We start from the raw sequence: 141,991 nt of genomic DNA, 5'->3' as shown, positions 1-141,991 counted from the left end.
CAGGCCAGATATTACTGCATACATGACAACCTCTTTGAACACGTTAGGAATTCTTGTGGCTGCTCGGTGGTTCTTCACTGTCGAATGTAGTGTATCAGCAATGATGGGGTTTTTTCCCCTCAAGGCTAATTAGGAGGTATCAAACTGCACTTCACACAGTTTGTCTTATTTTATTTAGTAATTATCTATCCAACCATTGTCTATATCGCTTATCCTTAAGGGTCCTTAAGGGTCCCAGCTGACTGACTGGTGAGAGACGGGATGCACCCTGGCCAGCCAATCACAGAGCCAACACATAGAGACAGACAACCAAGCGATTTAGAGTCACCAATAATAATAATAATAATAATACATTTTATTTATAGGCCCCTTTCAAGGCACTCAAGGTCGCCTTACAGTAAAAACAAAATACATTAAAATGGCAGAACATACATTAAAAACAGACAGATGGTATAGATATGATACAGTTACAGTTAATGTTACAGAGATGGAAGTATGCTAAGTATACCCTACTTAGTTATCATGCATCATATAATGTAACAAAACTAGCTAACAGTTAGACATCATCTTGAACGGTGGTAAGGACATGCATGTATATCAGCCAGGATGCCAGCTAAACTCTCAGAACATGGAAGATAAACCCACAGATGAAGTCATCGGATGTTTCCAGAATACAGTTTCTTTTGACACAGTTTTAACAGTAGAGAATCATAGAGAAATATAGTAAGGAGAGCCAGATGTGTACTCCATGTCCACTGTCCTCAGGAAAACCAGTAGTGAAAATAGATTATTACACACAACATGACTAAGAGCATGAACGCAGTGTGAACTTAAAGAAAGAAAGCAGAATTCATGTTGGAAACATACATTTTACAACTAGTTTTTCTCAGTTGTCGCTCACTTGCAGCCTGATGACAGGTTGGTAGCAGTCAGACATGGTGGCCACCATGGTAACGGTATCATTTGTATGGGTGAGGCTGGGGCCCTTTGCTTTGCCTCTGATAAAGGTCGTGTTAGTATTTTTGGACATCTCGCGAAAAAGATCACGATCACACTCCGTGCTGATGCCAAACAGCCCCAGCGCATATTGAGTTGACTTCAAGTTGAGGTCAAACGGCACCTTGAACATGACGGCTATTTTCTCAGTGGACTCTTTGGTGGAGTTGTTCAGGAGATCGTAGGTGAAGACGCCAACAGATCCTCGCGCTGTGTTCGCAGTCTTGGAGAACAAGGCGTCCCCGGTCGCAGATGGTTTAATAGTCGGTGGTAAAGGAATGAAGCAGCGTCCACTCTCAGTGTGCACTCTACAAACAGAGATTCATGAGGACACTTTTGCAAATAGGACAGCAGATACTAACTAAAAATGGACCTTACCTGGGGTTACACAGAGTGTGTTTGGAACACTCATTCGAAATGTAAACGGTGCACTGGCGATGTGTTGGTAGCACTTTTGCAATATCTTTACCAAGCGACAGAACATTGCCTGTCACTTCCAGACCGCTGCCTGTCCTCTCCAGAACGTTGCCTGCCATTTCAACACCTTGCACCTGCTCAGACACAAAGCATGAAACAGTCCTTTAATATGTTAATAAAAGTATTTGCATGCAAATGCTTTTAATGATGAGTTTAGTGTCAGATGTCATGTCCTTAGTGTGTGGACCTACCTGCCTGTTCTTAGCTGCGATCAGCACCTTTGCTGAAAACTGGTTGTTGGTCTCCCTATTTATATATATCTGATGATGGGCAAAACCTGTTTCTGCAGGAAGTCTTCCAAACAGCATCTAATTACCGATCAAAATTCTTATCAGTCATTCCGTTCAATCCATCCATCACTGCATACCCGCAGAAACACATATTTGTGATTCCTCTGAGTTTGAGTCAGAGGCAAAAGATGCCGCTACCAATGATTCAGCGGGAATACAGAAACGTGTGAAACATATATATCAAGTTGCACAAAATGTTTAAGATTAACTGTCTAAAAATGCTTAGTGCCTATATTTTAGAATGTTCAGTTTCAGTGGCGGCTGCAGACTGTGGTTCATGTGTGCAATAGATGGTTCTGTGTCATGGATCACTCCTTCCAGCTACCATGGGGAGGAGAACTGATAGTTTCTCTGGTTTCGCAGCACCATTACTGGCTATTCCACGTGTGCTCAGGTTGCTGGTTGCATCAGTTCACCGAGTTTTCTTTTTTAATCTGAACTCATGTGACTCTTTACATGCATTACATCGACACAGAATTATTCATAATTGTCCTTTTCATAATTGCTATTCTCAGAGTGATGATGACCCATAATAACTGGGGAAAAGTCCCCCTGTGGATTTTTATCACGCCCTCTTTCCATAGCATAGCTTCTTTATCTCCATTTTAAAATCTGCTTGCAGTCAGCCAGTCATTTTATAACCATGGCATGTTATCTTATAATTACCTCTGTGTTAGGCTCCTCTTTCTTACACGTTCTTATGAAGAGTTTCAGCTCGAGCCCTGTGTCCTGACTATAAATGACCCCCCCATGAAATCACAGATTCTCGAACACACACATTAAGACAGCGGCTTTGTGAATACACTGACACTTTTTCAATCACAGATCTATTAAATCGAAGATGATATCACTGATGTCAAGTTTCTACGACACAGTCTCACTTTCACCCACAATACAGAAACACGGGACAGCTGCAGTACAGCACGACAGACATGCTTCACCAAATGAAAATGGTTGGATTTGAGGAGGCGGCGGAACCACTGCTTGTCCACTAGATGTGCGCATCCTGGACATGAATGGTGGAGACACAGTTAAGAATTAAAGACCGAGTCTAATATAGAATGAATGCCTTTTATTGTCGTTGCATCATTAAAAACCATACAGTGAGATTTGGAGTGCTCAACACACACTCACACACACATTCACACAGTAATAAATAATAAGGAATAAAAGTACAAGATAAACGTAAAGAGTTAGCCTCTTGGAAATATTGCACATTGTCCTGAACATTTATTTTGAATACTGAAGTCCACTCTGTATTATCCCAGATACTAAATTACCATGAAATCCAACTTTGCAATGTAACCACCTGTTCACACACACAGACACATAACAACCACTTGATTTATGTGTGACATAATACATGTTACATGTAGGCCGGCCATCGGTTGACTTCAGGCCACGTTAAAGTTACAGATCACACAAGAGACTGAAATACAACTAGATAAAAGCAATGTCTCGTTTTGACAGAACCAAATTGCAACATCAGTTGGGTTGGCCGGAAGATGTAATTGTGTATTTAGTCATCCATTCAAAAACAGATCACATAACAGAAAACATTTTAGCAATGCCAAGGGAACAGGAAACAAACACACAAAAAGTAGTATAGTGTATGAGGTTAGACCCGCCTGGTCTTGACTCAACTGGCATGAACTCTGTCAGACCTGAAAGGTTCCTGCTTTTATCCTACAGAGCAAAACAGGTTGTACAGCCGTCTGTCTGTCATCACTCGTTTCCTTCCCGGCATGGCTCACACTCATACTTTCATTCATTGCGTGATTTTGCAATTTTAAGAACAATGCTTCCCGTCTGCCAGTGTTCAGCAGCTCTGGTGAATGTATCAGGACTGATTTTAGACACGTAGCTCAGGAAACGACTGACTAGACTGTTCCACGCAACTGATCATTGTAGTTTTCTATGATACCAGTAATAAATAATTGAATTAATTAATTTGATTATTGATTTGTATCAGCGTTCTAAATCATGCAGAACATCATTGTAATGACAGACGGAGCCTGTGGCCCTGATGATGATCTTATTGATTTAGAAGACACATTTGGTCCTGTTCTATTTGAGGATGCAAGCGTCAAATTTAAAGACCACGCTCTTGAATAAAGGAAGGAAATAAACTCCTTAGAATAACTTTAATGGACTGTGGCACTGCTGATTAAGGGTAGGCCTACCTTATGCAGCCTTGCTACGATGGGGTCTAAGAAGAATAGGTGCATGCATACACACACATTAAATACATACACATTAAGTGGGACGTAAATAATTAAATAGAGAAGGTTGAATGCGAAGTACAATCTAAAGTCAAAGTAAAGTCAGTTTGATGAAATACGTGAAAGTGAGATGAGCAGGGATTAAATGACGGGTGTACAGTGTAAAATCCAGTTTGATAACACTTCTAGGATTTGATGCACACACACACACACACACACGCACACGCACACACAGCCACATATTCCATTAGATATTAAATCAAATCAAAGCAACTTCCCATTTTACAATCAAAGGCTTAGGGGTGTTTGGAGACGATGTATTGCACATATCAAATATGGAGTAGAGCCGAATGAGTATTAACATCTATGATTACATTCAGGAATGCAAATGATATAAAACGATAGTACCACAGTATTGTAGAAGTAATAATAAAATAAAGTAATAATAAAAGTTTTGTAATGCAAAGCGGACTGTGGCTTTACAGTCTGTACAGCATATGACACCCACTATCCTTAGACCCTTGATTCACATCAGAAAAACTGCCCGAAAAAAAAAAAAAGAAGCCTCAGCATGAGCACCAGCGGTGGGATCCCTCTCCCAGGATGGACATCATTCTGTAATGATGCTGCTAATCATTAAATCTCAGCTGTTTTAGAGTGCCACAGTGTCATTGCGTCTGACCGTCCACACTTCTGATTTGTGCTTTGATTCAAATTGAATTCAAAGCTTTCAAATGTTGGTGGCATGTTTCCAAACTGTCACTCCGCAGCAAGCATTGCTCTTACTGCAAAACAACAACTGATTGAACCGTGAACCCGACAACCTTCAGGGGTTTGAGAACTGTGCAGAAATGTGTGCTGAGGGCGTATGGGAGGATTTGCCTTGCAAACCTGCACAACTGTTTGTCTGCTACAATGGCAAGAGCACATTATAATGGAAAATACTACAGTAACAGTCACATGCTGCACTGGGCTCAGTCAGTCATTTGTAAGATGCAATGATATTTTTCATATCTTCCTATTTATAGTATTTGTACAGTTAGTTAAAGAGTTTTTGACGCAGAACAAGCTGAAACCATCTAGCATTCCTCTGCTCACGGGGCATCACTACAGCTATGTGGTGGTTCATTCACCTTGTAGTCTGCAGCATTGGTCACAGTCTCGGTTTAGCTTAACAACAGCAGCTAAAATAATATTTCTTTAGCATCTAAAAGTCGGTTTAGATGGTTGACTGTGGACAATCTCACGACTGTAACTCATGACTATAAAGTAAAATGAATCTGGTAAATTGGAAGTAGTTTAGTGTATCATTCATTTCATAACTTTTAAATATGATCTAACATTATCCACTTCCTGAAGTGTTTATAGTTTTCATTCTTGACTTTGGTAGCAAGCTGTTGTTCGAGGTTGCTTTTTTTAATTAACCTGGTCACTCAAATGAATGCAGAAAACCAAGAATCATGCAGCATATTCAACATATAGTTGAAAATGATAAATGTGTTACCCAAACTATCGAAACAAACTACGATAACAGCAGCATAAAGACGCTTCGGATCATCTGGATAAACTGTAGAGTTGTCCAACTGTTTCTTTTGCCCCAAACCCATGTTGCAGTGTTCTGAGATCTCAGCTAAAAAAATAAAACACAAGCTATTATAAAATGTAGTTTTCCGTTTAATTAAGGACTAATGGACAGTTCACAATCAGCCATTTCTGCCTCTGTGCAATCAATAAAACTTTACATACATAAGTAATTAGTTGCAAACCACTAGTTTATGCAAGTTATTAATGTAAGGGCACAAATTAATTTGAGTACACATATTCCTATCAGAGCTTTTACCACTGATAACAGCACAGTATGTAGGTGGTTCACCTAATTAAAACCCCATGATGAATGTACACTTATTCTAGGTGAGTGTTGAAATGTGATTGAAGCTCTGTATATAGTATCTAACGCGTGAGAATGAAAAGTCAGCGTGACAAGTTGTGTTTCTAAACTCACTGAAAATTCCACACAAAAATAATAAAAGAGAATGAGAAGAACGAAAGATGTGAATATCATTTAGTGGGACAGCTGAGCTTCTCCTCCTTCCTCTCATCTCTTTTTTCCAGGTAGAAGATCTTTCCATCAGGCTGCTTCCTCCACGTCAGCGTTGTGTCTTCAATCAGGCCGTGGTCCTTCAGCGTGTGACTGAACTGAGAATCACAAACATTCTTCAGCATAAAATCACAGTGCGTATATTTTGTTTCCTTGCTCGGGTCAAGGTAGCCTGGATATTTGCCTCCGCTGTACTTTTTTATGAGGTCTGTAGCCTAATTTAAAATTCTGTATGGTAAATGATGGGAGGTCCTCACTGGACCTCTACAATGAGCCCTCTTTATTTTAGCTATGTTTCCTCTGGCAGTGCAGAAGGTCAATGGCTGGTCCCAATTCATTGTGTGTGCTACAGTGCCACCTACTGACTGAGGGGGGCTTGAATCTGACGAACCAAATCTGAATCCTGACATAAAGCATCTTAAAATGCTTGTGAGCAAGGAAAAAACGTGCTTTGGAAATATTAGATAAGAAGTCCATCCACTAATGTGATCGCAGAGGAAGAAAACACATATATCACATGTAACCGACAATAATTAATTTGTCATAACTTTTTATGTCTCCCCCTAGGCCTTCATATAAAAACACAGGGATTATGGGTTTTGCCATTGGGTTTATCATCACTCTGATCTGTGGTACAATCATAGACTGTATACACAGCAAGACATTGCCAAGGAGAGTCCTGTCTTATCTGTAGCACTGGTAGCATTTCAAGCCAAAAAGACTGAATGATTTCTCAGAAACAAAGTTGAAATAACTAAAACAGGTGGACACAACATTAACATATGGTTGTTTCTTTGTTCAGGGCAGTCTTGTGTCCCACATTTAACATCGGGGAGATTGTTAGAAATCCGTGTAAACCAATAATACATACGTTTTAAGTGTTTCACACCACAGACAAATGTGGTATTAATTACCCAGCCAAATTTGAATGATCACCGACTATATGAAATATTCCAAACCCTGAAAGAATAAGCTGTATTCTCTGCTGTGAAACACTGAGGATGAGCAGTAAGTTATGTCAGCATATGTCTGTGTCACCAGTCAACACAAACCATCGTCACACTGGCTATCGGGGTGAAGCTGAATGCTAGAGAGACTAAACTGGTAAAACTTCTGTTTACTTACTCCCAGGAGTCTTTGGCCTTTGACGAACAGACACTCTTTTATAACGTGCTGTGGGAGGAGTCATGCTTAAGGATGCCCCGTTATGTCACTGAGCCACCATTTTAGCCCCACCCAAAAAAAATCCTTAACTCAAAAGTGGGGAAAAAAACGTGTCTGAATTTGCTTTACACTGACTTTAAAGGAAAAAACTGAAATAGGAATACAGAACAGAAGAAAATGAAGCCGTGTTACCACGCTTGTCACTCAGTCATACATAAAAATGACTTTTCTCCTCGTTTTCCACCTGTGTGCCTGTGAATATCAGCAAATCCACCTGCTTGTCCTTGAATTGCTCATTGGAACATGTAATTTGCTAAAGAATCTCTGTGCACTGAACTCATCGTTACCTGCTCCAAGATGTCCTCCGCTGCATCTTCCAGGTCCACAGAGGGATCCTTTTTTGTTACCTTCACCTTCACCACTTGCTGCTTTGCTTTTACTTTTAAAGGAGGAAAAGGTGTTGTTTTTTTCCACATCATATATATATGCACTACCAGACAATTTAATGAGCTACTGACTTAAAATAAAGATAAAAACAATGTGGTGTATTGTATCTCAAATGTGCAGCTTATAGCTCACCAAGAGAGCAGAGAAAGAATAACTTTTGATCACATGTTTCGTCTTCCCATTTGCCTTCACGTAAAAGCGCACAAGGTTTAGCTGGGCCGTTTGGTTTATCATCTTTCCAATTTGGGAATGAATCTGGGCTCCCATCTGACCACTTCCACGAGTCTCTGTAGAGGCCGATCCATATCTGTTGTTCCTGGGCAATCTTGTTGATGTGGTCATTCTCAGCTTGGTTCCTCACACTGGCCAGATCAGTGTGGTGCTTCCTGCAGTAGCTCTGAGCCTCCGTCCACCCCATGGCCTCATTCACAAAGATCAAGCTGGAAGAGGCCCCCGTATCTACATTCGATATGTTTCAGCAACATTGAAAAATGTTAGACATGACCATGAACAAAAATTTGAACAATGCTACATCTTCAGACATTTGCCATTTTGGTTTACATGTGATTCAGTAACGACAACTGTCTACTCTCATCAGTGGTATATCAATGAATGTGTGATGTGCGTAATGTCGTAGAGGTGAAACGCAATCTTTAAGTCAGCTTTGGGTCATTGTTTTACCTTTCGGACCCACAATTCTGCTGATCAACAGTGTGTGTCAACTATTACAGTCTACTTACAACTATTACTTTTCCGCCAAACTGGCAATAGGCAAGAACAATGCTTGTAACCATGGTGACCATGGTAAAACAACAATTAAAAGATGTTGGACAAAAAGAGAAAAAGTTCAGCGACAAAGTTTATGTAGAGTTCAACGAGAATCGAATTACTCAAAGTGACTAAAATGAATAAACGTTTTCTTCGAGGCAGAAACTAAATCAAAATGTGCTCAAATTAACGCCATAACAACTTTATAAAGAAATAACGTGTTAAAAAATGCGTCAGCCCTGTGACTGACTGGTGACCAGTCCTGCCTCCCCCCAAATGGCAGCTGGGATCCGACACTGAAGAGGCAAAATGATCCCTTTATCTTATAAATTGTCTAACTGAACCCACGGCAGCATGTGACTGATGTTTTTGTAGTATTTACTACTTACCATTGTAGCAGACAAACGTGTGTGTGTTTTTGCACGGCAAATCAACCCATTTGCCCTTGCTATCCATTCGTACACAGTTCTGATGTCCACCAATATTATTGGGTTCAGCATTCTCCCACAGTCTGAACTCTGCCTCTCCATCATCATAATAACCCTCCTTTTCCAGTGACCACCTCCAGCTGTTAACATCATCATAGAGTCCTATCCAGAAACGATAATGAAAAGTTTCTGCAGCTTCCACCAGCTGTTTCAACTCTTCCTGGTTGTTGACTGAGGCGAGGTCGGTGTACTTCTCCCTGCAGTGGCTCCGAGCTTCAGCCCAGGGCTTTGCATCATCCACACGTATGTAAGTTTGGGGAAAACAGGGAGGCAAGAAACACAGTCCTGTGAAAATGACAAAAGATTTCTGTGTAGTCTCTGATTAAACAAGACTCTAAGATATAAAGCCCGAAAAAAAACAATACTTGGTTTGGTTTCCTGATCAAATTTTTGAATATTGTAAAATCCCGTTATCATCACCACAAAAAAAAAAAAAAAGTCCTGCTCAGCACCAAACAGCAGACAAGACAAGATATTGGTGCACTTCGCGTTATGGAGGAGCCCAAAAACAGAGTCATTGTACGTTTTTTAAGGCCATAATATGTTAGACTTGTTTCAAATGTAACATGTTAAGTAGAAACTAATACTAACAGCAGTACTAGGAGTGAGTTGCACCTTACTTGTTCCTTGGTAACCACTGTATTGTAAAGGGTGTCAAAGAAATACAAACAAACAAACAAAACAAAATTGCACCGACCTGATAAAACCACAAAAATAAAAGTCTTCCCCTCCATGGCTTTTGCTCTTCTGTCGTCACTCATCACTGAGAGATGGGGTAGTTTGCAAATATTAAGACAGAAATCTGGAACAGCTCTCGCTCAAGAGTTCATAAGACTTGAAAAAACTGATAAATAAGCTATAATAATTACAAGAAAAACCTTGAGGTCAAATACACCCAGATCCTCTCCGGACCGTCTTCCTTTTCTTTCTGTGAGAAAACGACTCACCTGTTGGTCACAGCTGTTGTCTTGTGAGAATTGGGACGGAAAAAGTCCTCTTACTCCGCTTTAGCTGGGGACAAACCCTGAAGACTTGTTGAAACCTACAATCACAGGATAAACTGCACATAACGTCCCAGCAGCTTGTACTTTTTATATGTGGTGACAGAAGGAGGAGAAGTGTGAAGCGTTTGGGGGAGACTGTCAACTTAGAGTGTTATGGATGGAGAGCCAAAACAGTCAAGTTAGCTACAAAACTTCACTCAACATTAAACATCTTCATCATATGATATAGCCAAACAGAATTTCAAGCTTCGAATATTATTTCAAAGAAGCGATGCCTTACCCATGATGTGAATGTGAACGCAAACCGCAGATAAATTCATCATAAGGTATCAGGATGAATGAATGAGTGCGGTTATGTTCACTGCAGCTTCAAATGTGTCCACAAGCCCTCAGAACTGTTTGCTGTCAGAGTTCTTTTTGGATTCTATGCAAAGACATTAACATATTGTTTGCATTGTGCCTCAAAGAGTAAAGCTGACTCTACTTTCCGTTGAAGGCAGGGTCTGTAACGTCGGAGAAACTAGCAGGGGCAGCTAGATTTTAGAAGTATCCTCCAGAAAATACCCACTCCCTCCCTTCAGGTCTCCCTTCAAAGCCACTTCTCCAAAACACATGAGCATGCGCTGCCTGACTGCTGCTGGGGGACAATTCATGAAGTTCAAATAATGAATAATGAATACGCCCAGATAGCCCAGGGGTTTGAGCCCCGGTCATGAACTGCAACAGCTCCAGTTTGTCCATGACCTTTGTTTGACCTTTGTGATTTCTGTCTCTCTGTACCAGGGTCACCGGATGAGAATGGTAGAAATTTGGCACACGAACAAAATGGATTATTTTTATTCTTGAAGTCATTAGGAACAGAAACACAATGTGTCAGACTTAAGGCAGCACTAATGATTATGCTCTTTAACTAATGTAGGCTATGAACTTTTCAGCTTCTGTGCAGAGTCAGAACAGTGTCTGTCTGTGAGCAATCCCAAAAGAATGCTTAAAATCAGATTATAATGACAGTTAGGATCAAAAGTCTCTCTGAATATATTTTTCACAAGAAGTGCGACAGGATTCTGGATTCAGCACAGCTGCTTGTTATGCAGGGCTGTCCTGAGGTTTTTGGTCTGGTCACCCTGCTCTGGCCTCATGTCCTCTTTGGTCACTTTGTCCTATAGAACGGCAGAAAATACCTAAATGATTGTGGCTGTTGAACGATGTGGATCCTTTGGTATACTGATTAAACAGACTGCAGAAGTCCTGCTGCAGTGGTACAGAGGAGCAAAGACAAAAGAGATGGAGCTGTGATCTGCATGTATAGTGAGGCAGTTATGTCAAGAAATAGTAATATTTTACCTGCATGATTTGAATTTTGAATCCAGACTTGTTTTCTGATTGTGCTGACATGTATGGGTCATGTTTTGTGTTTATAACTTCCATGATGTTTTAAAATCTTGCTTTTTATATAGAAGTTGACATTTACAGCAATTGTGCTATATTTATCTCCTTTACCTTCTTTTAAGGTTGGACGAGGGCACGTTGTCAGCAAAATGTTTAAAATGTAATATGTAATGTATATATATATGTATGTAATGTCATAAAATATTATATTATATTGCATTATATAATAATAAAATACCCATAAAACCTGTGCTACACGTGAATATCGCTGAAAATGTATCACATCACATCCACAAAAATGTTTCACGCTTATGGAAACCACTGCCATCAAAAAAGTCTTTCCCTAAATAAGATCAGCCTCTATTTGTGTTCCAGTCGTGGAAAATGCAAGTGTAGGTTTTGCGAATCATCCAAATTAGCAGAGATCTTTACATAAACAAATTCTTGGCCCAAGCCGGGGAAAGCAAAGTGTGACTCTGCCTTGTAAATCTTATGTGTCCCCTAAAGCTAAGGAGCAAAGGGTGATTAACAAGGCATCTTTGGCCTCATCTGTTTTATTAGCCAAGCATTTACTTTTGTCATCCATCACTACACAAGCAAGATCTCTACATACGATTATCTTTGTGTGAGACCAGCAGTGAAGAATACGTTTCTACACTCTGCCCATCAGCAGCAAGGTGGCCGTGAAGACAGCGATGTAACTGCTGTTTCTGGTCTGTAAGGTCGATATCTTTAGGGATTCTTTCTGTAATGTTGTCAGGCTCTGAAATAACAATCTGAGGCTGTCAGTGGAAAAAACAAGCACTTTTGGTGGATGTACTTTGATGGGTGCTGTTGCCCCAAAAGATACCAATGCACCCATTGTGGCTTGTTCACAGCTACCAGCTGAGGTTATCTATTCCAATTCCAACCCTATTTGTACTTATCAGTCATTTTGAACCCAAAATATGTAAAAATGGGTTATAACAGTAATAATAATAATAAGAAGAAGAATGTCAAAATATTTCTATAGTTTTTCTGATTCTCTTTATTTTTGTTTTCACGTTTTAGTTCTTTTTTTTAATAACTACCCTTTCATGTAGAGGTTGAAATTTACACTCAGTATGCTATATTCATCTCATTGACCTTTTTTAAGATTGGAGGAGGGCATGTTGTTGCCAAATAGACCAGCTGCTCTTTGTGTTCAGGCATGGAAAATGTACTTGTTTGCAAATTTAGGTTTTGCAAATCATCCAAATTAGCAGGGATCTTAACACACACAAACAAGTGTACAAAATGAAAATCACCTAGCAGACTTGCTTTATGGTTGTCTCTCACAGTATATTTGGATTTGTCTGAACCGCACATACATTTAACAAGGATTATTGAATTATGGGACATTGTGTGACTGTTATTCCTTGTGGAATCCAGTGGTTACAATTAGGTTTCAATTATGGGATTTAGCTCCATGATGTCAATAGTATTTTTGCCCTGCACATTTGTACCCTATAATTCTTATTGTTATTGATTAGATGTACTCTCTTGTGCTTTTGGAGTGTTGGCGTTAACCTGGTGTTATTTTTTTAGGTATTTATTGTGTATATAAAATACTAACTAAGCTTTTATTCTGAAAACACTCTTTCCGCCGGACAGAACTGATCCAACACTTCCGGTCTGGTTGGAAAAGGCGGAACAAGCGGCCCTACGGAGGGAACAAAAGGCTGTTGGGTGAGTATGTTTTCTCACATACTTCCTTGCAAATATTGGTTTTTACCGTTTGGTATCTATGATGCAACAACAACTTAAACACGTATTTGTGTTACCATAAGCTGACTCAACTAGTACGCTTACTGAATTGCTCCCATGCGCTAAGCGGTAGCTCGCATTGTCCGTTAGCCTAGCTGTAGCTGCAAGCTTTATTCAAACATCTTCCAAACGTTGTGCTCTTCAGAAGTTCAAACCGGTGTGTGTGAACACGTGTTTTGTGTGCTTGCTGATTTCTTTTTAGAACCAAAATGCTGTGAAATCCACTGAAATAAATGTCAGCTTCAACAATATGGGGGAAATAGTCTCTTTATGTTAGTAGGGTTTGCTAGAAGGCCTGGCTGGGTAAGCTAACGTTAGCTTTTTGAGCTTCGTCAGCCATTGTTGTCAGTCAGTCGTTATGTGCTTCAGTCGTTTTCATTCATTTCCCGGTGTCTTTTTGGTTATTGGTCTGTCAAACGATTATTTGAAATAGCGATTGTAGATAAGCTCATGTGTGTGGCTGATTTATTTCCCTGCATGTTTTTTTTGTAGGTTAAGGATATGGAACTCGCCCGCTCTGCTTAGCCCCGTCTCCAGTCACGATGTCAAGTAAGTAAACATACATGTTGTCAATATACCAGCGGAAGGTCACGTCATTGGTAACTAATGGTGGCAGAGGTGTTCCATTTATTAGAGCAGGGAGCTTATGTGATACATTTGGAAGTGACCATCAGTGAACAGTAGATCCTCCCTTTGTGTTCTCTCATAGCCCCCACAGTAGATATGGGCCTGTGTCAGGGATGTGCATACTTCAGTAGGATCCACCCCTACTGCGATGCAGTGCCCATTCAACATGGTGCAGAAGAATATGTTGCTATGCCAGTCAACATGGTGCAGAGTTCTGTTTTAATACTTAACCAAATAGCAAATTATAAATTAATTTAAAAAGTGATATTTTTAACTTACTTTCTTTTTGACTGCTAAAAAACACTTGGCCATTGCACAAACAAGCCTTTTCACAAGCCCTTAGGTGTTAAAACAATGTTAAAGTACATTCAAATGTATAAGAATGGGAAAAAAAAAACATTTATGAAAGAAAACTTGTTAAAACGTATCTATTTTTATCAGAGACCATAACCTTTCATTTGCTGCTGGTTATAGAATATTCTAACATAGATTATGCCAGAGAAATGCAGCAGAGAGTGAATATTGACAGTCAAGGGATTTCCCAAATCAGACTTAGTGGGGAGCTGTTCAGATTAAAAAGGAAATAAATCGCATTTAAATTAATCAGTATGATTAAAACATGAGTATTTTTAGAAATACGACTTTATTTACTCATGACCTCCGCCCACTGCACAGACCAGTATGGGGGTACTGGTACAGAGCAGCTTCTAGAGTAAAACCAGGGTGCCCTGCGTCAAGTTGCACTGTCCTCGTTTTCTATCGCAGTTATTTATTACATCATTGAGTATAGCAGTAATGTTTGCAGTTAGGTCCTTTTGAAACGAGGCTGGGCTTATAAGGATTTTGGCCTTCCATGTTGGTTTCCCATGTATGAATGATGATGTGGCAAAAACAATTTGAGCTTTTTATCAGAGCTTCTTTACTGAACTCATCAGTGCTGCCTCAGGGTTCGCTGTGTTACAGCACTATCAAGGAACAAATCTCCTTGAAACATGTAAACATATTCACCACAGCCTTAAAAAAATCATGAATCCGTATCCAGTAACTGACCTACATTTCCTTTTTCCTTTCTCGCGCAGAACGACCATCCTACGCCCCTCCCCCTCCCCCTGCCCCGACAACAGTAAGTGTCCGACTCTCAGCTCCTGTCTCAACATTTGCTCTTTAGTGACCGAAGGGCCATGTTAGTCCTCTACACTCTTTTGGTTTCATTTTTATCTTCTCTTACTCCCTCTTTTCTCCACCTTTTTTTTTTAAATATTTTTTTTAAATTTTCCTCTCATTTCTTTTCTTTCTCTGTCTGAACACATGGAGGTTCAGCTCTCCATCATCGCTCTCACTCCTGCTTTTACCTGTCACATCACCACTTATCTAAGGTTTTGCACAGAGAGGGTCACTGTGTCTTCTGCTTTAACGAAGCATTATTGCTACTGGGGAACAAATTTCTTTGAAATCTGTCAAATGGATTTAAGGTTGAAGAATTTAGCACACGTAGAATAAACGTGCTTGTTGTGATGCTTTTCATTTCCTTACGTTCAGTAGCAGGGCACAGGATTGTAAAGCTGAAATGCAATGGTCACATGGCTAATTAATACAACTTGTGCTTATGGGGCGATCTGAGATCGTCGGAAGGTCCTAATTTACACGCAACATTTACATGTTGTGCACTCATTCTGAATGCCAGCCAGTTGCCTTCTTTTGCCTTGCATGATGATGTCATGGAAAACAAACAAGCAAAACTATATACATATATTTTCACGTTTTCCCCCCTTCTCACTTATTTATGTTTATCCCTCTTCCTCCTCTTGTTTGTGAGCCATTTCTCATTCGTGTTTTGTCTCATTTGTCTTCCATCAGCAAATGCCTTCCACCCCAGGGTTTGTGGGCTACAACCCTTACAGCCATCTGGCCTACAACAACCTCCGACTGGGAGGGAGCTCCGGAGGCTCCAGCAGGGTAATGAATTGATGGAGGGATTTGGAAAACAAAACAGAGAAGGGAATGGGTGCAGGATAAGAGGGAGGGTAGTAATACAGGGGCACAGGTATGGAGAATAGTGCAAAGAGAGAGCAGCTAAAAAGCTTTTGCGGCTAATGCAGGGTGTGAAATGTAGGGCAGTTTAGACGAGAGGGAAGTAGGATGTATATAGATCAAGAAACGAGTGATATTTTAACAGAAGAAATGGAGTTAAGATGCATTTGGAATGGTACAGGTTCAGCAGTGGGGGCAGCAACAGAGCGGTTCAGGTTAAGTCTTGTAGTAGTGATAGTAGAATTATCACTGAATTAGACTGCAGTCATTTGGGTTTAAGGTGAGCAGCTTTACGTCAGCGGCTAATTTTCAGCTCCCACAGTTTGTTTTTCAAAACGGTCACCATCATTTCCCCAGTCAAAGTGAAACATGCCACAGTTGCATGATGCAAACAGCTGTGTTTGGCGAACAAGGTTTACTCCTAATCAGTAGGACAGTTGATTTTTGTTACTAAAATATCATCCAGAAATCTGTGGTAATGTAATGGCTAACTTATAAATTAGTTTTTCTGAGTGCAAGTGTTGAACTATAGTTAAAATTAAATAATTATACCAAAAGAATTTAAGGGTTTAAAGGGATGTGTACGTTTTCAATTGTGTCCCAGTAATTGTGACTCATTTAGAGTTTTCAGTGTGAGCAGTATTATATAAAGAAAGTTACATCAAACTTAACCAAGTTAAGTAACCAACTGTGGAAACTTCTAATTGACTGTGGAAAACCTAATCAATCATTGTGATTGATGATTAATCAATACATTTCCCCCCCCTGAAAAGCTTTATGAGAACAAAGAACAGTACCATCAGGCTATACATTTTCTATTTTTCTGTTTATGAGTGTGTGAATTCTGCATCTCTTCGTGTGGATTCTGGTTGTAAAGTACAAGAGGCAAAGTGCCACTCTTGTGTTGACGTGTTTTCGTATTTTTTTTGTGCAAAGTGTATCAATCTACTCTCAATATACGTTCTCCTCAAACCGAAGCAAGATCTCTCAGCAGCCGTAACACAATGAACACAACTAAATGACAAAACTGCATGCGTATGTCAGGATAAAAGAAACTGTCTGTGCTTTCTAGTATTAGCTCTTTTTTTTTTAGCCAAACCAAGCTGTCTTAGCACTGCACACACTCTTCAGGAGCCCAATGTTTGGCCCGTGTTGATAAGTCAGAAAATTGTCATCAGTGTTCGATGCCTTCTTTTTCCTGTTTGGACTTTCGGACACATTTTGAAATGAGTAATATTCCTGTTCATTCCATGACTTCCTGGCCGTTACAGACCAGAGCTTTATGCATATTTTCACACTTTTCACTATTTTTTCATGCCAAAACTTAATTGAAGTTGCATTTAAAAACATTTATTTACGATTTCCAACATTAATGAGACGTACAGATGAAGTGGGACACACAACTAATCCCTCAAATAGATGCCAACACCATTTCCCCTTTTGTAAGGGTTTGGTTCCATTGTGACGGTCTCTAAAAATACTCAAAGCCACTGGCTGCTAAATTTCATTTACATCCATACATGCATGTAAACGAATTGACATGAACCGTAACTGCATTTATCCAGCTACAAGAAAGCATTGAGGAGCACTTATGAGTCATGTATGTTCATGGTTACATGTACACCTCCTTATTTTTCCTTTTCACAAGCCTCACCATGAGGAGACCACGATCAGCTGATGTTTTATGACAGTTTTGTATGCCTCTCTCTCTCTCCTCTCCCTATGCCCCTTTTTGGTTTATTTTCCCTTCATCTACAACTCTCTCTCCAACTCCCCACTCACACCTTCTCCCTCTGTTTGTCCCCCCCTTTCTGTCTCTCTCTGACTTCCCTCCACAGAACTCCTCAGGCATCACCGTCCCAAAGCCTCCCAAACCTCCAGACAAGCCACTGATGCCTTACATGCGGTACAGCCGGAAGGTAAGCAGGAAGGTAAGACACCCATCCACGGTGTCTGCTTTTACTGCTTGTCCTCCCATCCCCTGAATGTTACAGGGGTTTTAGGGTGGGAAACAGCCGAGCCATGACGCCTTCACCACCACCTCAACTACCTAGTGGAGACTCTCCACTCTGTTATCCCGTTGGCTGACAGTAGCCTGCTGTGTTTGTCAACGCTAAAAAACTCCCTTTGTTTCCTCCTTGCGAGCATGATTTGCTTCATTCCCCCCCCTTATCCCTGTGCTTTGCTGCTTCTGTAGTTTTAGAGCTGCATTTTTAACATTGACTACATTCATTAGAAATCCTTCATTTCCATCTCATCCAGTCTTCTTGCATCATGTAAAGTGCTGTACTGTTATGACCGTTAATTCTGTCCTGTAGATTTGGTATTTTGGAGCTAATTTTTACTTTCTCTTTGAACTTTTCTTCCTTTGCTTTCCACACTTACTGTAACCTAACTTGCCATTTACTGCTCTTGCCCCGTAGTGACCGTACGTTGTTTGTGTGTGTGTGTGTGCGTGCGTGCGTGCGTGCGTGTGTGTGGCGATGCCTGTGCACATGTGTTCGTGTCTTGTGTCTCGTGTTTGTGTGCGTTTTGTAAGGTATGGGACCAAGTGAAGGCATCCAACCCGGACCTGAAGCTGTGGGAGATCGGGAAGATTATTGGAGGGATGTGGAGGGACCTGACAGATGAGGAGAAGCAGGATTACCTGAACGAGTACGAGGCTGAGAAGGTGAGCCGCCCAGAGTGCCCTAACTCCTGCTGAGGTTCCGTCCGGCACTCTCTGTACTCCGCAGTGTTTTTATTTTGTGCACAATTCTGTTGGTTGTAATATTTTATTTTTTTTTTTTTTAAATGTGTGGGTGGAAAGAATAAAAATCTGTCTTGAGATACTGTGGATTTCTCATACTGTCAGCATGATGAGACCTAGTAAGTTTAAGGTGTTAAAAGTGAAAATGCATTTCAGCCACTTAATTTCAGAGCAATAGCAAAATGTAGAAGCTGTAACCAGATATTATAAATGGTCAGAATTGTCATTTGATGATTGTCAGTCCATTCATTAAGCCGTTTTCTGACATGCAACATGATGTACTCTGGTTAATGAGTATGAGTAAGTAATTTAATCCAGTGATGACGAGGGTGTCTGTCTACATGAACACATACAAACAAGTCTAAAAGTGTTCAGGGTTTGGGTGGAGAATCCTTTTTAATTGTCCAAAAACACGTAACAATGAAAATGCACACAATAATCAAGTTAATAACAAATGATGTTTAACTATGTGATCGTTAGATTGTAGGACGAGGTAGATGTATTATCTCGCTCAGCTCATTTGCTTTTTCTCCTTCCCCCCCCTCAGATTGAGTATAACGACTCTTTGAAGGCGTACCACAACTCACCTGCCTACCTGGCTTACGTCAATGCCAAGAACCGGGCGGAGGCTGCCATGGAGGAGGAGAGCAGGCAGAGGCAGAGTCGCATGGACAAAGGAGAGCCATACATGAGCATTCAGCCGGCCGAGGACCCTGATGGTAAAATTTAGATGTGGATGACTGAAAATCATTGATTAGGTGTTTCTAATGGCTTAAAAACATGGGTAAAGTGAGAGTTTTTTACATTTTAAACATATAAAATGCTTTACGGTCACATCAGGATGGAAACCGTTGAAGCATGTGTAAATGTAAGCAGTTCACCTGCTAGCCCCCCGCTCCCTCACGGTCCGTCATGTGTCCGTTTCCTCTCTCCAGACTATGATGATGGATTTTCCGTGAAGCACACGGCAGCGGCGCGCTTCCAGAGGAACCACCGTCTCATCAGTGACATCCTCAGTGAGATTGTGGTGCCTGATGTCCGCTCTGTGGTCACCACAGCCCGCATGCAGGTCCTGAAGAGGCAGGTCCAGTCTCTCATGGTGCACCAGGTACGCTGAACGGTCGGAGAATGCGTTTGCTCAGAGGAGCTCAGTAGCTGTCGTGTGCACATAGTGAACTAACAGTGACTAATAACCCTCTTGTGTGTTTCAGAGGAAGCTGGAGGCAGAACTTCTGCAGATCGAGGATCGCCACCAAGACAAGAAGAGACGCTTCCTGGAGACCACCGACTCATTCAACACTGAACTCAAGCGGGTACGACAGTGTTTACCTAGACACAGATTAATGAAATGAGAAACATCCGTGGTCGTGCATGTAGTATGAATAGAATTCTCGAATGGTTTGATTTGGGAAAACGTCTAAGGAGTGTTCATACTCAACGACTCACTTGATTTACACTGATTTGTGATTCTGCCTCTTGTTCTTGCTACTTTTGCTCTGCACCAAGTTTGAAGACAAGATAAAGTTAATTTGCACATGGAGAAATGAGTCTTGCTGAAGCCGTTGTTTTACTCGTGTCTCCAGCTGTGCAGTCAGAAGGTCGAGGTGGACATGGAGAAGCTTGCGGCAGAGATGGCTGCTGCTGAAGAGGTGGCCAGGCGCCGGGCTGAGGAGAGGGAGCGTGAGGCGGCCGAGCAGGCTGAGAAAGCTGCACAGCAGCAACAGCAGCAGCAACAACAACAACAACAACAGCAGCAACAACAACAACAACAACAGCAGCAGCAGCAGCAACAAGAGGCTGCTGGAAACAAAGCTGCAGAGCAGAGCAGTGGTACTGCTAGCAGCACAGCTAACACCAACTCAGGGACCAAGGAGGAGGAGAAGCCCACACCAATGGAGACAGGTAGCTACAGTGTTACCAAAATGTAGCCTTACATAGAATATAATGGGGAGGGGTGTATATGTGTTGGCACCCTATAACGTCTATAAGCAGAAACTCCCCCCACTGCAAACTAAGTTCAGGACTGATGTGATTTTTTTCCTACAGTTTCAATGTTCATATTCAGCTTGTATTGATACTAGGTCACCATACAGTAGGTGATAACCTAGCTGTGGTCAGAACAGTTGGACTGTAAAGGATGTATTTCAACAGAACTACAAAAGAACCACTTTGGCTTTTAAGTAAGTAAACTTAAGTAAACTGTCTCTCTCCCCCCCCCTCCCTCCCTCCCCAGATGAGGCGGCGCCTGCAGAGTCCCCCTCAGACCCCCAGCCTGCTCCACCTCCTCCATCTGACCCCCCCTCTTCCGCCTCTGATAAAGCAACTCCTCCCCCCGACCCCCCCAGGGAGAGTAGCACTCCTATCAGCAGTGCTCCCAGCGACGACAGCAGCAGCAGCAACAACAGCATGCCCCCGCCTTCCTTAGACAGCACCCCTGGAGCAGCAGCCCCTGACCCCCCAGCGGCCCAGGAAGCCAACTCCAGTGGGTCTAACCCTAATGTGGCTGCAGCACCTCCGTCTCTCCCTGCCTCAGAAGAACCAGCCCCTCCACCGCCGCCACTACTACCCCCCACCCCAAGCAGCCAACAGTATGATATGTAGTAGTCCATTTGCAGTAGTTGTAGAAGTCCTCACTGCTGCAGCTCGTCTGTGCTCCTCTGGACAGAGCAGCGGTGCTGTAGCTGTGCAGCAGGTGTGGGAGAAGCGGGACTGGTGGGGCAGCTCTGTCACTGCAGATCTTGTGACGAGAGGTGCTGAGTGGGTGGGGGTCTGATATTGTGATCAATAAATAGTCAACATGTATTTCAACCCAAGAGTGATGTCGGGTTTTAGTCATCAAGACCCTGTAGGCAAAATTAGGATTACACCTGAATCTGTGTATGTGTCCTATAAATGTACTCAGCATGCCGGGGGTTAATGATGCAAGCTAATGAACTGAAATGTCACCAAAGACTAAAACATTAGAATCCACAGTTTCTGTTCCAGGCATTCCTCTTTCCTAATCTTGTCACATGGTGGATTTTTTTAGTAGAAAGTAACCTCATACTGATTTGGAACAGGATGCTGATGGGCAGTAAAATGGCAAATGGTCAGCAGCCACCTTACTGGTGGGAGGGCATGTACAGGTACCTAACTCAGCACCCAATCCTAACTGTTAATGTGTCTGTTCATCCTCCACTTAGGACCACAGCTTCTGAGTATTTTAATCATTAGTCTATACATTTTCAACACACAAAAAGTGAAATTTAGGGAATCAGGGTTTCCCAGAGTCCATGGTGACATCCTAACACGTGTGGAACAGTCCAAAACCCAAAGATGTTCACTTTACACCTGCATATGACGTGGCTTTTTTTTAATTTTTTTTTTATTCTGCTCCATAACGTACTGAAATGATTGACTGATCATCAGAATAGCTGCCGCTTTGGTTTTCAGCTTGTGACTCACCGGTTAAGCTCCAGTTCCACACCAGTTTGTGAGGGACACTTCTTATCAGCTGCACCGCTGCTGCCGTTTGAAGCAGCGATCCACTTTTCTCATTCCACGATGCATCCTCCCAACGCCAGGAGGAAGTGATGCAAGCGCGTCGCTTGTCAGGAGAAGGCGTGCTGATTCTCATCTACGTGCATTCAGTGCTTCAAATGCAAACCTCAGATAACTCCCACTGTGTCGACTCGGACTGTTGGATGCGACCGAAATGTTTGAGTTCCACATACTTGTAAATTGCTCAGATTTTAATGTATAAACCTTTAAATCAGCTCCTGTATTTTTTTCTTTAAGACCACAGCTGCAAACTCGAGGGGTTTTAGTACATAATTCATGTTTGGAGCACGACTTTAGCTCAGCGAGTGTTTTGTTGATGAAGGGCAACCTGGCATGAAAAGACCTCAATCCCCCCCCCCCATTTAAAGCCTCAGAATTTTGTAGTTTATCAGTTTGTGATTTGCAGAACTACTACTGTTACTTCTACTTTGTGTTTTTAGAGATGTAGTGGAACCTTTTTAGATTAATATAATCAAATTCAGCCTTTGTATTAAACCTGTACTCTTGAATCAGGTGGGAGGATAGTATGGAGGTGCCACATACTGCATGCTACACTAAATACTAACCACAGTCCTGCAAGTCTTGCTCAAAGACTTGAGGCCACATTACTGATATCTGAGTGTAAAGAGTAGGATCATGACGGGCATGTCTCTAAGGTGCTTCTTAAAATCTGTGGTTTTGCATTGAGTGTTTAAAGAGAAAAGCTGACTTGGATGTTTCTTCCCCTGTATTCATCACATTTATGTAGAAAGAACCGACACATACTCAATTAGCATTTAACCTGCAAGAGCTTCTGAGAGTTGAGGCTTTTTAAAAAAAACGCCGGCCCTACGTTAGACTGCATCTTCCTGTTGATTTAACTCCAGCAGAGAAATGCACACGCTACCCTCATTCAAATGTAACCTCAGTCACTTGTGCATTTAACAGACTGTTTTCTTACTTGAATCGGACTGTTTTTAGTATTCTGCCTCTGTTTTTTGCATCTTTCTTTTGTACTGTCTGAACTTATCTATCCAAATAAAGATGATTTCTCAGTCGTTGACCTTTCTAATGTTTTCTTAACAGGTCTTCTTTAATGTGGACTAAAATAAGCAGCGTGTAGATGTGAATGTGAGTGTCTGTCAGACCGACGTGAGACTGCTGACCTGCATTAGTACGGGGGTGGGGGGGCTGAATAGTGAAACCGTGGAAATGCTTTTACCCTTTTGAATAATCTCATCCAAAAGTGACTAGAATCCCTGTGTATGTGCTTGTGGATGCATTATTCCATTGTGTTCTGAGTGTGAAACATCAGGAGGATAAACATGAACTTAGTCCAACTAAACTGGGCTTTTATGGGAAAAGAGTGAGGCAGCATGTTTCTTATTTTGATGTCTGAGTGTCTAAATACATAGTATAAATGATATAGTATACACTATATAAAGTATATAATACAATTAACGTCAAATAAATAAAGGTCAGATCAGATGGAACTTTACTGTAACATCCAGCTTCTTCACACCGTGCCTTGGCCACCAGAGGGCCCCTGAACATGAAGCACTACAGGTCACATGGTTAGAAAAGGAAAGGTTGCTTTAACCTCTCATTTGAGTTCAACTTCTATGACAGCGTTTTGGGGGAAATGTAGAACTCAGAACAGGTTTATTATCCTAAACATAACTAGCATTTACCCGTTAGGATTCCTGGGGCAAAAAGATGTCGGGTCCCTGCATGGACTCCTGGAACAGTCTCACCCAGCTGCTTGGCTTTCCAATTTTTCAACAGGCCTTTTTCACAGATGTTGACTTGTCACAGTACAGCACAGGTGTAAATAACCAAAGGCTCAATTCCATTTAGCAGCTCAGGGTGCTGGGATTGTGCACCCAGGTTCACTGTTACAGGGCCATCATAATGTCATCAGTAGCTTTTCCTACCAACAGGTTAAATGTCTGCTGTGAGAGAAGCCTATTAAGTGTTAATTAATCACACCATCTCACAGTGATCATTTATTAATGGAGAGCAACAGGAATTCCTGATCCATCCTGCACTAATGACTCACAAGTCAAGCATTATTCATTATTTAAACATGATTAAAAGTGTGTTTTGCACCCTGACTGACCTCTCCTGTGGCAGATAAAGATAAATATTCTGCCATGTTTTGTTGTTTGCCATTACCATACGTACTTTTTCAGTTTTCTTATATATTCTGTGCTAAAGTGTTATTATGATTATTATTATTACTATCATTATTATTGGTGGTGTCCAGCATGTCCTTTAGAGTCTTTTAATCTCACCAGCAGAAACCTTTTTTTACTCCTTTAATGTAATTATGACATTTCTGTGTTATTATCTGTGTCACGTGTTTATCAGTTAATACACTGATTTAAAAAAACAGCAGAATACAATAGATAAACCAGTGTTCTTGACAGTATCTTGCATTAAGACCAGATCACTTTGAGTTGAGGGTTTGGCTGACACCTGTATGTCCTCTGCGCCTCTCCAGCCTGACGCGCATGTATCGGCGTCACGGTGGGAGGAGAAGCTCACCGGAGCGCAGCAGACGCGCACACACACACACACACGCACACACACACACACACACTCACACACACACACACACACACTCACACACACACACACTCACACACACACACACGCACACACACAAGCGGTCAGTGTCGGTCACCATGAGCCACCGGCCCCGTGCGCTCAGCCGCCTCTCCGTCGCGCTCGCCCTGCTGCTGCTGCCCCGCGGTCCGGCGGAGTACTCCTCCAAGACCGACCTGGACTACGAGTTCGGGGACTACCGGGGGAAGTGGTGCATCGACGACCACGGCTTCGTTTACGGCATCGGAGAGGTTTATTACCCGAGCCCGTCGGCGTGTCCGTGCACGTGCACCGTGGACGGTCCCGTGTGCGTCCGACCCAGGTGTCCACGCATCCACCCCCGGTGCACGCGGATCAGATTCAAGGCGTGCTGTCCGGTGTGCGAGGCCATGGCCAGGATCTGTGTGTACGGGGGCAAAACGTACCGTCTGCTAGAGGAGTTCAGGGTGAGAGAGAGCCCAACTTTGTTCTTACTTCTTTTGTCTGCATGATTCTGTAATGATGACACCTTACTGACTCCCCAGGAGTGACCATGTCCCATATTTAATATCCTGTCATATTGATACTAGATTCTAATTGTGTTCATGACACAGGGTCAAGGTTATGGTATGATGATGCACGACCTCATGAACATGTTTTTTTTTTGCTCTCCTGTTTGTCTAGTTAATGAAACCTTGTTATAGTTAAATTATTAAATTGCTGAAAGTTTCTACAGTTGATTCTGAATAAACACCTTAAAGCTGCACTAGTCAACATGTTTCTTTTAACAAAATGAACATGCAGTGATGGATAGAGCAGACAACAACCATCCTCAAGAGAAAGTAATGTCATTTAGAATCATATATATATATATATATATATAACTGCTCAAGTGTTGAGTAACTTCATTAGATGTAACTTATCACATCGGTGTAGGTTTATTACATTCAAAAAGGTCCTCAACAGGCGGGCTGACAACAAATGTGAAGTGCATGTTAACTCTCATTAATGTATCTAGAACAAAAAAACTATTTGTGTCACTCAGTGAAACCTCAAAGGACGCAGTCTGCTGAAGTTGAAGTGTGTTGAGGCAACAAAGGGGAGGAGTTCGTTTCCTCCAGGCTGTTCCAGCAGTTAGAACACACAGAAGCTTCATGTCGTTCTTGGGAAGCTGCAGCCTTTCCTCTTAATAAACTGTATAATTATCACTAAATCTTTCTGCTGCCCCACTCGCATTCACCTCTGCCGCTCGCTTGCTCTCACTTGCCGTGCATACATCACACCCACACCATACATATGTGTATATATATTTTAGTGCCAACGTGCTCGAGTAAGAGTAAAAAAGTACTACGCAAAACAATTACTTTTTAAATTGCAATTTCATTAAAAAGCTAAGTAATGAAAGAGAGGGGAGAGAGAGAGAGAGATTTCTCAAGAGGTGGAGACCAAAAACAGAACAAGACTCCAAATGAATGAACATGTTGCTTCATATCACTGAATGTATAAATGGGCAACTGTTTGCTAACATGTTTGCCATAAAAGCCTTTTACTGTAAAAATATGTCAGTATTGTCTTTACAGCTTGTTTCTGCTGCCGCCAAGTGGCCAAAAGAAACCAGCTACAACAGGTTTAAAGCTACACTAATCAATATTTTTTATTTTATCAATAAAACAAATTACTGTGTGAGCAACAATATTCAGAATTCAACACAGGTCATGTCAACAGCATATTCTGTTTGGACCTTCCAAATCAGGCCTTATTCCTAATGTAGAGACATATTATTTGGGTTTTAGGAGAATTCCTTGGACATGAAAACAGGAATATTAGTGGAATGTTCATTTTCATTAGCCATGTAAAAAAAGAAAAGCTGAGAAGCCATATTGTCTTTTTTCAGAAGAAGAGCAAAAACTGGAATATCTCGTGCACATTATCACAGTCCTTGAGGGTGAATAGTGCACTTATGTTGATGATTACAAATAAAATCTAATGTTGATGTGTTTGCTAACATGTTCCCAACATCAATTTTATAATGTCCTGTCTCCACGTGACCAACAGTAATCAGTTCATACGGGTTTGAAAAGGCAGCGAGGACACAATGTCAGGGAAGTACCTGAAAGCATCATTCAACAGTTTCCCACAGATTTGGAAAAGGAAGGAAGAGAAGTGCCAGCAGATGCAGACACGCTGATGTGCATGTGTTATGTTTCTAGGAGCTCTCTTCTCCTGCTTCCTTTCCCTCTGGGTGGCATGTGTGGAAGTGGCCCGATGATCACAGGATGTGCAGCCCGTAAAATAGGGATGAGAGAGTTCTGTTAGCTGCTCAATATCTGATAACAAAGAAGAGCGGCCATCTTGTTTGCTCTGTTGCATCATCATGTCAACAAACAGCTTCCATGCTGACATGTAGCCACGTGCTGGGTGGGGCCTGAGCAGCGGGGGTGGGGGGGTGGGGGGGGGCATCGGCTGTGTTTTATGTAACTGATGGTGTGTTAGACTAAGTGCGCCCATTAACACTGAAAGCAGGTCAGCTGTCGTGTGTGTGTGTGTGTGTGTGTGTGTGTGTTGGACACATCGTGCTCCCCTGATTGCTCAAAGTCAGATTGTGTGTGTGTGTGTGTGTGTTCCAGTTGTCGAGGTGTGAGCGGTGTCGCTGCGAGGCCAACAGGGAGGTGTACTGCAGCATCTCGGACTGCCCCGCCCCTCACTGCGTCAACCCCACCTACGAGCCCAACCACTGCTGCCCCATCTGTAAGACCGGTAAGACTCGCTTGGTGCTGGCTTTCCATCTCTCTTCATCAGCTTAACACTTTGCTCCAGGTCTCGAAAAACTAATTTTTAAATGTGTGATGGCTGTTCATCGTCTGCAGAGGACAACCAGTGCTGCTCTTTAAATCTAAAAGGTACATTGTGAAGAAAGTTAGTGAGCTTTAAGTCTGGAGGACGAGGCCTCTCACTCTGGGCCTCTTTTGGTGCCAACGTGCAAACAAGACGGATAAAGCAGTGAGTGCATGGGACAATACAGTGAACACAGACACATTTACCGCTTTGACTCATTCCCACCTAAACTCCCCCACTGTCAGAAAGACTCACTACAGCACCAAACGTGCCAATGTGGATTCATCCGCAGCTAAAAATAGTCCCCAACAAATGCACTATTAAACTATGTTCGTTCACAGCTGTAGCACATCTCGGTGGCTGCCATCTCCATGTGCTTTGGTGGTCAGGTAACCATCTTTAAATCACACATTTGTATGTGTTCAATTGTAAATAATGTGTTATACTGATTTCATTAATAGTAATCACCTGGCAAAACAGGGATACATGGAGCTCCTGCAGGTTATAGAATGTGTATAATTACAATGACGTTCATTTTCTTTAACAAGCTGGTTAAAATGGACCAAAAAGAAAAGACACCTGAGAACTCTTTTTGTCGATGTAGATATATTTTCTTTGTATTCCATGAAGAATTCCCATAAACATGGTGCTGTATCTTTATTTTCTTAAGGTAAAATAATCAGCTTAAAGGACCAAATGGCTACGTTACATAGGCTACCTATGCTAGTATGGACTTTCAGGTATAGTGTGTGACTACGATGAAATCTAATAACCTGAAACACTCTCGGCCTCTTAACTGGCAGAAGTTTCACTCATGTGCAAGTCAAGTGCTGTCCTCTGTGCTGCTTCAGGCAGCTTGTAACAGAAGCATAACCACATGTGCTGTCATATCCCATCTCACTGATGCTCCTTAACACACACACACACACACACACACACACTTACGCTCATGCCCCCTGGTTGCGTTATCATTAAAAGGCTGTCATTGTACAAGTGCATTGGTTATGTCACCTCACACACTCTGCAGCTTACAGAGCCATCACTGTTATGTCACGCATGCTTTTACTGCCGCTGGTATTAAAGTCCCTTTCTACCACACAGGGATAATAATAACTGTTCTCTTTATGTGTTGCTGTGTTGTAGAATAAAATGGACAGGCCAAGTAGCAAAACCCACCAAAAGCTTTACTTCACTGGTTGTTTCTGACCACCTAAAAGAGAACTACATCCCAGTTAACGCACTGATTTATAGCAGTTGTAGTTAAGTTGTAGTTTCTATTTTTACTGCCTCTCCACTGGACAGACAGCAGGACAGATGGTTTGGTTCGTTGCGTCATTGTTTTTTTCTCCCCCCACTGCTGCCAAATTCCCTCACGTCAGTTGTGCCGTATCGCATGTGGTTGGCTCTGGCATCAGATGAACTGTACTTCCTGTCCTCCTGCTGACTGCCGTTGGTAATTGTTTCTCAGGTAGCTGCCAAATAAAGGAACCCCCATCTGTGAAGGAAGGATGGAAATGATATCAAAGGCAGGCTGTTTAACCCAAACAAGACATATCTGCTTTACAGAAAGTATTATATTATATATTGCAAGCACACGGTGATGGGGGAAAGGAATAGCATCTGCAGGAAGCCTCCTTTCAGGGAGGGGACAGTTCCATGTCACTTTGCATAAGTCAGCATTTTCATATGCGTAGCTAGTATCATCATTTTAGTATCATACACACATCAGTAACGAACTTGACCCACAAATAAAGACTTTGTGCTGCAGCAGAACAACAGTTGTTGAGTCTAAGGCTGCATTCACTGATTTGTTTGTCCACTTGGAGGCAGCAGAAACATTACAAACAATATGGACTCTCCTTTGACCCCCGTATCCTGAGAACGTCTCTACCTCTAAAGCTGCTAAATGCTCTACCATGTTCACCAGCTAGTTAACTTCGTGTGGAGAAAGAAGCTAGTTTGCATGCTGAGCTATAACTTATACGGGGTTTTAGTTGAAAACAGTTGCCTTCTGAGGTGAATGACACAGCTCCCCTGCTAGATTTGCCATTTTTTTTTGTATAACATGCGCCAACTTCCCTGTCGCTCCAGGTCCCAACTGCTTTGCTGGAAACAGGGTGATCCCAGCGGGGGAGCGTGTCAACATCGATGAGCGGACAGTGTGCTACTGCACCTACCGGGACGGCACATGGCACACCCATCCCCAGGCCACCTGCGAGCAGCGCCCCCAGCCCAGTCTGACACCCGGCACCCACACCGAGCCCCCTGGGGACGAGGTGCCCAGAGGCAGAGGGGGGAGTCCGTTTATTCCCAGACTGGATGTGATACCATGAGTTGGCATGCTAAAGGATAACTCTGGTATTTTTATTTTCCTTTTGCAGAGTGAGGCTTCAAAAACGACTGGAAGGTGGGATTAGATGGGAGGTGGTGCAGTAGCTGGCCTCCACCAGCAGCCAAGACTGGCCGACAAACCCAAATCCTTTAGGGTCATTGCCCCAGATCAAAGGACATTCACTAAAAGTGCTTGTTTTCATCAGTGACAACATTAAAGAAAGGATCCCTACAAAGATAAACCTGTGAGATCCTTTTTGTTTGAGCAGAAATATCGCTTGGTTCAAAGCCACCAGACTCCATTGACCAAAACATTATTTTTACACAAGAGTTGCTGTTCTGCCACTTGAATGGCTGTTTCTGCTTAAACAAAAAGGATCTTACACGTCTGTCTTTGTCGGGATCCTTTCTGTACTGCTGTCTTACACTTTAAATGACAATCTGAGCACATCAGCGGCAAAACAAGCACTTGTAGTGGACGCACTTTGGTCGGGCACCATTGCAGCTTTTTCACCAGCTGTTCTTGGCTGCCAGCAGAGGCGATTCACTGGACCACCTCTAAAACTTTTTGAACCTGATGTATGTACAAAAAGGGCCAACAGAGTTATCCTTGGGATAAATGTGTCATAGAGGCAGAAATACACTCGTTCTATTAGTATCAGGAGACATGAACAAGGCTTAAATACAGCATTCCTCCACATCTATCTTTACCTAACTACTAAACCTTTTTCAGCAGCTAATGCTCCATGTAGAAGATGTAAATACACATTATTGTACTGCAGTGTTGAGGTAATGAGTCCTAGTGTTATCAGTTTGAAGAGGAACTATGTCAGGCCATGCTGGAACTCTGGCTGCTCAGCTCATGTTTTTCTTTGCATTTCCAAGAGAAAGAGCTTCTAGGACGAGGACTAATGCATGTGTGTGTGGCCAGTGTAACACAGAACGCTGGAGGACAGGAGCTGGAGCAGGACAGAGCTGCTAACTTTAGCTGAAACTCAGGTGTGAATATCAGGAGAATATTCGCTTCATGTTTGGTGGAAACTCACCAGCATCCATAACCAGCTTTACATGGTAGAGACACACGATGAGGCCGACGTGCCGCCATGAACAGGAATATCTGTTGTTTTTCCACATTAGTAGTGATCCCACACACTTCTGGAGTTAGTGAATGATGTGCTCCTTGGCCTCGGAGTTCTCAGCTATTATCATCATTATTATTATTAATAGGCTAGTTGGCTAGATGCTAATGATAGTAGAAATCATTGGAGCAGAAAGTGAAATGCATTTCTTAAATATTAGGTCTTGTGTTTGATTTTAGAGGGTCAAAACAGTAATAGTATAATATTCCAGTAGTTTATTAAGCATAGGCATCTAATCCATCTCTTCCTGTACATGAGCAGATTTACCGTCTACCTACCCACTTACTTGATACTCATTTTCTCCATAAAACCTCCCATGATTCCACTGGGGAACATGGACGCATCAGGGGGTGAATGTATTGATGGTATACACAGAGCGACAGAGGGGAAATAAGAGTCGGGTGCAGGTGGCAGCCTGGTTTCTCTCCATAGACCTGCTGGTTTCCGTCTGTAAGCAGAGCGAGGCCAGAGATGAGACCACACACACACACAGAGCAGAGGATGGGATGATTACACACTACCTGGGCTGAAACATGGTGTATTCATATGTAATGTTAGTACACGCCAGTAAGCATTTATTACCCTCCTGTATACTGTATGTCTCAGCTTGTGACTGTCGACTGTTTCCTCTTGGCCCACGCTCCGGCGGTGAGGTCAAAATGGTTTGGGCTTCTTTGGCTTCAAATGTTCAACATGACTGTATTTAATGGCACTCAGGTTTACAACACTTTCTCCCTGTATAGTAAGTAGTTGTGCTTCTGCGGTCCCAGACGCCCTCCCAGAAATGTGCCGTGTTGTGTTTCATTTGTATGTAGCTCCAGTTACTGTGTCAAGTGTACAGACAAGATGTTTACCTGAGCTCTAAATCGTGAAATAAAGCTTTTACATATAGCTGGACCTTCCCATGTCCTGTTCCAATACACCCTCTAGTGGGCAGTCTGAGGAAGTGCATCAAATACAAGGTAAAACAGGGCATTTGGAGCTTGTAGATACTCTTTACACTTAACCTTCAGCCAAAGTTCTGTAGCTGTGGAAATCAAACTGTACTAATCCTGCAATGTCAAAATCTGTGAACAATGTGAAAAAATGGCACCGTAACACTGCAAAACCCCACTTCATCTACTTGAAGACATTAGACCTCTGATGCTCTAAAACAGCAGCAGATCCATACAGAACATGAACCAGAGCTCACACTAAGATGTAAATGATACATACAAATACAAATACATACATACAAATAAACACCCAGACATGAGGCTGGCGTTACCAATAGTTTTTTTTTTATTGAAAATGAACAGAGGTGCAGGGTCCAGTTCAGGCTATGCTGCCAGCGTTGGAGGCAATCCTGGGCCAAAGGTCAGCGCACTCTTTGGCTACAGGACCTGTGATGGCTGAGCCTGCAGAAAGATAAATATTTTAGTTCCCACACTACAGGATTCAGCTTAATACATGTGTGGAATGAGGCACACCTGACTGGTGCACATCAAACTAGAATATAGCAAATAATAGATAAGTTATGTGGCAGGGTGACAATACACAGTATATTCTAGCCACAAACGTTGAGCAGACTTTTCACAAACAGTGGTTAATACACCAAGCAAAAGCAATACATGACATAACAGAAAAGTCAGAGTCGCTTCATAGACTTTTAGGTTACAGCTGTCTCATCACTGATTGAGATCAGTCAGCCACAGTGTCGCTGCCGTCTCACCCACAGTGATGAGGTCAATATTCCCTTCTACGACAACTCACCTAGCCACCGAGCAGACAGAGCAAGTGCTTTTTGAAGGGGAGATATCTTCCTGCTAACCTACCTGTAGCAGCACTATGAGAACACTATTTGACTAATATGTTGTTGCATGCCTTCAGTGACACATTAGTATGTCATCGATGTCATGCAAAAGTCCTGATTATCAATCACATGTACATTTGTAAAAGAACATAAGCTTTCATCTTCTCATGATACATGCCTACAAATAAAAAAAAAAAATAGCACTGGTGGATCTAAGATTTCAGCAGGTAGATTGTTATTGAGGTGGAGGTTATTGAGAATCAATTAAACTTTACCACCACAAACTATCACTATCAAACATGACAGAGGGGCTGCAGTCAGTAATTGCTGACGTAACTGATTCTGAAAAAAATAAAGACAACTTCAAAGTGAGCATAAAAGACACAGGAGCTGGGTGTAGGACCCCAACAAACCCACCTTTCATTTCTCCTTTGTTGTTTACTATGACACCTGCATTGTCTTCAAAGTAAAGAAACACGCCATCTTTTCGCCGATATGATTTCCGCTGCCGTATCACCACCGCAGGATGCACTGTGGGCAGACAGAATGTGGTTATTTCAAGCTCAGACAAAGCTGCACACACCTATGTCAACCAGTAATTGGAGAGGTCACTGCACTATAACCAATTATTTCACTTAAAATGATCCCACACTATGCTGCAGTAACATCCATAACCATGTAAAAACCTTCAGACCTATTTGATATTAAGCCTTAGACCAGACCAAAGACACTCAGTTTTACTGCTGGGTGTCACATAACTCAGCCCGTCTTGAGTAGAGTCCACACTGAGACACTCTTCGTCTTCCAGAAGACAGAAGGGAAGGTAACTAACAGGCTACAGCCCTGTCAGTTTGTCTCATCACTGATTGAGATCAGTCAGCCACAGTGTGTCGCTGCCATCTCACCCACAGTGATGAGGTCAATATTCCCTTCTACGACAACTCACCTAGCCACTGAGCAGACAGAGCAAGTGCTTTTTGAAGGGGAAGAGTACCAAGTACGTCACTGCTGGGTGTCAAATAACTCGGTCCGTCTTGAGTAGAGTCTACACTGAGTGCAGTGACGGCACCTCAATCTGGACATCTTAATGATTCAACTCAACCTCTCTTGTCAAATTCAACATCAACATCAAAATAAAGAAAAATGTTGAATTTGAGAAAGAACTAAGGATTAGACCCACAGGAGGCATTCAACAGGGTTGTGAAGAAAGTGAAAGTTACTAGCCAGTACCTGGACCAGCCCACTAATCTCTGTGGCCTCAGAGGCTAACGCAGCAGTGCTAACATTAGCGCCTGAAGTCTGGTCAGGTAGCAGGAATCCCAGGTACAATCTTACATGGAGCTCTAACCAGCCAGTTAGTTGTTGCTATTTCGTTTTCAGCTGTTATCCAGTGAAATCCTCTGCTGTTGCCAGACCTTGGACATCATGTACACATGGTAGACATCAGCCCTGTTGCGTTAGCCTCAAGTGCTAAAACGCACTAAGCACTAGAGTAGCCGTTCTGCTTACCCTTCTTCCTGAGCTCTGGCTTGCCTTTCTTGACTGTGGCCATGACCATGTCACCCACTCCAGCAGCTGGCAGACGGTTCAGACGTCCCTTGATGCCCTTCACAGAGATGATGTACAGGTTCTTGGCACCTGAAGGACAAAGGGAGAACACCAACGTGAGACACAAGACTAACTAACAGTCATGCATCAGTTTTATAACATGGCAGGCTACAGCCCTGTCAGTTTGTCTCATCACTGATTGAGATCAGTCAGCCACAGTGTGTCGCTGCCATCTCACCCACAGTGATGAGGTCAATATTCCCTTCTACGACAACTCACCTAGCCACTGAGCAGACAGAGCAAGTGCTTTTTGAAGGGTAAGAGTACTGAGTAGACTTTCTTGCCAAGACTTAGAAGATACCCTTCTTATATCTATACAAGGTCTCCCTTTTAGATTTCTGATCTCAATGGGACTTCCTAGTTAAATAAAGGTCAAATAAAATAAAAAATAAAAAAATAAACAATAATTGAGAAGCTACAGCCAGGATCTGGTTAAGTTGGGCTGGTATGAGGAAAGAGGCCCTGTCCAAATGTAAGCAAGCACATCTAAAACTGAGTGATAAAGACATTATAAATCATTCTGAAACAAAAACTGAAAAGCAAAAACATAATTCAGTGCTTTATGAAGGAGTTATGCAGATTATTTCAGCTACACATTCAGCATACGGACATTAAATGGTATTGATCCGGTTTAAATTGCACAAGAAAACAATGAAGTGCTACTCTGCTAATTAACAGGACTAGTTAGGCACATTCAGTCACTGCTAGCATAGCCCACAGACAAAATGCAACACATACATTTTTAGCTATGACAATACCTGTGTTGTCAGCGCAGTTGATGACCGCTCCCACTGGGAGACCCAGTGAGATGCGGAACTTGGCTCCAGATGAACCACCACGTCCTAAAAGAACACAGGAACACACACACACAAAATAAATCAGCTTTAAATGGAACTACTTTCATGATGAGAAATGAAGATCATCTTGGTTAACTAGTTCAAATACCATCTCTGTGTTTAATATCCAGTTGAAATCATTTGTTCCTATTCTAACACCACATGTCCAACAACTACTGTGGGACTTTAACATTAAATCTATACTGTAGAAACTAATCTCCACGTTCAGTTTTTCATGATGCTTTTCTCAGTCAATATTCATAACCACCAGATTTAATGTACCTGCATATCAGTAGCTACATAAACATGGTGATGTGTCTTTGAGAAATAAAACCATTTTACTGGAGTTGCCGTCCACATGCATGTATCTGTCACTAGAGGATTACACTTTCAGGGTTCATGGCGGTGAGGAGCCCAGTGGAACACGTTTGGCCCAAGAGTCACCATTTTTCAGTTTGGGAGGTAGAAAAATAATTCAACTCTTCTCTATCCTGGGGACATTTTCCGACTGTCGGAAAACGGTACTCAATAACGTGTTTACTGTTTGACAGCTAACGTTTCTTTGCAACACGATTTGTTCACAGCGACTCGGATACCGTGTGTATTCACGAGTTAATTAACCTCCAAAGCAGCTGGGAGTTGAACATTCAGACACATCGTTGAACACGTACCGGCTCTGCCTGACGTTAGCTTTCTTTAGCAGCCTTAGCTACCATTAGCACGGGCCAGTTTCACCTGACAGGAGTCATTTTCTGCACGGAACCTTTCGTTTGGATTTAATAGGTAATAGGTAAATATTAAGCCTACCACTGCCGAGCCTATCTCAAGTTTTCAGCGAGCACCCAATTCATATTTTGGGCCTCTAGCTTGCCGTGCTCCATGCCTACACAGCACCGACAGCGGAACATGGCTTCCGCCAACTCGCTAGCTATCGTTCATAATATGTTAAGTGTTCGCATTGATGAAAAACTAATCACAGAAATATGTCGTCCTCCTAACTGTATAACACGCAATTAACATTGTAAGATCCAGCGGTGCGTAAAAAACAGCAGATGAATGTGGATTTTACAAGGTGAGATTCATACCTCTCTTAGACATGGCTGCGGTAGGGAAAGAGGAAGGCGGAGAAAGGAATTGTGGGATATAAAGTTGAACAGAACTTCATCCGGGTCATAGCGCGGATGCATGCTGCATTCAGGGTCTGTCGGAAGCACCTTCAACATGGAATTCACTGTTTTTAGCATTTCATTTGCTTTCAATTTTTATTATGTAATTGAATAAATAAAACAATAAAAATCAGTTCAATGATTTTTTAATGTTTTTATGTATAGACATCACCAAGGCCCTGCTTGTTGTTATAATTACAGTACAGTCCTACAGACTGGGGTACCAACAGACCATTATAGAGGCACACACTTTGTCTTGTCATGTCTCAAAAGTGTTCATTCTAATTTTTCCTGACTTTTTCAATCAATTTGTTCCAAATGACTTCATAACGTTTTTTCTGTTTCAATAAGTACTTTTGAAAAATACCAATATATCGAGGACCCCAGTCAAAAAGCACCTGCCTATACAGATTTGACAGATGGAATTATTTTGTGAGTTCATGCTTTCAATGGGTCCTAATTTAAAGATCTTAATTTCATCACACACTCTCAGGGGTGGAAGGGACACTCTGTCAGTCATTTTGAAGGAGGCAGACACAGATGCAATAGATGCCTATCCTATCCTACCCCATCCTATCTTATCTTATCCTATCCTATCCTATCCTATCCTAAAATAATAATTATAATAAATAATGATAATAATAGTTTAATGCCAGATTACTTTAAATACATGGCTGATATTGTTTTGAGAAGGAATGAGTGAACATTTTACAATATTTATCATCATGGTTTATCCCAGTTGGTAGTCCCTGTATGTTGTATATGTTCGTAGGATGAGGGTTCAGGCCATGCCGAGACCTTAACAAGTGAGGAAGAGCACTTTTCAGAACACTGATGTGTGAGTTAAATGCATGTCCCCACTCACATCTCTATGGTGTCTAGAAATAAATTAGAAAAAAGTTTTGGTGTTAGTTTTCAAGGATTTCAGATGACCCTGATATTTCTACCTCATCCTCATTTCATTTGAGGTGAGTGGAATTTAATTTGCAACAGAAGTATTAGAGTTTACAGTATGTCTTGAGTGTGGTGTCTTGAAAATGATTGTTTTGTGTTTGCTGTTGTAGAAGTACAGCACATATTATCACCTTATAAAGATGTGGTCAGCAAATAGTTGCTTATTTGCACATCAATTACATACAGAGCAGCATTAGAGCATTCTTGTCTCTGTTCCATGTGCAGTCTCTTTTTCTTTTTTTTTAATTTGCATTTCATTTCTGTATTGAATGTTTTGGTGTTTTAATGTAGGTTATTTTTCTACTGTTTTTATAGTGATGAACATGAAGTAGTTGTGTTAGTTAGTTGTTGCTGAGGAAAAGAAGTATACGTGTGATATTTTCTAATATGGCTCCCAGTTTTGTTTCTTCAATTTAAGATGATGTTGATCTATCTGGAGGAAATTAATGTAAATGCATGTGGTAGATGCACATCTAGGTGGAGGAAGAGGCAGCCCAAAAGAGAAGAAAAAGATCATTCTACTAGTAGATGATGTTGAACTTATTTGCAAGAAGATGGATGGCAATTTTTGTATAAACAGCATTTGCAATTTATCACAATATTGCAATATATCAAAGTCCCAGTTTGTGAGCCTGATGTGTGCAACTGTCCTAATGTCATTTTCAACAGTGTTTAACTATAATCAATAAATGAACAAACATAAAAAAAAGGCTTTTATGTATTTCTTGGCCTTTTCTGTTCTATTTCACCAAATCTTTTGTTTTCTGTGGTAACATTTTTCGGTCCGTTTCATGATCCAACCATCAGAGCAAGCAGAATGCTGTGCAGCCCCCCCTGCCTTTGTGGGTTGAGCTTAATAAAAAGTTTTGGCTCCAAACAAGGACAAAAACTGTAAATTTTAATAAAGGAAACAAATTAAAAGAAAGGTGCCATTATTTTTGCGTATTTATTGTTCTATTACTAATACTATCTTATTATTATGAATCTGTTATTATGGCACATTCCTGCCTCCATACATTTTGCTCTATTTCCTATTCAAAGTCTTTCTTAATAACAATAATCTTTATGGAAAAGAAAGATGAGTGATCATTTACAGAAGATCAAAAATCAGTGTCACAACTCTTCTCCTTCTCTCCCTTTTCTTCTTCCTGGAGCACAGAATGGAACACCTTTCCATCAGGCTGCTTGACCCATTTCAGCTTGACGTCTTTACTCAGGCCGTGAGCCATCAGTCTCTGGTTAAACTGAGGAGTACAAAGATTCTTTATTATTCTCCCATTGATTGAAATGTGTTTTCTAGCTCATTAGTACATTTTATTGTCTTGCTTTCAACAGTTTGGGAACACTTATAAGGAAGCTCAATGACAAGATCAATGAAACTTTAAAATTCAACTTCAAATCCACAGAAAAAGAACAAATTCAACATTCAGACAAGGACAGTCAAAACAGTCAGGAGGTTATGTTCTAGGATCTCTGCAGATAGCGTTCATCACCACAAAGAGAACATGATGGAGATCTTTGAGATTTCCAGAAACCAATGAGCGCCACTGTATTAAGCTGAATGCTTCATTATTTATCTGTTAGTATTTCCAAAGCTTTAAATGCTTTAAACTCAAACGTCAATACCTTCTGCAGGATGCCTTCCTTCAGCTCTTCCATGTCCACAGAGGAGTCAGTTTTCTTCAGTACAACCCGCACCACCTGCTTCCTCACCTGGGGAGCTGTTATATATAAGGGAAAAATAATCATAGAGTTTCTGTGAATATTGAATACTATAATAATAATTTGGTAACAACTGACAGTAACCAAATGAGAACTCACCACTGTAACATACAAAGCTGTGTGCGTTGTCGCAATCCTGGCGAACCCATTTGCCATGACGTGAAGCAGCACAAGACTTTTGGCATGTTAGAGGTAGTGCACTGGGATCCCAGTTACTGAATGACAGTGAGCTCCCATCTGACCATGTCCATGCGTCTCTGTGGAGGCCGATCCATTTGGAGTCCATGATCATGCTCTGTACCTGGAAATTCTCAGCTTGGTTCCTCACACTGGCCAGGTCGCTGTAGTGCTTCCTGCAGTAGCTCTGAGCCCCCTCCCACGTTAGGGCTTGGAGCACAGGGACCAAGCTTGATGAAGTGTGCGCTGCTCCTACTGTGCCTGAAAATATTTTAATGGTGTTGAAATCAATGAGTCTGATTCTGAATATCAATATCTGAACAATGCTACTTTTAAGAGTATTTGGTCATACTGTAATGTAATTTATTCAAAGTATCTGGTCCCCCACCCTGTACCAACCAAAAAACAAAGGTTCATAGAGGCAGAGGAGGTTGCTCTCTATTTTTAAGGGGCAAGAGGGAGATTAAGATATAAAAAAGAGTAACTGGTTGAAAAAAAAATTCTCTCTTCTTATGAAAAAAATCCATTATTGAAATTCTGATTAAAATGCTTCAACAGTGACAGCAGACAGGAGGCCAAAGGGCAGTCTGTGTGAAGTGGTGGTGGGGTGCAGAGGAGGAGGGGCTTGTGCTGTCCTCCTTAGGACGGGATCTCTTAAATCTGTTTAATCTACTTCATTTTTTTCATGCCAATCTGTTACTTGCCAAAATGTGCAAAATCATGCTCCAACAGAGGACGGCCTCCCAAACCAATCAAAAATCAGGATACAATATTGACATCACATTGGTCCAGTGATATATTTACTATTGGCCTACTATTATTGTGTTTATCATCATAATTATTTTTTGATTCACTTCTTTTGTGTTTCTTTCTGTCTTTTGTTTTGTTTTTGTTCTATAGCACTTTGGACCAACTATCCATCCATTCACTGTTTATACCACTTATCCTTCGTGGGGGGCCAATCCCAGCTGACACTGGGCGAGAGGTGGAGTACACTCAGGGCTGACACATTGCATGTATGGGCAATTTAGAGTCACCAGTTAGTCACCAATTAGCCTTACCTGCATGTCTTTGGACTGTAGGAGGAAGCCAGAGTACCTGGGGAGAACATGCAGGCCCCAGGTAGAACGGCCACTGGAAAGGGCCCAGATTGAAACGTGGAACCTTCTTGCTTTGGGGTAACAGATTTTATGTGATCTGATTTGGAGCAGCATGGTGGTGTGGTGGTTGGCACTGCTGCATCACAGCACCAAGGTTCGAGGTTTGAATCTGTTGAATCTGCTTTGAAACTGGGCAGTTTGCATGTTCTCCCTGTGCTTGCGTCCGCTCTCTCCAGCTTCCTCCCACAGACCAAAGATATGCAGGTTAGGTTAAATGGTGATTGTGCTGGTGTGTGTGTGTGTGTGTGTGTGTGTGTGTGTGTGAGATCACTGGGTCCAGCATCTCACACACTCCTGTATCTGAGCATGATCACATTGTCATGTGAGAATGTTAGCTTGACATTAGCATTTAGCTCAAAGCTCTGTTGTGTGTACAGACTACCAGAGTTGCTACTGTGATCCCTCTTACCGTTGTAGCAAACAAACACGAAATTCTGCGTGCACAGCTGATCCGTCCATTCACCATTTTGACTCATTGCCGCACAAAGTTTGCATTGTTCCTGGCCGCCATTGGGCTCTCCAGGAGCCCACATCCTGAACTCAGCCTCTCCTTCACCATAGTGGTTCTGGCTTTCCAGAGACCACCTCCATGCATCACCATCAGTGTGCAGTCCAATCCAGACGGAGCCATAGCTGCCTACAAGGTCATTGAGCTGGACCAAGTCCTGCTCAGTATGTACAGAGGCCAAGTCAGTGTAGTTTCCCCTGCAGTATCTCTGAGCTTCAGTCCAGGTCTTTTCCTCTTCAACAAGGATGTAGAGACAAGAAAAACGTGCAGGTAGGAAACAAAGACCTGTGGTTATGATAAAGATAATCATTTTAAAACCTTTAGTGATAAACTCACTTTATACAGTTTGTGCCTCCTCACAGACAGCTGACTGTGTGACATATCATGGTGTAACTCATTAGATGTAAAGTGTTTCTTCAGTATGACAGACCTTTGGATCACACTTTATCTCACACTCAGCAAGAGCTGTACGTTAAGTTAAAATATGTAACACATTTTCTAGTCTGCATGCTCACTTTATACTCAACTCTTCCATGACTGAAAAAGGTTTGAGGAAAAATGACTTATACTGACCTGATAAAACAGTCACAATAATTGCAGACCCTTCCATGGTGTACCAACAGACAGCCGGCTTGCACCTTGAATTGAGTATGTGTGTGTTATTTTCTGTGGCTTAGGAAATATTCAGGTCCTTAAGTAAAAGTTGCAGTACTACACTGTAGAAATACTCATGACACATAGCGAGTATTATTACTTAAGCGTAAGAACTCATACAGTAATTCAGAAAAATGTCCCCTGTGTGTTTTATTATATATATATTTTTTATTTGACATATATCATTTGATTATTATATTGGACTGTTGGATCTAATTTTATCTATTGTATGAATTCGTATTTAGATTCTACACTATATATAAAAATATATTTAAGTAGGTGTGTCTCTCTTGTATTTCTTATTGTAATAAAAATCCAATGTTCCAAAAACTTAAACTCAGACAAAACTGAAAAAATGAAACCATAATCTGCAATATAAGTACACAATTCTGAGATTTTCTTCACGGTTGAAAGCATGATACATTCTCTTGGAGTTACAATCATCAAAATTCTATGAGAATCTTAACAACAAAAAGTTAGGGATATTCGACTTTCAGGTGAAATTTATGGAAAATGTAAAAAGTGAATGCTACAGTGATATTATATCATGAAAGTAGGGCATTTAAGTAGAAGCATGCAATGGTAATTTCTTCATCTTAAACAATTTATTGAAAGAAAAGCTAACAACAGTGGTGGGTATACCACAACAAAACATTTTCAGTGTCTCAATAAATTGGGATGTGGCCAAAGGACGTCCACCCCTCTCCTTTCTGTGACTCTTCCAGTCTCTGTATCACTGTTAGAACCTCCTGATGACACTCTGTGACCCTCTAAGCTCAGTGAACACCTCCGTCTGAGGACTTCCTGTTTGAAGCCTCGTAATGGCGAGGTGCTGCTGATCAATAGTTAGGTGTCGTCTTGGTCTCATGATGTCACAATGTGAACAGCATGATGAGGAGGACTGTTTAAATACCAACTCTAACTGAAGCAGGAAATGTATTGGTGGATTCAGGGATCAAACCTGTTGTGAATGTTGCTGTTAAGCTTCTTGTTAGAGAACAGCAACTTGTGCAAAAAGTACTGAAACACTGAACAGTTGGACATGTGCATTCAAAGGTTTAGAGAAGGTCACATTAAGTTCACCTGGAAAGGTTAGAATGCATTTTAGGTTCATCCTGAAATTTCACCTGAAAGCTGAATATCCCTAACTTTTTGTGAGTAGTGTACATTGAAGTATACAAATTAAAAAGTTAAAATTGAATTTCACTCCCAATATCTCTGATAACCAATGTTCTATGACAAAGTCTTCTCCAACAATCCCCGAAAGCATGGCTCAATGAGTAATCTGTGAAAAAACTCATGTCTGAATGAAAACAACCAATCAGAGCCAGGAGGAATGTGGAACACACTGCTTGTGCTCATGGTACACAGCGCCCCTCCTCTACGCAAGCTCTCATGCTCTTGCAGCAGCTTCTGCAAAGACAGTGGCAGAGAAACAACCACAACAATGAAAAAAACATGTTATCTCAGGGTATGTGGGGTATAGTTCCTGTTTGGTTCTCATTCTGGGGACACGCAGGAGGTGGAAGCGCCAGGGGGGGCATGATATACTGATTGTTGTGGCGAGCAGCAGCCTGGCTGTTCATACCAGAAGTTCATTTCTCTGTGGCGATCATGAAGCTCCTCTGCTCCTCTGATCTTTTCTTATCACACATGGAGTTTATCAATAACCTCATGAATTTAGAATGTAAAGCCCCCACCTGTCTGTCTGTCTGTCTGTCTGTCTGTCGGTCTGTCGGTCTGTCTCTCTTGCTCTCTGTTTAGAAAGAACTGACAAATATGTGGAACACGTCCATAATTTAAAAAAACAAAATTGCAGCTGTGATACTAGTCTATTTCTGATAGATATAGTGGATGGGATTTTGAAATTCCATCATGTGGAGGAAAACAATCTCCTGCCCACTGTCTGGAGCTCTGTGGCTGGCTTGCCATCTGCAGTGTTACAGCTGTGCACCCCATTGTAAACCTGGCCTCTTCAGTTGCTGTGGTTAGCCTGTGCGTGCATGGTAGCTTTCTCTCAGGTGGGGGGCTTTGGGGGCAGAGGAGGGAGGGGGAGAGATATGGAACTTGCTCTCTTTGAAATTCTGAATCCTTTCTTTTCTTAATGTTACCAACAGCTGCTTTACGACAGTACCTTTAAAAAGATGTTTAGTTGCATATACTATATACATTTTGCATTGGACTGAATTAACTTGTTTAAGGAATACATTTATTGATAATTTATCATTCATTCATTCATTCAGTCATTAACAGTTTCTGTCCCTCTATTAATTTGACCTCATGCTTGTCTATGTTGCTGCAATGAGCATTAAGTTGGCACAATGTACGTTTTCATCCTTTGAAAACAATTAAATGAGAATGGGCAGAGTGGCATGGTGATGCACTGTCACCTACCAGCAAGAGGAATCTACCAGCCAGCCCTCTAAGGATAAGGGGATTGTGTTTCAAGCTCTATGGTGTGGGGCAAATGCTTGAGTGATAAGATGATATCATTTCCAGTCTGGCCCCCTCCACCTTTAGACAATGTAAAACCTTCCCTTTCCATGTCCTTTTCCATTCCATGATTTTTTTTTTTATAATATTTTTTTTTTTTTATTGGTACTGGGGTTATTGGTACTGTAGAGAAAAAGAATAACAGCTTTGGCAGCTACTAAATAAACTAAACAGATACTAAATGCTCTCACAAACATCTGTAGCTACAAGGTCTAACTGAACAAATAGTAAACAATTTGCCACATTTGTTCTTACCTGAAATAAATGTCAGTGTCTCAGTGTCAGACAGTTGAAACAAATATTTGAAGGACGGATGCCTCCCTCTGGTTTTGTAAAAGTTGTGTATTCTCAGCGAGTCTGATCAGTGCAGTGCTCTGACTTCAAAGAAATGTGTCTTTGGAGCTGCACATCCTACTATATTAGCATGTGGAGAATGCCACACACACACACACACACACACACACACACACACACGGGGGACAACAAAGAGTTAGTCATCCCAGCAGAGTTATGGTGACTGCAGCACATGCAAATCAATCAGTCAAACATGACCAATGTTCCAATGATAATTGGAACATGACTGATAATGAATGCTAGGACTAGTAATGAAAGATAAGACCACGAATGATTAGATTTGGATGGACCACACACACAATATACAATGAAATAATTGAGACCTTTCAGCCCCTAAGAGCAAGTTTCCTCAGCTTTTTCATTCTAAGCATTCCTACATGAAGCCAAAATAATCCGCCACAGTTGGAACAGTATTGTTTACGTCACTCTGTGTCCTTCATACTGTTTGGACGTACTATCGTGCACTAATTACAGTTTAGCAATGCCTCAGTTAAAACGTGGTGACAGGCCCACACAGTCAGAATTTTTTACTATTAATCTCGTATTAATAATAACTTAGGGTGTCTTGTGTTTTTCCAAGCGTCAGCTGTGATTGCTGCTTTTTTTTGTCATGAATATTTTATGCTGTAGAGTAAAAAATAGATTGTACCCTCATGATTAGATAACAATGTGGCCCTCTCATCAGTTCAGTTAATATTCAGCTCCAGCAATTAATAAAACAATCATTACACTTAATACATATGTATCCATAAAAACCATATGAAGGTGCTCCATAATGCGTGTCTCTCTGGTGGCTTTATCTTGAAATAAATGTCACTTGCTTTGTATCCAGCAGCTGAAACAAATATTCTGTCTAAGAATTGGTGCCTCTCTCTCTCTGGTTGTAGAAAGTGTTTACTTTGCAGAAATAATTAGTTTACTTTGGAGGTGCATATCAAGGTATGTGATATCAGTCATCACAGTATGTTTAGCTGTTGGCTTGTAGACTGCTTGAAGAATTTGGAACGCTTGAAGGGATCTTGGAGAACTTTCCTGATTCATACAAATACTCGTCAGGTTTTCTTGTGAAAACATCCATGCAAATATTTCCTAAAAATACGGTTTGTAAATTGTTACCAGAGAGTTTGTCATTCATCATGATTTAAATATGAACATATCACTATGATAGATAGCATTACTAGTGGCTGTGTGGCTCAGCCAAACACTACACACTGTGTTGTACTTGTTTGTAATGGGGACAAACTGAAAACTTCATCGCAGACACACTCATGTGGTTAGACATGCTAACACACACACACACACACACACCAAGTGTATTGTACAGCACAAGTTTTAAACCATTTCAAGTTCTTAAAATTGATGTTACTGACCATAAACATAAAATATCCTATCCTTCTATCCATTTAAATTATGTTAAATCTCTTTCATGTACGGACCTGCACGTACCTCTAGATAATGAACTGTATGTGCATTTGCATGGAGTGCAGTGTATTCGGTCTTCTTATTTGTTTATTATTAAAACATGTAATAGAACAAAGCGTCTGAGCTTCACCAGTCTGTGTCCACTGCTGCTGATACCTCTCTCTCTCCTGCAATATACACTACTCACAAAAAGTTAGGGATATTCGACTTTCAGGTGAAATTTATGGAAAATGTAAAAAGTGAATGCTACAGTGATATTATATCATGAAAGTAGGGCATTTAAGTAGAAGCATGCAATGGTCATTTCTTCATTTTAAACAATTTATTGAAAGAAAATCTAACAACAGTGGTGGGTATACCACAACAAAACATTTTCATTGTCTCAATAAATCGGGAAAACTTCATCGCAGACACACTCACGTGGTTAGACATGCTAACACACACACACACACACACACACACCAAGTGTATTGTACAGCACAAGTTTTAAACCATTTCAAGTTCTTAAAATTGATGTTACTGACCATAAACATAAAATATCCTATCCTTCTATCCATTTAAATTATGTTAAATCTCTTTCATGTACGGACCTGCACGTACCTCTAGATAATGAACTGTATGTGCATTTGCATGGAGTGCAGTGTATTCGGTCTTCTTATTTGTTTATTATTCAAAAATGTAATAGACCAAAGCGTCTGAGCTTCACCAGTCTGTGTGTTTGCACGAACGTCAGACTGGACGACGTCAGTTTTTTTTTCAACAATTCTATCCTGGCAAATGCTTCCCTCCACTGAAAAACAGATAGACTGGTGTACCACCAGATAGCAGCAGATCACCATGAATGTTCCCGTGGATCCTTTTCCAGTTTAAGTTAAAAACATGTCAGATGATGTGTGTTTACTTGTACCCCTGAAGGGCTTTAAGAAATAGACCACCAGACTATACTGAGTGCCAAACCACTGACATACTGTGCAGTGGATCTAATCACCATGTAACATGACTGATTACAATACTGGACTCCAGGTGGGGTGTGATCGATTTATAGGTACTTATTCAAATTAGATATGTTTACGGCCTTACTGATTGGGCAAGGTATTGTCCATCACCATCAGTACATCAATGAACTTCTAGATATATTTGTATATTATGCTCACAGCCTTACCCAAATACATTCACTGCAGTTGAGGCAATCATTTCATAATGTTGTGATGTAGCACATGGAAAATGTGCACTAGGAGAAAGAAAAGCAGTTCCCATCTGATCTGAAGAACTTTGAAGTCTTACAACTATGAAATCCAGACTAAACTATATCTGCTGGTGAAATTTTCCCTCTCCACAGCCACATGTGAATACAAATAGGGTGTTAGAGTGAATTCACACCAAATGTTTGTTGATGAAAAAGACAGTATACATAGATTTGATCTCAGAACATCAAATCATCCACTATTATATCAGTCAGGCGTAATAGTGGATGATTCAGGCATTGTCAAATCTAGAAACTTCTGCTCTTTCATCAGTGTGCAATATATCATTTATATGTTATTGCAGAATGACAACCAGCAGAGGTAAATATTTCTTTCAAAATCTAACTTTTAGCCTGGTTTTTCCCATTGTGTGAGTAGATACTAGAGGCGAAAAGAAGTAAGAGCGTATGGAACTCTATAAGAAAATGTCCCCACTTCTCACTTGATTTGTTACCTCAGTAAACATTTCCCTAAAGGGTTTATGGGCTTAATTGCTAGTTTGAAGCTTTCTTCAAGTGTCCCATTTAGAGTAAAACGGACAATAAAGTAGATCATGCCTAATCCTAACCAATCAGAGGTGGCATGATTCACAGAATAAACAGCTTTAGTACAAACCAGTAGGTGACGTCACGGTGGCTACGTCCACCTCTTATATACAGTCTATGGGCACCTGCCCTTACATTGTGGTGAGGGCATGTTAACTAATAACAATCGGCCACAGATCAATTCACGATCAAGTCAGATTCATCCTTCAGCACAGTTTAGAGCAGATTTGACCAAAAATGTTAAAAAAAAAAAAGAAATATATTGAGAAATGTTGAGAATGGTGCTACATGAGGTCCATCGTGTCATTAAAGATCCTGCCATGCAGTTATGCCTTTCCCACCATTCCCCCTTTCCAACAATTTCCCTCACCCACTCATGCACCTGCCTACCATTTCACCTATCAGCCTGAACTGTACATATACCGGCCCATCTTCATTCACTCCCTGCCAGATCACCTAGCTTTCCCGCATTTGTTTCTTGCCTACGTAACCCTCGCCTGATCCTCACATTGAAGCTTCTCTGCCTGACCACCATCAGGATGAGTTTGCCCATTGTCCTGATCTTGACACTTGTCTGCTTCTGACCTTAGTAAACATGGACTTCTACGATAACCTATCTTGTGTCATGCTTTTAGGTGCGAATTTATCCTGCTCTGAGCCATTACATTTTTAAACATTCAATGTGACATTCCTTTGTGTTAGGAATGGATTCCTTTGTGTGCATGGCAAATACAGCACTGTCAAGGCCAAGGAAAGTCATTGCAAATAAAGTGTGTTTGGTTAAGGTTAGGCAACTACAGCGTTTGGTTAAGGTTAGGGAAAGATTATTGTTCTCTCTTCTTTTTTTAAAACCCTGAAAAAGATGTCAGTCAGTGTGAAAAACAAGTCAGTCAGTCACCCTGAACTTTGCATCCTTACTATCCACTTTTCTATTTAAAGGGCTGGGATTGGATCCACCCCACTTGCGGCCCTTAAGGATAAGTGGTATAGACAATGGATGGATGAATGGGTGTTCCTTTATTGAAGCCTATCCACCTATGTTCAATCAGATTCAACGTTTAGACTTCACAAAAAATCTTGGATTATACTTCAATATCAAAAAAAGTGTACAAAGAATCATCTAAACAGAAGTTGCTGTATCATCCGATCCTTAATGTCAGATAGTAAGTGTGTCTGATTCGAGTCAGGGCCATTTTCTCCAGACAAAGAATCTCCACAGAAATGCATTTAAAACTGAAAGAGCACTCCCAGGGCTACCTTGACATTTCACATTTTAGACTGTTCTTTGTCTTCACTAGGCACCTGTCATAAAGCATACTGATTGAAAAGGGCCTTTTTTGGCTACCTTTAATGTGAATAACGGAATGCCAATCCACATTTTGATAGATGCTGGGCACGGGCGAATAACAGACAAAACCCAAAATGTCAAGTCATCCTTTCAATTTGCGTCTTTTTGTGTGTTATCAAGCTTGACACTCTGAAGCCCTAAACAATCTCACATTGGAACATTGGAATGACTGTCTCAGTGACAAAAGTTATTAAGAAAGGACTTTTGATAAAAAGTTTGAGAAACAAAAGGCATTTAAATGACTTCTATATTAGTCAGTGTGCTTTATGTTACCTCTGTAGTGATGAATTCCCTGTAGAAAAGCCACTTATGAGTTCTACTGGAGCCTTTTACCCACTTTAAGCACCTTGTTTAGTTTTTACAGGCCTTAAATGTACTGTTCAATTGAGAATTAACCACTCTCATTAATGTCCTGTTTGCAGATGTTTTTTCTTTTAATGGAAAGAAAGCTCTCGATAAAACCCACTGTATGCTATCTGCTGAGTGCCAAACTGCAGGAAGGAAGACAGATTTTTTTCTGGGGTTAGTGAAGACCGAACAGAACTAAAAACAGACTCAACGTTTGTCTTACATTTTTGTGGTAGTCATTGATAAATGATGGTCAATGTGGTAGAGTAACAGTGTAAATATTTGGTGACAGCTCATTAGCATGGAAACAGGGAATCAGCTAGACTGGCTCTGTACAAAGGTAACAACATCTGCTGACTGAGTAACACCATATATATTCGTTTAAAAAACAATGTATAAAAATGAAAAGCCACAGTTTTATGGAGGTTTATAGGGTTATATTGGCCAGGAGCAGAAACTTCCTGGAGTCCCTCAAGGAATTTTAAACAGATGAAAGGCTCATTACATTATAATGCCGGCACTCTAATGCCTGACTTTGGTACCAGTTCTATTAAGGCCTATGGAAGCTGCATGGAGAAGCATACAAAAAAAAATCTACTTGTCTAGGTTGTATGTGCTTTGTTGAGGAAATGCCTCAACAAAAGGAAGGGACACACTTGAGAGAATACAATACTGACTGATTTTTCCAAATGTGAGCATTTGATTATTTGCTGTCAATCTCCAAATTATAGCATTATAGTATCTGAAGATAATTATTATAGGCATGCTTTACATGGCTCATGGCAAGTCAAATTAAAATGCTCACACTGGCAAATAAAAACAGTTAAGGATAAATATTGTTAACAAGTAAATATTGTTAACACATCTGTATCCTTCTTATGCCTTCTCTCTTCCTTTTATTCTGGAGGCTCTGGAGGCTGCTCTATGATAATTGACAGGGATAGTAATAGCTAATGTTATGGAATTATCACATATTTGGATGAAATTTTTACAAACCTCATCTGAGTATTAATGAATTAAATAGACTATAAATGAACCCTTAGCTACAAAAACAACAAATATTAACAGAAACATTTAGAAAGTTTTTAACAATGAACTTGATCATCAGAATATAATGCAAAGCCCTTGGATTCTCGCATGTGTCATAACTGTAAAACAAGACCAGTGTGTTTTATAGAAAATGAGAGTGGGCCCTGAGGCAAAAGAAACTAAATTCCTCCTTTTTTTAAGGCCCAGACTGAAACAGTATAAAAGTCCCTCAGGTCATGATGGTTAAGTTTTAGTAGAAATGTAGATGGAGAAATATATTTTTTATAGATGTTTAGCTGATTCTTTTAACTGGTGGGATGCACAATGAATTTATCAGTAAAATAGGAGTCGATCCTCAACTGGCAACATAGGAGATGAAAAGCACATCTATGTTATTTGATGTGGAAGTGGAAATCAAAAGGCAGAAGGGGACATTTGGCTCTGATGAAAGCTGTAGATTACAAAATAGGAAACAGGGGAATTTCAGAATTGTGCTTCAAAGACTAGACTTCAGTTCAAATGAAAAACCGTGTGGAAACTTTTTACTCTGGTGAGTTTGCAAACTTGTATGAAATCATACAAAGGTTGCAATTCAAACTACCCCCCTAACACATTCTCCCCTACAACAGCAAAGAGACATGCTCCAGATCTTTTTTTACTTATTAGTTTTCTCTTTTATGTCTTATGTATTTATTTCAGTATATAGAGTTTTATTTAAATTGATCAGTTATTTAGAGGAAAACCCTCCATATGAACTAAAAAATGACCATCTCAGACATACTGTATCTCCTACTACTACTGTAAATGGTAAATGGTCTGTAATTGTATAGCGCCTTTCTAGTCAAAAAAATGTCAGCTTCAGCTGTACCCTGTGGTTAGTAGTATTTCGCAAACGTATGCTAACATGCTCAGGTAAGATGTTAACATGGTAACCATTATACCTGCTGAGCATCATGTCATTGTGAGTATACTAGCGTGCTCAATCAGCCTATATATACCAATGAAATATAGAGGACATGGCCTCAGTGTCTTCAGTGAGGCTGCACAGAGACACTGTGTAGAGTCTTACAGGTATTTGTTTATGTACATGCAACCTTGTAGTCCTTTTTTCAAAGTCTCCTTGTGAAGTCCGCAGACACACTGCTGTCGGACGTTGTTCAATAATTCACATCCAGCGTCCTTCCTCTGCACAGACTTTTCTTCTCTCATCAAAGCTGATGTGAAAAAAATGTGGTCTCATCCTGCTGTTTCTGTCCGTCTGACATCACTTAATAGGGTTCAGGGTGCACATCATTTGCAATGTAGTGGCATATGCAGAGTCTAGCCTGTGACCTTTGCTACATCACTCATCTGTCATCCCCTTTTTAAATTCTGAAACGAAAGGCTGATCCACAAAATTTCTGTCTCCGCTCACTGTACACTTGGCATTAAAAGAAAGAAGATCACTGTCTGGATTTTTCCTTTCTGTTGTAAGTCACAGTAACGGCAGGACTCAAGATGGCAATGTTAGTTGTCTGTCAAAGACATGTCTGTCACAGGCATGGATTTGTGTATGGATGGTAGGGACAGCTCCCTGAAGCGTCCCTGCCATTATTTTCACTGATCTCAGATGACCTTGTCGTTTTAACTCCACCACTGTACTGAACTAACAGCAGTCAACTCATATTATGTTTACATTTCAGGCATAAAGGGTTTGCTAGTTTGTGATCATCAAAAACTTGATGATGATCTGCTGATTTACAGAACTGCTTTGTACATGTAGCGGATTTTTTTCCCCCATGTTGGATAATATTGGAATTACCATTTGCATAAATCTGCACTTTGGGAGACCAACAAAGTTAATTTCTTCCATCGCTAAATCTGCAACTACACCTCGGTCCCGTTTTGAAAGGGTTAATCTAGAACCCTGTGACCAGCAGACTACCCACTGCTTTAAACCTTTAGTGTGAAAATCTATCACATCTAAGATTTCGGTTACTGTCTATTGAGATCAAATTAAATATAGAATATCTGTTTAAAATCACAGCAAAAATCCAATTTTGGGCAAGCTGAATAAGTAAATACATACAAGTATTAGTGGGCTGTGCCACTGTGAAGATGGTGTCACAATGGCATGTGGTGCACATAGCTTGAAACTCCCAGCCATGGGACTAATTAAGGAATATCTTATCTTATCTTAATATAACTGTGCTGCAGTGTGTCACTATGTTGTTCTGTGCATGTTTACAAAGCTGCCTTTTAAAATGATTTTAACTCCAACCCAAAAGTGTTGAATATTTAATAAAGAGAGATAATTAAATAAATGATCATACGTATAAATCATGTAAATGAACCAACAATGCTGTGAAATAATTGAAGAACTTATTAAAACTCAGCTCATTAATTCCTAATTAATTGTCATAATAACAGAGTTTTATTGGGTATCATATTTATTTCATTACAGACATTATTCAATGCCCTGTTTTATTTTGGCATTTTCCCAGTGACACACACAGCAAATTCTTCTGAGTCAACCACCTGAGACAGGTGAGGGGGATCAAACCAGTAAATCCTGCCCACTGTTTTTATCCACAACTATTAACACCCAAAATAAACCAGGAAATGCATGAAAACATGAACGAGTTTACTTTGCACAGAATAATGCAAACACTGAACTGCATTTAAAATCATTTCTAGTCAACTGTCTTAAACTGGGGGCAGCATGGTGGTTAGCACTACTGCCTCGCAGCAAGAAGGTTCCAGGCTCAGCCTGGGTCCTTTCTATGGGGAGGTTTCTGTGCTTGCATGGGTGTGAATGTGAGCATAAATGGCTGTCTGTCTCTATGTGTCGGCCCTGTGACTGACTGGCAACCAGTCCTGGGGGTACCACGCGTCTCACCAAATGTCAGCTGTGGTTGCCGACACTCCCCCACGACCCTTGAGGATAAGCGGTATAGACAATGGCTGGATGTCTTAAACTGTCATACACCCACCTTGTATTTACTAATGGTGTTGTGGTGTTCATAATGTATTTCATGTCAGCTTATTTGAGTCCAACAAAGTTGCAAATCAATCAAAATCTCCGTCAATCATGGTTTGAAGTCATTTCACTATATTTGAGCTCTACTAGAAGTATTTCTGGAGCGTTGGAGGATTTTTGCGATAATACAGTTTACTGGGACATTTCTGCTCACATTAATTGTATGAAATATCCAAAATACTGTACTATAATTATACTATAACTATAACAATAGGATTACCATGAAACTTTACACAGGCATTCATCATCCCACCGACTTTGGTGATAATTTTACTTTTCCTCTAAAGCCACTGTCGGTTCAAAATCTTAGTTTGTCCATTACAAATGCAACAAGGTAACAGTTTAAACTAAGATGGTGAATATTAATTCTTTAAACATCATACCTGCTAAACACTGGTGGCTTAGCAGTGATACTTGGCTGATATTCTCATTTAGTACTTGAGTACAGCCTCGCAGAGCCCTGCCTCATCTTGAGTTGTCTGGTAGTAAACTGTCACTATTGCTGGTCACCCCCTTGCAAATACAGACTGCTCTAAAATCCTTTGTGGATGAGCTAACTATCTCAAACGTAAATGCAGCTCCTGTCTAGCACTCTGTCTACGGGGTGAGGATGAATAAAGGCACTCAGACACAGAGAGAGATTCAGGGACACTGAAATATGGTGACTGACTCCAAGCCTTGAACCAATATTCAGAGGAAGAGATGCCACAGTCTCAAGGCTGAAAGCCTGATACATTGTCCTTTCATTCAAATAGATTGATGATTTTTGTGTGTGTTTAATTAAAAAGTGTAAGCTCTGCCTCCTCCTCATGGCTACATTTCCTCAAGTGTGCTTTGAATGATGTCCGTCTACTCCTCCACAGTCTGAACTGTTGGACAGAGAGTGAGAGCAATAATGTAGCTATACATTAAAATATCTATCCATCTAGCAATAACAACTAGAGTCTGTCATTCCTGCAAGTATCAGATGATCATACAAACAAAGAATTAGGGTATTCTTGTCCTCGTGCTCCGTATTTACCTGCCACCACAACATTCACATCATAGACATGTCCAGTCAACAGCACTGCATGTTCTAATGAGAACAATGCAATGCAATGTAAAGTCTGCAGACAGAGCCTGGTGGGAACAGGTGGAGGATCTAATTTGTGCTGTAAAAACCCAGCAGATGTTGAAAAATCTGGCATGTATGTCATCCTCCTTTCCTGTCTCTGTACAGATACAGGCTGTGGAAGGTCATGGGTGACTTAAACTTTGTCTCAGTTGTCCCTCTTAGGAGATAAGGTTGGCATTCTACATTTTTCTGTTTGTCAAACAAATCCCATGAAGACCAAAACGCAGACATAGTGCAAAATTAGTCCCACAGAGCTAAGATGGTCACATATGTTCGCATCGGGGGCTGGATTTACGAAGCTCTGTAGATTTTCACTGTGTCTGCACATTCTTTAGGTCAGATTTGTTCAATATATTCTTAATTATCAGTAGCATATCAAGACCTCTGTCTGCTCCACCAGTCTTCGTGGAAGTGTATTAAATCTGCTTTCTTTCTAATGGCCAGCTGAGGGCGACTCCACTGGCTCCTAAGAGAAGTCAGTTTGTATGGGAGAAATCTTCTCTCTTGACTTATTACCTCAATAAATATTTTCCTAAAGAGTTTATGGTCTCAGTTGCTACTTTCAAGGCTCTTTTCAATATGGTATAATTTTCCTTTTTTTAAATTATGGTCTCATCTAGAGTAAAACAGAAAATAAAGCAGTTTATGCTTTGGGGCAGGACCACCTTGTGACTAACTGAGTAGAGGCAGGTGATGCCTTAATCCAACCAATCAAAGGAGGAGGGAAAAACTCATGCATCACTTCTGGCTCTAAAATCAAAATGCCAATGGCCTTACACCAAGAAGGCAATTTTGAAAATACCAAAACATCAGTCGCACACAAACCAGTAGGTGATGTCACAGTGGCTACTTCCACTTCTTATACACAATCTATGGCCTCGCTCTCTTTTTTAAAATCAGATTTAAAATGAATCCAAAATAGGCAAACAAGAGATTCATGGAAGCATTTAAATTGTGTATTGGTTGGGTTGTTTGGTGAAGATAGGGAAGATTTGACCAATCACACTTGTTTTATCGGGGTACACCCCTACTGGTAACATGCTACAACAATGTAATCTGAGCAAATGATGTAAGGGATTTAATTACAATTTAATAGTGATGGGATGGGATAGTTAATATCAATTTATATTTGGGTGCTTGTTGTTGCAGCACATTTGACAGTTGGGCTTTTATGTAAAATAATGTAGAAAGTAATATAGCTTACTGCTACTTTTGTTTGCTGTTGAGTAATTATTTGAGCTGAAAATCATATTAATTGCTTTTTAATGGGTAATGAGTAATTTGCTATTGACTGCTTTTTCAATCACAACACATTAATATTCTATTATCATAGTCTCACCTTTGTTTTTCTTTTCCACCTCATCATACCACACTGGACTGGGTTGTAGGAAACAAGGTGTATACGTGGTTTGAATTGTGTGTGAGGTGTATATATTCTCCTGTTTATGTGTGGGAAATGGAGTTTGTCGTTTTTTACACACCCTTCAAGCACTGAGTGAATTACAGCAGGAGGCCATTTATAGTAATTACGCCTGAAAAATGTTCTCTGAATCCACAGATCTTGTTTTGTGCAAAGCTAGAGGAGGGATTATGTGTTCTAACTCTGGTGGTGCTTCATGCTGGTGCTCAGATCATACACTGTTTGGCTTGGTTGGTGCACTACCAGTCAGTTTCAAAATGTACACTCAAATTCTATTTAAACTTTCAAAGAATGTACTTTTGTTGCTGCCTGGCTAAAGGTGTGCATCATTCATGGCATTCACAGTTAAATAATGAAAAGGTGGTGACACCAAACCAATCATTTTTCTTGCTGCTTGAACTGATTTGTTGATGTAATGAGCCATGTACCGTTAACCTACAAGAATTCAACTGCAGAAAATGTGCTGAGGGGGGATGCCTGGCTGATGTTAGTACTACTAGTAAAGTTAGGTTGCTAGGATACAATGGCAGGCTGGAGTGAGATGGTGGAGGAGTGGGTGCTGGGTGTGTGTGTGTTGTGTATCAAGAGGAGGGGAGGGGAGGGGAGGGGGGTGGTCGCTACAGAATCAGATGGTACTGCCACTGAATGCTTATTAGACATCTAGGAAAGAGAGAGTGTAACAGAAAGAGGTAGGAAAAGACAAAAATAGGAAGATGAAAAATATGAAGAAGAGGCAGGAGAGGCAGACAGGCACAGAGAGAAAGAGAGAGGAGGAGGAAGGGGGGGTTGTGAAGATTTCTCCTGAGAGGAGAAAGGGAGTATAGGTGAGAGAAGGGAGGTGGGAGAAGAAGAGAGAAAATGTGTGTTTGTGTGTGTGTGTGTGTGTGTGTGTGTGTGTGTGTGTGTGTGTGTGCGAAGCTTAGGGTGTGTGAAAACTCTAGGGAGCGAGGGAGGAAAAGAAATGTAGGAGGAGAGGAGATGAGAAAGCACGAAGCAACTGTGTGAGGCAGATGAAGACTTACTACATAGCCAAAAGTATTTGGACACCTGAACGTTGCACCCGCACTGTTTGTGGTTTGGTGGGTATGAAACAAGGGGCGTGAACGTGCTGCAATAACAACCTGAAACCTCCCTTTAGTTTTAGGCCTCCCACCACATGTTGGAGCCTGGCTGCAGGGACGTACTCCCACTTAGACACAAGAGCTGTAAAAAGGGTGAGCACTGATGCTGTATGTATGTTTATATTGTTTAATGTTCATATCGGATGGTTTGGCAAAATTCTAGGTCACGTTTCTAATGTCCAATGCCAACATTCAACATTCTTTCAACAATACATGTTGATGGCAATTCACCTTGCACACAGTCAGATGAAAAGATCGATCCAGCAAAATGATGTGATTATCAGATATAGATTCAGCTCTCTGGAGCATTTGAGTTAGTTTTGGTTCAGTCTTACTGCTGTTATCAACCTTAGTTTCTACTAAACAGCAGACAGAAACAGTTATTGACTAGCTGATGAACATAGTGGAATATTATAGTCTACTGAACAGCCAGATATTTCCCTCAGGAGTTGGTCAAGCCCACAGCAGCCAAAAGGAAAATGAGTCTTGGACTTACATTCACCAGGTGGACACAAACATGACCCTGATAAAATTATATCTTTGCTTCCTTTCTCCTGGAATTGTGAGGGAGGCTGGGTCCAATCAGTTTTATACCATCTGGAACCGACAATCTGACAAGCATGCCCTCTTCGTGCAGCAGCAGTGGTGAGAAAGGAAAGCAGAGTTTGAGCTTCTCTGTCACGCACTTTTTTCTCAACCCACGACTACTTCCATCTCTTCGTGTGTGCACAGCCGAGTGCAACACCGTTGCCTTCAAGGAGAGACTGTATTAAAGCATGTGCCATTATCCCCATTTTTGTTGTGACTACAAAGATGCAGCCGGTGTTTAAATGACTCCTACAGGTGTTGGATGGGGTTGAGGTTAGGGGGGTTCTGTGCAAGCTACTCAGGTTTTTCTACACCAAATCACACATAAACGAGGATGTGGAGAGGAGAAACCAGACTGTCCACAAAGTTAGAATGAGAATTAAGATAGCCTGAACCATGGACAACAAGCTCAGACCAAAAGTAAAAAAATCATGTGGACAAGGTTGCCTGCATTGTACGAGAGCCATACAGTGACAAACAGACCGAGATCTACATTATTGCTCATCATTTGTGCACAGTATTGTGTCAGAGGAAAAATAAGTGTGAAAGAGATGCAAAGGATGAAAGATACAGATATAGTGAGTGCCAGAGAGAGAGTGATAGAGAGACCAAGAGATAGAGACAGAGAGCGAGTGAACTATCCAGAGAAGCAGCATGCTTCTAACCCGGGGGCAGAGCAGAGTGTGATATTCCCATGGCTACAATTGTGATAGACACCGAAACCAAACCAGTCAGCAGGCTGCTTAACACTCAGCATCAGACCCTCTTTAATCTGACAAAACACAGCCCAGCCAAGAGGTGGATGGATAGATATACACACACGCACGCGTGCGCATGCACAGAGATATACACACAGACCAGCACTGGAAAACAGGCTGGCACCACACACACACACACACACACACACACACACACACACACACACACACACGCACTCCTCTTCGCAGTTACAGCCCTGAATCCAAAATGAGGATAAATATTTGATAAGGAGCGCCTCGTGAGTTGAATTTGCAGACAAATCACGTCGCACACCATGTCCGTGGAAGAAAGCACCACACGCTTCAACAGTGGATTTAGGTCAAATACTGTACAGTGTAGCTTCTTCAGACGACTAGCGTAGACCACTTTGTTTGGCTTCAGACCTTTCTGCCAGGAATACTAAGACAAAACTAATGTCTTATTCAGGGTCATGGAAGGTTGGAACCGGTCCCAAAATCCCTTTACACTACACTCGTCACCAGCCCTAATGGACAATTATAGTTGGGAGTCTCCGGTCCACTTGTTCTCTCACTACTATACATAAGTATTTTACTATCTGTGTCCTTAATGCTGTGGTACCCTGGGACGGTAGGTGCACAGGAGTGGAAAATCTCCCAGCATGCCCCAGGGCAGCAGGTTTATGCACAACAGCCTCTGCTTATGAATGTCTCTATAATCATTACTGGGCTTAGCATTTTGTTCCACAGTGTTCTCACTATTCCTCCACATTATAGTTCAGGCAGTACTAGCAGCAAATATGGTTCGAACATTGTTGTTGTTGTGAGGTTTGGTGACCCACCCACAGATATGAGACCAAAGGTGGTCTGTTGCTAATGATCCTCTGCTATGGGAAACTAATAAAGCTACCTACTGATTAAAAAACGTTCCCAATCCCAAGCTGAGATGAACCTATAAACCTTGTTTATTCAAACGTAAAGGTGCTCTGTTCAAACCGACTGTAGAAATGTGTATTGTGCAATAAAAACTGATTTGCTGCCACCAATAAAAATTTCTCTCCATGTCACTCGTATTGGTCAAAAAAGGTACCTCAGCACTTCCTGACAAAGACATGTCACAGTCTGAGCAGTACTTCTCATGTCTAGGAAACTTAAGCACTTTTGAATGGATTGCCTTGAAATTTTGTACAGACACTCATGGTCACAAAAGAAGAGTCTCTGATTAGTCTAGTGATCTTCTGACATTTCCTCTAACACCACTGGCAGGTTAAGATTTGTGGTGACTGACGATTGCCTTAAAAGTCAGTCATGGTCTTTGTGAATTTTGGTGCCCCCCCCTGAACTTTTCATCTAACACCATCATCAGCAACTCCAATTAGGCCTTCTTTGGTTAATCTTTCTCATAATTTTGCTTCCGAAGGACAATGCGGCTGCACAAAGGCTGTTTTCTTTTTGTTCTCTTCCTTTTCAAGCCTAATTATTTCAGATGATCTTCAATATAATCGACCACAGCACCTGAGCATTCTTTATCTTTATCCAAATCTACTACTTCCACTACTTTAACATGGTAATTAAGTTGTAACCTTGCAATTACGTAGGTGAAAGAACTAAGCCTTGATACATTTTAAAATGCTCACTTAATATTGTCAATTACATTCTGCTATTCTTTTTGTCCACATTATAACACAGTGAATGCTATATGGAATAGTGTATAGGGCTCTTTCAATAACTATTCTATCCACATGTCATCCCTGAACTACAGCAAAGATGATGTGCTTGTTACATCATCTTGGTATCCGGCCATCACACAGAATGAAAGGTCTTCAACCAAACATATAAGCTGAACTTGGATGTATTATTTACTTCGCTGGCAGTCTGAACCAGAACAACCTGACAACCCATCAACATTTCTCAGCCGCAGAGTATGGAGAGCACCTCCAGTCGAAGACATGTCCCAGTTTCATTGTTTTACAGTATTGTACTTTAACACACAGATGGGACATAAGAACCATATCCAGATTCTGTTCCTGTGCTGTAAGTTTATGCACTTATCATGCAAATTAACGCTGCACATGGAAACAAACACAGACAATAAATCAACTTACTGCTGTATCTCACTCTGTTCCTTGAAAACATGTTACCAAAATCATTCTAATGATATATATATATACACTGTTGCCCATAAAGTTGGAATAAAATGTTTTTTACCTCTTCTCATGAAATGATTGTGACAATGTGATTTATTCTTGATAAATAAAGTGTATATCTTCTCAACTTTATTGATCAAACTCTTCCAAACATATCACAGTGAAACTTAAACCACAATGAACCTTTGCAAACTGTGTATTCAGGCTTTAACAAAATTGAGGGTATTGAACAATTATTCCAACTTTATGGGCAACAGTGTATATATGTATATATATATGTTAGGTTAAAGATTCTGTTTTGTAATAACTATGAGTGTGACTCACATTCCAGTTCTGGAGCGATCAGTTACATAATGTGGGTTTTCCTTTGGGTTTATATAGGTAGCCTTCCAGGGCAGCAGTTCTCACCTGGTGCAATGGGACATGGTTATGTAACCTAGACAAAACTTGCTGCTGCCTTGATAAATAGAGGCAGATGTGGCCTGAAATTTTCTCTTTCTCTCGCTGTTTCATATTTGAGTTGCATACTGAGCTTTACTCAATGGCCCCTTAAAATGATCTATCTATCTATCTATCTATCTAGTAAGTAACAAAATGTCTACATGACACCTGATATGGTGATTGTGGTCTTCCACAGGGCTCCATTTCTTGGACCTTTTATATTGATCATCTACATTGATATCTTAGTGACTGCATCTTTATGTGTGCTCGGATGTTGCTGTTTCTTTCTGTTTTCAGGCTTTATGCTAAGCTATGCTAGCTATACACTAGCATCATCATACAGACAATGAAATTCTCAACAAAGTAAATCTGGATATTTCCTAAATTAAAATACACATCATTAGTAGTGTGTATACATGTTTTCATTTTGACCTGCCAACTGATGCGGTCCCATGTTATGCAAAACGCATTTTTTAATGTACTTTCAGCATAAACATGTGTCCCTGGTGTGTCTAGAGATCACCAGACTATGAGAAAAGACCGTCCTCTCTCTTTTTCATCTGCCTCATCTGTCAGCAAATGTGTGAAATTTAGAATTTGCTCCCCTTCTAATGTCATTAGGGGATCTGTTGATCATGTGACCTTCAGCCCTTCAGCATGCTGACTGTTTGAGAACCTCCTCAGAGCCCCCCATTGTTTTTTCCTTACTAACGCCAGCTCCCGCTAACATGAGGATGTGGAAGTTGAGAGCAAAGCAGCAGATTGTTCTTCTCTTCTAAAATGGAGCGTTCAGAAAGAGTCTGACAACAGCTGCAGCAGTCATTGTCTGCTATGAAAAAATTATGTGTTTTTTTAATATTAAACCATGTAAACCTGTTCTAGTAGGACCTCCAGATACTTGAAAAGGAGCAGAATATGGGCCAATCTGAATGAGGTGTGACAGCAGGTTTGACAGCAGGAGTCACTGCGGAATTCGCTCAGGCTCATTCAAATTCAGTCAATCAATCTTTATTCATATAGCACCAGTTCATAACAGCGTTATCTCACAACGCTTTCCATAAAGAGCAGGTCTAGACCAAACTCTTTAACTAAGAGAGAGATTCAAGAATTCAAAATGAAGGATTTAAGAATCCTCACATGAGCAAGCATCAGGTAGATCCACTAGAGCAATAGGTGTGGATGGATCCATAGCTCTGAAACCATAATATTGGTGGCCAAATAGGTCCTAGATACCTATTCTCTTTCTTACTAAATGTCTAATTTTGACTTTTGTTTTGGTGCATCATTCTGCTGTGTTTTTCCGTGTGGGCGGTTCCATAATGTCTCCTTGGTTAAATGTTATTTTTAGCTATGAAGACTACCACTGCTAATGCTCATGATCTAGCCCAGCCTCCATTTGACACATTGTTAGCAGTTTACAACAAATATATTTACAAAGTTAATCTGATGCACTGTGACAGGAAAGTATGCACAGATATTGTATAAAAGTGATATCTCAGCAGTACCAAACACATTTAAAACTATATCTATTTTCAAATTCATGGAGATTGCAGTTTGATTACTTTTGTTTCTGCCAGTGTTTCTCTTAACTCTTACTTGGTTAATTCTTGCCTGGGTTAAGTTCATGAGTTCCACAACTTTTAAGCATACAATGATGGCATTTATTCTTGTCCAAAAAAGTATGAGTTTCCACGGTAATCCAGCTGAATCCAAACTCATGTTTACAGCACCACCCTTAGTGTACCATAAGTTTTATCTCAGGCGACACCAAAAGAAATGACATAACGTTCATAGTTCATGGTATAGTGTGTGCATTTCTCTACTGGGCTACATGTGATCACACTGATACCCAAAATCAAACAAACTAAAAGACCCAGCTTTGTTCCCCACATGACATACAACATCACAGCAAACTGAAAAAAACTGTCAAACAAGCTAATGATCAATGTTGTGTTTGCGGTGAGCCACAATGTTCTTGTGTAATATCTATACGTAGGTCACCCATTTTACTATTTTAAAGTGTCACATGCTCACTGTGGACTCGAGGTCTTCATGGGTCCAATCAGTTCAAATTAACTGAGACCTGACCAGGAACCCAAGCTGGCCTAATTCAAAATCAAATTCTAGGACTCAGGTCTGTGTGTCTGTGTATTTACCTGAATGGATCCAAGTGGACTCCTCATCAGCTCTAAAGATCAATGCTATTAAAAGCTTTTGCCACCCGAGATCTTGCAGTTAAAGGTACCCTGTGGAGTTTCTGTAGCACTAGTAGCACTATAGAGTAGTTTTCCATGAGCGAGTCCCTGCTTTGTTTTTGTTGTGCATACACGAGCATGTGCAAGCAGATGATGCGATGCACATTCCTGCCAATGGCTTCATACTTGTCCACAGGTTGTGGTAATCTGCCAAGAAATTGCAGCAATCCACCAGCAAAGGCAGCGAAGAAGACTGCGAGCAAAGATGGATGTAAACAATGCAGGTGTCAAAAAGTTGGGTTTGTTGTTTTTATGAGAGAGGAAAAGCACTCAAAGCGTTTGTTAGACCTCATGGATGTACTCGTGGAATATTCTGGTGAGAAACATAACCTTTATTTGTTTACTAGAAATCTCCACAAGGCATCTTTAATATTTCAGAGACACTGATGTTTGTATCTTGTAATTTAATGATTGATTTGGGCACAATTTGCGAGTGATTCACAACTTTAATAATAACATGATGTCTGATGTGATTTCATTTCAACAGTAGAAGTTTTAATCATCAAGATGATTTCAAGTGGCTGAAATCTTACTTTGAAATAAGACCTCTGAATGTTACTGTGGCACTTTGCTGCTAAAGTGAACATCATTTTGACATCGCTTTCCTCACTTGCTTGTTCAAATCTGATTCACAATTTCACATCCAACTAACTGTTGCATCCTAAACACAAAGAAACATCCCTCAGTTACTGTCGAGTCTGTCAAGCTTTCTGTTCTTGCACAGCACATGTAGATGTGTTGTTTCAGTCCTGAACAGATAACATCATTTTCAATTGCAGTGTAGTTAGCTCATGATGTGTCCCTTGCGTTTGGACTTAATACTAGGTTACTTCAGTAGATTAAATTAAACTAATTAGCTGGGCAAGGCAACAACTGCAGCCTGTTGTGTCTAGCTATGGCTGCTAAGCTATGATTGGACAATTGCTGCTTAGAGGAGGGATTTAGCAAATGCTCAATTTAGTAATGATTTGCCTTGTACAATTAGGTTCAGACTGAGCATTTCAATTAGTCTTTTAGCTATTGTAGTTGCAGAGAGGGAGGCTGTCCTTTACGTAGCTGTGCGAAGTAGTGACCTGATGCAAGCTGAATTCTGTCTCCACTTTTTAATGAAATTCTTTGTAGACAAGTGAGCTATTATAAAATCATGCAAAATGAGTGACCTATCCCGTTCCAATCTCCGGTGACTCCATCTGTTCAGGTCTCTAAGTTTGAGTCTCTCCCTCTCCCACTAACCTGAAATTCAGATATTTCACATTTTCCTTAAAAATTACCTTCTGTAGTTACTATTTGATATCAGAACCACAGACTTTTATAACTCTCATAAAACCACAGCTTCCTTTGCTGCCAGGGGTTCAGACATCAATGGAAATATGATAATTCCTCCAGTCAGGGGATGATCATTTTCATAACCGCCTTCTGTATTCAGGATTTGAATATAGACGAGTGACGATCACAGCCAAACAAAATGTACTGCAGTCTTTAAATAACATCCCTCTGAAAATCAGCCAAAGAAAACGATTGAGATTCTTTACATCTCCCGTATTTGAGAGTTAACACAACAAAGAAAAACACAGTACATAGTAGACATCAGAGTCCCTACAGTCTATTTCGCACTATGGACTCAAAAGTCTGGGCTGCACCCTCACTGTGCTGGCCCACATGATTGTGTTTAGATTGCAGATGTGTTGGGGGTCAGCACAGAGGATTGTTTGTCAGTTGAGCTTAGCTGAGACCAGTTTAGTTAAGCTGTCCATTCAGTTTAGGTCGATCAGCAGGCTCAGTTGGTCTCTAGTTTGTTCAGTTAAGCTTGGTTTGGCAGTGTGAAATAGACTTGAATGAATCCTGTTTCTCCTCTCGTGGCGCTGCAGCTTGACATCTTCTTATCTTCTACTTCAGGAGCCACTGATTCACTGAAGAAGAGAAGAGCAGAGGAGAGAAGACAGGAGAGAGATAATTAGTACAGAAAGGATAAGAACTATGCAATGACACAGAACAAAGGAATGCCTCAGGTTTCCCAAGTTGTGAAGAGAAAGACAAAGCAAGAAACATGATGTGTGCATAACAGAGGATATGAGAGAGATATAATGAGAAACAAAGATAAAAGAGAAAAGGACTAAAATTGTGTCCCAATTCCATACCATTTATAGATGCAATATACCAAACCAGTCAGTACACAAATTTTAACATTTCAGTGGGTTGTTGATGGACAACTACTGTATATTCCCTTTATGCAATGCACTGAAAAACATTTTGCTTTCTCCAGAGGGAGTGGAAGAAACCTCAGAGAGAGGACAAACAGACATGCAATAGATAGTTGTGAAATTACAACCACGCATACTAACTACCTACTGAGGAGGTTAGTATAATTAGTGATGTGAGCAAATAGAAATTTACCCTCTAGATATGAATAGATATAAACAGGAGTAATATGAGGTCGCAAATACAAAGGCGTGGATAGTTAAGAGTTCAATATTCAGACATTCAGTGAGGTTCAGCCTTTACTTTGTCTGATCATTATCAGCTGAGCTACAACTGCATAGAGGTTTTCAATGGGTTTTAATAGTTTCAGAACAATAGAGTTCTATGGCACAAAGGAATGAGATATATCAGCAGGCTGTGGCTACATGGGAAATGTTACTAGGATATGATTATTAAAATGCATATTAGTAGTGTGGACATGGTAGACTGGTTATTTTCTCATTTTACAATGGCTTTGGGGGGATAAATAAAGACTTTTGAGCAGGTGCTTTGTTTCACACAGGCACAGGCACAGGCACATACTGTTATTGAGATGATCAGATAGTATTTGCAGTGACACCCTGCTGCTAACAATGAAACAATTGGGGAAAACAAGACACAACCAGAGGGACTGGAAGTATAGAATGGAAATCAATGGATAAGTAAGAGAAGAACAAACTGAAAGAGATCAGAGGAGAAATTCAAAGTGAATAAGCCTGTGAAGGAGAGAGACATATTGAGAATAACTCTAGCCAAAAGAGAAATCCATTCATTAATTTCCCACCAGGGATCCTCTCGTGGCCAGCAAGTGCTCTCTGCCTCCTGTCTCCCTGCACCTTCTCTCCCTCTCCCCTCCACTGCAGGAGCCCGACCAGCCAGAGTACGCGAGACACTTCAGTCCTCTCTACTTGGGTGCTTCCAAGCATTGCCTGTACATCAGTCATCATTTTACTCCAATCTTATCTCAGCTCTGTGGCCTGCTGGTTGATCAATTACCATCATCACTTCCTTGGAGAAATGGAGGCTTAGATACTGCTCTGGTTAGCAACTACAAATTCAGCTCAGGGCAGTATGATTTCAGTGTTTGCAGTGCTCAATTAACAGCCTCAATTAACCTTAGATAAAATGTGTAAGTGCTACACAATCTTTTGTAATGTGCAATTGTACCATTGCGTCCAAGACTAAATGTGCAACTCCAGGCACCGTTATGAGCAAACTGCCAGGTGGGATTACCCAAGCTATGCATATCCTAGATATAGAATGTTTTGTCTGTTATCTGAAATCATTTAGTTCTTATTTACTGACAGTTAACAGTCAAACCCTCATCCAATGTGTGATAGTTTGATCAGATTAGTGCCCAGAGAAGCGTGACTCTGTGATCAGCTGACTATTTGTCTCATTTTTTTAATTTAAATGTATGTACTGTAGCTGGGATTCCCTGTAAAGCATTGTTACTGCGTCAGAGGAGCACAGAGAGTTTCAAATTGTAAAAAAAACGTGACTTGAGAAAATCTGTATTCAGGACCTTTAAATGTTAAGATATCAGTAATATAGTACACTAATAATATAATACGTAACACTTTAAAGACTGACCCTGTGTGCTTTCACTTTTGATGGTTTAAGTGGAATTTGAACAATATTTATGCACTTTCATTAAAGTAAAGCTGCAGTTTGGAGTTTAATAAAACAGTTTTAATAAATCTCTACTGAGCTTTGAATCATGTCTCCCACATCAGTCTTACTGTCGGACTACAGAACTGTTTCCAGCGTCAAGAATGAGCTTGAAAGAGGACTCCAGAGATTTGGCACTGCACTCCTATCATCCTCCCGACGGACAGTTTAAAAAAAGAGGATCCAAATCAGCAGAAGTAGTGACTCCCTCTCTTATAAAACTGTGCCATTGACAAGCAGATCTGTTAGCTGAACAGAGAATTACATTTTAAAGCACACAAGAAACACAAGTAGACAACATTCATTCACACAACTCATTACTGTCACATCACACATGAAACAGTCCAAGAGGGATTAAATGTGCGTGGAGGAAGAGTTGGAAGCTACTGGGCTAGGCTGCAAGAAATCCTACATTGAATTGAACATTCTTTTTAGAATGAGTCAGTAAGAGCCTGTAATAAAACCAAATTTTTCTACATCAAAGTTGTTCATCTCACCTTTAATTAGGTCCATGTGTTATAACAGCAACCGTCCTTTAGGACTGTGCAGGGTGTGTTCACTCTCCGCCTGTCTGCCTACATTCTCTGCTTCCTCTGCTCTTTGTCATTTTTTCATAAACTCTCCATCTGTTGGCTCGGAGTGGTTTCAGACAACCTCACGCTACCGTGTTGTGACCGTGACTCCAGAAACCCCCGTTGTTGTATTGTAACAAGCCATTATCAAAGGGAGAGAGGCCGTGGTTCCCATTTGATGTTACAGAGAGCACGTCGGGCCCGACTGGATCGATAGCAAAGATATTTGGAGAGCATGGAGCACTGAGACGATATGAGAACTCCCACACTCTTCCTGTGTGTGTCTGTGTGTGTGTGTGTGGGTGTGCGTGCGTGCATATGTGTGTGTGAGATGTACCAGCTTTCTCTTTAACGCCGCCCACCTCACCTACGCACTCCCAGTTTTAAGTCTGCACAAACAGACAATACACACCCACATGTTTTTTTTTTTCTTCTTGTTCTCATGTGTCTCACTCATCTTTTGCTCACAGGAGACCTCCATTTGTGTTTCATTCTCTATTTTCAGATTGTCAAGATACTGCTGACATGGAGCCATGCTCAGTCAACCTTCCTTTCCTGCTCTGGCAGATTTAATGATGAGCTGTGTCTCTAAACTTATGAGGACCTTCCGCTGACTTCTCGCAGTCGCTCACAACTAACCTAAACCTATTTCAGGTGGACGTCACCCTGCTCCTGCTGAGAATCTGGACACACAACTATATTTTACATAGATAGAAGCCACTGCTGTGTGCTTTAAGCTCAGGGAAAGTGTGGATTTACTGCAAAATGCAGAAACACTTTGCTGTCTACTGTACAGCAGACAGATATACATTTATCATTATGTTACTTTATCTTGTCAATTATTCTTAACATTTACATTTTTAATGACTTTGAATGCCAGTGAAAAGCAAGTTCTACTTATTTCCTGCTTTACATCACTGCAGACACTGTTTTTACGCTTTTAACACATCAGGAGATACTAGTTATTTTTACATTGATTTACTTTGAAATGTAGTTTTTGGACGTTAAATCAAAGAGAGCGAGATCAATTATCTGATGCAACAGCATAAACTTTACTTCTTAAGTCTGAAGACCCAGCACTACACTCTCTCCTGTCCTAGCTTCACTCTCATGGTGTTTTTTCAGTGAAACTTCTTTCAAAATGTAAATGAGATCTGTGCAAAACATGCTTGGCATTGACAGTTAACAGTGATTTATCATCTCCACTGGGTTTAATGAAAGTTTTCCTGGTTGTTTATAAGGGAGTGAATGGGGTCCATGAGCCTTAGAGGTTTGGAAAAACTGATTCAAAAATATCTCCAGTCTTGGCACAAGTATGTAAAAACTGCTCTAATTAACTTTAAAGGGATGGAAAGTGTAAAAACAAATCATACTTGGCATTCATTTCTAGAAGAATAGAATATTTTATGATATATTTGTTTAATTCATGCAGAAACAATGCCACAACTCTCTCCCCCCCGCCTCCTCCACATTACCTCTGTACTGTGGGCGAAGGGCGCGGTTGTTGGGGCAGTCACGGCCCTGCTTGCTGAAGTTGATATTGGTTCGGATGCAACGCTGCAGCAGAGGCTGGGTGGGCCGGGTGTTGTCACTCATACTCAGGAATATCTTGTAGGGCTCGTTCTGGCTGAGGAGGCGCAGGGAATGCATCTGTGGAGGAGAAGTGGGGTGGTACAGGAGAATGGGTGGAGGCTCAGATTGGTACAGTTACAACTCGGTTCGACTCACTCGTCATATTTGCAACTTTCCCAGCATGCTTGTTTTAAAATGAGAACCCCAGAAAAGGGTAAATTAGCACTTGATGGCTATAACTTGACTGACTGCTAAAACTGCACATCTGAGATAAATAGTCTCTACAAGCTGATGAGCCATGTAGAAGACACTGAATAAAGAAAGAAAAGTATTGTTCTTGTATTGCAGTGAGCTAGTTGGTCTTCCTATTATCAGAATGATAAGGACAAAACACAACCCTGCTCGAGCAACACAGAGGTTTTATTTATGCTGATTTTCAAATAGTATGTTCCACTTTGAACATTATAAGAGAAAAGACTAAGCGATGCTTTTGGCAGGGGGTTCCTGGAGTCCCCAAATCCAATATAGAGCAGTACCGAGCTTCTAACTAGCCTAAAGTCTGATTAAAGCCTGCGTGGCACAGAGTGAAGAAATGCTGCACAGTGGCTGTTGTAAATTGGTGTTTTTTAATGAAGCCTTTAACACAATAAAATGTGGTAATATAATGACATGCTGCTTGGCCTCAGAAGTAGCTGTGTCCTGCGTGCTCGATTACTACTGTAGGCAGTAAACAAAACAAATGGCAGTGCGGCCAACACCGACTGATAAAATACATTCAAGTTTATTTCAGTTCATTTCCTGTTGCATAACGTGTGTCATTTTGTTGCCATGAACATAAAAAGACACGTAAAGCATCACGTATTTAAAGTAGTATTAGAAAATAATGTGTTAATTAACCATTAGTTACTACAGTTATTGTACCTTTATCAGTAATATTTCTACAGAAATAGTCCCCTTTGTTATTTTGCCTTCATTGTCACATTAGAAATATTAGAAACAGGAGTGGAGCCTTTATTAATGAGATGACAATGAATTTATTATGAATCAAAATGTGAATTTAATGCTGTTAATGCTGTACACCATTTTTATCAAGTCTTTAAAAAGAGACTTGATGTCTGTTACATTCTCCTATTGATAAAGTGGGTTTAGGACTACGATATTAATCAACTGTGACCACTGTTTAAGGGTGGAAAAGAAAGTAAAGCAAAGAGTCGTTTCTCTAGTTACTTAGGAACGTATACTGATTTTGTTGTTTGAAGAAAAGAAAGGTACCATGTACATAATTATCATATTGCAGCAAAAGATTTTTTTCATTTACAAACATGTAATCTTCAACTCTGACCGTCTCTGGCTCCTGACTCAAGTGACATCACTTGAGGACGTTTATTAGACTTCACACAGTTGTCTGTGGAGACACTAACTACTGTAAAACATATGTAATAGTACTCCCCAACTCCCCAAATTAAATGTCCACTTTAACTTTTATACATTTATATGTACATCACTAAACTTAGTGTAGGAGGAGGAAGAGGAGAGTGATAAAGAGATGGACAGGGAAAAGGAGGAAGGATAAAAGGCCAAAAAAGTTCAAGGGATGAAAGAGCAATAACAAGAAAAGGAAACAAGGAACAAAGAGAGAGAGAGAGAAAGAGATCAGAGAGGGTTGACAGACAAGTGAGAGCAAAGGATGGCTGAGTGAGAGAGTGGGAGTAAATAAAGTGAGAGTAAATGGCAGATGGTGTGTGGGAGTTGATTACATTGATGCATACAGGTGAGTGCAGTGCTGGATTGTAATGTGTTGCTCTTTGGCATCGAGCTTCCTGATCTGAAGAGCTGGGGTTTGGATCAGATCTATCTAGCTGCTCGTTCACATGATGTATAGATTTACAGCTCTGTCACTGTAACTGCATGCAGATGATGACATGTTTTACTTCAGCTACTAAATCTGCTTCATTCATCCTGTTTTAAAAACATAGGCAACAGAAGAGGAAAGAAAGATTTTCTTTTTATACCTTGAGACTACTGAAAGGCTAAGGTGGGTGCAATTTAACATTTGGATGGTTTTGTCTGCTCTGTGTATGTGCAATGCATTTCATTGCATTACTGTAACAACACAGCCTCTTTTATCTAAATCACAAAAAAAAAAAAAAAGTAGATTCTTTCACTTACAGGTTATGAAGTCGTAATTTGCAATTCAAAGCTGTTTGCGCCCTTCGCCGGCAAGGATATTGGAAATTACATTTCTGTCCCACTCAACAGAATACATTTTGTGTTTTGTTTATTTTTCCCAGGTCACATTCACGTATCCTGCACTCCTGTACCTGCATCTGTGTCACGTAGACAGGCTTGTTGATGAGTATCCACGTTGATGTCTCGTAGCAGGGAGGGGTGGTGATGGAGCCCTCGTAGGTGATGTAACGTGTGGTGTCAGGGTAAAGGTCAGCTATGTTCAGGCCCATCAATAAGAAAGCATCATCTACAGAGAGAGAGAGAAGAAACAGCCACTCAGAGAAAGTGCTAAGTTGATGCAGTGTGTTATGTTCAGAACCATTAACAGGAATGGAAGAGATGAATACTGTGTGTGTGCATGTGGTTTATGTAGGACACGGCATCAGGGTATTAATCTATAATGTCCAAGCCAATTAAAAAGGAATGAGTTGCCTGCAAAAAAACATAAATATGTTGGAGTAGAGAGAGTGTGTTGTTGTATTAATTAGGGGAAAATATCTGCTCCCACAATCATATTATGACTACCCATTTATGGACAAGCTGTTGTTTCCTACGTGCCAAATTTTTTAACTATAAGGTTAAGACTTACTTCTTGGTTTAGGTTAGTGCATGTCTTCAGAGAATTAATATAAGTAACATGTTTGGTTGTGTGTGTGGTTTGGTAGCTCTGCTATGTTTAGCCCCATTAACAGGAAGGAATTCTCCAGAGGGCTGTGCATCTTCACTGTGGAGGTTGGAAAACAGAAATTGGCAATGTAGCACTGATTTGTATGAAATTAAGGATGCATTCTTGCAGAGGGAAAACACCTCAAAACACACATGCATGTGTTTGTGCATCAATGTTGTTGTGTTACTGTATGTAGAGCAGAGTGTAGACTACATCTCCTTATTTTTGGGAACGAACTAACAAGAGAAAGAACAGAACAGTGTGGTAGGTTTTAGATGTCAAAAGCTTTTAGCAATTCCAGCAGCATGGCTCTAGGGATGGCAGTGCCAGTGTGTCCACTTTGGGCCACATTGACATATCACAACAAATATTTTGGATGGATTAACATAAAATTCATACAGACATTCATGATCCTCGGTAGATGACTCTTACTGACTTAGGTAACCCTCTGACTTTTCTCTAGTGGCAACATGAGGATGACGTTTGTAGTTTTGACAGCTACTGGATTGCCATGAAATCTGGGTCAGACATTCATGATGAATTGTAATAACTTCAGTGATCCTCTGACTTTTCATCTAGTGGCCTGTTCAGCTCAACATTTTGGCAGACAATATGATATAGATGTTGCACAGAGAACCACATCTCAGTTTCACTGGAGAAAACAGTATGCTGCGTCCGCGGACCAACCACTGCTGGGTGACAGTCACTGACACTGTTTGTCATTGCAGACAACACCCAGTTTGTAATACAGATAATATTGCAAATGCCTGGACTTTCATCAATGGGCCATAGGGCCAATCACCATTATGTTAATAGTGGTAATAGATAGTAACTTAACAGATATTTATGTAAGTGAAGATTAAAACTTTCACACTTCCTAGATAGTTCATTTCTTCAAATCTACATTATTTACTTCGGTCTGCAGATGTGACCATCTGCAGGTTCGTGATATTGTGTGTTCATGTTGTGCTGCTCTGCACCATCCAGACAATAACATGATTTCTTGCAGAAGTTTCTCTACTTGTTGAGACATTGTCCTCATACTCTCTTCTGATTGGCCCAGCTGCTTCAAAGCGATGTGCAGTGATGATACTTTATGTTTATTAATCACCGTCCGATTTATATTCCACTTCATCCAGCCCTTTTTGCACATTGTGTTGCTGCATCCACATGAACCAAAATAGCAGGTGGAGACACCCACACAGTCTGTGCACCCTACCATTTTCCTTGCACAGTTAGAATAAGGCCCTGTGTGTCCTTTTGGGTTATAGTATTCAACAAAAATGTTCAAGAATGCTGTGTGCTGAAAGAAATTACTTTGGAAATTCCTGTATCTAAACCTGCAAAGTAACAGAAATTTAGATTTTATCACTTTATGTGGAGAGGCATGACAGTCAATGAGGAGCCTATTTGACACCAAGAGTGTCATCTCATATAACGTGGCAAATTTACAGCAGACTCCAAAAACAAGATACAGCCCTGTGTGTGTGTGTGTGTGTGTGTGTGTGTGTGTGTGTGTGTGTGTGTGTGTGTGAGAGAGAGAAAGAGAGAGTGTGTCTTACGTCTGTAGTTGATTCTGGTGATGGTGTCTCTATTGAGCATACGGTTGAGAAAGGTGTTGGAGTTTTCAGAGAGCTGAGAGATGACAAAGAGAGAAAGGGGGATCAAATATTCATCACAAAACACAGTACAACACACTCACTCACGCACACGCACACACACACACACACACACACACACACACACACACACACCCAATACAGTGAAACACATGTTGCCTAAGGACTAAAACAGTGAACTTTTTTTCTGTACTGCAATCCTTGCATTAGTATAATGACAATCCATAATCCACAATGAAAGGTTATGTTCTAATCGACCATATGTTACGAGTGAGTTAAATCACCCTATAAGCTCTTTTACAGACGCATTTGTGTCCGTCATTGTGTTTCACTGTACTCCCAGAAGGACACACTGACCTTTATGAAGATGGAGACCACAGCAATGCCATGAGGGCTCTTAGCTGCCTCAGTATAGTTGGCATACAGATCCTGGTTATAATGGATCAGCTGGACCTGAAAGACACAGAGCATTTCAAGTTAGAACTAATGGAGGAATTTTGGGTTGAGTTTGATTTTGCGGTTCTGATTGGTTGAAAACATTGTTCATTCATCACTCAATCAGTCGAATCAATTGACTTGTTGGTTGATTTGTTTCAGCATAAATGTCCAGTTACATCAGAAAGAATCACATTAACAGATTTTGTGCATCTTCATAGAATATGTGGTTTTCAAAGCTTGGCGATGTGACAGCTCAAAATGGTGAGCAACTGTAGCCAGCCAGGCTAGCACTACATTTAGTTACAATAGCTCCTCAAGCTTCTTTCTGTTTTGTCTGTGCTGTTCTGTGTATTCCCCCCAGCACTTTGTTCTCATGATTATATCATTTCTTTCAATAACGATTTATTGAAGATGGAAAAAAGCTGTCCAACCTCATTAGTTTGCTAGCAAGCTTGTTAGCTCAGTCACTAACAGGACAGAAATAACGAAAACACTTTTGTAGCATGTACTCCTGCACAATATCTTCTTTTTGGGCACTATGGCCCCTTAAAGGTCAGAGCAAGACGGGTTACTATTGGTCAACGGTGCACATTGTCAGGTCAAGTAGAACTAAACTTCTCAAGTGATTCCACTAGCAGCTGAATCCATGCTGGTGTGACCAGGCCTTAAGACTGAAGTATAGATTACATAACATCTTTCTATGCAGTTTAGTACTGGTGCATACTTTTTAATGATAAAGTTACCAACTGACCCTCCATGTAAAGCTAGTTTTCAAAACATTCTGTGATTTTTCATCAAATCTAGACATATAGACAAATATAAAATATAGACATATTTCAAACAACCTAAGACCTTCCCATGCCGTATTGGATATTTGATCTTTCCGGCATGATCTAGGTCTACCCTGAGGTTTCCTCGCAGCTGGATGTGCCTGGAAAAACTTAAAAGGTAGGCTTCCAGGAGGGATTCATATCTGATGCCAGAACCACCTAAACAGGTTCCACTTTGAGGGCTTTCCAGTCTTTTGAGCTCCTCACCCTCTAATCTCTAATGATGAGCCCATCCACACTGCAAAGAAAACCACTCTTTCAATCACCTGTATCTATGATTTTACTCTTCTGATCTCTACGCAAAGCTCTTGACCATAGGTAATGATGATTGGAACGTGGATCAACTATAAGAGTTTCACCTTCAGGCTCACTCCTCCCTCACCTCTAAAGTCCAGTAAATGCCTGCATTACTTCTCCACCGTGGAGCGAACAGTCTTCTCATGGGTCTACTAGGGTCTAAGGAGCTGAGACCTGGCCGGAGATTTGAGTCCAAATCATAATGAAGTCAAGTGGGATCTTGATTTACTCGCCAAGAATCTTCAATGTTTATCAATACAGAGTGCATATGAATGCATCCAAGTAGTTAGTAAATCAGTACCTATGTAAAATATTTACAGCATGCCATTTATTCTACTACTTCCATAATGACTAGAACTGCCGTAAGTGGTCATTTTGAACATTTGAATGAATTATAATCTCTGATAATACCTCAAAGAGATTAATGAATGTACACCATAATCAATTTTTTTAAAGTTTAATTACGTATTTGCCAATGTGCATTCCATTAGCAAACCTTGGCATATATTCACTGTATTCTGTAGGTTAGATATATATGTAGTTAAATATATTTGAATGGATTACATTAAAATCATAAAGACGTCTCTAACACATTTCCTTTAGGTAAGTGGTCTCTTCATGCAATATCCACCCACAGGTCTGCAGCATTTGCAGCAGGTGTAATGTGTTTTGTTCAGCTTGCATCTCCTCCAGACCTGGCACTGCCTCCATCTTAGAGTATGCTGCACAGCTTAGAGCTTAGAGCAGTACAGAACAGAACAGCACAGCACAGCACAGCACAGCACAGGTCAACATAGCAGAGCACAGGGCCACAGAGTTCACCTGCACTGGCCGAAAATGGATATCTGGATGATGTCTCTGGTGAAATTAGTCATTTCAAATAGCAGACAGAGACAATGATAGCTGCTGAGCAACCAAAATGATATAACAGAGCAATAACAATAGAACTGTGGGAAATTCTGTATGGCCATTATGACCGCCTGTGGCCAAAATAGGTTAAAAAAAAGTCTGGTATTAGCATTAGCATTGCATATTAGCATGTAGCATTGCGTGTTTTTATTCAAGAAAGTTATTGAAAATGCTCCAAATCGCGGTGGCCATTCTAGTGTTAAATTGACTTGTTTTGGAATTTGATTACTGATTATACATTTTTGAGAAAATGGTCCTTTTTCTACAGTATGTATTACTAAGTTGGCCATAGAAGTTGGCAGTTTTGTTGGTTCGGGAGGGGAAAAATAAGACTTTCAACTATTTCTGTAAATAAGTCTTTAAATCAAAATCAAAAAGCAAAATGTTTTTGGAATTAGTTTGTATGACTCTTTATTAGTTCCGTGGACATCATTATTATGTTAATACTCTCTTCAGCACAGCCACTTGATAATTGTTTATGACGTTGCTGTTCTCTTTCTATTGGGGCCTGTTAGAGTCGACTGCATTTTGGATTGCATCTAATCATCTTTCAGCCTAATTCCATCAGATCAGGTCTGTCTTTTTGGAAAATGTATTTATGCCTGTCGAGTCAGGTTTGTGGGGAAATGTCAAAGAGTCTTTACATTCTGTTAACGGACTTCATTACCCTTGCTTCATTCCTAATTCTGCAGTTCTTCAGCTGAAATTTTTTTTTGACTCAACCAATGAGATTACTTCTTCAGCCAGAACATATCTGACAGATGTAGAAACCCTACCCAACAAACAAAGAGGCAGAAGTATTTTAAAAATGTCCTTTTTTTTCCTTTTAACATCTCTGTGTGTCTCTTTGGACACAGAGGATTTTCAAAAGAAACGCAGCATTTTCATCATTAACTCGTTAAAGACAGAAGAACTCAGGGTGTCTCCACACAGCCCTAAACTCCACAAAGACAAGAAAACACTCTGAGGCTGATAACAAGCTTTGAGATAAGCTTTGAGATCAAGATTGCTCACATAATAGTTTCCCTTTTTAATAAGAGATGACTAATTCAGTCTGTGTGGGTGTTATGTGTACAGCCTTCTGTTTTATGTGTTTGCACGTGTGTGTTTATCTGAGATCATCATTAATCATAATAAGCTTGTCAATGTCTTGAATGATCTTATCAGCCTGTTAGTATTCACTGCTCTGCTGCCTATATAGATGTGTGTGTGTGTGTGTGTGTGTGTGTGTGTGTGTGTGTGTGTGTGTGTGTGTGTGTGTGTGTGTCCTAGATTGTCTCTTACCTCCCCGGGAAAGCCCTGCCCGTTGAGGAGGTGCTCTGAACCCTGGGAGTCCTCGCTCCCAAAATGGAGGCGGACCTCCTCCAGCCGATAGCTGTAACCCAGCGGCCCACCTGAGATGTTCACCAAGTGGGCTTTGTCTGGCCGCAAGGACACGTGCTTCCCCGTGTTGTACATGGTGCCTCCCATCTACAGAGAAACAGACAGGAATAGATGGCTACTCATTCACTGCCACTCTAATATCACTGCAACATAAGACATCGGTCTTAGATCCAGTATCAGGTACATTTTGATGAGAAATGGAGATTGTCATAAACCTCCATGCTAATCACCTGTGCAGGCAAACAGAATACAGAATGAATTTCATTTATGCTAATGCCATTTTTTTAATGCTAATGCCTGAATATGGTCGCACAGATTATTATAATAATTATAATCATTTTAAAGTGTTTTTAGAGAGAAAAAATCCTGTATTGCTGCTGTGGAACACCAGAGTGTAGCAACCATGCTCTGAAAATACAAAAAAAATGGATTAACTACTTTTCATGACTTGAGATAAGAAGGTTTCCCTTCAAATCAACAGCACTTCAGATAGACTGCAACAAGCCTTTTATTAACATGTGGGTGTAGCTGTTGTCATTTTGAAGTGTAACATATGCTACATGACACATTTACCCAAAGGGCTGTAATGAGCTCCTTTTTTATTTTTAGCATGGGCAATCCCATTGCCTCCAGCCCTAGCAGCACCATGGCCCACCTAAAGGACTTTTGTCTTCTGACAAAATGCAGACGAGAAAAAGTAGGTTGTGCTGTGATGTGTGACAGGGGCTGCTGCAATCTCTTCTTTAAAATATATTTTATGGATGTTTTAGTGAACTGACTGTCTGACTGCCTAATTATAGAACAAGGGGACAGTTCTGCTTCACTTGTTCACTCTGGATATTGATGTTATGTTATGCTAAGTTATATAAAGTCAACCGGAGCAAGAGGCAGTGTATTCATGTATTCAAAATCTCAGTGTGAAGCTACAGGGAATCAAGACACTTGGAGAAGTCATTTATAGTCAGTTATAGTCATCTAAGGTGTAGTAGGTAACAGAGAGTATCACAAAAGGCTGGAGCCTCAAAGACTTATTACTCAGACACTTCTCAAGTGCTTTTGCTTGATGGACAAGTTTCTTCAACTTTCCTCTGGACATTTGTATCGTTCAGTGTAAGAATGTTGAAAACACGAACTCATCAAACAGTTTTTGCCATTACACATGCTTAAAGATAAATGGTAAATGTACTTATATAGAACCCTTCTCGTCTTCTCGACAACTCAAAGCACTGTAATACATAGTGTTGCAGTTTAGTTTGTTGTGAGCCGGATGAAATATTCTAACCACCTCTTGCTATAAATCCTCTCAATGGTCATTTCTTCAACAAAAACTATGACAAAAATATTCGTTGAAAACTATTAATGTCGCTCCCACTTAGTACAGCAGTTTCCTGTGTCACCTGAAATGTCTCTATCTTAGAAGTTTAGCTGTTTAACCTGTTTCACCTCAGTTAATAAGACACTTCTTAACATTAAGTGATGTACTATCTGTTGTTTGGTAGAAATAGATTATTATATATACATATATATATATATATTATCATTATTATTATTATTACATATTATAATTATGCACCAAATTCCTCTACAATCTACTGAGAATTAGACAGGAAGCAGTAGAAGGCTATGCAGGCTATCACACCAACACTAGGCGTTACCACCTATATATAGGTCGTTCAACCTCACCAATAGATGATAATGGTCTCCTGAGCCAATTAGAATGCAGAGTAGGGCCATACTAAATCATATACATGCTCCCAATGAAAACTGATTATGGCCATTTAATGGGCTGACAACACATGAAGCAGCTGACAAATTCCTCTATATTTAAAACGTACGACAAATGATTGTTTGTGTGGATTAAAAGAGCTTTTCCTGTTGCTGTATGTTTTCAAGACCTCACAACGCCCCTGGCAACACATGAACCCTTAATGTTCTTTATCAGCATGGCAACCATATTCATCATACATATTATATGACATGTGCTGCATTCACATATTCATTACTGCTGTTTGTACATAATAAATGAGGAGAAAACACTCAGGCTCAGTTTAATTGTGGCATGCCACCACTGGGGTAGTATGAAATTAAAGCATTACTCACCAGCCTGGAATCTATTCACAGCATAATCCTTAAAGCACAACATTATTTTAAAAGGATTTAGAATCTAAAAATGACTGACCAATTTTCACTTATTATCACTCAACAACAACACACTCAACTTTCACACCTTGTTACATGAGACTCGTACTTTCCATTCAGAAACTTCACAAACTTTTTTAACATTTTATGGTTCAACCTGATGAATGTCACCTGTTAATGAGAAGTGATGTTACACTGTTGGGAGCTATAATGGAGGTTGTTCATCTGAGACCTGCTTAAATAAGTCTAATTTACTGCTACTGCTATGGGAAACCAAATATTTGAGACTACGTTTTAATATATCTTAAAAATTATTCAGCTGGTTTCAGTTGTATACTGTTAATTAAGTCCACATTTATTCAGATTAGGGCCTTTTTACACCAGCATCTAGAACTGCAAACTTTTGCAGCACAATAAATTCTCTCCTGTGGAATTGCCAGGATTAGTTGCTTTGCTTACAGGGTTGAAGCATATCCATGCAATTTTCTGAGCCCAAAATTTGGATCATTTGGATCTGCAAATTTGCTTCATCGACCAATAGCAAGCTGCAAACCTTTGAAGAAAAAGAGAGTCTGAGATGGAAGAGGGTATTGTTGCTTATAAGCTGTGTGTCACCATCCACTTTCAAAAGCTGTTAGCTTGTTCAGAGTTTGTTTCAGTAAAAGTCTTTATTGAATGAAAGGATAGTACTTGAGAGCAAAATGCCGTGGGCGCATAAGCATCCCTCTACAGGCAAGATTGAAAAAATTGAGATTATCATTGTGGCCGATGAGCACCAAGTCAAAATCTTATCACCCAAATAATACATGTGTTTCCTCTGTCTACCTGTATGAGACTCGCCTGAACGATAGGCACTGAACCACTTGTGTTTTGTCTCTGAAAGAAAAATATAAGCACAAGAAAAGTGGTGGAAGGAGCACACTCTCCTCATGCTAAATCTCTATTAATAGTCTCCTCCATCTTAGATTCCTCCTGAATGAATGGGGTGTGAATGGGTGAATGATGATGTGATGTAGAAGCACTTTGAGTGGTCGAAATGACTAGAAAGGAGCTCTACAACTACAGAGCATTTACCATTTATTGGTGTGTCTCGTGTGAGAACACATATGTTTATATGAGGGGTCTTTGCATTAGGCTCAAATGGGAGCAAAAAGCCCTAAAAATGTCTAGAACCTGAAAATCAGGACAACATATGAATAATTCTATAGTATTAATAGCAGGCAGCTTCACCTATAAAAGACAGACATTGGTGTAACATCGACATCGTGACAGCTATATAAAGACACGGCTGTGCTGTTTTTCTTCACCTGCATTTCTAAAATGTAGAATTGAATGAAGTTACAGTGGAGAAACAGCTGTTCCTGCAGATGAGCAGCAGAGAAGCTACGATCTCCAAGGATTTCCACATTTTAACAAACCTCCATTAGATGACGGGGTTGTTGCACAACATGTGGAGTTTGGCAATTGCATGTGGGGGCCCCGTGCACTGAATTGAGGAAAACAAATCAAACACACTCCAAGTAATTGAGTACAAATAGGTTAAAGCTGTTTGATGTGTGGTCTTAGAAAACCAAACCAGCGTGAAGCAAATCTTCAAAGAATTTGCCTGTTTTCTGCCAAGCATGTGATGGAATCAAATGTATGAAGAGAGAAGAAAGACTCGGGACAGAAGGGTCAATAGAGAGAAGAATGAATGTAGTAGGAAAGCCAGAATTAAAGGGGGGAGGGCGGGGTGGGGGGGGGGAGAGGGGGCTCAGGGATAGCCAAAGAAGGGACTGGAGGAAAATAAGGGACTAATAGGGGAAGGCAGAGAGGATGGAGATGCATTAATAATGGCAAAAATGAATGTGAAGAAAAGCAGAGCTGTGATGGCTGAGTGGTCAAGGCACTAGACATGAAATCTAATGAGAACCTCTGAGCTCTACCCTTCTGACACAGAGGTGAAATGAAGCAACATCAAAATGTTTGTCTTTGACTTTTGTTGTTTGTGTAGAAGAGCACAGCTTTCAGCTTCATCGGCCATTTTTTAAAATCTTGAACAGCTTACTGGGCCAATGCAGCTTTAACTGGATGAAATTCAACCCCTCAAAATCTTACAAACCTGGATAACAGTGATAACATCACTATTACATCACATTTACGTTTTCTAAAATGACAAAGCTCCACTATATGCAGCCGTTTTGTATGATTAATAAACTGGTCTTGATGAGTAAGCTGTATATCTGAGGTTTTAGACAACCTGAATGGAAATTTCTCCATGAATCAATACTGCAACTGCAACTAAAATAAAAACAACTACTCCAAACCTGTCCAAAAACAATTGCCCAACAGAACACCATTATAAAATATAAGAACCTCCAAACACTGATTTGTACAGACATCACTTGCACAGTAAAACCTTTTGTATACGACATCGAAAATAAGAAACAAGAAGTCTGCTTGTGTCTACCTATGTCACCAAGAACCCAGAAATGATTGCAAAAGATTCAAGCAAACAGTTAATTACACACTGCATACAGTGGGAGGAATGTTATACAAATGAAATACACATTACACGGATAATTGATTTTATAGCATGTTAACTTTTTCACCACATGTACAATGTGAAAATGATCGAATGGCATGTGGAGAAAGCAGCAGATAAACCATGAAGATGCCGAGAGGAAGACACTTAAATACATAATGACAGAGAATCAAGGTTGACTTGTGCTTCCCAGAAAAGTCATTAGTCAAAAGAATAACACAATTTGCTCGGTTCATACCTTTTTGCTTCTTTGAGGGATTGAATTTGCAATTAGTGAAGATGTATGCCTTGGGCAGTCAGCGTGAAATGAGAATAAAAAGATCCCCCTCCTTCACAGAGCTGGACAGAGTGTCGTTGTGGTATACATGAAGATACAGATCTATCATTGTCATAAAGCTTGAAGCTTCACCACAGAGAACCGATGGGAGAAAGTACCACTGCTGTTTTTACTTCTATGAATGCCATGGATTATTATTTGAATCAAAATATCCCGAAGATAGGGAGCATACTGCATATCATTAGCCCAACACATCATAACATTTCATGCTCAGAATTAATTGAAAGAGAAACAGATACTGACAGAGAGTCAGGAATCAGTCAGTCAAACAATTACACATCCAGTAGGAAAGAGACAAAATAGAATTAGCAGAACTGACATAGATAAAGAGAGAATAATAATGAGGAAATGAGAAAAAAACAGATGGAAAGAGAAATGGATGGAAATGGGCACAAATTAGACAAACTTGAATGATTGGCATTGAGAAATAGGTTGGAGGGAGAGTTTGAGAGACATGGAAAACACTTTGGGATGGAGAGAGAAATCAGGTCCTCAGAGAAACAGTAAGGGAAATGAAATGCTAATATTTAAAAGAGGAAAAGTGATCGGTCCCACCTGGGCCAGAGCTGTAATAGGCCATTGCATTATGCATGTAGCCCAATGAGCACACAGCAAGGGCCGAGGTTTTAATTTAAGTCCTCTGCTCTGTCGGTATCTATTAAAGACAAGCTCTCTGGCTATCCCTCTGTTGACACTGTGGGCTTAATTATCATGCTAGAGGATGGTGAGTAGAAAGCTCTGCTTTGCTTGCTCTTTCACAGCAATATGCTGCTGGAGGCTGGTGATTTCCAACCACTCTCCCCCTCTGGGATCCCAGCTAGGCACTCATGATAAAGAGACACAATGCTGCGGGGATGAGCATCTCTTACCAGGCTAATCCCCACATCAAAAAGATGTTTACTGCTTCTTTTTTAGCAGCGTGATGTGTTGTATTTGTGAAGTGAGGTGCCAAAATCTGATTCTGTTCAATTACCCCGTAAACCCAAAATTTACATAACCTAATTCCAGCCATGGAAACATTCATAGAATTGCAGTTTAAAGCTTAAAGATGGCGAGATTCTTTGCAGCAAATTGAAGAAGTTTGGAAGTTCCAAAACTACATGTGGGAATGATGCTTTTAGAAGTGAGGTGAAGTGTATAACTTTGGCCAGGTAGATACTGGATTTGGAAAAGATCATACACCTAGAGGTGAAGTTTGCAAACTTCCTTTTCAGACATTTGGAAGTTTTGCCTCTATATCAGCTCTACAGATTAGTAACAGAAATGACTGCTTTTCAGTATAATACAGGAGAAATTAGTGGTACCGTTGAGTGCATAATGTAAAAGTTCCTCTTTTGGTTTTGGAAGTTGCCCTGTTAGCTATGAGTCTCTTTACTCAAATGCAGAAAGAGGTTAGTATATTAATTTTGGAATTATCAGCTCTTTTGCCTTCATAGAGATTATGCTCACTTTCAAAACCAATATGGAAAACACAAAAGCTCCAAATATTAATTTTGGAAATGTGTACTTTATATACAGTTTATACTGGTTATACTGTTACATACTGCAAATGTTCCCTGTGGAAGTTGGTACATCAGTTCTGGAAGTCAAGACATGACATTCATTGTTGGAGGTAACACTCATGTCTTTAACCCTTCAAATCTCTTTACTGACTTTGAAAACTTCAGTTAGCAGCTCCACATATTGTAATGTATTGTAGTGTATCAATTAGCTATGACAGTAAACAAACTGGTTTTGGAAGTGAAACATCCACTTCTTTCACCCTCCAAAAATAATATATGTAAAATAATATAATATATATGTAATATAAATAAAATAATGCCAAATTATATAAAACATTTATGTTCCGAATTTTGGAATTTACCCTTATAGTGTGTTTGGAATATCATGAACTTGCCCAGTATATTACAGCAGTAATATAGTAATACAGTAACTCCCTGGTTCCTATGGATCCTGGTCCTGGTTCTGCTGATGTGGTTCCCTGGTTCCTGTGGATCCTGGTCCTGGCCCCGCTGATGTGGTTCTCCACCAGCCAATGGATGTGCGTCTGTCCAAGGCTACAGCCTGTCCGTCCTTGGGAGCTGGGAGCTCTCCTTCACTGTGGTGCTCCCGGAGGTTTCTCTTTTCCCACTGGGTTTTTTGAGTTTTTCCTTCCCGAAGAAGGAGGGTCATAAAGGGCAGGTGATGCCTCGGACTGATCCACCGGACTGATCCATTGGCCTCATCGACTGCTGGACTCTTTATTAGATTGTTTGTTCGCTTACACTTGTTTATTTCAGTGAACTTTGTAAAGCACTATGAGACACTCTGTTGTGATATTGGGCTATACAAATAAAATTGAATTGAATTGAATTGAACTAGAACAGAAATTGAATCTTGTTGGTTTTCAAAGTTGGGATATTAATTTTGAACGTCTGCATATTGATTTTGGATCGACCTCCACAAACCAATACGTCAACTTACAAATCCAATACTGAAGTTCCATATTTAGTCTTCTGTTTATCTACCCTGACCTCCCCCGTAAGAACTTCTATGGCTCTTTAACACCACTACATTTTATTTATAGCCTGACACGTTGTAAAGCCATAACCAACACTACCTTGTCAGGTAAATGTGAACATTTAAACATTTGTTGACGCTTTGATATTTGAACAAATGATTTTGAATGTTTTTCATGTTTCTTCCTCTTTACAAAAACTCTGCCCCGCAAGTGCGTTTCTTGTTTTGAGAAGATAATGAGACATCTACTAGTAGAAATGTTTTGTAGTCAAAATGTTGCTTCAGTATAAAAGCATAGCGATAAAAGAGCGCCGGAGCTATCTGCAGTAATCACAGACAGTTATTTTGCTTATCGGGCGCTCGTTAGTGCAGATGTCATAACCTTCTGTTCCTTTGCTAATTGTGGAGCCCAGGACATCTTAACAATGATTTTATATACTGCTCATGAAAATATGCGTGTGGGAATCATCAATCTGATTGACTGCAGAAGAGAAGCTGTTGGCCCATGTAACCTTCAGCCAGTGTGAGGCTATTAACATTATGCTTATTAGCTTTGAAGGTTATAACATTACCACTATTCATATCTAAAACTAATTCCTCTCCTTCATCCAAAGCCCTCATTAGACACCAAGTACTTCCACCTCTTTAATCATGTGTATATATTTGTTTATATATTCACTGGATGAACTGTACCACTGCACACATAGCTGTGATCTGTTCTTTGTGATTTGAAAAGTTTCTATCATCAAATGCTGGCCTAGCTGCTCTTTTCGTACAATTAATACCTACATGCTGGGTATTCTTGGCTTCAAAAAGCTTCAATCTGCTTTTTTCCCACTTTGTTCAAACATAAAATTGACTCAAGGGCTTTCAGTTGAAATCTAATAGGTCAGTAGAATATGTTGGTCTGTGGGACATAAAGTCTCAAAGGTATTTCAGTCTTCTTGAATCCACATATTGAAAATGGATCTATTTATTTTTAATCGCAGCAGATGTTTTAACGCCACAATGATGTTTGAGATCATAGATTTGGCTGCTAAAAGCAGCCAACTAGCACTGATACATTGCAGCCAAGTCCAATTAAATGGCTCAGACTCACTTGTATTGAAACCACATAATAATCAACTGTTAAATTTGACCTTGATTAGCATGCAAATATGTGTGCTTGCTTGATGTGAAGCTTTTTTTATTTCCCTTTAGAATATACACAGTGTGGGGATGTCACGCCTGTTGATCCAATCCTAAAATACTTATTATCTGTACTCCCTAGTCCGATTTGGAAAATAGTCAAGGCATCAGCATGAACACCTTGGATTGGCTTCAAAAGTTTGTTCTGCAAATCATCTTCTTTAAAGCTGCACTACAGTAGGTAGCTTCGGTGCTTCCTGCACTCTGCTGCAAACTTCTAATTTGTCACATCTTGTGGGCAGAACTGATTTCTTGCCAGCAGCACCAACACCATGTCTGTATAGAGAATGGGTGAAGGGGAAGTGTTGCTGCTGGCCTCACAGGTTTGCTGAAGGCCTTGATTGGCTGATAGCTGAGTTTGGATAAAATGATGCACTGTTTGCCTTTTACTTCTGGTTTGCTTTGTATTCACGCTGTTAACAGCTCTCAGTAAGTCATACAAATAAGGTGACCAGGTGTCCCACTTTGTGCTGGACTGCCTTGCATTTTCACCCCTTGTTCTGTGTCCTGTGTATGAAGACAATGTCTCAAAAGTCAAATCACTGCAACCCAGACACTTTCTAAAATCTGGCTTCTATCCAAAGGCCTTGGAGAAAGCAGAGAAGGCTGTCATCACCGACTGTACTGTAATTGTCAGTGCGTGTTTGGAGACGGCAGGATCAGCAGTGAGCACAGTGCACCTAACACCTTCTATGCCCTTCCACTGTCAACAGGAAAGCCAGTACAAGATCAAGGTGCTAATTGTGGCTTTCTCATGCTGTTTTCTGTCAGCCTCCTCAATCCGAAAAAAAAGGTAGATAACCTCGACACATACTGAAAAAAAGAAAACTAATCCGACAACTAAAACTTGGCATTCTTATAAATTACTTTTTTAACATGATGCGCATTAGAATGTATTTTGCAAACATCGTGTGTGAACCACATGTACAACTCCCACCCACACAAACTATTTCTCCCACATTTCGTTAGTTGAGATCTGGTCACCCTGCATGCAGACTGAAACTCATTGACTGGACAGTTGTACCATGGTGTTTGATAATCCTCATACAGTATGTGCATCACTTGCATAGATCATTTCCTTGACGGGTCAAGATGAGCAGTAGAAGTAAAAGTAGGTTATTCATGCTGAAATTGCATATTTACTATCACAATCACATCCTGTGGTTAATCTGCTTTGCTTTCACACCAAACTGCGCTGGAGTCGATCGATGTTACTTGCCTCAAACATCCGGCCTTGGCCAAGCCAATGGCATGAAAGCACTCTGCTTTATTCCCTTCAAACAAACTCTGGTGTGAAAGCTGTCAGTTGAACTCTGGTGTGAACTAAACAAACAGGGACCATCTGAAAGGGAGGGTGTCAACCACATCATTATCTAGATGGATATGGGATTTTAGTATCTACATTCAAAAGCTAAACTATAATTAAATCCATCTTCTGGCCTTGAACTGCAGGAAAACAATCTCATAAGTTTCTATTCATAATTTTACATAATATTATCGTCCTTGTCCTGTTTCTACCTGTGTATTATTCATGAAATTAGGACAGTCTCAACTAATGATGCACATAATCAGTTGTTTTTTTCTCTGCTCTTTGTGACACCGGAGAAAATACAGTATGACATCTTGTTTACAGCTCTTGGTTTCTTTGTGGAAAGGCAGTGTAAATATGAATTACACCACACCTACGCTCAAAAACAACGTGTTTTCTTTCCCTGTAGTTTGAACCAAATGAACCAAACTACAGGTATGAAAGAGACCATAAACAACAAGTGTTCTTTTTCAGCTTGAATGTGATGAAATTGAGTCTAGAAATGTTCTAAAGTGTGTCTAGTATCAGAAGAAGCGGATAGATGTATACACTGTGTGACCATCACACACATACTGATCCATTCATGTCTATGACTCTTTATGCTCCTTAAATGGCGAAAGGAGACCATGCGGTGTGTGTGTGTGTGTGTGTGTGTGTGTGTATGGCAGAGAGAGGGGGAGACAGATAGGCTGTCAAAATGATTAATTCCCTGTTTGAATGACCCCACATTCACCTCTGTCTACTTCCATCTACTCTCCTCCTTCATCTCCTCTCATTCTCTTGCCTCGTCTCTTCCAACCTCCTGACTTGTTCTCTCTAGTCTTGCTCTCCACTTTCCCCCCCTCCTCTCCCCTCTCTAATCACTACTGTCTTTCAGTCTGCTTTCTTTCCATTCTTTGCCTCATTTTATTTCACTCGGTCCTCATCAGTCACTCAGGTTAAACTGATCTTTAGGTGCCTCCTCTATTTTCCCCTATGCTATCTCTTCCAGTCTACAAGTATTAAGAGGAAAAACACCCATCTCCTATCAATTACAACAAGACTTTGGTCTTCCAAAATCTATGTGAACTCTATGTGAAGCCTGCCTCCTGTACGCTGAAGAAATGGTTGCAAAAATGTTGTGATTTCATTCATGAACAACAGCAGCTGTAATTCATATAGCAAAATCCAGTTCTCCTCTGCTCATCAACATGCATGGTATGAAATATCTGGTCCTTTGATAATAAAAAAGTTTGATAAAAATACAAATCTGTAGACAACTTCAGGGGAGCACCCAAAGTGCATTTAGGTAAGCAACATCCAATCCCAGAGCTTCAAACTGTGTTATGAGTGCTGCTAAAGGAGGGCTGAGGCTGCAGTGGAAACTGAACTGGGACTCTGCAGTAATGTGATATCCATCATAACCAGAAGGACTTCTAATGTATGTGAAAATTATGAGAAATGATGAGTTTGTAACAAAGGCAGAATGAGTGTTACACTGATGTGGCGGGAAGAAACGACGTCAAGGGTGGATTACGTTGTCATCCCTAACTGTTATATAACCTTCAGTTATATGAATCATTCAGTATTCTGACAATTGGGGCATCAAATCAGAAAACATACCTTGTGAAAGTCCATGACAAGCGGGGCGTGCTGTGCTCAGCTGAGACAGAGGAGGGTGGAGCTGACACATGGATGTATTAATAAAGCTGAAACACTGTGGCAGAATCAGTCTTGCTGACAGTTTCCCTCAAAGGCCATCAGCACAAAAACATGAAAACCCCCTTCAGTCAGAAAGCAGTTTGACTCCATATTGCATATTATGTATAAAACACCCAAAAGGTAAATACAAATTTCATTTGTAAAATGTCTTGTAACCTAGAAAAAAATGAAATGATCATTTGTATGATCATTTTAATGTTAAGTCTATGGTACAAGCTGGCAGATCTCAGTAGGGAGACAATTTGTTCCAAACTTTGTTTAGCATATGTGCTGGGTGAACAAAAATAAGGCGTGTGTGGTCCAGCTGGCAGTGAAAAAACTGCTAATAGAAAAGCTAATTAACATTCAAAACAGTGTTGTTTTAAGGGAACTTTTTTCCCATTTCATTTAGAAATTAAATTTGGTTCTTTAGTGCAGGGAACAGGAGCATGAGCACTTACTCAAGCACTCCCAAGCTCTTCAAGGCAAAGTTCAAATCAGATGAAATGGATGATGCAAATGTAACACAATCACTAATTACAAACACTCCGATGAGAGTAATTCGTCTCATGGCCTTGAAGATCAAACTCAGCCTCCCCTTTTACAGAACTCTCTGGATATTATTATTTTACACCATATCAAAATTAAACGAAATTTAATAAAGAAGTGCAAATTGTCTCTGTGTTAGTTAATGAGGGATTGTCGTCACGGATCAATTACTGTGTGACTGTGTGGGTGTGTGCATGTATCTCTGTGCAAATGTGTGTGTGTGTGTGTGTATGCGCCTTTGTGTACTGGAGTCACTTCATGAGATAGGATATGACTAATGAACTGTCACTTTCACGACACATACGCATGCACACACACGCGTGCACACACGCATACACACACACACACGCACGTGGACTGTCCAATCTATTAGTAAAATGTCAGCATGCTGCAGAGCATCCAAAGACTTTGTGAAGACAGTCGTTTGTCATATTTGGAGGTCTTATCACTCCTTCTTGTAGCATCTCCTTGCTGCACATGTGAAGGTCACTCTGTCACTGCGCTGGATGTAAATGGAGTTGATGGCCTTTTCAGAGCAGCATGGTCACAAGTTGACATATAATAGACTGCAGGGTGATATTGTTGCCAATTGGCTATTAATGAACATCCACAATTGAAACCAAGTTATTGGCTCGTACAAATACAATGACAGCAGCCTACAAAGTAGCAGATATTGAAAGCATAACAGGCAGGTGAATTAACAAAATGTGCATGGATGACCAGACAGCAACCTTTCAAACTTTACTGACCCTCTGTGTTTCGGACCCAAGGATGTGCTCACATCGCTTTGCTTTGTCTTGTAACTTCCCGTCTATGATGGAAGTGGGAATGTTTACATCTGATTGTGATCAACTTGTGGCTACATTTTTAAGATCTGACTAGTTTTACTAGTTGGGGTTGTGTCTGACAAGTTCTGAAACTGCCCAAAACCATGTTAGCAAATGCGCAAATGGACGAACACAATTTTAGTTTGCTCAAATTAAATGAACCTTTGAGTGATGCTGATTTCAATACTGGACATAATTTATGTCCTTGCAAAAACTCATTTTCTGATTTCAAAATGTCCCATTCTCAAGAGTGAAGCACCACAACAATGCTGATCCTTTGCCCTCAATCCCCCAAATCACGCGTTCAGACCCTATTCAGAGCAACAGGCATGTGAGCAAACGCAGAGTCTCCTTTAAGCAACATCATTTCTGAGACGCACAAATATACGAGCTTCTTGGCTGAGTTCGTGCGATGCTTAATTTCTGTGTGCCTGTGCATCTATATGAATGTGTGAAAACAGTGAGGATTAATGTAAAACTGTATGTAAATGCGTCCTGTGAATTTCCAAACAGCAAAGAAATCTGCTGCTGACCGCAGGAGCCAAAACAACCAATCTGTTGTGCAACAGCTTCTGTGGAAACTCACTTACAAGAAGCACGAGAGGCGCTGGCCAGGTGAACACTACACTACACTAATGTGTAGACAAAGTCAAAGGTGTTCAATTTAGTTTTTGACTCTATAACCTGCACATACACCCACAAGTAATCCGCGGTTGCACAAACACATTCGCTCACATTTGCCCTTGATATTTGATAACGTTTTCTCATACACAAACACAATTTCACCATACACATGCTTTCCATTCCTCTCTCTCTCACTTCTGAGCATACTCCCAAACACACACACACACACACACACACACACACATACATACACACACGCCAGGACAGATGGCCATGCTATGTGCTCTCGCTCAGCAGATGCACAAGAGCATTAATCATGAAAAAAAGACTCAGAGGATTTAACTCTTACAGTTGTGCTGCTTCCCCTAAAGAGCCCTGATTTATTTCTCTTTTGAAGAATTTCAACAATCCAACGTTTCTTAAATGGTACTGATGTATGCACGCTACATTCGATGGAAAGGAGTAGGCTACTTGAAGTATTTAAAACCAAGGAATCATGTGATATATGAGACGTAAAAACATACAGATCATGAGATTATTGAATATACTGTCATAAAATGATATAGCAATGTGTTGACATTAGGGTGACACATGGCAATTCTAATGTCAAATCATATTCACAAGCCGTGTGGTCCTGTGTAGCTCAAAGGGTTAACACAGGCAGAGTTAGCAGCATTTCTCCCACTGGGTGCAGCCACAGTCATATTTATGCACACATGGTAATGTGAGACTCTTTGGATTAAAATTGCATGTGATTAGTTCAGCTCTGGCCAGTAGCCTGATCATGTTGGCACTCCTGCTCAGTCAGTTGATTGTGACAGGTCTTAGGGCCGTAGCCTGTGCAGGAGAGCGCAAACAAAATGAGAGGTAGGTACACAAACGGAGCAAATCCCACAGAAAAACGATATCAACAAACATACACCTATGTTTTCTGTTCTTTCTCTCGAGGTAGCAATGCCAGCCTCTTGCTAAATCCATGCCTTTGGTCTAGGTTGAATCATCACAACAACTATTGGATGCATTGGCATAATGTTTGGTACAGATATGCATACAGCGACCAGATGTCCTGGTTTGTCATGGTTCTTGTGAGCTGTCTCAAAGTTCAGTTCTCACAGATTGAAATGAACCAGCTCACTATCGTAGTTCACAACTTGAAATTTAAAAGTTCACAGTCCCAAAAAATTAACTAGTTCATGTTCAATTTCTCTCTTTTTTTTAAAAAATGAGGTAATTTACAAAATGCTAGTGATCTTACCCTTAGCTAATGATTTCTTGTCATCATCATTCACTAGACTAGGCGGATGTGTCAACTCAATGAGTCATTTCAAATTTGTCATCAATTTGATGTTTGAACTCATTTCTTATGGCTCCAGTGGGCCTCATTTGCATAAAAATGAGAGAGACCGTACTCTTGTACAATCGTGAGATATTTCAGTTGGATTCTGCTTATTTGCCTATAAATGTCGTTCAACTACACATTTGCTCCACATGTTCGAATGAGCCTGAATTGCCAGATATGCTCACTTAACTGTTCAGTGTTGCAGCATGTTGAATGAACGCGCTTTTAGCACATTCATACGCAACACTATGTCTGGGACTGTCTTGGCTTTCAAAATGGGTGTCCCCAGTCCCAACAAACATCTGTAAAAGGCTAGAATGTCCCGGTTTTCAACATTCACCTCTAAATTGTTCCAGTTTTCACCACAAATAAAATAAGAACTATGATATTATATTTATTTGCAGCACTTATCATGTTCTGTCCCACTGATTATTACAGATCCAATATAAAAATGTGTGTGTCTTGGCCACCTTATATACACACAGCAGTGCAGTGAATATGAATCCTATTGACTTTTCCTCTAGCGCTGCTAGTAGGTCAAAATTACATTTTTTCCAGTACTTTGGTGACCAACTACCTCCAAAACTAGCCTCAGTGCATCATCAACTGTAGCCTTCATTTTTTGTGTGCTAATTAGCACGTGAAGTAAGCATTCAGTGGTACACTGCTGTGCCAAACAGTATAAAAAAATTTTTTTTTAAAAGAATGGTTGAAACTACAAGCAGAGAACAGAGATATCTTGAATTTTAAGGGAAACATACACTCAGTGTTTTCTATATAGGCATCACCATAGACCCAATAAGGTTGGCAAACAGAGTTCTGTCTGATTTCCAGTATTTGGCAGATTGTGTGGGTGGACTTATCTTCACAATCAGGATCCCTGATATGGTCTTTAAAAAAAACAAGAAAAAAGTGCTGCCTATGTTACGAAGCGTTCACACACCGGACGTGTGTCATCATTTCAGAAAAGTTGTAATGTTATCACATTGCTCAGAGGACTTGCAGATCACTCCTGCTGTCTGTATGAGGCCTTTTAGTGTGCTACAGGCAAATAAAGCAACAGCGAAACTCATTCTATTATTATATCATTAGTTTGTCTGTGATAGATGCCCATGTCTTTAAAACTCCACACCCCCAGTTCAAAGTGCTGAAAATCTAGTGAACCTTTGGGGTTAGATTAGAGCCATGGAAGACATTTTCCATCTGTTTTCACATGCTGAGTGGTACTCCTCATGATGACTAAAGCAATCTTGTGTGTGAAACTGGAAGTGTGTCCCTTTAATTTACCCATCAGAATCTACTGATTGAGGCATAAAGGAGACTGCTGTGCAGGGAGAACAACCTACCAAGTCTGTGTGAAGCAATAATAAATATGTGCAGCATTTCTCACACCAGGCGTGCAGCTGCTTCGAGTTTGTCTCTGTCCATTACCTGTAATGGAGTCCCCTATCACTAGCGTGCTTTGTTTAACCCTGCTGGCAGGGGCGGGGAAGGTTTGTGGGCCAACAGGACGAACACTGGGGCGAGCAAGGGTTGAAAACCAGCTCACAGATGGGAGGGGTGACTATGCTACTGCTAGCAGGTCTGCTGACAAGTCTGTGACTAAGTCTATCTGGAGTGCCTGCGATATCTAATGCAGTGCGAACAGAGAGAGACTGCTTTAACTCATGGACACATCTCTCTAGAAGAGATCTGTCTGCAACAGCAGAGCACTCAATACAAGCCAGTGTAGCACTGGTCATGGAGGTTGGGTTGACTGCAGTGAAAAGACCCATGTTCTCTGCAGTCATTTTCTAACATGTATTATTCGTCTAACTTAAGAAAAGTATTAGCTTTCTGTGATGCAGCTCAACACAGCAAGAGGATCTGAATCTTGGAAGACAATTGAAAGAACATTACCAACTAACCAACTGCTGAAACTATACAACACCAGTAATGTAAAGAATAGTCCACAGTTTGGCCGTTGATCGCAGCAAAATCCTGCATAACGTACCTTTGCCATAATACAGCTGGCCTGTCTGCCATGAAAGCATGGAAACTATGACCCACCATTAAATAAGAAAGAACACAGCCTGCAATAAAACATCTGTGTGCTAAAACCATCCCACAGGACAGGTCCAGTTAAGCCTGGTGAGGTAAACAACATGAATTGTGGATTTTGATGCATGGCTGGATTAAGGCCCCCCGGAGCCTGACTGTGAATGCACCACTCTGTCTGAATCCATTTTGGACAGTAACCCCTGGGGATGGAAAGGTGCTAAGAGTTTCTACAATGTTAAGTCGCAGCCTGTTAACGTCTCTCTCAATCCCTGATCCTTGCACAGAGCTGTCCACATCATATCTTATATATGAATGTGGGGATTCCTGAATCGTTGGGTCTCTCTCTTCATTAAAGAGTTTGGTCTAGACCTGCTCTTTATGGAAAGCATCTTGAGATAATACTGTTATGAATTGGCGCTATATGAATATTGATTGATTGATTGATCGATCGATATCATCATAACACCCAGTTTTATTTAAGTGAAACTTTAAACTTTTTAGCTTGAGCTTATCACTGTGAAGTAAATGCTGATGTACAGTGTAATGGCTCTAGAGTAATGACACCATGAGTGTTTAGACTGGTACCCTATAAGCCTCACTTTCACTATGCAATTGTGTCTGCCACCAGGCATGACCTCCCTGAAAAATGAAGACTTGCTCGATTTTCAGCACAAAGGAAGTGCATTAATGATTGTGCAACCTAAACAGGAAGAAGATGTTTTCCCTGGAAGTTGTCATAAGGTATTCCCAGTAACTATCCACTACAGACACAGTCCAAAATTAACACCTGTTAAAACTCTCTGTCATGTTGGAAGTAGTACTGGAGAGGTTTGGGCTGTTACCACTTCTGTTGGGCATGTTGTATCTATAGATGTTGAGGGAGGAGATCAGCACTCCTGTCAACAAGCGACAACGAACTTCTCGAAATGACCCAGTCTGGCTAGTCATGTTATATGGCGACACCAGACCCCATGGCTTCTGCAGGCCAAGCCACACATCCATAGCATTGTCTAAGATGCCTCGGTTTACACAGAAGGCATACCTCACCCAAGATCTGAATGTCAAGGTGATGAAATTCACAGAAACATGGGGCAGACTTGTCTAGGTGGTCACCTAGATCCAACATATGTATTGACTCAAAGTGGAACTAAAAGAAAGAAATGAGTACAAAGTTAGGTAGAACTGTATGTGTATAAGAACGCATATACCTAGAGGCACTGTGTTAGCATCTATGGCGACACTGAGCAAAGTTGCGTAATTGCAAATGCATATATTAACACTAGACACCTTAAAGATGATGTGCACCAAAAACGTTTTGTCCTATCTTTCCATCAACATATTTTTCTAACCTTTTGTTTGGGAGCTTTAAAGCAGCCTTCCTCTTGTCATGGTGCAACCAGGAAGGAAGCAGCTTAGGCATGTGACGATTTATGCAAAAACACAGGACGCTGCACATATGGCCCCTTTATTGCCCCCCCCCTTATTATTAGACCCTTTATTGCATTGAGGTACCATTCAGTAACATTTTTAGAGCCTTATGCTCTTATGCATTTTTTATGAAGATGGGATTAAATGGGTTAATATATACATCATTCTATATCAGAATCAAATTATCCTTGTAAAAGTTGCCCAAAAATACTCACTTTGAGACTAAATAAAAGCGGATACCTTTTGTGACCAATAAACAAGCTTAGCAAAGCTCTCTGAACATTTATGTCCATAGTCCAGCCAGTGTGCTGCAGTTCTCCCAGGTCTGGGAGCCAGGCAGTTTGCTGCTGGATTTACAAAGTGGAGGATAAAATTATTGGAGGTTAAGCCTATAAACGATGGTTTATTTTGGCTGTTGCCACTGGTTGGCAATGTAATGGCTATCATTCTTTGAATAGATCTGTCTCTCCCACTCCCCCACCCCTTCCATATGATTTGCAAAAGAACGAAATAAACGGAAGAGCATAATATGAAAGGGCAGACGTTTTTCTATCACCATATGATACACAGTACATTGTCACATCACACAGCCCCAACCACAGTGACCAAACAAACAGTAAAAACAGCAGTGAACCTCAGGCGGGCATTCACTTGATGGAGACAACTCTGAGACCTGAGAGGGATCTAAACTGACAGTCAGTGGGCATTCTTTGTACCTGATCAACAAGTAACACAACTTGCCTACCTATTCATATTTCCAGATTTTACTCTGCCCACTGAGATGGTGGTTTCTAGTTGAAATTAGAATTCTTACAGCTGTTTCTTGCTTTGAACAGTAGCCAGGCTTTCCAAGCTATCTTGTGTGTGAAATGGGAAGTGTGTCCCTTTAATTTACCCATGCCTCAATCATACTGATTGAGGCATAAAGGAGACTGCTGTGCAGGGAGAACAACCTACCAAGTCTGTGTGAAGCAATAATAAATATGTGCAGCATTTCTCACACCAGACGTGCAGCTGCTTCGAGTTTGTCTCTGTCCATTACCTGTAATGGAGTCCCCTATCACTAGCATGCTTTGTTTAACCCTGTCGGCAGGGGCGGGGAAGGTTTGTGGGCCAACAGGACAAACACTGGGGCGAGCAAGGGTTGAAAACCAGTTGAAAAGTTAAAAATGTTGTCTATTTCTGATAGACATAAGTATCATACTTACGTCTTTACAGTAAAATGGAAAGCTCTTGCTAATACTAAATGCTGTTCACAAACTGGTGGAAAGTGGTGGGAAGTAACCAAATACATTTACTCAAAGACTGTATTTAAGTTGAGTACAAGTTGCTAAATATCCCACTCCATTTATTTAACAGGTATAGCCACTTGTACCTTTCAGATTAAAATTTGACATCAAATCATGTGATTATCTTACAAATGATGATGTATTCTAATAGATTAAACTGTACAACAGTATATGAAGTAAAATTTGCTCCACCTTTACCAGCTACAACACCAAAGTACTACTTACATTTCAATGCATCAATAATACTGATCCAATAATATGGTATTTCTAAGGGGAACTCTTTCTAGGTTTTTCAAATGGAAATTCCCACTCAACTGTAAGCAAAAAGTAATAATGTAGATTAAATTGCTGATGCCTTCCATTTCCTCAACCCCGCACACTGTCACACACACAGTTCGTTGACAGCGGGGGCACACAGGAGGTGTAAGCACCGTGAAGCCGTCAATTCTATGGCTCAGTGGTAGAGCAAGCCAGTATTATGGTTCAATCCCCAGCTTCTTCGGTCTGCAAGTGTTCTCGGCATAACACTGAACCTGAAATCCTGAAGCAAAGCTTTGGCGTGTGAGTGGGTGTGAATTGTGATTAGTTTCCTAATTAGTTGATAACTTCTCATCAGCGCATGAATGGGTGAATGTGAGTGTAGCACTCTGAGTGGTCGAAAAGACTAGAAAGGCACTATACAAGTACAGTCCGTTTTACATTTACCGTTCTTGGAAGAGCAGTAGCCTGGCGTGTTTGATAGAGTTTAAAAAAAGAAGAAGTGATGGGAGAGGGAAGAGCAAAGAGTTACTGATAGGGACATGGAAGGGAAGCACAATAAGACAATTCGCTCTCAAAATAATAAAAAAAATTTTAGCCAGTGTTATATCAGTTTCCATGGAAATACATGGAACTTAATAACTGGAAAATGATCAGGCAAGGTCAGTAGACTCCTATGTGATGGAAAGTAGTTTACCACTCCAGCAAGTAGGCCGACCCTTAGTAACAACCTAGCAACAGAGATGATAACTAGTCCCTGTTGAGTCAGTCAGCCAAGTTGAGCTAATGCTCTCTAGGGATCGTGGGGTTTCCCAAACTGAATAAATGCCACACATATAAACACAAATCTACATTGCTCGCTCAATCTTGCTGTAAGTAAGATATCTACTGAAAAAGATACCATCGACAGATTTATCACCGACTCATCAGCACGCAATTCAGCACAGCACAGCACAGCACCAAGCCATGGTGCTGCTGTACTGAAACCAGGATGAAAGGGAACCAGAAAGATGTGCTCGCCACAAAATAGTTCTGTGAACTGAATTGGTCAAATCTTTGTTAGTGAAATATTCTTCAAAAAGTCACTAAAAGATTTCTAGTATGATCATCAAAGCTGAGTCTACCATATAAATCAATTTTTTTGCAGGATCTTTCACGAATCATTGTTATGCTACTGGGATGTTGTAATATGAAGCGTATACATTTAGTTTTACAGTAATTTGTTCGTATATATGTGACTGTAACTATGGCAAACACATTCAAATTGCTATGCTTTTGCAATAAATTAGACAACGATGGGAACTGTAGAGTGCATTTGCACACATGTTAACAAAAACTTCATGCAAATGTATTTCAAATGAGCTCTGGAACAGTGTTTCAGTAATCCAGATATTTCATTAGCCCAGGCGACCTACATTCCCCAGTGGTTTGGATTAGCACAGCCTGAGCTTCGGCTGCCACTCATCTGATCCTGTACCGTCCTCGTCTGAACCACAGTGTGCCACGGCGGCCATGATTAGTGGTTGACACCGTTCTCTCGGGGAATAACATGGAGCTCACTCCGTGGCACTTCTTAACCCTCATCACCATAAGCGAGTCTCAGGGGAAATTGCAAGGACAAGACCTTCTTATGGGGGTCATGGATGGGGCTAATGTTCCCTCTAGGATTCTGTGTGGCCTGTGGGACAGTGTTAGCCACTAGCAATGAAAATAATAGTAATACTGTTAAGCAATGCATGTGGTATTAGCATACAACAGAGGAAAGGATCTGATGGAGCTTAATGTAACTGCTCTATAACAGCAGATAAGAGGTTCACTAAAATGTAACAGCTAAGTGGAAGAGTGGCCTGGCTTTGTCATTTAAGAGATGAAGTAGACAGTTTTCTTCAATTAGGAGTGTAATCATCCCTCCCCCTGTCTACCCTCGCCTACAGTCTTTTCTAATACTTAAGAGAGTGTTATCCAACAAACACAAATCCAATATGTTGAAATGCAGTGTCATGAAGAATAAAATTTGTGGACACAGTTGCACAATGTCTTCTGTGGCTCCGGAGGAGTTTTAAAAAAAATGATCCTGATGATGTCATGAACTCAAGTCCAACGCCATGATTCTCTGCTGGAAAGAGTTGCTGCCCCAAGTTAGGGAGTTCAAGTATCTCTGGCTTTTGCTCACAAGTAAGTGTACAAAGGAGCAGGAGCTGGACAGATGGAGCCGTTGTGGTGGAGAAGGAGCTGAGCTGGAAGGCAAAGCTCTCAGTTTACCCATCAGTCTGCATTCCAATCCTGACCTATAGGCATGAGCTATTGGTAACAAAGGAAAGAACATGATTGAGAATACACAAACGGTCAAAATGAGTTTCCTTTGTAGGGTGTCTGGGCTCAGCCTTTGAAATAGGGTGAGGAGCTCGGACAACCAGAGGGAGCTTCAAGTACAGCCGCTTCACATTGAAAAGGGCCAGTTGAGGTGGTTTGGGCATTGGTTTGGTTGCTTCCTGGGCGCCTTTTGTATTGTAGTCCTGGATTGCTGGAGTACTCTTTAAGAAAAGTTTGGTGACTACATTTACATTTTTCTGTTAGTTATATTGTGATATTAGTAAAAGACAACAATTGCCCATGTGGAATCCAATCACTAACCATGACCTATGACCATGAATACATAGAAATTAGCTCCCATTGTAGGGCAGCATGGGTATTTTTGTTGACTAGAGGGGAAAACAAATAAAATCCTTTCAACAGGCTCTAACCTGCATAATGCAAAATACGTGAAGTTCCAAACTGAAAGAATTTAGTGAAAGGTTATTAGATGAGTCAAAACTATAACTGAATACATCAATACATATCATTTTTATCATATATGTGTAAAGTGTTATAAATGTTTTTGTTATCATTGTTCTGGACAAGCATGGACACACACATCTCATTACTGTAAAATTATCAGGAAAATAGGAAGTGTGATAGAAAAAATGCTGCATTGGCAAAATAGGGAATAGATGAATGATTAAATGTCTACCAACACTTCAAGCTCTTGATTGAATAATTTGTATGTATGTATGTATCCCTAATTCATGCCCTCGATTTAATATTACCATACAAATTTAGCCTCCTCCCCACACATTTAGTCGGCTGCAAGTTGGAAGAAGATGAAGAAGACACTGATGAAGTGCACTCTTTATGTACTGAATGACATCCTCAAAGCTGTCATAGTAACTCAGTCTAATTACCCTTTGAAATAACGTATCTCAAAGATAACATAATATTGTGTTTAGCGGCCAAGAGTGTATCCACATATCTCAGTCCAAGAGCCACATAAAACCATATTAAAACAATTGTACTCATTGCCTAATGGCAGGAAGGTGATAAGTTAATTGAGAACACAAATTATTCATTTGTGTCCACAAATTAGTTTTCTCTTCTTCCTCTGGGCTCTTTTATTAAAGGAACAGCATAGAGCTTCATATTATTCATCTTAATTATTTTACTAACAATACTTCTTATTAGGGTTCACATTTATATTCTGGGTTCGTCTGACAACCTTTTACTACATTTTGTCAGTTACGGACCTCCACAGGCAAAATACATTATTCCTCAATTTACTGAGAAGGCTAATCCTAAACGTGTGAGGGAGAGAGGATCTTTTCCAGTGTTTGAGTCATGAAGTAGAAATGTTCAAAGTGCAAACATTCACCTGTTTCTGAACAGCAATGAAAAAGCCATAGCATCTCAAACATTATCAGCAAAAAATATCATCTCAGACTTAAAGGGATAGTTCTGATTATTTGAAGTGGGTTTGGATGAGGCACTCCACAGTCCGTGTCAGCATGGCCTGTCTGCTTTAGAGAAGCAGACAGGAGTCTCGGCACACATGCTAAGCAATGTACTGCTGTGGATGGGCTCAGCACAATTAAAAAATCAATATCAGTTTAAGTGTGTGCAATATTTAGAATATTTTCACTGCCTTACATTGCTGTCAGACTCATTGACAAAACATTATCAAAAAAATGTTTTTTTACCTCATATAGCACTAACTTAAAATGAATTTTTTAAGCAGGCCCATTTTAGTTGGCTAAAATACACTTTTCTGCTCACCCCATCCACAGCAGTACATTGCTTAGCGTCTCCAAAGCCAACCGCTTTCTACTGTTGCATATAGGCTGACTATGGATAAGGACCTCATGCAACCCCACTTCAAATAATCTGAACTATCCCTTTAAGCCAACCTTAAACCTATTTTGAGAGAACAGTTCATCTGGATTTTCAAAATCTCTTAAGGGGATGTTAAAATGTAATAGCAAAGCACCATATTGTTCCTCACCAAGATCAAAGCAGCCTGCCATGATCAAATTTTGATAAAAATACAAGACAAAATCATTTACAACTCATATTTTCTTCTAAATCAAAGGAAAACATGTTCTTATGGTAAAAATGTTCTTTCAGTTTTGAAAAGCAGCTCATTTTTAGGAAGGATCATTAGAAATAATGGACTTGAACTGACAGTTTTTCAGGTAACATTGAAGTATTATTCAAATGAATATTTTGACAGCGGAAGTCTACAGATGTTGCAAATGACAGATTCTTGTTAGGCAGTTTAAGCAGAAAAGGCTTTTAAATTTGGAGTAACATAGTTTATCACTGTTCAGTTTTAACCACTGGGAAATATCACCCACATTGCACATGCTGTTTAAGACAAATGTGTGACCCTCAGATTACAAGCTGACAGTGGCTTATAGCTCAGACACTGACATGAGACAACAACAACATGTGGAACAGGCAAATTAGTAAAGAAATATTTTCTCTCTCTCTTTTTCTCTGTAAATATGTTGCTAAATTGTCTGCAAAGATCCCAAAAGGTCAGGATACAATTATCTTTTGCAAAAACTTTTTCATTACCTCACAATACTTTTTGCATTCCGCTTGATCCATATGAACAGTTTCCATATGAATGAGTCCTTCACAGCGGTACATGTATTAATATTGTATTATGCTGTAAATCCAGCAAATCCAATTCAAAGCTCTGCCCTCTGAAAAATCAGTGAGAATGCAAAATGTACTGCAAAGGAACGCAAAAGTAGTTCCGACGAAGAAAAAATCAGGGGTGTTGTAGCTATGTGTGCCCAGATATCTAATATCATAACTCCCTTCAGTAATTACAATTTGAGTACAATTTAATTTTGTGTATTAAACTGCATACTTTTTTCTACAAAGCTATTACCCTCTGTTCCATCCCAGCAGACAGAACTTTGGCATTCCAAGTAGAAACTTCTCAGTATCAGAAAGTGCAACTTCAAATCCAACTGATCTGGAAAACCTGCAGCTGACTTTTTCCTTCTGTGGCCAGTTCCCCTTTCCTTCAGCTGAAAATACCTCAGTGGAACATCATTTGATCTAAATATGGCCAATAACTAGAATACACGACTAAATACTAAAATTAATCCAGGATGCAATGTACAACATTACCAAAAGCTGTGTTTTTAACTGTGATTCAGAGAGCTTTAGGGAGGATTTTTCCTGTAAAGATTAACTGTGACTGCTGTGTAAAGGCCTACTATCATAATGCCTCTGAGCCTGGTACAGTCAAATGCAGCTGGGAATTGTAAAGCCTTCAGATATGGATGAAAAGCTCATAGTTTCTGTCAGACAGAAGTTTCTCTGCGTCTTGATTTAGAGAATGTGTCCTGTTCTGCTCTTAGCCACTGTGATGAATTAAAGCACAGTGCTCTCACAGTCCTGCTTGTATTGAGAGGTGTGATGAGTTCTGTCTCCAAATGTCAGCTTGAATGTCTCCAAAAGGATCGAGCCCCTGAGGATGTGTTCAGAAACATTCTTCATCCAATGACAGATGCCCTGACATCTGAATGGTGGCGGTCCTTACCTTGCGTCCTCCTGTGTTGAGCTTCAGGGGGGTCAGGTAGGGGTCAAAGATCATGTGACTGGTCTCTATGTCGATGGGCGACTGCCTCTTCCCTATGGCACACAGGTTCCAGGCTGAGTGTACCAGACCCCAGAAGGATGGGACTGGTGGTGTGTGGGATGACAGTGGAGGGAGACAAAGAGAGAGAAGCTAATAAGTAATTATAGTGTGTGTGTGTGTGTGTGTGTGTGTGTGTGTGTGTGTGTGTGTGTGTGTGCAGGCGCGCACTCTAGTGCGCCACAAGATCAAAACCATAAAAACAGAGAGAAATGAGCAAATGAGCTTCATTATGATGGGACAGGAGGAATGGGGAGTTGAGGGAGCTTTGAATTTGCATATGGCTTCATTAAAATGGAACTGAAAAAAGAGCTTTCGTTATAGTCTCCAGGTTATTATCTGCCAGTATAACTAAGGTAGAGAAAAGACTTTATTAAGGTCTGTCTCAAAGTTCTCCCACTAATTTTCATTGCTCTGCAGCAGCGGTTCCCAACCTTTCTGTCCCGTCTTTAAGTGAACTAATATCTACTTGTGAGCCTCATCACGTCATGGAATTTCTAGAGGCCTGAGGAAATTAAATATCCAGTATTTCACAAAAATAAACCCAAAAAGTAAAGGGAAAAAGATTTTTTTCTTTATCCCTTCATCCCATTTATGGCTGCTCTGATCTTTCTTGGGAACCCCTGAGAGGTACAAAACCCCAGGCTTAGGACCATTGAGTAAATACACTGGGGTGGGAGTCATACAGCTAAAACGGGCTGCAGTGGTCCATGTTTCGACTTCACTTTACCAAGCAACTTGACCGCTGACAGTTTTATCTGAGATTCAGGTGTGTTTTGCTAGTAGCATCTAATGTAGCATGGAGCCACCAGCCTCAAGCAGCGATGAGGAGCGAGCCACAGGAGGTCTGGTTTTAATCTTCAGCCCCGACTGACACAATGTACCTGACTTCACACAGCTTCCTCTGGAGACGCTAAAGGTTGTATACAACTTTTATACATATGCAGTAGTACTCCCCAGCACCTGTAAACAGACTTTGGTGTGTAAAACCAGGGTATTTGCCCTTTAAGCAATATCATGAACGTAACAGGGGATGAATAATACATAATATAACCTTGTTTTGTTGTTTGATTGGTTTTGTTTGTTGAGAACTGATGTGAACAGGAAAGTATGGGAAAATTCCGTTTGAATATATTTATGTTTCATTTTTAGGATTTATTTTTATTTTTTGCTGTTGACATGTGACATAGGAGGGAAAACCTGATCTTTACTTTGGACCATGACTCATTTCCCCTTGGTACTATCCCTTATATCCTGATGTTAATGTATTATAAAATACATTTAGTTTTCTATTGTTGGAGGTCATGTGAGAATATTAAGTACATAGCTGCAACAACTAAACAGGATTTTGCAGAGGTAAAAACATAGCAGTATACAGAAATTATATATAATTCATATTCACCAGTTCTATTTTCTGTGTATCTCCTAACATATAATAATAGTATGTAATAATATCATATAATATGTTCCTGTGAACCACAAAGCTTCAAGGTCTGGTTACATACCAGTGTACATACCAGTGTACATACCAGCTTACTTGCAGCTTACTTAAAAGGAATTTAACAGTTTAAGCTTAAACATAAAGCACATGTTCTAACTCAGTCATACATGATTCTATATGGCAGTGGTGGTGACACTGTTCATCGGCCGGATCTCAAGAAGGTTGTCCGGGCTTTTGTTTCATCTCAGTTAGATTGTTGCAACTAATTGTATTCTGGGTTGAGGCAAAAAAAACTCTAATGCCTTAAACTGGTACAAAACACAGCTGCTCGGCTTTTAACAAATACTACAAGACAAGATCATCTCAGCCATTTTTCAGCCTCTCTTCAGTGGTTACCACTCAGAATTAATTTCAAGATTTCACTGATCACCTTTAAAGCGCTTCATGGTTCAGCTCCCGGCTACATTGCTGAATTGCTGCTTCCCTGTGAGCCGGAGTGCAGCCTCAGATCCTCAGGCAGGGCTTTACTGGCTGCTCCTAAGTCCTGGCTCAGGACTAACAGTGACTGGGCTTTTCTGGTCGAGGCCCCTCGACTCTGGAACTCCCTCCCCAAGACTTGCACAACTAGCGACATCCTTTAAATTGTTTCTCAAAACTGGTTTAAAAATCCTTGTATTAATTCTAGCACAACATTTTTATTCATCTATTTTATCTATTTGTAAATGTCCCCATTGTGGGACTAATAAAGGAATATCTAATCTTATCTTATTTCCAACATGTCTTATTTTCTATCTTTATTGTTTGGGCTTTTATTCAATTATCATTTATGTATTATCTTTATTGCCTAATTATATTCACCTCAGCACTCAAATGTTTTACTCCTGGCTCAACCACGTTAAGCATTTGTAACTCTGTTTAGAAAAGTGCCGTATAACTAAAGTTTATTCAGAGTGTAGCAGCAAGAAACATTCAGTCTGTTTTGGATGAGTCACCACAGGCTCCCTTTCTACCACCAGATGATCCTTTACCATAACCTGACGACTGAGATCTTCTGTCCTGCGGTGGTGGATCTGGACCGGATTTGGACATGAATGTCGGACTGATAGCTGACCTAAAGCCTGCCAGATGTGGGCTGTATGACCAGGGGGAGGATGCCAGCATGGACACACACAATGTGCACACACAGAGCCGTATATGACTTCACTAAAGCCACTGTAATTTTGACATATGCACACAATGAGACATTTTCTCTCTCTCTCTCTCTCTCTCTCTTTCTCTTTCTCTCACACACACACACACGCACACACACAGATGAAAAGGCTTATCACTAGCTGTCATAATGCTTGTCAGAGACGGGCTTAATGACAACTCAGAGTGTAAAACAGCTGTCATTATGATCAAAAAACTCATCAACAGCAGTCAGTGTGCTCAGCTCAGGCTCAGCTAAATGGGAAAAATGCTTCAACGCTTGATGGATGTGAAGTTATTTAATATGATTTTTGTGAGGCTCTTTTCAAGCTGCATGCTGCTTTCATATTCACACAGTGTTTCACCAACACAGCCACAGCCCTCGACTTTCTCATGCTGTCCTCCCATCCCTCCATCTTACTTTCTCTCCGTTTCCATCACTCTCTCTCTTTCATTCTCTCTCGTTCCATCCATTCATCTATCCCTCTTGGGCAGTATTCATTGGAGGAGTGAAGTGACAGATGTGGCAGCCCTGACCTGCAGAGTGCAATCCTGACCTCTTCTCGGCACACAGCCACATGTCAACACGGTGTTGTATCAGCCAGCTGTGTGTGTGTGTGAGTGTGTGTGTGTGTGTGTGTGTGTGTGTGTGTGTGTAAGAGACACACAGTTTGTCAGGAAGTACACTGTAATGGTAAATCTTGTGTAACGCCTTTCAGGTCTTTTCGACCACTTAGACACTACATTCACATTCATACAGGAGGAACCTAATTGGACTGGAGGAGAGTGGTCATTCACACTCCGAAGCTGTGCTTCTGGAGTAGTTTGGGGCTCAGGACACTTGGACATGCAGACTGGAGGAGCCGAGGACCTGCTCTACCTCTGAGCATGTAGCCCCTGCATTCACGACTGTAGAAATAAAATATTTGGGGGAAAAAATGCCAATGTCAGCATGCTGGGCAGCTAAATTCTAATGCATAATAAGTGTGATGCCTGCAGCATTAACTATCTGAGTTCAGTGTCCTGTCATTTTGATTATTGGTCATAAACCAAACCTGATGACGGTGCTGCAGGAAAAGTTAAATCATCACCAGAGTTATCACAATTTATCCTGAGGGACACAGCGGTTGTATCAAATTTCATGGCAATTCATTAAGTATTTGTTAAGATATGACCCACTGGACAAAGACAAATCACATTCAAAAATGTTTCTTACAGTGTTGCTTTTGTCAGTGTGGTCTGCATCATTTCATATCATTTCATACAATATGTAAACTGTTCAATAAGAAAATTAACTTTTTTTTTTTTTTTCTCCAATTTCCAATACCCTCTCCTTCAGCAGGAGAAACAAACTGGGACTGAAATAAAGAAATGCTATTGGTATGTTAAACTAATGTTCCAGTGAGAGACATTTTGCTTTGTGTAAATTATATGTGCAAGGCCGACTTACGTCTGGGTGAAAGAGTTTCCGGAAACATGCATATACTCTGTTATGCTAATTAGTCATGTGGAGTTGTAGTTGGAGAATGAGTGAAAATAAAAATATGGAGTTTCATTTTTCTTTTAATTTAAGGAAGACTGGATGTTAGGGATGCAGTGCAGTGTATTATATTGTACTTGTTTTTTTCTTTTCTGTAAAATTTCCAACCTGCTTCAGCTCAGCACACTGTTGTGTGAAAGACTGATGTGAGCAGCAAGGAGCTGGACTGGGTCATAGCAGTAGTCACACTCAGATTTTGGTCTGAGTTTCAGACACTGTGAGAACTGGATGCAGTTTGTCTTTGGTCTCCAAAGACCTAAATCTGCCATCAGCACGTCTCGCACGTCTCGCGGACCAATCTAACTCCACATTTTTACGATGGATGACTAAAGATTTCTCTCTTTGTCAACTTGTGTCTTGGACAGCTCAAAACAGCACAGTGTATAGGGTGTATAGGGGGATTGTACCGCATCTTGACTGTCAATTCCACAGCCGATGGTTTACCAGCATCAATAAGCATCTGAGAAAAGAATTAGATTACAGAAAGACCCACAGCTGCAAAGCACATACAAAGGAGAGAGCAGGAGACAGAAGTCGCCCCGAGTGCTTCCAAACACTGATAACATTTAACATTAGCAGGGTCAAGCGGTAGAGAGACACACAGTGTGAGAGACACAGTGACAAAGAGAGAGGAAAAAGGCAGAAGGATGGAGATAGTGGGAGGAAGCCCTGAGGACTCACCATCCTTTTTTAATATTAATAAATCTGACTGGGTTCAAGTGGTAGAGGAAAGAGAGACAGAGAGACACAAAGACACAGTGAGGAGATAAAGAGTGAGGGAGGGCAGACTGGTGGTCTGCTTCTTAAAGGAAAACACTAAGCTTCCAAAAGACTTATGTGTTAAATGATAATAATATACTTAAATCTGTATTGTTGCATTTAGTGCTGTGTGCAGAGTAATTCAAGCTAGATGAAAAGTAATGTTAAAGTATTGGTACAGTGATATTCTGCATTTGTCTCTTGCCAACAAATCCCTTAGCTTGCCAGGCAGTTGGATTCTCAATATCACATGGTTCCATCACCAGCCATGAATATCTCTGTGGTCGAATCACTGTGGTTCGGAACAATCAGGGTCTAGGCGTGACGGCACCAATTGTGGCTGAATACACCACTGAAAATAGTCCCCAACAAATGCATTATTTACTCCAGTTTGAGTAACATTAAATTATTGAGCCTTTTTAAAAATGAAACTATATATTTGAGCTGTTTTTTTGTTTTATTAATTTACACAATACAACTTCTATTTCCAGTCTAGAAAATGTCACTTCAGTACATAAGTATTAACAGCAAAACATACTGAAAGTATTCTTACTGCAGAAAAATTGCCCCACTGAGTGTTATACCTGAAGCTCTCAGAAGTGGAGAAAAAGGTGCAATATTTGCCTCTAAAATGTAGTGAAATGGAAATAGAAATATTCACACAACTGAGTAAAAGTACTTGTTAGGCTCCGTCTCACTAATTAACATGTTATGTGTTATTGTATTATCCATAGAGTAAGATTATTTCTTGGCTGAGAACAGTTAACCTCTGCCGGTTGACTGGCCTGTAAGCCTTACGTTCTTACAGTCCATCCTGACGGTTTTAGTGTGAGTCATTACTTCATCTCATATTAAACCCATAGCTGATGGTAAACAAGCATACACAGAACCCAGTATATCCACCTAGCAAAGACACCACTGCCACGAAGCAATAGAAATGACACCACTAAGAGCTACAGACAGTAAGAAATTGAAGAGACGATGTGAATGAGTTACGAGAAGAGAAAGAGGGGCGACTTCTCAGACGGCTGGAGAGTAACTGCTGTTTTGCCTGGACTTCGGAAGGTTGATCCACTATCAAGGAGGCAAGAGCAGAGGCCTGGTGGGTGGAAGACTAAGCAGAGTAGAGCCAAGCACGTAGGTCGTGGTGGATATCACCAGCCACGCTGAGGTGTGAGGCTGGACTGTAGCTGTTTGTTTGTGAGATAATGCACTCACAAAATCAATGATTCACTGTGCATGTCGCACTGTGTGCTTCAGCTTCAGCTCAAGTCAAATCAGTTTGGAGTGACCCACCTCAAAAAACAATAGCCATTAACTAGATTGGTTACTTGTAAAAATATGAGTTTTGCCACTTTCAGAATTGATGTGTCATAGCGGGGAACACACACGGCAGTCACAAAGCCTGCAAATGCTCACATTAACCTTTCTTGTTCTTTATAGAAACAATTTATCCTCTGAAATGATTTCATTATCAGCTCCTGCTTCACTGGAAGCCATAATAGAAGTCCCTTATCAGACATCCATTCTGTGTTAGTACTGCAGCATCCACTGCAGCTCACGGTTTCCGTCTTCCTGAGACGCTGTGCACGCGCACACGCAAACACACACACACACACACACACACAAAGAACAGCCAGAGGCACTGGTCTCGTCTTTTAAAAATTTGGGACGTTTTTGGACCGTCTCACTTTTATCTATATTTATGTCCTTTGTTGCTCTGTAAACAACGTCAGAGCAAACTTGTTTCCTAAAAGCTTCATAAATAAATGCATTTGACTTGATTTAGACTGTATAAAGTTCTTTTCACTTGGGGCACCTTAAAAAATTCATAGATTTCTTAAATGGTTTTTGCCTGTGATGTCACAAGGATCTAATCTGATCTAATATAAGAGAGAACCAAAGTTCAATTCAAGTTTAAGTTCAAAGACTCTTAAGCCTCCTAAGAAGGGCCAGAGTAAGGAGCCTCTGGACAAAAAGAGCTCTGGCTCCCTACTGACAACCCTCTCACCCATGTTTGATGGTCCACTGTGTATGTATTAGTCAGTATTTACTAATTTTTTTATTTATTTAATTTAATTTATTTATTTTATTTACCCAATAACTTATTAGTTTGTCCAACTTCAGCAGTAACAGAAGGGAAATTGCGATTTTTGTATGGCTTAAAGACATGAAAGATGATGTGTTATTAGCGAGCGTGAGGTGCTGATTGGGTGGATTTGATTGAATGATTGATTTGAGAGTCAGGCTAGCTGTTTCCTCCTGTTTTCTAATCTGTTTCTAAAGCCTGAGCCTAACTCCAGGAAGTGGAGGAAAGCCCTGCTTCTGGTGGCGCAGTGCTTACTGTTGTGAATTTCTCTACTAAAACAACTGCAGAAACCAGAGGGTGTTGAGGACATCGACTCATGGCCTCAGTATTTCTAGCTGCACTCCTACTGTTGAGCAAGGCTGCGTTCACTGCTAACTAGTACAAAAGCTCTGTAGAAGATAGTAAAATGAATACGAGCCCTGTGTGATATCTGTGTCATTGTAAGTAAAGCGTGTGCTGTAAACACAGTGAATCAGCCCTCCATTAGCATCCTACTAACCACGCATTAGCCTGGCTCAAGGCTTATGAGGCTATTACCCATTCTGACCCATCGTACTAAAGTATTTTACACACACACACTCACACGCACACACACACAAAAGTACACACATAAATGCGTAGAGACGCATGTATATAAAGTATGAATAAATATCCTACCCTGCATGGAAATACCATATGTCAGAATGGAAAGCATAGATTATGGTGCATGTATCGGATTTCTTCAAAAGCAGCGCATTACTGACACAGACTTATCATGCAGTTAGCAGGATGCACGAACATCTGATGAGATGTTGATATGATGGTCACAGCTCATAGTGGATGATGAGATTACACCATTAAAGGTGCAGTGCGTGGAATTTAGGCAGAAATGGCATATAATATTTATATTCATGTTTTGAGTAGTCTTTAATCTACCTTTAATCTAAGAATTATTGTGTTTCCGTTAGCTTAGAATAAAGTAATGACAACTCATCTGCATGTTTCATTTTTCTTTTTTTTTTTTTCATGGGACAGTTTGGATTTGTTGTGATGTGAAAAGAGAGTGTGCAACTAAGAGTATTTATAGTAGTATTACTAGTAATTAACAGTTCTTTCTTGTTTGTTTCATCCATTAAAGAACTTAAGTCTAAGAACTTAGTGTTCATCAGCCAACCTAAGCCAACCTGCTGCTGCCTCTAACTACACACTGTGTGTATGCTTTAATAACTGGACCACATGCAGCACTCACAGTCTTTGTAGTTGTGAACTGCAATGAATTGATTGTAGCTGACTGCATGAAACTATGCTATAAGTCCTTTCCAGAATGCACTTTTTCTTCTACTGCAGGACAAGCTTTGCAGGATTTTCTCTTGTGGTTGGTCCATTTGTACAACACACAAGCACACACAAGCCTTCAAATCCATTTTTTGATTCGAAACTTTACGTTTTACCGACAGCGAATGTAAAAGAAAAAATAAAATAATAATGCAAGCCAAATAAATTCCTTGGTGCTTTTAAACAATGATGTAACTCCACTGTAATCCACTTTGCGTCCCTGCTCCTTTACTGTCTCTCTCTTCATCTGGCTCTCTCTGTTCAGCATCTCTATCCTGCTAACAGATGTCTTTACCTCTAAGACAGCAAGAGAGCATTACAGAAACACACAGCAAGAGACTGAGAGAGAGGGGGATAAGAGCATATTGACACACAGTAGATGAAATGCAGATATATATTGAATATTTTGACACATCATATAGTTTATGTGTATAGTTTTGTATAAATATTTCAACTTCGCTTGGTTGGGTTACATTACATCGTATTGCTTCACTTTGCTTCAGCCTTCAGCAATCTGAAATAATTTACCTGCATTCTTTTAGCAGTGATGTTGGTGACTTCTGTGTATGATGACGTCATATTTATTGTATAGACATGTGAAAGGACCGGGTTAATAGGGATGGGTTCCATTTTGTGCACAGAAATCTTTGTAGTTTATTTATTTGCTTAATTTTTTCACTCGATATTTTCTGAATGACGAAGGAGAATTGATATTGTTTCCATCGTGTTGCTATGTACTTCTAGGACAAATGAGTGAGGACAGGGTTGATGAATGTCAAAGAGCAGCGGCAGCGTATGTGGTGAAAGACCTGCACACTTTCAGCACAGCAGAGTCCCCATGGTTTAGGTGACACTGAGAGAGATCATAAAAATGGATATTTTCTTAGCTATGAAATGTCTTCATTCCACACCAAACAAACTACTTGAAAAGCTTGAATGGACTTGAAAAGATCCAGATTCAATAAGCAGATTTGGAACTGGATTCAGATTCAATAAAAACCTATCAAACCTCATCCCTGGAGGTTGGTGGACGATAAAAAAAGGTCCTTAAATCATTGAATTTTTGCTTCATTTGAATCATGAAAGCCTCGCATAGAATGTTATGTTTCTTCTCTGGTTCTCTGGTGATTTTACACTTCTTTTACATATTAAAGCACTCAAGTTAATCATCTCAGACCTTTTAAAACTTCTTATTATCTACAGCCTGTTTCTTCCCACAACAGAAGTAGTGGGAAGCAGAATGAACTATCTGATCGTTGGCCCTTTTCCAGGGACATCCTGCCCTTTCTGCTGTTCTCAGTGCGCATTTATTCCTGGACCAGGAGGCAGAGGGTGTGTGTGTGTGTGTGTGTGTGTGTGTGTGTGTGTGTGTGTGTGTGTGTGTGTGTGTGTGTGAAAAGCAGGTGCAGTTCATTGCATCTCTGACCCAGGTGTGCATGTTCAGCGTGTACATGACCCAGAAAGTTCCACTGATGATTTATCTGAGATATGCGTTATGATGAAACACACACACACACGCGATAAAAAAAACAATAAATGGAATGGAATGGAATCCATGGAATATATTATGTAACTTCACAAACAACACAGATGCAAAAATCAGAGCAGTTTGTGTTTTCATTATAGCTAACTTGGTGACAATATTCAGAGGCAATGATAGATAGATAGATAGATAGATAGATAGATAGATAGATAGATAGATAGATAGATAGATAGATAGATAGATAGATAGATAGATAGATAGATAGATAGATAGAAATTAATAAAAATGAGGACTTAGAAATATCTGCACCTTATGTTGTTGCTCTAAGCTTTGATGAACCTTTGTTTTAGTCTAATTTAGTGTCAAATTGCCATAGAAATCTACTAGGACTCAGCTGGAAGGATTAAGTTTTCCAATTTTCCAGACGGCAGTCTGAAAAATAGCAGTCAAAAGTGGGGCAACCTGCTTCCTTTTAAATCTATGAGTCTGACTGTCAACACTGCAGACAGGCACCAGGGAAAGGGATTTTTTCATCCTTAAGTTTCTATGAAAATATAGGCCAGATAAACCACTTACATATTTTCTGCTCAGGACCCAGTCATTCTGGGAGCCAGCCTCCAAAAACATATACTGGGGCTGTTGGCATATTGGAACACAGCCCAAAACAGACCTGTAACGCATTTCTGGTTTCATAGTACAAATATTTATATTCATGAAAATTTGTACTGATACAGACAGTGGAAGGCAATCACTATGAGGAATGCTGCTTTTCCATTTATTAATGTTTCAATACAAACACAAATAGTGTGAACTTCAGGTTTAGAAAAGTGAACTTGTGACTTGGATTCTACTGCTTTTGACTTTTTTTTTTACAATGTATTAAAAGGGTACGCTACTGATTTAGAACTGCAGTGTTCAATCATGTAGCCCGTCGAACTAGTAGTGTGGCTGCCTCACTTGCCCTATGACCTCCTGGACTGTCCTGTGACAGAGGAAAAGGGGGGGGGGGGGGGGGGGGGGGGGGGGGGTTGCCACAAAGCCATGCTTTAACAGTGTACTGGCTGTGAATTAACCCTGAACTGACTTATCCAAAACAGGATGCCATTGTATGAGAGTTCCGGATGATAACGTGATGAACGCTAAAAAGACTGATAAGTGACAATTATGAAGTGATGGAACCCAAAGCTTGCCTCTGGGTAGGTGTTGTGTAAAAGGCCTCACAGTGACTGCCACAAAGTTAACAAAGGGATTCTATCAACATATACGTTCTGAACTCTGAACTAAGCGACCCCGTGGTCTCTCCTTCACTCGTGGACCCCTGAGGCCCAGGCCAGACTGATCAGGGAGAGGAATGAGGGAAGTCTGTATGAACATTCTTCTATTTCTGCTATAAGTTTAAATGTGGTTAAAGAAACTGTCCAAAGTGCCCACAGATCAATTAATGCTAATTAACGTGTTCTCTTGTCTAATGGTGTAACCCACATGTTCATGAATATCCAAGGATGACCAACTAACCAATTACAACTTTTGAGGATGCTGCTTCAAATCCTGTGATAACACTGCAATTCACCAATGAGTGAGAAGACTCAGGAAGTCCATATAATTAATAATCTGTGTCTAATAAATTAGAAACTAACCAACAGTATATTCAATCCAGGTCTGTTTAATCTGTGTCATGTGATAATTAGAGTAATGGAAGTTAATGCAAACTTGAGAATGTTAAAGATTAGGTCATTGTGTGTCATGCCATTTAGGAAGTTATTTGGTAAAGACTTAATGAATATATGTATTGGAAATGAAATATCTTGATTCTGTCTACCATGAAGTGTTAGGAATGAAAATGGACTTGGAACATAGTGAATATGAAACAGAAATCTAATTTAGTACGTCTAAACTTTTTAGTGATGACACAGGAGAACACGCCCCTAAGATGCAGAGGATAAAACCTCTGTCTTCCCTTCTGTCATTGCTTAGTCCTTCTTTTCTGCTTTGCTGTTTTTATTTTATTTTTAAGTTTTTCTTTTGTTACTTATAATCTTTGTGCCTGCTACCTTCAAGTTAAACTTTTGTAGATCGTTCTTCTGAAGTTATAGCTGATCACTATGACTGAAAGTGTAACAGAGTTTTCTTTAAGTCCTCTTAAATACTGCCTGAAACACCAGCCAGAACCAAGTACTTTTTGACAGCAACTCTCGTTTTTGATAACTCTGAACTGTTGCGTGGGACCAGCGACAACTTTTTCTTAGTGAGCTTTAAATGAGTTTTGAAGCTGAGGCCAACATCGCTGGCTGTCCTGTAGTCCGAACGGACCGACAGACGCCACCGCCAAGAACCAGCACATCCTGATCCACCAGAACCTTCAAGTTCCTGAACCACGGTGCCGAGTGAACTGAGCCGACATCGCCAAGGCCCTCCAGCCTCCTGTCTCAGCCTCCAGAGAGAGCTCCTCTCTCTCCTCCTCCCCTGTCAGGGACGCTGACAGCTGACCCTGCCTGTGTGACTGCGGACCACCGCTGGGTGCATCGCTGCTGGACCAAGGGCCCACGTGAAGTATAACAGCTGGTGCTAGTTCACAAGTTGGTGTCAGTGTAGCTCTGAGATCTATCTAAATCTGCAGGGAGAGTAGTCAGTGTGGTTCTAACTACAACGTTCTTAAAGTCAGACAGGTTCCCCTCGTCCTCTGGTAAAATCCGTATTCAGTTTCATTTCACTATCACCAATCCAAAGGTTTATCAGCAATGTTAGTCTTCTGTCTGATTGTTGTCTGTCTAGTGTCATTTCTGTCTCATCCGCCTTTATAGTCATTAGTGTTTTATGTTGATATTTAGCATTTATTAATAAAAAGGTATTAACCGCCACTTCACTGCCTGGATCTTTCTTCATAGCAAGGTCTAAGAGGATCAATGCCACTGAGAACTTACACATTTAGAACTGAGACTGTTTAATGTTTAATGCTTAATTCTTAAGGTTAAAAGACCTGAAGCCATCTGTGCTAATAAAATAATAAGTTGAATTTCCCGTCCAATGATGGGTGGTGCCCCTATTGATGCGAGAGCTTTTAATTAATTAATTAAATGGTAGTCAACCTGCTACATTATTATTGGTGCCCCAGTGAGAGGCCTATATCTCCTACATTATTATGGTGCCCGCATTGTGAAGCACCTATACTTCCTACATTATTTTGGTGCCCCAGTGAAAGGCCTATATAACTTCCTACAATCATATAAATATAAAATTTAAAATTCAAATGTATAAGCTAAGCTCAAATAATACAAATAGGTCCAGGTCATTTTTGTTTTATGAGGAAGAATCTTAATTACTGGGAAACCTTTTATTTGCCAAATTCTATATTGAGTTATTAATTATTTACTTAATATTGAACACTGGGTCCTCATACCGGTCATGTTAGCTGTAGCTTTGGCCTGCTGTCTATGGAGTCCCAACGCTGGTAAAATGTCATAAAAGGTTCCTAGACAAGTCAAAAATATTATGGAATATATTTAAGGGTTAATGTTGGACATTATCAGCCTCTGGCTGCCTCCATGCCGGACAACTGGACACCTTGAAGGGCATTATCCCCCTTAAAGCCACATAAGCCATAGCCATAACTCTGTTTCCCTGGTAACACCTGGGGGTTTGACTAACACTTGGAACTGTCATTACCATCCCAGTTGGTTCTTATGATATGGAATCGTCTTTCACTACTCCAGTAAACAGGACTAACCATAGATGCAATGTGACAACAGGAGATAATTCTAATCCGCTCAGCTCACAGAACCCTTTAGCTCAGATTTCAACCTAAAAGCTAACATTAGAACACCAAAATTCAAAGTCAGTAGCACTGTGGTTGACAAACAGTATTAATTTCACAGCATGTTCAACAAGACTAGTTAGCGAACCAGTATCAGATCAGTATCAAGATTTTCACAAACACGACCATGGCCATGGGGTAGTACAGCTGGCCAGATAAATGTTTGAATCTGGGGTCTTTCTGTGTGATGTGTGAGCTGCATAGAATGTGAGATGTGAGGTGTGCCAACTTCACCCTACAGTGTTTTTGCCCTGAATTATCGCACACAGACAGTTTTTCAAGATTGCACAAAAAAACTCACAGGCTTGCTTTCATTCATGTAATCTGTGCAAAGATGTGATCAAGATGTGACAACGCAGCCTCAGTGAGTTGAGAGTGAAAATAAAATGTAAAAAAAATAATTCATTTTACTCTTTTCACCGTTTATTCTTTCACTAGCTTATTTTACTTTTCACCTCCTTCATTTTTCCTTTTTTTGTGTAGCTGAAAACGCTATGCTGCACACTGCTGCAGCATCACTGTATAAACTCTTGGAAAAGTGTAACACTAACATTAAAAGCTAATGCTACATGGAAGCTCACAGACAGCATGCCTCTACCTCACAAGATTATTCTCATATTCAACGGCATGTCTGCTGTCTTCAGCAAGGACTGCAATGGAAATGAGGATGAGAATCCTTTATTCTACAAATCCCTTTTTTGTCCTGCAAAATATTTGCTTAAAAACTGTGCTAAATGGTGCATTCATTCATCTATTTTCAGCCGTGGATTATACAGATTTGGAGCTCTTGTAAGTACTTTACAGCATTTACAACAGCAGCTATATCAGGCTTTAGCCACACAGACAATACTACAATACTTAGGATCATTTTATTGTTGGGTCTTTTAATGGGATATGTTGACATTAAGAAAAATATTGAATTGCACCAGACTCATCCTGTGAGAAGTTCATGGAAGTCTCAGCCTTCTAACAACATTACACAGGACAAATGAACCCTTAAAACACACTTCTTATAAAAACAATAACGTGGCTATCCATAAACTACAGGATGTTTATGTTTTAGCCCTAATGGGAAAAAAATCTTCTTAAACTCTACAACCCAACACCTTCATGTTTTTTTTTTGTTTCGCTTTTTAAATTGCTTCTTTGATGCTTGATCCTCACCACCGCCAATCTTCTCTGTCTCCATCTCATCTCAAAGCCTACTTCACATCTGACATGACTTACAGAGATAGACGTTTAAAAATAACATTGTCTTGGGAGAATCATGCTGTTAAGGGTGGTGCGTGTCATGCAGTAATCTCATATTCTTAAGAAGATATAAAGGGGCTGGGAGAATAGTGTGGGTGGTGTGGGTGCTTGTAAGGCTTGTTGAGGAATAGCCAAACTGTACAACTAAAACAAGGTCTTTACATGAGACTGCTGTCAGCTGTGGATGGCACTATAAAGGGAGATGCAGGTCACAAGCTAATCCTACAATCTTGGGCAACATAAAATGTAAATAGAGAAGGAAAACATGGAGGAGGGTTATACATGATATAAAAAGGATGAGAAAGGGGTTAGGGCTATGCCACAGATCCTATGCCCTGTATCTGCTTTACTGAATCATACTATGACTAGGAAACATAAGCAGGAGAAGTTTGGTAACACCGGAAAGAGTAGGCAGGAGAGTAGGCAGTTTTTGTCATGTCAATTTTTAAAATGCAAGCATATGGCTATTTCCTGGAGTCAGTACGTACCAGTGCAAAGCCGGCGTGAATCAAACTTGCAAACAGTACAAAATAATCATTTCTTCATTTCTGGCTGGCACCACTTAGCACATATTGGCTAATGTAAAGCGAGAGGAGATGCCAAAGTTTTCAGTTTAACGTCTTTTTGATCCAGTCCTTGGTTGAGCAGTCTGGGTGAAAGTGAACCGATTCAAGTTGAGCTGTGAGGGGCTCCCTGTAGATCTGCCTAGTGGTACTGCACACATCTATAGCTAATTTGTAGTAAGCTTTCAATTTTACAAAGACTATTATAAGAAAGAGGTTCTATGTGTTCAGCTGTCAGTACTTTTGTAGATTTTCATGCAAACTGAGCCTTTCCTGCTTCACATTAAAAGCTTTCCATTGGCAAACTGGCAGGATGTAACGTAAGTATGAAGAAGATTAAGAGCCAACAGCTCTGTCTGACTGTCCAACAACGCTGAACAACCAGGTGCACACAGTGTTAAACTATAAAATGCGTACACCGTCTCTCATGTCCAAATGAACCTCTTATCTCCCCCTCTAATGTGCTGTTTGGTCGCTGTGTCGCAGGTTGAAGTCTATCTAGGATGCATATCTTTTCTTTCATTTTTCTTCCATTCTTAAATCTGTAATATCCAATTAAGCAGAAGCACCCCCTTCCAAACCCTCATACAAAGAGATCAAGGAAGGATTATCCAGCGATAACAGTGACTTGCCAGCTATAGAAGCCAGAAATCAGCTTGGGTGAATAATATTTTCTTGAACTAATTAAGCATCCAAAGTGGCTGTCTCGGGCCAAATCACAGATCACAGTGCTGGGGGAATGTTCAGCCTGATGCAATGACCCTAAAAGACAGAGAACTTTCCTCTCTGTCAATCACCCACGAACATCAGCCTGACTAATAGGAAGAAGTTTCTTCATGATATGCAGAAGTTCTTCAACAAAGACCTTTACTGTAGTCCAAATACTAAAGGCTCACAGACATATGGCAGATCTTGGCTCATTAGCTTATTTTCCCTCAAGATCTTGATACTTTTACCCAGATCTCAGTACAGACCCTGCCACAGCGTGAGCTCAGATGTGCCTCCACTTTTTCTTACTGTATATAGAAACTTAGTGTCTATGAAAACTTAAAATCGAACTTAATTATGCAGAGCTCAGAGTGCCTTGACAAAGTTTATGCAATTTGCTGAGCCAGCAGTCATTTTTTCTTTGATATCCTTTAAATTGCTGTAGCAGGCTTAGTGTGACATTTCTCACCAATTTGATACACGGTATGGATGGAGGAGGCTCGAAAAGTTGAAGAAGAAGGAGAAGGAGAAGAAGAAAGAAAGAAGAGCACGTGGGTAGGCTTACTCCAACTATCAAGAGACTCACAAACATATTCCGTTTTAAGACTTACTGATGGGTTACGCTGGGATAATACTGCTTTGTTAAATTAGTTAAAGAGCCACTAAAGGAAGCACGTTGGAAGATACTCTGCTTCACCTCCTTGCTGAGCATATATTTGCTGTCATGCGAGGAGAAGATCGATGCCTTTACTACGTATGTCTGTATGTTACCAGTTCTGCCTGGTTGGCTTTACCCAAAGGTAATAAAATTCACCTATCAGTACCTCTAAAGCTCACTAATTAGCATCTTATATCCATTTGTGTAGTTTATATAAAAACCCACAAGTAACCAGGAGGTGGCCTTGCGGGTTGCATTACTTCTAACCTCAGGTAAAACATGTCATTTCTGGTTTTTACAATTCTTGTATAGATTAAACAAACAAGATATACTGTGTAACTCACTGAGCTTTAGAGGTGCCGTTTGGTGGATTTTCTTACCTTTTGATGGAGCCAAACAGGGAGACACATTTTTAACATACAAACATGAGAGGCATAGATCTTCTCTTAACAAGAAAGCAGACGTGTATTTCCCAATGTGATGTGATGTTAACTGTTAGCGTGGCTACAACCTGTATGATTGTCTGACTGTCTGTCATGTTTGTTCTCTTTATAACTGGTTTGCTAATGTCTCTGCCTAATATTACCAATTACGTTAATTATGTACAACAATGTCACACACTAATTTGAAAATAAAAGGTTAAAATAAACAATATTTTTACATTAAAAATACAGACAGAGGTCTGTTGTAAAGGAGGAAGCTGCAGCAGTGTATGTCTGTTGTGCTGGTGGCCTCAGGGAGGTTGGCTATTCCTCTAAGAAAAGAGTGGATCAAGAGCCTTTCAAACTCAGCACGACTAATGAAATGGCAGCGAGCTCTCCGTTGGAGTAAAGTAGGTTGAGGTGGTTGAGGGAAATGACTTGGCATACCAGCTGTTCCATCTATCTAGCAATCAGCCGTACTCTGTGACAGTCTGTTCCAAGCTGCTTCAGCTTGCAGCAGTGCCACAGTGTGAGGGAGCCTTTGAGTATTCCATGGATCTCAGAAGTTAGAGGTTTGTGACTGGATGGCTGGATGTTACAACTACTTGGACACTGTGTGTGGAAGGAGTGAAGGTGTTATGACCTCCTTCCCTATATAATATGAAAAGCACTCTGAGTGCTCTGCCGGCAAACAGCCTTACTGGAACATGGGAAATGAATGAATGTGACACAGAGCGTTGCTGGAAACACACAGGGCACAGGCTGCTTTCTGATGACCAGTAAAGGTTATTACACTGACTGAGGAACAGACAAGATGAGACATCTGACCAGGAGCCTGGATGGATGATAGGTCTGTAGACGTGGCTTTACAACAGAGGGAGCGTTTTCCCGCTGGCTTTTATCCACTTTTCCTCACATACATGTTTTCTAAGCAGACTATCCTTGAAAACAGTGAACTGTTTCGTGCTTTAGAGTTGAAGAGCTGCGGTACAATAGTACACCATGAGTACAGAAGTCTCGTTGCAGTGTTATTCTGAAATGCATATTACTTTTGGCCAAATTTGAATCTGGTTTCTACAAAACAAATGAGGATATTATGAGCTTTTTTACTAAAAGAACAATAGTTAAAATGTAAGAAAATTGCATGTGTTGGGTATTTCAGAACAACTCATTTTCTGTGAAATGACTAAATGAATTGACTAATTGTTTCAGCTCGACGAATTTATAGCGTTGCACCTAAAGTAGCACCACAGACTGACCATCACAGCAGAGAAACCAGAGTCTGAAATAGGGAGGAGGTGTAATACCTGTAACAAGTACAGAGGGAGAGAAACGGACAGAAAGAGAGCAAGACAGTAAAAGCGCTCCAGTGGCAGGAGTAAAGAATATTGCAGCAGACTAAAAATGTGCATCTCACGGTTAATTTCCAGAAGCCCTGACGCAACACAAAATAAAGAACTTCTCTGTTTCCCCTTGCAACTTTCAGCTTGAATAAGTACTTCTGGCTCTTGATGGGTCGAGTCCAGCATGATGTTATTGAAACAACTGGTTAAATGCTCATAAGTAGGCAAAGGCATAAGTAGGCATAAGTAGTTTGAATCTTTTTGCAGCAATAATCTACTTGAAGAGGCTCAGAGGTTTTACCATAAATCTCCCATTCAGAGTTTGATAACTCATTCAGTCACTGATCTTCTTGTTGAGCTGATCACATTTGGCTACATTGTGCTATTTCCTCACATACTTTACAGCCTTCCTTTTGGAGGATGAATACACGCTGGCAATATCTTCTCTTCAACCAGTATTTCAAGTTTAGCAGCAGCATGTATCAAAACATCCATTAGCTCTTAATTAGCGACACTTCATGCTGGGCTGTTTTAATGTGCGAGCATGGTAAATACCACACTAACTTGAAAAACTACAGCGAAGCAATTTTTTTTGGATCCAAGAGGGTAATTTGCAGCCACGCTTAGCAGCTCTGTGAGGCTGTGGTTAGGCACAGTGTGGCTTTGAGCTAAAGGCTAATATCAGCATAGTCGGTGTATTATAATAACTGGATATCGAACAGAACATAAAGCCTATATGTGCAATAGCGTTCATCCCATCTTGCCTCCCGCCATGCTGGTGAATGGCTCATAACACAGAGGTGCCGTCATTGAGGAAAAAAGGACTTTCCAGGGCTTTTACAAAGATAAAACCAACATGGCTTAAAAATATATAATATAAAACAGAATAATTGACCATGTTTGCAGCCGGAGGCGCCCTATCAACAACTCTTTCACAAAGGTGGTCTTTGGGGAAAATCCTTATGACGGAGCAGGAAATTTTTGTTTGTAATACACTGAGCGGCCACTGGGAAACATTAGAAGCAAGGCTCAGCGATAGCATAGCATCCAGGTCTTCTAATACATCCACGATCAGCATGCTAACACTTGCTAATTAGCACTAAACACAAAGTGCAGCGGAGGTGGATGTGAATGTCATTTACTTACTTACTGCAGGTATTTGGTCATAAAACAGAAGTATTGGACGGATCAGACAAAGGTGAATGAAGGTGAAAAGGCTGAAAGTCAAGGTTCACCAAAGTTTATCTGATTGCCTTTACTAGGAAAATCTGTTGTCTTGTTTTTGGTTTGGTTTGTTGGGTTTTTTTTCTGTCTCATCTTTGCTTTGAGCCTCAGAGGCTTACAAAGCAAACATTACTGTCTGCCGTGTGTACAAAGCATTTGAGGTGTGGAGGGGTGGATCATATATATACATACAGAGTTTTTCTGCGTGTTAGCTAATTTTATTCTATGTAACCCAGACTTTAGACACTGTATACCCACCACATATGTAAGAACTGTTGTGCAGCTTCCGAGGCTAAAAACAAACTGATCTGACACTAGTGGCTACGTTTCTAACCTAAAAAACATAATATCACGTTAGCCACGTTGTCATATTGATTATTACTAATGCAACACAAGGTGGATTTAGTGCCGTCTGCACAGGTTGCTGATATAAGCTATTTTTTAATTTGCCAGCACCACTGGATCCAGCATTTCTCTGCTTACAATAAAACGTGTTAAATACAGTAGAGGGCTTATGATCATATAGCCTGCCTGAGATAAGCTGAGCTCAGCACCACTGCCGGGACAAGTGATGATATTCCAGGGTCTTGACCTCCCTTTGGTTATCATCAGGGATTTACAGCCATCTGTTGCCATGCTTCTGTCTTTCCCACATCTTTATGTGTGTGTATGAGTGTGTGTGTGTGTGTAGACGGGGTCATTTCTCTCTAACCCCTTGTTGTCCTTTCTCTTTGGATTCTTGTCACTCTTCTGTCTCTCCTACATCATATTTTTCCTCTCTTTATGTCCATCTGAATCTGAGCAAACACTGAAATACTCAGCAAAAGGTCATATTTAAAGAGACAGAAAGGCAGAGGAACTATAAAACCATCCAACCTAATCTCTCTGTGTTTGAAATATCTCCATTTTATAGTACCTTATAGTTCACCAGGATTTAGGATCCATCGAAGATTATGACAAAAGACAAATGGAAGGCAATATAAACAATACAAGAAATTATCTCGTGATGTAATGTAACATAACACAAAATAATTCAATATAATGGAGGCAGGCTCAAATCCAGCAAAACTGACAACTATAGAAATTAATGTTTTTGAACATAAAAAGGGACGGGTGATGAAATGAAGACGAATGAAGTAGATAAGGAACAGAGATTTTCATGAAATGTTCTGAAAGTCTGGAAGTTCCTGTATGGCATTCCCTACATATCAGTGCAGTAATATAGCATTTATAGCATATATATATGTGTGTGTGTGTATATATATATATATATATATATATATATATATATCAGTGGTGGGCCGTCAGGGCCAGCAAGGTCTTCTCTGCTGGCCTAAACTCAGAATCACTGATTTACGTTTTAATATTTTCCCATTAATCATTTTAGATTATTCCTAATAGTCTATGCTCTTCATTTCATAGCGCGTCTCTGGGCTGGGGTGCTTCCAGCAGTGTATGTCTATATTAGAGCTTTTATCCAATCATATTTCAGCCATCATGTGTTGCCAGGGTCAAAGAAATCTGCCCTGAGGCCTTCAGAATCAAAAGTGCAGGCGCCCGTAGCTTAAAATACATCGCAATGAAACTGTTGCTTTAACCAATCAGATTTCGAGTTGGTGACCCCAGGGCCTTCTAGCAGGTGCACGATGACGTTAGTATTTTCACATCCTCTGATTGGCTGGTCAGAGAGCGTAGCCAAAGCTAGTGATTCTTATCTGTAGCGACCTGCACAAGCTAAAACTTTATCATAATCATAAGTATTAATAGCAGTTTTTTTAACCCACAATGGCTGATGGAGGAGAAGATGTTCATTTGGTCGCAGATCTACTTAGAAATCCATTTTCATGGCGGACTGTCCAAGAAAAGCTGGCCATTTTGAGGAAATGCTGGCCCATCCCGAAGCTAGCAAGCCTGTCCCAGCTGGCAAAAGGGTTCGTCTGCCACTTTCAGGTCAGCAACTACGAGCGGTACCCTCGGCTTGCAGCCTCCGAGGAGCAAATTGTGTTGCTGAGAATGCCTGGTATTGGCAACTGAACGACTCTGTGTTTGGAGCCGAGTCGGTGGTTAGAGTGTTTGATGACTTGTTGAATTCTTTTAATTGGGTTTCTTGCTTTAGTGATGTCATTCATTCTCGTAACATGAGATACCTGTCTGCAATGCAACGTCCTGTTATACTGCCTTTCTGTATAATATTGATGGTTTCTATAGCCATGACGTCATAATGATGGTATTAAGAGGTGGATTGATTCAGGTAGGACGCCACTGAAGGCCCAGGTGTAAAATGAACGGCCCGCCACTGATATATATATATATATATATATATATATATATATATATATATATATATATATATATATATATATGCACTAAGTGTACTGTACATTTCTTTATGAGTAGGTGTTAATGAGCATCTACCTTGTAATTTAATTGCATAACGCCATTAGATGTAACTAGTTACTCCCTGCAAACTCAGACATTTCAATCATTAGCAATGTAACAATTGGCTGGGTAGGTATAAAAGGTTTTTAAAAAAAATCTTATTTGGATGTTTATTTGGATGAGGACTTCTAGAGAAATCTGCAAGTAGCAACACAGTAGAGTAGGCAAAAGCAATCAGCTCATCCTAAACAGACACATTTTGAACTGGCACTGCACTAGTCTCTTTAAACTGAACAGGATGTCTCTCGCTGTTAAACTACAGCGTGAAGCAGCATCATCAAGCACATGTGTGATGTAATAGAGGTCGGAGGGATGCAGAGCTAGAGGAGACAGAGCTACACCACAATACATCAAAACAAAGCATCAACTGCACCTCACTTCAGATTCACTACAGGCAGTTCTCTCCACTGGGGGTCCTAACAGAAATAGAGCCATTTTATCAGCACCTTCCATATATCACTCAGCTCAAAGTCAGTGTAAGATAAAAAAAAGTGACAACGGCTTAAGAGTGCAGCAGAAATCAAATAAAACCACAATTTTATGCAATGCCATGTGCCATTTCAGTGTTCATGTCTCGAGTGTGGGGGATTAACGTAGACACTCTAAGACAAATGTTATTTCTCTTTTATACATTTATTAAGTGTATATACAAAATAATAAGTAAGTAAATTATCGTAGTATTAATGCACTAATTTTTCTTTCTACTGTGTTATCTTTGATGGTTGTTCAGATGTTGTGTCCTTTTATGAGAGTATTATTATTTCATACCTGTCACCTATTAACCAAAAGAGAGATAAACCCATAAAGCATGCAGAATCGCCTTTTGTCAGCCCTGAGTAGTATCTGCAGTAGTATCCGGTTCGCCCCAGCAAGCTCCACTATTCACTGGTTAGAACAGCCACCGTGAGTGTTTTGCCTGGCTGATTAGTTGACTTGCCCAGATTTAGTTGATTTCATCAATTTTCCTTGATTTTCGTGCTTCTAACATGAGCAAACAGGCTCATGTTTTGTCTCTATTAAATGTATTTGTTGTAGTTATTTACCACTTTCTTGTGCTGTAGCCTACGCACAGCAGGCTAAAGTGAAAGTGAAAGTGTTTTTCCTCTCGTCGTCCATGGTGTTAAAAAAAAACCTCTGATCAGTTGACATTTGGCCTGGTGCCACTGGTTATAAAACAGTATTGATGTGGCGGTGGAATATACGATCAAAAGTGTACACGGGGTCTGTCTTTTTGAAAACTGGCCTGATTCTCTGTGCCATTTGTTTGCCTGATTTCCTGCCTGCCTCATCTGCTCTGTGCTGCATGACACAGCCAGTCCAAGGCTTCCATCAAAAATAGACCAGGTGCGTATCTTTAGTGGAGCACGGCTCAGAGTGCCCTCTCCCACGCTTCTGAAACGTACCTTGGCACTTCTGGTGGGATTCGCGACATAAACTAGAGTGGGCCTGATGAGCTACGACGGCCATGCCGCTGCCGGGGCACGATGCAGACGCTCCCCATGGAGTTTAGCCTTAAGAGGTGTAACCAAAGGACAAAAAGTGCTCCCAGCCCCTAATGTCCACCTGACGTGGCTGCCAGAGACAATCTACGGCCATTTCAGCCAATGTGCCAGCCAAATACTTTAGTGGAGTGTCTGACTTCAACAGGTGTTTTCTCAACTCCACTATCTTTAAATGCTTTCTTTATTTTTCCCAGAGCAGCTTATGTCTTTGAAGCTTGAAGCAGCAGAAGCAGTAACAGCGGTCAGACATCTGCAGCCTCTACATTCGGACTTTGAGGCTTTTGGAGTTGCACTCGAGTGTAAAAGCGCTATTCAAATTCTGCTCTCCTACGGGTGCCCCCCGGTGGCCGGCTGGCCTTGACGTTCCCTCAGCATCTGAAATTAGCAGTGGAACAATTTTCTTTGAGACTGCCCCTGAAGGGACATCTCAAAGAGGAGTGATGACACACTGGGCCATCACTCCCTCTTCAGCTTCCTGAACTCTGTGACTGAAATGAGTCCCACATGAGTCTGATATTGGACAATTTCAGCTCTTTTTCTGCCTGCAAGAACTCAGTCAGGAACTCATCCTTAGGCACACATGTAGCTGACACAATAGAAACCATGGCCGGTGTTTTTGTTCTTTCAGGAGAGCAAATGAAGAGCGAACACCTGTAAGCAAGAGAACAAATGCTTGACACACATACTGTACCTTTGTGTGTTTGTTCAGCCGACAAAAAGAGAGAGATAACAACAGACGGTATACTTCTACAATATCATTATCAGTAGTGAAAAAAGTAAAACAATGTAAAAAATACTCTATTATATAAATTCTGCATACAAAATCCCAGTAAAAACACACGAAAAGTAGAAAATGTCCCCTTTGTTGTATTATTACATGATCAAATGTTAATAGTTATTAAATGTGTCAATTAGCAGCATTTGACTGTTTAAGCTGGTTAAGGTGGAGCTAGTTTTAACTGCTCTAGATACAGTCCAGTGTTTTCTAACCTAGGGTTCGGGCCCCTCCAAAGGCTCCCAAAATGAAACTGAGGGGCCATGATATGATTAATAAAAATAAAAACATGAATAATGATAAAGAAAAAAAAGTTCTGCTACAAAAATCTGTTTTTCATTTTCTGGACTTGTCCTTATTCTCTCTTGTGAACATGTTGCATCATTTTAGAATTTTGTACTTCCTCTTTCCTCTGATCAGTCAGAAAGTGCAAAAGAGAGGAAACTGCATGGTGTTGTGATTGATCGTGTCCTCCATGTGTACGAGGCGCCTTATTCATCCCGTCTCTTTATTATTCATAACATGACACCAAAGAATGCAAACAAACATCAGGATCAGTGCGTTGCAGCATGGCCTGTTGTCAGTCACCACAGTTTGATTCCACCATGTGTGTTCATCAGGCACTTATGATGCAGGATGGCATCATCAAAATTGTCCCATCTGCCAGCTGTCTCTATGACATGCTTACACCTTTTGCCTTTTTTGCAGTTTTGGACTTCAGTAAATACTTAAATATGAGTATTTTCACAGAGCGGTATTGCTCCTTTTACACTAAAAAAGTATGAGTGTTTTGTTATAAGTAGGTGGGAACAGGAACTGGAGCAGAACTAAGAGGCAACAGTGTATCTTTTTTCATTTGTTCCAGACTGAGATTTACTGGCCAGGTTTCTGTCCAAATGTAGAGCACAATTCAGTTGGACTGTCAGGAAACTGGCAAAAGAATGAAAGTGTGTTTCCATTTGTAAACTTTAGAAGACACATGGAGATAAACAGCTGGTGGTGCTAATTCTCCATTCGGGTGGAATTAAACCATTGCAGAAGAAGAGGGGGCAACAAGCACCTGTCAAAGAGTGGAAAACATTTCTGATTGTTTCATATGTTATTTGATGAAGGCTACGATCTCCTCATCGTTCTCCAGATGAGCAGACACTTCAGTGACATTTAAATCACATGCTTCATCATGACTTATTCAATATGTTTCCATTGCACTTTGTCACATTTAACTTTTCCACACACTTTTCTGCAATACTTCTATTTGTTTCTACTCAGGTTTTTTTTCCTCCAGGTTTTATATAGAAATCAGGTGGATGACAATGTGAAATATAACCAGGCAATAACCTTGAACCTGTGACATTTAAAGTCTCAAGTTCAATCCTCAGTCAATCTGCTCATTTACAGTAAATAGCTGTGGATTACAGCTGCAGCTAAATGCCTGAAATGTTTCTCAGATGTTTCTCATAACCTTGCTGTCCTCTCTTAATACACGTAGTTGTCAGCACTTTGTACCTTGCGAGCCTCTCATCCCATCTCAACTCTCACACATTAGAGGCTAATGAATTCATTGGAATTTTTAACCACGGCAAACACGTCGCCTCGGCAAGCACGTGCCCATCCATTACAGCAGCCTGAGGCAGCCCAGCTAAATAAGAACAAATAGCAGCGATGCCATAATCACCGCCAGCATTAGCTTTAATGTTGTTACCGCGGTGAGTAATTGCAAGAAAAGTAGCGGGCAGCCATCAGGCGTGGAGAATGTGGATGTGTAATGATATCAGGAGATTATTGAGATTGAGTATCATAACTTCATTCACCTCTCTCTTTCTCTCTGCTGCCAGTGCTCCTGCTCTTGTATCTCAAGCTCTTTCTCTAGCCTGTCCCTCTATCCTTTCTTTAGTGAGGAATATCGTTTCCTCCTCCTCCTCCCCCTGTTGTGGTAGCTACTTCTCTCCATTTCCTCTCTTTTTTCCTCTTTACCCTCTCTCCTGTGGCCATGAGTCTCCGCAAGGGTGTGTGTTTGTAAGTGTGTGTGCAAGGGAGGGGGTTTTCGGGGCAGCGACATTAAGAAGAAAGTATGAGAAAGAAATAGACAAGTATAGAGAAACTGCTAGACAAAGATAAAAATATGTGGATAAGAGCCGTGTGTGTGCATGTGTGAATGTGTGTGTGAGGGAGGGAGCGAGAGAGCAAGGCAGAGGCTCTGATCACTAACTTGGTGTCCTACTTATTCACTCTGCAGCACTCCCAAATAACAACCCTGAGCTCTGATATTATATACCCAAAACACAGAGACACAGAAATAACTGCTTACATACTCTCTCCTTCACACACACACACACACACAGAAATAAAGAGAGAGCAAGGATTACAAACCAAGCCGTAACTGCAATAATATTACATACTGTACAGACATACACCCCCATCTTCACAATACACAAAACAACATACACAACAATAACACCAAGAGGTGTGACATTATTACAAGTTGCTTTCCTTCCCACCAACACACCAGAGGTGATGCAGTCTGTTTTGTGTCTTTTCTCTGCCTTTTCTTTCTCTCAAGTGGGCCATCTGCCATCTTCCGGCATCTTCTCCACCAGGGACAAAGGGGAGGAAGAGCAGACGCATTCAAATTCAGCCGTTATTTCTTCCAGGTTAGAACACGTAGCAAAGCACCCTGAAACAACCGCTACACAAAATGACAGCCTCAACCCAAATTAAGTTCAACTTTTCGCTATATGAAAGAATTTTAGGTTATGGTAGGAATTTGTGTCAAAACAGCTTCTGGAAGCTGTTTTGACACAAATTCTTCTGGAAGCTGTTTTAGGCTGATGTCTGTTGGTGTCCTTTGGAGATATTCAGATCTCTGCCAGAAAACAGTGGATTGCTCCCTCTAGGTAGGGAATGAGTTGCTGCTCCAAGTGAAGGAGTTAAAGTATCTCAGGATCTTGTTTTACGAGTAAGAGAGAAATGGAGCAAGAGATGGATTGGTGTGGCGTCTGCAGTAATGTGGATGTTGTACAGGGCTGTTGTGATGAAGAGGGGGCTGCCTTTCCTTGTAGGTTTTGGGAGGAGACCCAGGAGTAGACCCCAGAACTCGTTGTAGGGATTATGTCTCTCATCTGGCCTGATAACACCTCTGGAAGAGGAGGTGGAGGACATTGCTGGGGAGAGGGACCTCTGGAATACCTTGCTTTGCCTGCTGCCACTGCGACCCCGCCTCTGATAAGCACGTGAAAATGGAGAGGTGGATGTATGGACAACAAGTGAGTAGGACATTTTGGCTCAGTAGATGTCTTATTTACATCCAACCAATAGGCATGACAATTTTCAGTGCCTCTTGAGTATTTTAGGTCTTGGAATGTTTAGATCATATTTGGGGTCCCACAGGGTCAGTGTTGGTCCAGTGTACATTGTAAATATAGGCAATATTATCTGGACACACTACCTGGACACACAATGTATGTTATCATAACCGATCGTGACAAACTGGATTTCTGCACATGCTCAAGCGATGTGCATGGTGCCCTAGTGGAGCAAATGAAATTGGAGGTCTTTGTCTTTTTTTTTACCACCGTCACAAAATCAAAAACACAAGAACAAACGTGTTAGGAAATTATATGGTAACCTGATTTGACATAAGCTGCAAATATTAGCATATCTGACAAACTAGCTATACACTCCCCAGGAGTTATAGCACTATCACCAAAGGCAAGGGGCCGTGCACCCGTTAGCTTTAGCCACACGCTAGCATGACATCATGTATGTAGCCATAAATGCATGTCAGCCAGAGTAGTGCTTTCTAACAACTCATGAAGCTAATGGTAGGGTTTGCTTCATTGCCAGCTACAGCGAGCCAATGTCATTTCACCTGGAAAATCCACGGCCGTTGGCTGACAAAAGGAAGCTTCTGTCTACTCCTGTCTGCAATCAGGGAACCATTGTTTTGAAAATTACAAATAATTTCAATGGTAAATTGCCACCATTATCCCTGTAGACTGTATATATGCCATGTGCATATAAAGCTTGACAACAACAACAACAACAGTGAATTAGTGAACAGTCAGTTGGAGCAAGTGTGGGCAACATTTTGATTATATGATATTTAAAATTATCCTTCAGAGATTTTTGTAAAATGAAAAACAAATGCTTGTTTTTGAAAGTACCGGGGGGGCACCGAAGTCAGGGATTTTCTCAACCTACACAGTGGCTTTAATAATTACAAAATACAGTTTGACAGTTCTCCATGGAATATCATAGTTAAGTCTATATTACTGTGGTAATTATAACTGGGTTAGATGCCTTGCTCACGGGTGCTGAAGAGTAATATCTTTAAACATAAACATCAATTATAAAAAGCCTCTTGATAAGGTTAGGTGATCTGCAAACACTTCATTTCTATTCTTCCACTCTTTCTCTCCCTTAAGCTTTTCTCTAACAGTCTTCTATGACTGCTGGAGGGAGCTGAAAGGTAGACTGGCTCAATCCCCTGAGCTCTCCTTCTCCTCATCCCTTCTTTTATCCAACCCTCTTTTTCACTTTAAGGCCAGCAGCTCACACACACACATACACACACACACACACACAGCCAGTGTAGAGATCTATCAGGAGGAAAGGGCAGCTCCCAGGAGCTCTCACTTTTCTTCTCTCCTCTCCTCTTCATCACCAAACCCACTCCTCTCATTTTTTCCTGCTTTCTCCTCCTCCCTTTCACTTTTCAAACCCTCGCTCTCATGGCCAGGCAGGCAAGAAACACACACGACGGCAATGTGACAGAAGCCACACGAACACTCTGTCTTGCTTGTTCCCTGTCATGCTGATGTAACATTATCCAAATGTCCTCAAGATCTCACAACACACTTCATTTGCATTAGCTCGCGTCTTGATGCTGACCAAATCAGAAAATAAGGAAAACTATGATGAAGAAGACAATAAAAATGGTTCTGGAAAAGGCTCTTGTTGGAAACTGACTCTCGCAAGTGAGATTTCCAAAGAGAGGAACTGCAGAGTTGGAGTGAGAGAATTGGCTGTCCTCAATTAATTTATCTGACATTTGAGTAAAAAGATGAAAAAGATCAATTATTATTCAAAGGTCCTCCATTTGCTCTCCTACACGGCATGTCTAAGAAATTAGAAATGTATTTCTGTTCTACCTCGACATCCCTCTAAGAGGTTGGTGGCTTTGTTATCTCTAACCATGCTGGGCACACAACTTGTATGTTGGAGAAAACTCTGGATAGAGAGAATGGCAGCTTGACAGTTTATTCAGTCTGCTGCACTGAGAAAGCCAAGAAATTCAAACTTTGAAGAGAATACAGAATCTAGTCTTGCCAGTTTGCAGCCAAAAAACGTCTAAATTTGTAGCATCTTTAAAATGCAGTTTGTATTGTTCACTTCAAACTTCAAACTTCAAGGCTGCCGAACAAAATTGGGAATGTTTTAAGAACCTACAGAAAACCTTCATAATGTGAGTTCCAGTAAGAGGCAAAATAAATGATGGAATGAAGCAGTTTATTCATATTTGATTTTATTTCACCTGGGATCAGAACAGGGGTTTTGAATTGAATTATTTTTTCTTGAAACAGACATCAGATCAATGTAGAACTCATTTACTCCTCCACTGTGAAATGTTTTTAAAAAAAATGTAGTATTGCTCTCCATGATTCTCTTGCAACAGACAGCTTAACAAGAGTCTACAGCTATGCTAGCAGATGTGTGAGCAACAGCAGTGCTAACATGCTGCTGTTTTGACGGCTTAACATGTTCACCATCATAGGCATGGCATGCTAACATGTACAGCTGAGGCTGATGGGAGTGTGAGTTTTGCAGATGATGCATTGGAAAAATTCAAATTTGAAATTGATGCAGGTGCCAAAGGAAACATTAAATTGTAATCACTTTAGATTACCAAGTGATTACACATGAAAAAAGCTCATCAAGAGCTACAGAGGACATTACTTGACTAATCATGACTACTTATCTGGTAGTCACATATAACAAGGTGTTCCTTAGCCAGATTGCATGCATTCATTTTTCAGATGGTGCTCTCCACTTTCAGCTCAGCCTGCAGCATGATAACAAAATGTCGTTGTTATTGCTGTCCTTGTGCAACCCTTTTCCAATACTTGATGCTCAAGCACCAAGCTACTGTCTATTGAGTCTATTGTGTTTGTTTGATCTTTGTGTAACTCTGACTGACTTTGAAATTTGCTTGTGGAACACAAGCAGTGAGGACCTCAGGAATTCTGTTACTGAGACATTTTAGGTTAGCGTGACCAACAAAATCTAACCTTCACTGACTGTTTTCGCATGTCCAGGTAAATGCTCAGAGAGGAAGCTGTCTTGTCAGAGCCATATGTGAGCAAAGTACGCAGTAAAGATTTCTCCAAGGTTTTGAATGGGCCTCAAGTCACGAGCAAATTCAAATGAATGATAGAAACATCTCCAGACTGGAAGGAAGAGTGAACTGGTGGGAATACAGCCAGAGAAGAGAAATGGGAGGGATAACAAAGAGAGAGAGAAGGATGAGCAACTGGGGACGAGATGATGAGGAGATGCTGGAGGAAAAGAGAGAAAGAAGCAAAGGAAAAAATGGACAAGCCACGGACAGCAGGGGAAATGGAGGAAGGGAGGAGGAGAAGAGCTGAAAGGGCAGAGGAGATGAGAGAGAATAGAGACTAGGGGAAGGAGAAGATAAAAGAGACAGGGAGACAACCAGACACACATGTGATCAAATATACATAAGAACTGTACAACTGCAGAATGAACCTGATGTCCCGTACAGCCTGACGCACAGAAAGACAGAGAAATGACAGAGAGAGGGAGGAAAAACAGTGGGTAGAAATGCAAGATCAGTAAACTACGACTGTTGACCAGTAGGCACTGACATGTAATGACTTCAGGCCTCCATCACAGCTCCGTTTTGTGTGTCATCACTGCTGTGACAACAACTTAACCCCTTAGTAAGTTGTATAAACGCAGGACCCCAAGCAGATTTGACAGGCTAACACATCTGGTACGTACACCTGCAAAAGCCAGTGGCAGTAGCTAGCAAGTCTTTCCCTGCAAAGATTTTAAAATGAACATGTAACTCTTCCTCTGCAAAGGAGGTAGAGTCGATTCAGGACTAATGTTTTCTTAGACCTGAGAGGCACCGTGTTGGTTGGCATTTCTGCCATTTGCACACGTGAGATCCATTCATAATGTGGATAGGGTTGAGAAAATAAGAACACTTCAATCAATGCCAGGTGCAAATGCAAAAGTACTGCCTCCATTGTTCAGAATGCTTAATTTCATCTTGTCCAGTTAACTTCTGAGGACACGAACAACACCCATGTAAACGCAAATATATCCCTAGCTTCATTGAAGACTGTCTCATCTACTGCATGGGGATCAGCCCCAGAAGGTCCCTCAGAAAAGCTCAGTTCCAATAAAGAAAAGTCACCCGTGTTTTTGAGTGAGGAAGAGGCTCATATTTGCCTCTTGTGGCTGTTGGGGGAGAAAAAAAGCCTTTACAAATGTCGTACTCACCAGTTGTCAAGCACCAGTGGATATTTATGAGCCCTTTACGAGGAAACATGTTGCACAGCAAAACTTACATGGGCGACTAACACAGATGTGAGATTCCTGCTTTACCTGAAGTATTGTTGAAGTATTTTTCAGTTTTGCAAAAGAAAAAAACTTTGAGAATGAGGACTAAACAGCTGACTTGGCAGCTGTATGTCTGGTTCACTTCCCCACCTATGTTAAAGAATAGCACACTTCCCTGAACTTCTGTGTGGAACCTTCATCCAGCTTTTCTATGGAACTTTCATCCACAGTGAGACAGAATACAGAATACCTGAATACAGTAGTCCTGCCAGACTCCTTCCTTTGTGCATCCTTTTATCTATCACTCTGAGCACTGTAGTGTTTATGGCAGAGTAGCGTTGAAGTTGCATCATTCGTGCTCTGTCTCCTTACCCCCAAACTCTGTTGGGTCATCGTGCAGTACTAAATGTCTGTTTCTGCTCTGAGGCTGACTGACACCCTGCCAGAGGTGTGTCTGTAGCTGCAAAGGTGATCATAGGAAATGTTAAGTGCAAGTTGACACCCATCAGTGACCTGAGCTTTGAATACCATCCTAGTTTTCATTTCTGCTGACTATATTCCCACTTCATTCCCCGAAACAGCTTGAAGCAGACATTTCTCCTGTGCTGGCACAGCACTAACACAACGCAAAGAGAAAGGTGTGTGAGAGCAGATTGAGGGTGAGAAATCTGCAGTCAAAGTCAGGCTACACTCACTGATGAGATCAATTTTCCGTCAGTTAGAGATGCATGGAACTCTCATCTCTACTATTTCCAAACTCATTTACTTATGCACAGTATGATCGGTGCTCCGTGTCCCAACCCATCATCACAAAGACTGGACAACTCTGCAAAACGCTGGATCCTGTTCAGTGGCAAGAATTTGAGAAATAAATTCTTTCTGCAGTGTGTGTGCATGGCATGTATATTATAGTGAGGTAAAGGAAAAAGCTTTCTGCTTTCGCTGTTTTACATTAAAAGTGTAGGAGTGGCTTTTATTGTGAAGCAGCTATAGGAAATTCAATGTATTTGTCACTGAGGTCAGTGGTATTTGTTAGCAATGCTATGAAAGCTTATACAACATACTAATATACACACTACATACTACACACTAATCATCACAGTCTTACTGTTAGTATAAAAGTATTAAAATATACTTATAGATATTTATACAACCACTTCATTCTAACAGAAAATGATATGTGAAGCGTCAGATGTAAATCAAAACTCTTCATTTTGCCACTTTCACAGACACACAGACACAGTCAGTAGTTTTTATGGGTCATTTTTAATAATGTTTACCACATTTGTTATCTTATTAAGCTACCAACATGGCTAAAAGTGGGTCTACACAGCAAGATGCAAAACCATCATGCGATCCAAGCGCAGGTGCTTGTAGTCAGCTGTCTAGTCAGATTAAAGAACACGAGTCTGAGGTTTTACGGGGGCCTCAATGAACGGTTTCTGACCGTGTGAACATGGAACGCTGTGGATATTAGTGAATGGATGTTCGCTGTTCTGTTAGTTCTATCTCACAGGATGAAAAGCTGGCATGTGCTTTTCCACACGCTTTCTCTTTGACTTCCCACAGCATTTAGTTTGGAGCCGAGCTGTGTCAAACTGTTCCAGTGGGCTCACGCCCAGCCCACAGCATCTCACCTAGTGATTTACTAGCAAACCCAATAATCACAAGCTGATGGGCAGCTGTGAGCAGTTTCAAACAGAATAAATATCATCCATACTTACTATCAATATCTTCTCTCTAGTTAAAACAACCCACCTACAGAAATCATTCAAAAATCTATTTTAAGTCTTTATTAGCAATCATTCTGGGTAGCTTAAGCTTCTAATAACCAGTCTCCCAGACCCAGATTTTGAGGATTAATAGGAGTCGCAGTAAGGGTGCACAATTAATCAAATATTAATCTCAATCAGGATTTTGGCCTCCCACAATTAAATGAACATGATGAACTGCAATGTTGACTTTTCAGATGCGCTCATAGCTTCAGGGCCGGTGATGTTAAACAGGTACAAACCATCTGCAGAGAGAGGGATTTGTGTGTGTGCCGCAACGCAATAAACTAACTTGTTCAACCACCTGGAGAAAACACCACAAACTCCATTACGATAAATGCACGATGGCCAAGAAGAACGACGTCACAAGCGTTCCCTCGTGTAATCCCCCTCCTTCCCCAGCATCAACTCATGAATTTTGGTTTAAAAGTTTTGGCACCATTTTATTCATATGATGCCTCTAGGAGATGCGCTGTGAATAAGGACTAGTCTCTCAGGACCAGAAAGTGTTTGTTCATCCTTGAATTAATAAACGATTTTTGATATTCACCATCAGAGTGCCTGGGATTTCTCATTGACTGCCTGCCTCTCTGCAGCATGAACTTCCACCTACACTGAGTTCTTTATATTTACTTTATTAATAAATCAGCAGTGCTTTCACTTCCATGTAGTACTACATGGAAGTGTGTGTTTGAATGTGAAATACAATAAAAATATTATGTCCCTAAAGTCAATGAATAATCACAAAAAATAATATTGATTTCTGTTGTAAAAACTGTTGTAAAAGTTTTGAAATTCCACTTTGACACCAATTTTTCTCTGTGTGTTGGTTGTGACGCCATGGTGTGTGCGACGTGAGCGATGGTCTATTACCTGGAACAAAGCTTCCCTGGACAACGTCCTTATACGCCCACCAACTCTCATCAAGCTTGGATGCAATAGGCTGAGCTGCAGAGAGAAAAAGAGAGAGAGGGGGAGGAAACATTTCTTTAGTAAATTCAATTTGTCGTGCAGAGAACTCTACGTGACACTGAAGCTCCCACTGACCTGCAGCAGCAAAGGACTGGAATAAGAAGAGGACGGTAAAAGAAAAGAAAGAAGGATAGATAGAAACATAGAAACCATGAATCTCACTATGACAGCTCATTAATGGGGAATTTTAATGCAGTAAAATTACAGTTGGATTCTCTCGTGGGGCACTGCAAAGATGGAGAGGATGTGGGCTGTAAAGTCGCAGTGGGATAAAAACTGGAGCCATGATGTGACTTTATGTTTGAATTTATGTTTAAGCCAAATGAGAGAAAACGCTACGTTACTATCCAACGCTAATTAAATGACAGTGACAACTCTTTAAACATACATACGGCTTATGAGTAAGAGTTACGACAGAACTGAAAAAACATCTGAATCCATCAGCTAATATCATTTACAGCATTTCTTTCATTTATTCTTACATCTAAGCTTGTTAAACTGTAATGGTGAAAGTTTTTATTGAATTAAAGGCATATTACTTGAAACTTTTGGTCAATGCAGGCATATAATCAGGCAACTTGAAGGAAGCCCAAAGAGAGGGTCCAACTTCAACCAAAAAAATGCTGTTCACTGTAATTAATGTTGTTAATCTGTTGCTTTTTCTTTTTGTTTTAAATGGACTGCATGTTTTCATTTTCATAAAAATGCACAACACTTTAACAAAGCTTTCAAAGTAGGTCAGAGTGGAGATTTCATGTGGGATGCATGAAGTGATTCCCAGCGGTGGGTCTGAACTCCGCACTTTGTGTCCTGTGTGTTTTTGGCCTCAGGCTGCCACTGACTGCGCTGTAGCTCAGTTGCCATCCAACCCTGCAGGTTGCAACAAGCCTGCCTGGCAGCAGCAGCGCAATTAAAACAGAGCCGCCGGGATCTGACAGGTAGATCTGACAGGTGGAGTTGCACCATTGCAGAACCAGGTTACATGATCCGAACAGAATCAAGTCTGCAGTTGACTAGTACTTAGAAAGAACTGTAAGTGGGGACTATTTTTTATTTTTATTCATTATGAATTCATCTGATAATTATTTTCTCTGTTAACCGACTGATTCTCTGCTGTGTAAAAATGTGAGTGAGAGATTCTGTTACCCAGAGCCAACCAACAGAATTATTATCAAAACTACATCAAAGTCATCCAAAGGGAATTCTTACTTTTGTGAAGCTGGAGCCATGAAATGCTTTTACATGAAAAATGTACATGTACAATTATCACAAATAATTCACTAATTGATTAATTGACTACTCGTGTCAGATGTACATGTCAATACTGTGCTAGTTTCCTTTAGATTCTACAGGAAAAAAACACAATTTCCTTTACAAATTAAGATTTTTGCATACTTTTTCATGTGGCTTTTTTCTTTCTTATTTTCTCAACCCTATCAAAATCTTAATTTGTAAAGGAAATTGTAACTAAAGCTGTCAAATAAATGCAGTGGAGTTAAATGTACATCTGTAATGGTGTAGCTGTAGAAAGTGAAATGAACAGACTCAAGGTACCAGTATTTCTAATTTGTACTCAAGCACACTACTTGTGTAAATGTACTGAGTTACACTCCACCACTGTGGAGAGGCTGGCAGTCTTTCAAAAGCCTAACTCACATCCCCATTTATTGTCAGTTTAAACTCTGACCTGCATGTCTTCACACTTGAGGACACCAGAACACATGGAGGAAACCCACGCATGTACACAGATATATACAGTATAACTCCACGTTATAGAGCCCTCGTATATGACCACAACATGAAAAAGAGAGGTTTGCTGCTATGTTGTGTGGCCCGCTGCACATGCTGCAGTGTTTCTCCCACTGGTCCCGCCCATGTCTTCCTCCTTTGACGGTTTAGCAAATATAAAAACTCCAAGGATTCAAACTTCATTACACTAAGAGTAATAATTGACGTTTTCCACAAGTGGCCTCTGGGAAAAGTTGGCACCGAGGCTGAGAGCACAAACTGTATATGAGACTTTAATACAGTCTATGGCACCATTTCCAGCTTCATTACTCACCCAGTTTTGTCCATTGTGGGAAAACAACCCTGATAATGTTATCAGGCTTCACTGCCTCTGCTGCGTCTTTTTATTTTATGTCTCCTCTCTCATTTTATGGAGGTGGCGAACTAAATGGCTGGAGTGCCCCTTTAACATCTATGAAATGAGCATCAAAATGTCTTTTTCAATATTTTATTTTTGGGTGTAAGTACACATTCCTGAATCTACACTAAAAAAGGCAAAAGTCCTTATATGATAGGCCCTGAGTTTTCTTCCTGATTAAAGCTACTGAAAAAAATGCAATTTCATTTTCCTCTGATTTAAAAAAAAAGCACACACATTATCCTGATGAATTCTTAACAAATGAGTTAATATTCCGAGACAGTTTCCTGTGGCCTGTTGAAGTGTGCTGGGTCACTCATCATGAGACGATATTGCATGTCTCTTGATATCTACATCAGTATGAGAATATCACTATCAGCAGTCCAAACTCGTGTTTCAGCTTCAGCAGCGATGAGTGGGAAGGCTTGACTCATCCCATTGTGGGAATCACTGTGTGTGTGTGTGTGTGTGTGTGTGTGTGTGTGTGTGTGTGTGTGTGTGTGTTTGTGTGTGACTAAATGGATGGTTGCCTCACTGCCATGGCCATACTGTAGGCGCTCTTTGACATATTGGCAGTGATATTCATGAACTATCAATATTCGCAGTGTGTTTTAGTCAGCCTGTGTGTATACTGTGGGCTGCTGCCACTATGATCTGTGTGTGTGTGTGAGGCTCCTGATCAAAGTCCGGGGTTATGATATGTGACTTTTGAGCATGAATTAAATCATCTCAGTGGTTTTCAATCTCACCGGTGTACAGTGACTGATACTGTATGTCTGTCAATGCAAAGAGCCTGTTGAAACATAAACACTGTAAGTCACACTCAGCTGGACAGGAGGTGCCTGTGTGGTGATTCTATTGGAAATTAAAGTCTCCAAATTATCCTAAAAAGCAGAATCGAAAGATCACTTTAATAATCAGAATGTGTAATATTTCTGCAACTTCTATAAATATTTGATGGATTCTTGCTCCAAGTGTGGCATTTATTCATTTTATATCACATCCAACTAGATTTTTTTTTTAACATTCTTCTGTGTTTCTGTGCTCTTCCTCCTTGAGCCTTACCTGATGACGTGCAGATGATATATGTTTGCAGAATCACAGATATATCCCAAACGACATGCATTCTTCGTTCATTTCATGCTCATTTTCTGCAGCTGTTGCGGGACGGCGCTTTGCGGGATCGCACTCGTAGACAACACGGCCCAACTTTGAACATTTTTCTTCTCCCCCTCTTATTTATCTGCCCTGATGCCCGTCTCTCCTCCCGTGGAGCGCTGAAACGAGATGGTTTGAACCCTCACAGGAGATCCGTCCTCACAGCATCGTCCCTCTTTCGCTTCTCGGTTTGCTCTTCTCGGAACATTTTGGTGTTTCCGTCCACGTCTGGCATGTATCTATCTCTGCACCTATCCACCCTGAAGACATTTCAGCTGTGAAATCCGTCCGTGGAGCATA

The 141,991-nt window shown here is 40.6% G+C and overlaps 6 protein-coding genes across 8 annotated transcripts; 2 read left to right on the top strand and 4 right to left on the bottom strand.

Annotated features, from left to right (window-relative positions):
* Positions 1-627: 627 nt before the first annotated feature.
* Positions 628-1,781, bottom strand: LOC139216308 (DELTA-thalatoxin-Avl1a-like). The gene is made up of 3 exons (XM_070847399.1): positions 1,665-1,781; positions 1,375-1,547; positions 628-1,304 (listed from the first exon to the last, which is right to left on the bottom strand). The coding sequence occupies exons 1-3, from the start codon at positions 1,779-1,781 to the stop codon at positions 887-889; spliced, it is 708 nt and encodes a 235-aa protein (XP_070703500.1). The 3' UTR covers positions 628-886.
* Positions 1,782-12,994: 11,213 nt separating this feature from the next.
* LOC139216159 (SWI/SNF-related matrix-associated actin-dependent regulator of chromatin subfamily E member 1-like) lies at positions 12,995-23,117 on the top strand. Of its 3 annotated transcripts, none has more exons than XM_070847216.1 (11): positions 12,995-13,050; positions 13,621-13,677; positions 14,835-14,878; positions 15,613-15,711; positions 17,625-17,705; positions 18,326-18,457; positions 19,083-19,254; positions 19,471-19,643; positions 19,747-19,848; positions 20,119-20,437; positions 20,769-23,117. In XM_070847216.1, exons 2-11 carry the CDS (start codon positions 13,671-13,673, stop codon positions 21,134-21,136), a joined length of 1,497 nt encoding a protein of 498 aa, XP_070703317.1. In that variant the 5' UTR covers positions 12,995-13,050; positions 13,621-13,670; the 3' UTR covers positions 21,137-23,117. The 3 variants fall into 3 exon arrangements, with proteins under 3 accessions (XP_070703317.1, XP_070703315.1, XP_070703316.1); XM_070847214.1 differs by having other exon boundaries at positions 17,625-17,717; XM_070847215.1 differs by having other exon boundaries at positions 13,027-13,054; positions 17,625-17,717.
* Positions 23,118-24,741: 1,624 nt separating this feature from the next.
* On the top strand, positions 24,742-29,808 carry LOC139216307 (von Willebrand factor C domain-containing protein 2-like). Its single transcript, XM_070847398.1, has 3 exons — positions 24,742-25,107; positions 27,268-27,397; positions 29,567-29,808. Exons 1-3 carry the CDS (start codon positions 24,742-24,744, stop codon positions 29,806-29,808), a joined length of 738 nt encoding a protein of 245 aa, XP_070703499.1.
* A 2,395-nt stretch (positions 29,809-32,203) lies between these two features.
* rpl23 (ribosomal protein L23) lies at positions 32,204-36,335 on the bottom strand. The gene is made up of 5 exons (XM_070847217.1): positions 36,267-36,335; positions 35,104-35,187; positions 34,247-34,375; positions 33,155-33,268; positions 32,204-32,342 (listed from the first exon to the last, which is right to left on the bottom strand). Exons 1-5 carry the CDS (start codon positions 36,277-36,279, stop codon positions 32,260-32,262), a joined length of 423 nt encoding a protein of 140 aa, XP_070703318.1. The 5' UTR covers positions 36,280-36,335; the 3' UTR covers positions 32,204-32,259.
* A 1,921-nt stretch (positions 36,336-38,256) lies between these two features.
* LOC139216306 (putative C-type lectin domain family 20 member A) lies at positions 38,257-40,991 on the bottom strand. Its single transcript, XM_070847397.1, has 4 exons — positions 40,892-40,991; positions 39,123-39,461; positions 38,928-39,022; positions 38,257-38,545 (listed from the first exon to the last, which is right to left on the bottom strand). Exons 1-4 carry the CDS (start codon positions 40,989-40,991, stop codon positions 38,402-38,404), a joined length of 678 nt encoding a protein of 225 aa, XP_070703498.1. The 3' UTR covers positions 38,257-38,401.
* A 23,960-nt stretch (positions 40,992-64,951) lies between these two features.
* Positions 64,952-141,659, bottom strand: LOC139217194 (carbonic anhydrase-related protein 10-like). The gene is made up of 9 exons (XM_070848503.1): positions 141,599-141,659; positions 138,289-138,363; positions 103,451-103,593; positions 77,453-77,638; positions 74,052-74,147; positions 73,638-73,710; positions 71,501-71,655; positions 69,083-69,257; positions 64,952-65,036 (listed from the first exon to the last, which is right to left on the bottom strand). The coding sequence occupies exons 1-9, from the start codon at positions 141,657-141,659 to the stop codon at positions 65,014-65,016; spliced, it is 987 nt and encodes a 328-aa protein (XP_070704604.1). The 3' UTR covers positions 64,952-65,013.
* Positions 141,660-141,991: the final 332 nt, after the last annotated feature.

The sequence above is a fragment of the Pempheris klunzingeri genome, chromosome 17, assembly GCF_042242105.1.
Source record: "Pempheris klunzingeri isolate RE-2024b chromosome 17, fPemKlu1.hap1, whole genome shotgun sequence".
In the NCBI taxonomy this organism is placed as follows: domain Eukaryota; kingdom Metazoa; phylum Chordata; class Actinopteri; order Acropomatiformes; family Pempheridae; genus Pempheris; species Pempheris klunzingeri.
Note: the sequence above shows the minus strand (reverse complement) of the source record. Positions and strands in the feature narration are given on the sequence as shown.

Bases quoted from the DNA above. Each gene is read 5' to 3' on its own strand.
- rpl23 (XM_070847217.1), bottom strand. The intron at 33,269-34,246 runs GTAAGCAGAACG...GTCTGCCCACAG, and splicing joins GCCAGAGCTCAGGAAGAAGG to TGCATCCTGCGGTGGTGATA. The intron at 32,343-33,154 runs GTGGGTTTGTTG...ATCTTTCTGCAG, and splicing joins CAACAAAGGAGAAATGAAAG to GCTCAGCCATCACAGGTCCT.
- LOC139216307 (XM_070847398.1), top strand. From the start codon at position 24,742: ATGAGCCACCGGCCCCGTGCGCTCAGCCGCCTCTCCGTCGCGCTCGCC. The intron at 25,108-27,267 runs GTGAGAGAGAGC...TGTGTGTTCCAG, and splicing joins GTCTGCTAGAGGAGTTCAGG to TTGTCGAGGTGTGAGCGGTG. The intron at 27,398-29,566 runs GTAAGACTCGCT...CTGTCGCTCCAG, and splicing joins CTGCCCCATCTGTAAGACCG to GTCCCAACTGCTTTGCTGGA.
- LOC139216306 (XM_070847397.1), bottom strand. From the start codon at position 40,991: ATGGCTCCGTCTGGATTGGACTGCACACTGATGGTGATGCATGGAGGT. The intron at 39,462-40,891 runs GTGGGCTCCTGG...AAATATTTTCAG, and splicing joins GGAGAGGCTGAGTTCAGGAT to GCACAGTAGGAGCAGCGCAC. The intron at 38,546-38,927 runs GTATTGACGTTT...TGTACTCCTCAG, and splicing joins AGGAAGGCATCCTGCAGAAG to TTTAACCAGAGACTGATGGC.
- LOC139217194 (XM_070848503.1), bottom strand. From the start codon at position 141,659: ATGCATGTCGTTTGGGATATATCTGTGATTCTGCAAACATATATCATC. The intron at 73,711-74,051 runs GTCAGTGTGTCC...GTCATCTCTCAG, and splicing joins TGGTCTCCATCTTCATAAAG to CTCTCTGAAAACTCCAACAC. The intron at 71,656-73,637 runs GTAAGACACACT...CTCTCTCTGTAG, and splicing joins CACCAGAATCAACTACAGAC to ATGATGCTTTCTTATTGATG.
- LOC139216159 (XM_070847214.1), top strand. The intron at 19,849-20,118 runs GTACGACAGTGT...TCGTGTCTCCAG, and splicing joins TCAACACTGAACTCAAGCGG to CTGTGCAGTCAGAAGGTCGA. The intron at 20,438-20,768 runs GTAGCTACAGTG...CTCCCTCCCCAG, and splicing joins GCCCACACCAATGGAGACAG to ATGAGGCGGCGCCTGCAGAG.
- LOC139216308 (XM_070847399.1), bottom strand. From the start codon at position 1,781: ATGCTGTTTGGAAGACTTCCTGCAGAAACAGGTTTTGCCCATCATCAG. The intron at 1,548-1,664 runs GTAGGTCCACAC...GTGTCTGAGCAG, and splicing joins TCGCAGCTAAGAACAGGCAG to GTGCAAGGTGTTGAAATGGC. The intron at 1,305-1,374 runs GTAAGGTCCATT...CTCTGTTTGTAG, and splicing joins CACACTCTGTGTAACCCCAG to AGTGCACACTGAGAGTGGAC.